This window comes from Vulpes lagopus, chromosome 20, assembly GCF_018345385.1.
Source record: "Vulpes lagopus strain Blue_001 chromosome 20, ASM1834538v1, whole genome shotgun sequence".
Lineage (NCBI taxonomy): Eukaryota > Metazoa > Chordata > Mammalia > Carnivora > Canidae > Vulpes > Vulpes lagopus.
Window position 1 is genome coordinate 14,230,858 of NC_054843.1, and position 138,424 is coordinate 14,369,281.

Genomic DNA, 138,424 nt, shown 5'->3' on the forward strand with positions numbered 1-138,424 from the left:
ACGACATGATCTGTGTCTGGAGTCAGATGCACAAGATGAGGGCCATGCTTTCCCCAGCTCCTGTGTCAGTGGCTGCCAGCTGCATTTAGCTAATAAAAGGCACTGGTGAAACAGAGGACTGGAGGGTTCCTCTTCTCTCTTTGTCCGGAGAGATGATTCCCATGGTGATATGTCTTCTCCCCAGCTTTGCCAGAAGGGTCCACCTTAGGTCCAGCTTCTGCCAAGTGAACCTCATCTCTTGAGTCCAGCAGTACTGCTTTTCTTTTTGTTCTCTCATTGCCAGAGAAGTAGCCACTTCCTGCTGTGGTCAGTGTCTGGAGGGCTCAATTGCCCTCTTCTTGTTTCTCCACATTCCCCATAACCGGTGTAACAAAGTTCATCCATCAAATTCCACTAATTTGAATATTTAAAATAACTTTGCTTTTCCTGGATGGATCTGGCAGATACAGCATCTGAAAAATCATCCTGAAACGAAGGAATCTCAGCATAATCCCAGGGGAATAACCGAGGGTCTCTAGTATCAGATCAATGGACTTGGCTTTCCATGAGCCCACAGATTTTAGATACAGCTCTGAGAAAATTAGGAACCATCGCTGAATAAGATTAAGTTTGTATTCCATAGGGGCTTGAAACAAAAACTAAGTTCAGTTTTTTTAAAAAATATTTAATGTTTACATATCAAAACACACAGCACATAGGAGATGGCAAATATTTTGTGTGGGAATGAGTAAATGATGAATTAATGAAGGGAGAAAATAATAGACAAAACCATAATAGGAAGTATCTTACCTAGGAGTAAACAGAAGTTCAATTCCTAAGTGGCTCTAAAGGAGTTTTGTGTTTTTGGTACTCCTAATAGGATGATATCTATTTTCTATGAAAATATTTTTTTAATGGTCAATTAAGGAGTTGTTGCAGACAAAGTAGGACATAAAGAAAAACACCTTCAAGATGGGCAAAGGTGTAGTCTGAACTCAGTGTGATTTGGTAAAACTCAGGATTCACTGGTAGAAATGACAAATAAAATATTCAGTAGGAAGTAAATTCTAAAATGGACATAACTTAAAAAAGTGAGCAAAACTTTTACTACAGTAAAGATGTATCAGGCATTTTATCAAGGCTGGGCTCTCTGGGACACAAGATGCTTTCACCAGTTGACAAATACCTCCGCACACTCTGAATAACAAGGCTGATTCTGAATTTGGATTTGGCAGAAATAAATGTGTCAAGTAGATTCTGAGGAAAAAGATAGGACATAATAAAGGAGAACTAAAAGTATAAAAGGCAGCTAATAACAGAGGGAGGGCACAACTAGAAAATAGTGCTAACAAAAGCAAGTGAGGGAAAGAGAAGCTGCGGTGATAGAGAAGGAAGAGTTTCAGCGGGTACATGGGTGGGGAAAGAGACTTTCTGTTTCATCATTAGGAGAATAATTTTGAGAGCTTTGGCATTCAGTTGGTGGTGAATACTCTCAGGATAATAGAGACATCACTGTTTGTTTTTGTTTTTGTTTTTTTTATTAAATATATATAAAGCCCTTTTTCATCCTGTCCAGAGCTGATGACTAGGTTAGAATCACAGAATTTTCCATGGCTGAAAAGCACCATGGGAAGAATTGAGGCCTAGAGAGGTCAGCCTCTCTGGCTAAGTCCCCTTTACCTCAATCTGGTTTGACTCAGGGCCCCACTTCATTCTGTCAGTGATTCTCCAGACCTGAATCTCCCTACCTGAGGAAAGACCTGCCTCTCAACCTTCCGCTCACCTTCTCTGGCATCACCTCCTGCTCCTCCTCTTCCGTTCCATCACCTGCAACTTGACCTCAGACCTGCCTGAGCATTGAACTTCCATTATTATTGCACTTTGCACCCCTTGAAATGTCGTCTGTTTCGACTGTTCTAAAAAAGTGGGGTTCATCAAGATGACCAACTGTCTCAGTAATCTTGTCCCTTTTCCCCAAATGTCTCTTGGTTTAATTTTCTTCTTTAATTATGACCGAGAATTCATTTCTTTAGTGTTTTTAAAGCACACTGCTTTTTTGTTTCACCTCTAGATCACATATACATTTACTTCCTTTGAGAACTCATTCACTCCTGTCTTTCCAGCTGCCAGTAAATGGTACATGGCTTAGTAGAAGGAACTCAGGGCTAGGAGATTTGCATCTCTAACCCGGTCTCAGGCCTTCTAACAAAACTGAACCTAGCTTTTCTCAACTATAAAATGTGGAGATAAAATAAACATTTTTTAACGTGAACTTTATGTTTATAATTAGGCTAAAGATTTATATATGTAAATATATATATTCACACACACAAAATATATGTATATATATATATACACACACAAATGCATTCTTATCATTTTTTACAGTAAAGGAACTAGTGCTCCAAGAGGTTACACAACCTTTCCAAAGGCACAGTGAGGTCACTGCCCACCCTCCACCGCCTGCCATGTCAGTGCATCTTGAAAGAGTGAGCTTTCTTCTGTGGGGTGCCCTTCCTCCCCATCCCCCCATGGAGGGAGGATAATAACCACCCTCTCTACCTGGAAGGGCTACAGTGAGGAGAAAATGAGGCAGTGCCTGTGAAAGCATTTTAATCACAAAGCATTATGTAAATGTAATACATAATTACTGTTATTATCTCCAGCAATCCAAGTCTTCAGCTCTTTGTAGTTCGCTTGCTTTCTCTGCCCATAGAGTAATTCGCTTGTATGTCCTGTTGGCCTCAAACTTGGGTAAAAATAATACTCATGATGTTTTCCTAACTTTCACATTTCACTCATTTTCCGTTACCTTCCTAAGCGTCACAATTCACTTTGTCCCCTTAAGATACAGGTGACCATTGCATTCTGGTTAACTCCTGTCATCCTGAAATAATAAGAACTAGCACCCTCTTTTTTCTCAAAAACCCCAGTTTGGATGATAAGTTATACGGTCACTTAAGATGTCTTTCGCTGCTTCCTGCTATGGTCCCTTTCTTTTCATTCTTGCTCATTTTTTTCCCCCTAAAACACCTTGCTCTAAAACACTGTCCCTTTCCCATTTGCACTCACTAACATGAACCCAATTGCTACTTGCTCAGTTTACGGAAATAGATCTTTTTGCCTCTCTGCTTATCTTAAGAATTCCTCATTTCTGCTGATTCCTCCACACAGAAGAAGGATTCTTACTTCCAACCATGGCTACTATCATGTCCCTTCCTTCATTAGAGCTCACAGGCAACTTAGTTTCCTGATTCTAAACTTTATAGTGTAGTTTGAACTACCGCTCACTTTTTTTTTTACTTCTCTTTCCTCAGCTTCCTCTCTTTATAACTTCATATATAAGACATATATCACTACAAATCTATATTACACTCTGTTACATCTACAAGCCATGCCTTCCTTATACCCCTTCCCTCTTCTCTTGGTAGATTGCAAATGGCCATTGATCCTTTGCAGTTCCTGCCACCAAGAGATGGAATCTACTTCCCCCTGCCCTGAAATCAGGCCTGGCTTTAATCAATAAAGTCCAATGGAGGTGACTGTATACAACTTCTGAGTCAAGACCTTATGAGACTTGCAGCTTTCAGTTTTGCTCTCTTGGAATGCCCCTACAATGTTATTAGACCAAACTACTCTGACTGAGGGTAAGAGGCCAGGTAGAAAGAGACGTCCGTCCTTCTGGGACATCTCAGTGATTCCAGGGATCCCAGCTGAGTTCCCTAATGTATGAGTGAATTCCAGTAAACAATGTGGAGCAGAGAAGACCCATCCTGGCTGAGCCATTTCACCCAGTTCAAATTGATGCCTCACAGAATTATGGTCAAGTCAGTGATAATTGAAAGTCTCACTTTATTCATTCCCTTCATATGACTATCTATATATCAGTATGTTATGTTTTGTTTTCTACCTTTCTTATTTCTCTGCATCTACAGGAGTATCTCTAAAATTCATTTAAGTATATGCAAATGTTTGAGCACCTGGCTGGCTCAGTCCATTGAGCATGCAACTCTTGATCTTGGGGTCATGAGTTCAAGCCCCACATTGGGCAAAGAGCTTACTTAAAAAAAAAAGAATATGCAAAATATTTGCATAAGGAATCTTGCTTAGTTTTTGCACCAACCATGCAAGCCAGGTATTGCTATCTTTATTTTCATTACCAAGGATGTTAAGCAACTTGAACAAAATTCTCCAATCCATAAATAATTTAAATCAAAATTGAAACCATTCATTTTGTTATTTCAATAATGTATGCAATAAACATCTTTTCACTGGGTACAATAAAGACTGTTAGGTCTCCTGTGCCATAGAGGAGAAATCACTCCAATGAAACATAGAAGCAAAATAAACCAAAGGGAAAGAGAAATACAGTGCAATCTGTGATTGCTGCCATCTGAAAAAAAAATACTCTGGAAATGAAGAGGAGAGACGTAAGATGGGTTAAAAGTATGCGTAAGTAGAGGATATTTCTTGAGGACACAAAAATTGAGATAAACCTTGGGGAAGAACAAGATTCCCAGAGATGAAAATAAGTGGAAGAAGGTTTGAAAAAGAGTCAACATGGAGCTGAAAATGCAGAAACATTCTAGGTATGCCCAGGGAAATATGAATCAGAACACAAGCATACAAGATAGGGAACAATTTGAGATATATATATATATATATATATATATATATATATATATATGGAAAAGTTAAATGTGTATTAAGCATATGGAAAACTTTGAACACCAGAATGCAGAGTTCTTTGTTTTGTGATCTGTCAGAAGAATTTGCACAACAGAGTCATATTGTCATGATTGTTCTTAGAAAGCTTTTTTCCGTCTCATTTGAATTGACCCTATGTGTCTGTCCCACTGGCTAGTAAGCTCGCCAAAGACATCAATATATTAACAAGTACTTAGTGAGCACACAGTATTCAAGGAACAGGGTTGAATTTCATGAGCTAAAACAAAACCACTGTGACCAACAATAAACATCCTCTCTTAGAGAATGAATAGTCCAGTTAGGTCGCTAGAACCTGTCCTACAGTAAAAACAGAGCTATCAATGTTAAAAGTTGTGACTTTCACTTTCAGAACAATTTTCTGGGTATAATAAATGTTTGCGTGCATTTTGATTGCTTGATCAAAGTGTGAGGCAGTAAAGAACACTTGTTAAGAATTACACTTGACTGACATAATGAAATACATCTGTAATTGTCTCATAGATTCTACTAAAATGAGTGTCCCCACATCTTAACATTCTTGTGTTCTGGACATTATGGCTTGAGGGATTTTAGCACCAACTGTTAACAGAGGCAGTGTGATGATTAATTTTAATGTGTCAACTTGACTAGGTCACAAGGTGCCCAGATATTTAGTTAAATATTTCTGAGTGTGTCTGTGAGGGTGTTTCTGGACGAGATTAGCATTTGAGTTGATGGATTCAGTAAGGCAGGTCACCCTCCCCACTATTGGTTGGCATCATCCGATCCACTGAGGGCCTGGCCACAACCAAACTTGAAAGAAGGAAGAATTTCTCTACCGTCTGTCTGTCTGTCTGTCTGTCTCTCTCTCACTCTTTCTTTCTCAATTTTCTGCTTGATTAATTGAACTGAGACATAGGTCTTCTGCTCTCAGACTAGGATTTGCACCATCTGCACTCCTGGTTCTCAGGCCTTGGACTTGGATTGAATTATACTCCTGGCTTTTCTGGGTCTCCAGCTTGCAGACAGCAGATTGTGAGCCTTCTCAACCTTCGTAATTGTGTGAGTCAATTCTTTACAATAAATCTCTCTCTTTTGCATTTATCTTATACGTATATTTATATATATATACACACATACATATACATACCCATATATATATTTATACACACATGTATTTATTTTTCATATATATATACATACATACATACATGTACACATACACACAGTCCTGTTTCTCTGGCAAACCCTAGTATAGGCAGTCTTTTTACTTCCAGAGAAAAGACATTATCCACAACCCCTAAAATTAGGCTTAGAATAGGATACTATAAGATATTTAGGTAGCACTAGATCTGGAAATTGCTAGACAAATCTTCATCTCTATTTATGGATTGATAGGATCTGCCTGCCCTTCAAGGAACTGCAAGCATCAGTGAACCAATGAGGAAGTGTTTTGGGGAACGATGGAATCAATCTACCCTCAAAGTTTTTGAAATCTTACTGTTAATGTTTCTCTTTAATGACCTGAGATGCTTGTTAAAAATGCACATTCTCAAAAATAATAAAAATAAAAATTCACGTTCTCGCACTCCATCCCAAATACTCAATCAGGCTATCTGTGATGGAGCCCAAGATCTTGTTTCTTATACATGCCTCAGAATAATCTTGTATGCATTCTTAGAATTTAAGAAGGATTTTCCAAAAGCAATAGGAAGGGAAGGCTGTAGCCTCCCTCACTTTGTAATTACTTATAAGCAAACAGGGTCTAGTAGATGTCGTCAAAGGTATTAGTCTAATTAAAAACCTTCTCTGAATTTCAGGGAGCTCCTTTGAACCGGTCTCATTAATGCTCCTCTTTGCTAGTGTATTTTAAATGCCACATCAAGTGCAACAATTACACTTCCACATATCTCCAGAAACGACTTATGGCAGCTAGTAAAGTGACTTTAAATGGATATTTTCAGGTGTCTGCCCATAAAGACTGCTATTGAAGCACTTCTTCTGGAATTATTATGGCTTAAACAAGAGTCTAATTTAGAGGAGTGGTTTAAATGTACAGGACTTTGGGAAGAGACTTGAAGCAATTATCCTTGGATTATGCCCAAACAGGACAGGATCTCCACATTTTGGTTGCTTCGGTGGAGTCCTGCCTTCTATAGCATTGTGATTGTGCCTACATTTTGGCAGCCAGATAAGTAAAAACCAGTGAAACCTACTGGATAAAGAAATTGCCTTCCCTTATCACATCAAGCCCTTAAACTCAACACTGACACCTATCACCTCCCATGTATACAAACGCACACAGTATCATATGTTACAGCAAGGTATAGTATTCATTTATCTTAAGCAACAATTAAGATATGTGACTTAAATATTAGCTGAAATCAAATTGCCTGGTAAGAATTAAATGGAATTGGAAAGAAATTCCTAGTATATTATTTTGAAGAAGGAAAAGCTCATCACCCTCCACAAATTGCAAATTGGGAGGTTTTCTTCTTAGACACCTCTAACTCTGGATCTTGCACCTTGCTCTTGCAGCTGATTCTCTTCTGTTTCCTGCTAACTCAGATGTGGGTTATGACTCATTTTCTTTAATCTCTAGCCTCCATTCACATCTCTCACAAAGAAATTTGTATGTACTATATTCAACCAGATGTTTGATAGGAAAAGCTTACAAAAAAGCAAACAAAAACCATCCTTAAACTGTATGGACATTAACTATCCCTGATTTGTAGAAGCCCTTGGCTCACTCCAAGAGCACAAATTTCCTACCAGCTACATTTATTTCCTGCTTCCAATTTTCTACATTCATCTCTACCCCATTTCTCAGGTAATCTGTAGGGTTTTCAATTCCCAGGATTCCTTTTCATGTCTTGTGATCATGTTTCCTACACAGAGAAACTTAAACTCTATTCCTCAGTTCTAGCCTCCACTCTGTATTTCCAAGATTCTTTCCATTCTCGATCTCCAGTCTCTGTAAGTAAGGAACATTTTGGGGTTTATATAATAATGTTTACCATAATAGAGATAAGTAAAATGATACATAGAAAAGTAATAGAGGCATGGATGGATGGATGGATGGATGGATGGATGGTAGATTCATATAGGTGATGAGGGAGAGAGAGATGATAGTAGGTAGATTGATGGGTAGATAGATAGATGGATAGATAGATTTATACCTCTTCAATACCGAATTCCAGTGTCTGGAACAGTTCTTGGAACATAGTTGGTGATTTTTTTAAAGATTTTATTTATTTATTTTTGAGATACACACAGAGAGAGAGAGTAGAGACACAGGCAGAGGGAAAAGCAGGCTCCCTGCGGGGAGTCCATGCAAGACTCGATCCCGGGATGCCAGATTCACACCCTGAGCCAAAGAGAGATGCTCAACCACTGAGGCACCCAGGCATCCCACATAGGTGGTGAGTAATATATACTTAATGAACAGAAATGTGGTTTCCCTAATTGGCCATTAATTTATCCGTCTATACATTTATTCAACATATACTTTATTAAACTTATTTTGGGTGCCAAGTATTTTTCTAGAACCCAGAGATAGAGCAGTGAATAAAATAGTCAAGGTCTCTGTCTTTACGGATCTTGCATTCTAATGGAGTTCAAATTCCTGTCAATGCTCCTTCCTGAATAACTGGAACTCACCTTCTATTGCCTTTTACAGCCAAATCTTGATCCTCCTTTTAACTGGGTAAGTAAAGTGGCCTGATGATATATATTTTTTTCCTTTTTCCTCCTGTATAGTCTTGATCCTTTGCAATTCACTCTCCTCATTTTAACCACAACTATTTTCTAAGACTGAAATCTGATGATACCCCTACTTTGTGCTATTCACTGCTTTTCTGACTTTTACAGAATTAAAGTTGGAGTTCCAGAGCTTTGTCATTCAGGGCCTTTTATGGTTCACCCTTACCTACTTTTAAAATATCATCTCCTGGTGTTCTGGAACATAGCCTGAACTTAAAGCCATGCTGACTTAACTTGAAATTCTTGAAGTTTCCCTCAGCACATCATGCTTCCAGCCCTGTGTACATACTCTTTCCTCTATCATCCCTACCTTCCCCCAGCAAGGTGGAGTTTGTCACTCAGTGTTCAACTCGGGCATTTCCTCTCTCAGAATCTTCCTGGACTTTCCCAGAGGAGCTAAGAATTTCCTCTACCATGTTCCTGAATGATATAAATGACTTTATTATAGTTCTGACTTCAGGGCTTTCACTCTGCCCCTTCCTATACACAGTATAGGCAGATGAGATTTTTCCATTTTTTTTTTACCAAAAATTTCACTGTGCCAGCCTTCTGGTATATGTTTTCCTACTGTCTACTCCCTACCTACTCCACCAATCTCATCTCCCCCACTTCTTCTCTTAGTTCATTACATGCGGCTTCATTTTTCCTTCTGTTTTTTTTGAACACACAAAATCCTTTCACCTCTTAATCCTGGTGGTTCTCTCTGCCTGGAATGCCCTTCGCCTGGCTCATCCGAAGGCAAATTCCTTAAAGTTTCACCCAGGCTGTCACCAGATCAGAAGTGTCTTCCAGGAATTGCTGCTCATACAGTGGCTTCCTCTGATTCGTCTCTATTTCAACACCCTGGGTATACTCTACTTGGCACTATCCATAATATAAATGGATCTCAGTTATTTGTCTAAATATCTCTGCTGAGTTTCTGGAAAGCAACTCATTGAAGGTAAGAGTTTTGTCTACCTTTTTCACTCCTCTGGCTCTAAAGCCCAGCATGGTGTTTGGCAAACTTATTGACTAAATTAATAAATAGTACTGACAACATGCTGTTATTTGCTTCTTTCTCTCCCCCGACTGTAGAGATCTGGAGCATCTAAGTTGTATAGCATTCACATTAGTACTACCAGGAAGCATTATTTTATTTAATATAAAAGTAACCAGTTAATAAACACACTTAATGCCATAAAGATGCATTATTTTAGATGGAACTAAGGAAAAGAGGAATAATAAGATTCACTTTTTGGTAGTTAAATCGAGCAAATATGAGGCTATCTGCTGTCAATCATGGTAAATTGGGAGTAGGGACAAAAGTCCTTCCAGAGAATGAGCATCAGTAAACCTGAGTTCTGTCTGCCATTTGGATGACTCAGCACAGGGGCCTTGCTGTACCCTATGACCACTGGCCTTGTTTCTATTATGTAAGGTGAAGATTAAATGAAATGGTGACCCCCTACGAAGTGAAAAGCAGGTGTGCTTTCCTGGAACAACACAGGGGCCCAATATTAGCCTTCATATTTAAGTTGATCAGCAAAATAAATCAATTTCAAACAAAGACTAAATGTAATAAAATCCAGGTTCAGAAAATAATTCACTTTGGAAGATTCAGACTTTTTACAAGTGACTTTTAAATATTTTCAAATTCCAGAAATAAAGTGATTTTGTTTTTCTCAGGGCATTATCTCTATAAAGATATTACAAAAGTAATTAATAGGTAGAAACGTTTGCCTCTTTTGGTGAAAAAGTTATTTTCATGTATGTTTGAATATTACCTAGCTGTCTGTTTTCAAATTATGTGTATGAGAACACAGTTTTGTAGGGAAAGATGGGCTTTTATTGTTCAAATTACAGTAGAGATACAAAACTTTAATAGCTTACTTTCATACCCAGACAATAAATTTAAGTGGATTACTAGTTTTCTGACATTGTCACCATTTTATTTGTTTTGGGGCCACTAGCTTCCACAGTAGCCCCAATGATTCTTACTTCCTGTTATCCACACCCATGTTCTACCTCATGATTCCGGAGTGTGTGTGTGTGTGTGTGTGTGTGTGTGTGTGTGTGTCACCCATAATTACAGAAACAATGGCATGTCACGTCTGAGATTAGGTTATAGAAGCTTATGCCTTTCATCTTGGCCACTTTGGGAGAAACAAGCTGCCATTTTGTGAGCACCTGTACAGAAGCCCCGGTGGCAATGAAGAGAAAACTATTCTGGCCAACAGCTATCAAAGAACTGAAGTCTGTAGATAACCATGGGAGTGAGTTTGGAAATAGTTTCTCTAGCCATAGATGAGGCTCAAGAGAAGCCTGTAACCTTGGCTGATGCAGCTTGCAACTTAGGAGATATACTGAGCCAGAACCACCCAACTAAGCTGCTGCCAGATTGCTGACCTGCAGAAACTGTGAGATAATACACATGTATTGCTGTAGGCTGCTAAGTGTGGGGCCAATCAATTAAAGATAATTAATACAAGTGTCAAATCTGACTTATCTGGTACATTTCATATTTGAAACCTAATGTCCTTAAAAAAAATCCAGAATCTTATACATAGTAGGATATTTATAAAGGCCAAAAAGTGAGACATAAAGGAATTGGATGATGAAAGAAAAAGTAGGAAGGAAGTAGATGGCCCAGCTGCAGATATTTTGGTCATGTCTCTGCAGCTGTGATAGAGGTTGGAGATGGTAGTAAATTGAACTGAACTCTAACTGTGCAACAGAATAGAAGACTGAGCTCCAATCTTTGAGTTTTCCCTTTTATAACTGTAAGGTAGATAAATCATGTTTATTTTAACTGACTCTTTGAATTGTTAAGTCTTTTCTGGATGCTTTTTTGGATCTTCCAGATTTTCTCCATTGAGCCTATATTAATACTGCAATCAGAAACTGTAACTATTACTTTAATTTAGTGACATTTTAATAGACTCAAAGACCCAAGTTATAAGGCACCTCTGGGGCTTGGATTGGAAAAATCTGCCTGTAGCAGATTTTACCCAAATGTAATACCTAGGGTCTGGTTCCAGGGTCTCTGTATTGGAGAAACGTCTAGAACAGCTGAGAACATTTATTTTTGAGAAGAGATAATCTGAGGAAATATAAGAGCTGCTTCTGAATATCTCAAATTTTTTGTGCACCAGAAGAAACACACTCTGTTGTAGACTCAAATAGTTCTATATTGACCCAATCAGTTGAGTTAGCATCAAGTTACAAAGCAACACTGTCATCTCAACATAAGTAAGACATTTTTGACATAACTAACAACATTTAAAACTCCTGCCTTGTGAGATTTTGAGTCCCTGACCACTAAAGGTGGGTATATAATCATTCACCCTCTCCTTGCTGCACGCCGTCCATAACAGCCTGAAATAATGTCAGTGATCAAAGGGATACTCTACTGATTTTAGACTCTGTATTTCTCTTGAATCAAAAATCATTTTTTTACATAATTGATTAAGTGGCTTACCAGTGCACACATCAAAAGAATCTTTGTTTCAGATAACATTCTGGTGTTAATTTATTGATGACATTATGCAAAGATATGAGGATACTGCTTTTTGTGACCTAGCTCTGCTTCATCGGCTTCTGGAGCTGAAAAAGTTTCTGAGGGAGCAGATGGAACTCAAGGAAGATCTGCAATCAGCCAGAGACTCAACAGACTGGCTGGGCTGGACCCCAGGCTATAGACTTCTCTCCATGATGTTCTCATTTTGGGCAGCTCTGCTTGTCTCTGTCTTCTCAATTTCAGAAAAGTCTTTCAACATTGTTCTAACTTCACATATGGCTAGCCCTGTAGTTCCAGGGAGAGGATCCACATCACCTGAAGCTCTGGATTAGTACATCTGTACATATTTGTCTGGCTGGGTCCACTAACTGGGCCCAGGCAAATGGGAAAAAATATGATGGTTTATATAATATTGCTTTATGTGAGCTTCATACAGTTGAAGCATAAGAGAATATCAGAAGTTATAAAACACATATGGCAGTCAAAAGCAATTACCATTTTAGACCATAATAATCTTCTATCCTTTACTCTTTTTTTTTATTTTAAATACAACTTTATTCTGATTCTAAATTACTTTTTTATATTTTACTGGTTATTATCTAATTTTATGTAGATACAAAAAATATTGACAAATGCACTGGAGTTAGTTACCTATAATTGAAAAAATGCATATTTATCTTTTCTCCATAAATTATTGAGGAGGTCTTGTGATATAATTCAGAGTTTCACTTGCATTAGGAGGATAAAATTCTTTTTTTACCATAAGGTTCCCAAAGTCATTCTCTTTTTGTTGTGTGGCTAGTTTTTAATAAGGATGACATAATTAACCTGGTTGAAAGGTTTGGTGACTAAGAAGCAATGCCTTAAATCTTAAAAAGCATTGCTGTTGGCAGAGGAGGCCAATCATATCCTTTGTCACAGAAATCCATGAAGAGGCTCCAACAGATACTTCTATGGGACGTGACCAGGTCCCTCCCCAGTGAGCCCACCCTGTGTAAAGGAGATCTTAATTCAGGCAGCTAAAGTACTACATTAGCAATATTCTGTATTGCTATAGTGTATTTTTTTTTAACTTTACTGTGATTTTGCTATTTTCCACATAGTTTTCCCGAATGGAGATTTTTCTCAGTAAGAAGTATTAATCGAGCCACTGAAGTGACAACGTAAACATACTTTTATTCATTCCCTAAGTTTGTTGAGAATTAGACCCAGATAAATATGGAACAATTGTTGTAAATACATAGATACAGTTATTTCCTTTCATGCTCAAATTTCATGAAGACAATAGTAGTAAAGCACAGACAATAACTTTTTTTTGATCTTTGTCTTTTAAAATTGCAACACTAAGAATTTATGAGCTAAACATATTTTTCATGAAAATTCTATAAATTAAAACATGAACTATGACTATATTAACTGTATGAGGTAGAACGAGAGGTATTTGGTGTATTCCTACCACTGAACACTTGTGCCGGAGGAATTTGCCTGAACCAAGAATAATAGCTCTACTGCAACATCTTAATTGTATGTCTGGCTACAGTTCAGACTTCCTGGTGTATATGATGCAAGCCCTCCCTCAGGCAATCCTGGTTTCCTGGCTAACCTGGGAAATGAATGCAGATGACTTAATAGATAATTGGCATTTTGTAGAAGGCACAATGCCAAAGAACCAAGGCTTTCCCAGCCAGTTTTTACTACTCAAAACATCTTTGTATGATACCAACTGCCATTTGTCAAAGTTTTCTACTATGCACACAATTGTGCATATTTTGAGGAGAACATGTCATTTATTTTAATTTATTAAGATTGAGTTGAAGACCTTTGGAATATCTAAAGATATGTTTATATATATATATATATACATATATATTCATAAATTTATGTGTTCATAAAACGGACCAAAAACTTAACATCTGCTTAAAACCCTGGAAGTGATAGTTGTTCGGTATAATGGAAGTCTTTCACCTGACTTAACTACTTTTCTTAGGTTTTTTCATTACCTTCCTAATATTTTATCTAATTTTAAATTATTAGGTAAATTAGAATAATTTTGATTATTATTTAATATTTTAAAATTTCTCACAGTTGAAACCTATGCAAACATCATTTTTTTTTTTTTTAAATTTTTCTTTTTTATTTATTTATGATAGTCACAGAGAGACAGAGAGACAGAGACACAGGCAGAGGGAGAAGCAGGCTCCATGCACCGGGAGCCCGACGTGGGATTCGATCCCGGGTCTCCAGGATCGCGCCCTGGGCCAAAGGCAGGCGCCAAACCACTGTGCCACCCAGGGATCCCCCTGCAAACATCATTAATAAGTAAACATAAAGAAATATTATTTCTTATTCATTAACCAACTTTTTGATAGTCTAAATCAATGAAAATTATAAAATATAAACTCAGTTTATATTTGTTCATTGAAAAAGTGAAAAATTCATTCTATAAATCTTATATATCTAACTGATGAAGCCTTGACCAAAAATACTATTTAACTTTAAAAAGTATTAGTGAGTAGTTGGTAAATGCACAAAAGTAAGTGGAAAGATATTTTAAAATTCTGGGACCTACTCATCCTCTAAAAATAGAGGGAGAGATTTCATTCAGAAAATTTAACATTCTTTTATGACACTCCTGATTATTCCATCCTGGCTTTTTAATCTCATTCCTTCATTGATTGTTTTACTTATTTATCCATTTGTATTGAGGGCTTGCTCACTCCAGTCACTCCATGAGCCAGTCTGGGATTATTAAAGTAAATGAGATACACCGTTCGCCTGCTCAGATGGAGAGGATATCAGGGTTACTGGGGATAAAGAGATCAAAGTCTTATGAAGATAGATTCTGATAGTCAATGGCAATTACATGGAAGTCACCAGAAAGAAGTCCAGATATAGATGAAGAGGAAAGTTTAATATGTCTATGAAAAACATTGTTATGGCTGTTACTTCCTGGCACCAATTCTCTTCTGTTCTGCCCTCACTCAAGTTTCTGAACTTCTCCCTTGACTCCTAGACTATCCACCTGGTTTTTACTTCCTTTTCCTCTCCCTCAATTTTTCCTTTGTAAGCATATCTACTGTCTCCCTCTACCCACTCTTTTCTGAAGATAAACTTATTCTTCACTTCTTATCTCAAATAAAAAGAATTGTTTGCTTGGTTCCTGGCTAATCTCTCTCCAGATATCACAGATCTTGTGCGTTTCCAGCTTGGTCCAGGCCTCATCCACCAATTACTCCGCAAGAACCAGAATATTTCATTTTTCCCTCTCTTTTCTTTGTGAGTGTACACATTTAATGCAACTCTATTTTATCATTAAAAAAAATTCCTTGACTTTTCTCATCATATTCTTCCTCCTTTCATAGTCAAAATTATTCTAAATTTATGGTAACTTTTGTTCTTCTTTTCTTTCCATTCTCCCCTCCACCTGCTGCAGCCTGACTTCCACTCTCTACCCACTGCAGCAGTGGCACTGTTGATGGTAAGATTGTCAAAGCCAAAGAATACATTTCAGTGTTTTTGTCAGGCAACATTTAATACTTACAAATAATAATTCTCTTCTAAAATGCCTCTTGGTTCTTTCTTTTTTCTTTTATTCATTCACACCATCCCTTCCTGGTCTCCGTCAACTGGCTTCATTCCCCCCCAACAGGTTCTTAATATTATTTTATTATATTTTGTTTGATTGGAGCCTTTTCTCTTTTCAGCTATATCAATTATTTCAAATGCACCAACAGATTAACAATTCCCAGGCTCTTTCATTACCCAGACTATTTTCCTGAGCTTCAGATACCTGTTTGTATCAGCCTCCAAGATGTGCCCATCACATGCTTCATACATTATCAACTCGACGTACATATAACTGAAGTAACTGTTATTTCTTGCATTCTGCTTGTCCTATTGTGTCTCCTATCTTGTCGGATAACACCACCACCCACTAAATTACACAGGACAGATATCTTATGACTTCCTGGATTTCTTTTCTTTTCCATCATCTCTAATTTAATCAATTCATAATCCCTGCCATGCCTTCATTCTCAATATGTCTTGCAGCTGTTTCCGCCTCCAGCTCCATGGCTATTCTCAGGTGGGTCTTTGAAATCTATCACATGCACTATTGCATAAGTGCTTCAATTACTGTCCTTGGTTCTAGCCTTCTCTTTTAAACCCTTTATTCATAAAAGTCAGATCAATCTTTCACTTAAAAAATAAAAACTAAATCATGTTACCTTCTAGCTTAAAATCTCCCAGATCTCATCCTAGAAAGTAGGATAAAGTACAACCTACTTGTCAAATGGCAGGAAGTGCTCAGTTACCTGACCTCTACTTACCTCTCCACTTAATTTCTTTAAGACTTCCCCATATGAACTTTTTATTCCAGCCAATAACAACATGTTATCACCTAATATAATGCAACTAGATATGTGCCATAGCATCATAACGGGAGGTCCAGAGACTTACTACCTCTATATCTTGATGGCATTTATTCCTCCTTAATTAAATCACAGACCCATCTTGGTCTCACACAACCTACAAACTAAATTATGCAGCTAATCGCCAGTGATACAATTCATATATTATAGTTGAAGAAACAGGGAAAATAAAATAATATAAAATTGGTTGATATGAATAAATACAAACAAAGCAAGCAAGAAATGTGGTTTCTAGCTAAGATCACTCTAATCATGGACTTGACACTTCCATCTGCAGGGATCAAGATGGGACTCCAGAAGTCTGTCTTGGGAAGAATACTGACTTTCTTCCCATATCCCTCCAAATTTCATAAACCTAACTGGTCTGATAGTCAACTGGGATAAATCACCAGATGTTCTGTATCACTGTGTACATCAGATGCCTCTAGAAGCCTAAGCCTCCCTCATCAAAACCCATATTTTCCTTTGACTATACTCTGTTTATACACATTCCTACCCCCTCAAGGTCTTATGTTCCTTTACCTTTCCTTTTTTCTCTGAAATTGCTCTCAAACTTCATGCTCTAACCAGAGCCTGGCTCTCCCTGGAGGACATTGACTTCACAGATCACTTGTGTCACTACCTTACAAATTCTGGTGGGGAGGGGTCCTACATACCAATCACCCGTCTCTACTCTAGAAGTCACTTCTCCCCTTCTCTGCTTTATTTATCACCAAAGTATTTATTGAAAGCTAATGTATTAGACACAGATATCCTTCATTGTCCAAATATATTTAATAAATCCAAATATATTTGATCTGTCAACTTGTGTAGAAATGTTATAGTTTACTGTGTTTTGGCTAGACTGTTCAGTTAGTAAAGGAATCATCTAAAGATTAAAAAAATAATAAAATCAAGTAAGGACAGCTCCTGGATTCAGACTAGGAGAGTTTGGAATTAGAGAGTATAGTGAGTTTGGATAGAGAAGGATATTTGTATTTCCTCAGTCAACAGCAAGTTCCAAGATGGAGTAACTATGATTATCTGTTGTATCTCAGGGTCTAGAAATACCTAAGAAAGAATCGACCCTCATTAATATTTGTTTTTTTACATTAATGAATACATAAAATATTTGTGAGCAAATCTCAATTATTTTTTTCCCTTTCTGATCAATTGGCTATAAGGAATTCTCATTGAGATCATAGATAGAGGCTGAGGGAACAATGCCACTGCTACAGAGGCAAGCTCCCTAGAGACATGAGTCTAATAGTGTCTTAAATGATTTGTGTTCTGAGAAATCCTCTGAATCCCTTTTCTGTTTTATTATTTCCATTTGGCCAAATCCCCTGGTATTGGGGATATCAGGTTGTGCTGAACCCATGTGTACAATCTCTGCCATGGCCCAATGGCAATTCAGGAGTTATCTGTAAATGAAAATAATTAGTCTCTGACAAGGGGATGGCTTTACATCTAATTCTGAGGTTTTCCACTCTTATTCCTTCAAGGCTTTCCGTAAACCTACATAATACCTGATCCACTTGGTCATAAAGGGCATGCGCTATAGCAAGTCTTCCTCACTCATCAGATCCAATAAGCTGATGTTATCAGCTTAGTGGGCCAGTGTGGTATCCTGCAGAAAAATGAGACAAATTCCCTAAGGAATAATTCGAACAGACCCAAGATTTGATGTAACTCTGAAGTAAGATTCTGAAAATGTTTTACTCTCCTTCCCAAGTGAAAGCAAGTGTCTTTAGTTATTCCCTATTTATCATAATAGAGAAAATGCATTTATCAGACTTCAGGGACTACATTATATCGCTCCAGAAAAGAGAGCACTTCAAAATCAGTGGCTCCAAAGGAGTCACCCCAGTTGAGGTTTATGATAACTCATTTTTATCTCTTAAGATCTACCTTACCATAAAAGATCAAATTGGTGAGATAATGAAATCTGATCAAAATTAACAAGTCTACATATCTTTTGTCTCTTTTTTATATGACGATAATGTTTGTGATGCCCTCAGTAATGTTTTACTTAGCTGGTTTTACAAGAAGAAGGGGATCTAAAATTACTAATTAATCTCTCTTATAGAATTACTCTTACTTCCCTTGCCAGAGAATCAATGAAGGAATCATGTCAGTTGGCGTATATGTCTATTCCAGGTACAATCTCCAAATCTTGGAAAATAAGGAGAACATGGGCTGTAGATTCTTCTTCTGCTTCCTCTTGGGCCCATTGTGAAATAGATTTAGAACAAATCTCCATTTATCACTTGGCTTTCATAAGTCCTCACTTTGCCTGGCATACTGAGTCTTCAGAGTTCAGTTTTAGTTCATAGACACTGTCTAATAATTTACATATGGTCTGGTTATTTCTCTTTCTTCAGAGCACCTTTTAGATAGGTAAATAGCCATAGGTTTCTTTTGGGAAGACCAGGGGGAAGATTTTAAACACCTACTTATGGCATTATCACAGAGTTCCTCCACATGGCACTTAGCCTGCCACAATTCAAGGAGATCTAGGTTTAGGAATTAACTCAAGTGAAATTAAATAAAAGGCTATAATTCTATTATGTTGAATCAGTCCTCTCTAAGCAATGCTAGATCTTTTTTTCTACCCATAGTAGAATTGCATCTTTTTTTTTTTTTTTATATTATTAACTTTTATTGGGAAATATCAGGAAGGGAGACAGAACATAGAATTGCATCTTTATTGGACTGGGCTCTTTTTCATGTCCATGGGTCCTATGATCAATTAACTACCTCCAAAGACCTTTCAGGTCAAATCATTCTGGTTATCACTTCAGCCTTGCTCTCTTTTGTAGGATAAGTATGATTGAATGATATTACCTGGATCATGCCACCCTGCAGCGTCCTTGGTCAATTGATCTTCTTAATCTCTAGTTTTTTGTTGTTGTTTTTTAATCACTACATACCTTTCCAAGGCCAATGGAATTGTCCTTTATCATTGTAATTTTTAATTTAATGATGAAGGGGGTACTCTCAACTGTCTCACAGGACACAGTTAGGAATCATTTATGACAAATTCACTGTAACCTTCCCCAGAGACAACAAGAAATCCAGGCTTCAGGAAACAAAATGAAAAAGCAACCAGAACCCTTCTCAGCTGCCAAAGCCAGTATCTTGCCTCACAATTTTAGGTAAGTGCAACCATTTTAATGAATTCACCCAGTACAAAAATTATGTTTCTCCATTTCTAGTCTAGCATTTATAAACCATTCTCACCCATATCATTCAAATTTGTTTGCTTGTTTTTCTGAAATGAACTAAAAACAAAAACAAAAACAAAAACAAAACAAAACAAAACAAAAAAACACCTTGCCAAGAACTTTTCTCTGTAGGTCTGAATACTTATTTCTCCCAGAGCTTGCTGACCTGGTTAAAGATATGGGAGCAATGATAGCTGGTGGGGATGAAGCATAGAGAGAAATGACACCCCCTTTCAAGATACTATTCCAGACGAGCTTATAACTAATGCCTTTAAGCATTGCAGTACCAGCCTTTTCACAAAGGGCAGGAAAGTCTGCTTCTGCTGACAGATTTGATAGGGCTTCAGTACCTGGGTTTAATAAGTCATCTAAATATTCCCAAAACACTATTCTACTTTTTAAGGTTTCCCATTTGCCCAATAATCACCTAACATAATGAATTCAATTTATGTTATAACTGAGTAATAAACAGAATGAGACTCAAGTTAATTTTTTGCTACACTAGCCTTGAGACCTAAAGAAGTTAGAATATTCTTTACGTCCATCTCAGAAAACTTTACATTCTCTAATAATGCCTTGAGTCAAGAATTTCAAATGTTGACTTTATCACTTTCTGTCTTTAAATTCCCTATTATAGCTTAAAGGTATTCTATTGCTCTTGATCCCAGTAATGGTCTGTCCTAATAGTAACTTGATTCAACAATATCTTGTCTTAATTTGGCATCTTATACCAGTCCTATCGTCCAAGAGTTAAGCGGCTTCTCACTGCCTTAATCTGCAAGTAGTTCATGGAGACATTCCTAAATTCCTATCTTCGTGAAAGTGTTGTACTTAACCAATTCTGGTATCAATTATGAAGTTGGTCAGTGTTGAATTTTTGACAATAAAATCTCCTTTAGGTGATTTAAATAGACATACATTTGATACAAAGACTTAGGAATTTACAAAGCTGTTGGAAGGGCTAGAGAAGGCATTAAGATAAGTTCCTAGAAATAAAACCCTAGCCACTAGTCATTCAAGTTCTGTTGGGTTTGCCTTTTCATTCACTGGTTAAGAAGCTGACAATCGGTTAGCTGCCACAGCCCCCATTTTTAAGCCACACTATGTCTGTCATGTTTGACAAAGCCATTGCTCCTCCTATAGTTAGGTGATGAATCAAAAAGCCAATAAATATTTCTCTGATTGACTTATTTCACTCAGCATAATACCCTCCAGTTCCATCCATGTCTAATCATTATATGGTCTCATTAATTTGGGGAATATAAATAATAGTGAAAGGGGATAGAGGGGAAAGGAGAAGAAATGGGTAGGAAATATCAGAAAGGGAAACAGAACATGGAAGACTCCTAACTCTGGGAAATGGACTAGGGGTGGTGGAAGGGGAGGAGGGCAGGGAGTGGGGATGACTGGTTGGTGGGCACTGAGGGGGGCACTTGACAGAATGAGCACTGGGTGTTATTCTGTATGTTGGCAAATTGAACACCAATAAAAAATAAATTTATTATTAAAAAAAGAAAAGATTTTTGTGGAATCAAAAAAAAAAAGATTTGTATGGAATCAGAAAAGACCCCTCCCCCCCCAAAAAAAAGCCAATAAATATGCCATTTCTGCCATAATGTGAGTCACCAATGGATATATTACACCATGACTGTCTGAGTGATTCAGTTCCTAATCTAAATCTCATAGGAGTGTGTCTGAAAGGTAGAATCAAAATCAGATTCCAAACTATCTACAAGTGAAGATCATTTGGCCTTCTATCTTTTACATCCTATAAACCCTTGAAATGGATATTAACAAAGCCAATCAAAGAATCCATAACAAATTTTAACACAATTTTTGGGCCATTGCATACTGTTGTGAGGGAATATTATATTCCCTACTCTTCCCATATCTTCACCTCCAGTTATGATAATAAAATGTTCTAGTTCCTGGCATTTACTCCTATGCTAGATCACAATTTTTATATCTCATTGAAACAGTTTTATTAGTGACCTAACCTAATAATATTACATTGTATCAGTTCTCATCCCTCTTGACTCATGGATTAGTCTTGTTATCCCAGCAGCCATTTTCTATTTTCCAACATCAACAATTAATGCACTTGGTTCTAACTACTTTGTCATTGAAGTGATGCTGGGATGCCAGTGGAGAAGAAAGGATGGGTGAAGATGCAGAGGAATACGGAGTTGGAATAAATTGGGTGTTGTTGTTGTTTAGCATCTGTTTGCCAAATAAATTAAAAACAAATGAGTCCTAGGGTGTGGAGATAATAAGTCTCAGAACATTGTGACAGGTATTTCTAATGACTGCTCACTTTTTCAGTTTTCCTTCTGACATACTTTTGTTTCACTTTCCCTGATACACAGGCTCCTGAGGTCTGGTGATAGAAGCAGAGACTTCATAAGTCTGGTCATCAGATCCACCCCCCACTCACATGAAGTAGCTTGAAATCTATAGCATTTGTTATTGCAAGCCAATAATGTTTGAGGATTACATTTCCTGAAGCAAAACAAAGCCTTGTCTATCTTTTTTAGACAATAACTCAGCTAATTCCCCCCAGAAATTCAATAGAATTGCTGAGAAAAATAGCAAACTCTGTTGTGTTTTTTTTTTTAATTATGAGAATTGATCTCATTACTTTTTACTGATGGTTTCTTTTTTTCTCTTTCTTTCTTTCTTTCTTTCTTTCTTTCTTTCTTTCTTCCTTCCTTCCTTCCTTCCTTCCTTCCTTCCTTCCTTCCTTTCTTTCTCTTTCTTTCTTTCTTTCTTTCTTTCTTTCTTTCTTTCTTTCTTTCTTTCTTTCTTTGTCTTTTTCAACCCTTTTCCCTATTATAGAAATGCTTGAAAGCCAAGGTATGCAAAGGAAGAATATACTTGTAAGATATTGCAAAAATCTAAGGAAGCAAGAAATTTCAAGTCTTTAGTAAAATCATTGTTAAAACGATTGGCTGAAATTGAGGATATGAAGAAATAAGGCCAAGGAAGATCTAAAAGATGGGGAGAAATATATTTATAAAAGAAATGAAAATCATAATAGAAATGAAGATCTAGTTCAATTGAGGAAAAGAACTTTGTGGTACCAGATATGGAATGAAAGCAGTTCAGGTGATGGCGATATCTAAGGGATGACTGCACAGGGAAGCAATAAAATGATGTAGAGTTAGACATGTTGAAATGGAGGGACTGCGTGCAATTTGAGGAGATGTGGATGGGGCATGTCATTAACATGAACATTGGTATTACCCATTGTGATAGCAGAAAACACTCTGGAGAGTGCATGTGGGCACATTAGATTACACTCTGCAAAACACTGCACTTGTGATTTTCCTGAATTATATTTCCTATTTTGCACTCAACTTTTTCATTTGACTTCCAAGAAAAATGAGATCTAAATCTTACATTTCATAATCAATGTTTGGTCATGAGGTTATCTCATTAAAGTTCCATGTGTTTAGGGATCCCTGGGTGGCGCAGCGGTTTAGCGCCTGCCTTTGGCCCAGGGGGCGATCCTGGAGACCCGGGATCGAATCCCACGTCGGGCTCCCGGTGCATGGAGCCTGCTTCTCCCTCTGCCTGTGTCTCTGCCTCTCTCTCTCTCTCTCTGTGACTATCATAAATAAAAAATTAAAAAAAATATATTAAAAAAAAAAAGTTCCATGTGTTTAAAAATGTAAAAAATAGAACTTCTTCTGCACTTTTGTCCTCCTCTAAACTCTTCACTTTTAAAAATAGCTTGATCCTAAATACCAGTGTGCTTTTTAAATTTGCATATGCTTTAAAAACTGTTGACTAGAAAAATAGTATTTTCCCTCAGTACTATCCTAGAACATGTCTACATACCTCAAATACAACAAAGGAAGTATGACATACGTGCTTTTAAAAGTTATATAGCTCTATTTGATATTAATAAGGATTGTTTTGTTTTTGAAGTGGAAACATATCTGAATATGTGACAACTCTTTAATGGAATGATCTGTAACCAGCCACAAACACAAATCTAAATTAGCACAGAAATAGTTTGCCTACAAATGGGTCCAACTGGAAACCATTGCTAATAGAATTATTATTTCATTCCTCAATTCCCACTTGCTACTCTGCCTTTCATATGAACAGGTCCTTTTCAGGATTTGAAACCACTCACCTCTATTATAATATGTTATGCTTTTTAACTTTTCACAAAGGAGAAAGATGATGCTATTAATCCCAATTAAGAGAATTCTTTCTCTGTATCCCTATCTTATAAGTTTAGACACTAATATTTTTATCTTTGCTTATAAATTGGAATAAGTTTGTATTTATGTTTATTTGTAAGCCAGTTCATAAACTGTAGACAGGATCCATTCATTGAAGCTATTTCTTGGGAGTGTAGAAATAGATTGTCACTCAGAGACTGTGTTTGCATTCCTCTCTCTTCCCATCAGCAAACTCTTATCTCTGAAGTCCAAGAGGAAATAACATGGAGTGAGTGAGTGGTGGCAATTTAACTTATGTGATGATGGGCTAGGAAGGAAAATGAGTCCTTGGCTGCTGTACCTATGAAGTAAAAAAAAAAAAAAAACAAAAAAAAAAAACTATAACTTTTTTTCTAGATATCAGGAAGGAAAAAGAAAGACAAGCATTTCAATGCCAGGGATAACCTACATAAGTGGGTTATTTGAGGAGATCGATCCCCTGATCTTCTTAGCCCTTTGGTTCTCATGAGAAGGCACAATGCACAGTAACTTTCTGAATCTAATTGTCCTGTTTTCTTAACTAAGATGGTTATAGCTTTCTATCACAGCACACTGTCTTGTAACCAATTCATTTGCACTTAAACTGATGGAAGGGGAACCTATTGCAAAAGGAAGATCTTAGTAGTAGAAAGAAAAGTGCTAAAATGAACTCACATGAATGCATTGAAACAAAGTGATAGAAGGTGAAAAATAATGAAAATATCAGCAATGTGACAAAAATGGAGATTTTTAGCACAGAAGTATAGGCTGGTTGAAGCACAGTTTTCTAGTTCATTTTGTAAGAATGGTGAGGAGAAACTAGAAAGCCTGTGTCAGTATTACATCAAAGACATTCCATCAATCAGTTTTTTATTTCAGTCGATCAATGAAATAGTTAATTTAAGAAAATTCATTTTAACAGTGAAATCAATAAACATTTGATTAAATGCTTGACTCTTTAAATGTCATATAGTACATCCTATAAGAAATTGGTAGAACAGAAAAATGTCATGCAGAGAGAGAATTAACATAACATGATGAAAATCACCAACATTAAGTAACTAACAAAGCCTTCTATCCTAGAGGAGAAGAAAAAAAAGATGAGTTCCAAGGCTGTTGTTTATTAAGAAACTCTGAGCAGTAACATCCAGTTTAACACTTTAATTATAGCTAATGTCAAAAAATGCAACAGGAAAAACTAATTAAACCAAATATTTCATTTATTTCAGAAAGACATGTCAGTATAACTTCGTCCATTATTCACTCAAGATGTGCAGAGGAAACAGAGCCTACAGTCTAACTAAGACAAAGACAAAATATTATCATCTCCATCCATGGCTTTTGTCCTTTCAAGAGTAAATTTGCTCAGAAATCCCTAGCTCTGGAATTCCTCACCTCAGGCAAGTAAAGGTAAAAGCCTGGAAGAGCTAAATGCTACAAGTCCCTATGCATAAAAGGAAAAGGCAAGTTGATAATTGTTTACACAATGAAAAATGCGCATCTTCTGACATCTGCTTTCTAAGGAGGAATAATAGCAGGTTGTTTGTGCTCGTGGCTAACTCTCTAAGCTCCAAAGAAAAATATGCATCCTATTTAGGGTAGCCATCATGCCATTTTACTTAATGCATTCTAGAACAGTGATTTCCTAACTCTATGTGCATAGTAGGTATGGGCTAAGGCCCAAGATGAGATTTTGTATTTCCAACCAGCTCTCAGATGACAGCACTGCTATTGGTCCTTGAAACTCTTCACATGTGAGGCTCTAATGTAAACTACATAAGATAAAAGAAGGTGAAGCCTAGAAGTCACATTTGGTGACACGTTGTACAACTTCTCATTTTATGGTGAAGAAATGCAGTCTCAGAGCAACAAAATAACATAATTTTCACAATTCTTTATTAATTGGCAAAATTAAAATAAAAACTCCTGACTCATACTCAACTGTTCTTTCCCACGAATAGAAACCCCATAGAATCTTAGTCCTCTGCACACTATGGGATAGGACCCACAACAGGGACTTTTTAATTTAAAATATTATGATGTCAATTTTGAAAGTAAATTTGAAACATCCTTTAACATAGTATTCCCTTTATGAGTATTTTAAATTTCTTATCTCTCGATTCTAGTTTCCGTCTATTGAACGTTTACATTCAGAACAAGGCTCACCTAAAATAGCAAATAGTCTTTTACCAGGACATATGTCTTTGTAAGATATGCAGGCCAATTTGCAAGGGCATGGATGGAGATAGAGAGTATAATGCTAAATGAAATAAGTCAGAGAAAGACAAACACCATATGACTTCACTCAAATGTGGAATTAAAAAAAAAAAAAAGACTAAACGAAAAAAAAAAAAAGAAAGACAAGCCAATAAGTGAATTCTTAACTATAGAGAATAAACTGATGGTTATCAGAAGGGAAGTTTGGTGGTGGGAAACAGATGATGAGGATCAAGGAGTGCACCTGTTGTGATAAGCACAGGGTGTTGTATGGGAGTGCTCAATCACTATATTGTACACCTGAAACTGATATTACAGTGTGTGTTAACCATTCTGGAATTAAAAAACAAAAGGCCACATATGAAATACCTTAAAAATATGTCTGCACAAGTCAAGGGAAGCTATGAAACTGCTTACCTTAAACCCTCATTCAGTCACGCACTCATTTAACCAGCGATTACTGAGCAATGAGTTAGGCAATATTTCCAAAGAAGTATACAGCATGACACCTGCTCTCTCAGAGCTTTTAATCCAGTGGAGAAAATCAGACATGGATGCAAGAAAGAGTAAATAAATAAAGAGTAAATAGTATTTGTGGTATAGCTTACAAAGTTCAGAGCAGATATAGGAGTGAATTTGAGAGATTTCAGAAAGTAAACTAAATAAAGTTTAAATTGGGTCATGAAGGAAGGTGTAGACATACAGGAGGCAAGGGATTGCGGTGGACAAAATGCCACCTTGCAAGAAAATACACAGTCAGGATGAAATGGAGAAAGGCTGCTAAAACAGAGTGGAAGCAAAGGTGGGATGCTTGAGCTCCACATGCCCTTCTCCTTCCTCTTATCGCACATATGGACCAATTGGCAGTCAGAGAGGCAAAGGCATCTTACTGCTTATAGTGTCTATAGGGTCTCTGAGCAAGGAGGAAAGCTGATGAGTGCCCTTCAACATACTGCTTTATGACCCCACATATGATCTGTCTTTGGTGAATGCTTTCATGTGCTCTTGGGAAGATTGCACGGTCTGCACTGGCTGGATGTATTATTATATAAATAAAAATTTAAATATTCAATCAAATCAAGTTGCTGGATGATATTACCCAAATCTGCTGTAGCCATACTGTTTTTAGTATATTTGTGCTATCAGTTATTGAGAGGGGAGTGCTAATATCTCTAACTTTATTTGTGGGTTTATTTCTAATTTATTTCAGGAAGTTTGGGCTCCATTTATTTGAAATTCTGCTAATAGGTGCCTACATGTTTAGAGCTGTTCTGTCTTCTTGGTGAATTGACCATTTACCATTAGGAAATGACTCTTTCTGGTAATACTTTAAGATCACTTTGCTAGGTATTAATATAACCATTCCAGATTTCTTATAATTAGTATATTCATGGTGTATCTTTCCATTTTGTCACCTCTAGCCAATGTATGTCTATTTTTAAACAGTCTGATTCCTTGTCTGTGAGCATGATTTTCATTTGAAGATCAAGAACAAATTTCTCCTCCCCCTACAAGTCTTCCTGAATTAGTTAGTCCAGCTGGCTCAAGCTGTAATTTAGACCAGCTTTCAAGAGGATTTTGTTATTCTTTTTTATTATTTTTATTTGTTTGTTTGTTACTCTTAGGTCAGCACTTGTCAGAGTACATTCTTATATTTATTCTTTTTGGATAAACATTTTATGATCAATGATGAATACATTCTTTCTTGCTCCAGAGCTATATGTTATCTGTTTATACACAGATTCTCTCTTTCTTGTGACTTGAAGTAGTCTAAGGGAAACTCTTTCCTTAAAATTTTGTTTTTCTATGCAGTTGCTCCATCACCTGACTCAATAAGTGCCTTTAAGATACATGCCAAGTAATTAGATTGCATGCTTAGCCTTGACAATGTGGAATAATTCATTAGATTAATTTAGCATTTTCGTAAATATAGGTGAATTCTAGACTTTCAGGAAAAAAAAAAAATTCAAGGCCTTATCAAAAGATTACCTGAATTTTATCTATGGTTTCTCATGATTTTCTTCCTTTGCTTTCTAATTCCTGTCTCTTTCGTACAAAACTGATTCATTTCCCTCCTCCTTAATTAGCCTCTCCCTTCATGGATTTTACTCAGTGACTCATATAATACTTAAATCCCTCCCCCAAATGCCAAACCCTCCCTAATTCCTTCTCCCTCGGATTTGTATTTTGCTTCCTTCACCTTTGTTGATACTCCCAACATGAATTATTAGTTAATTAGACTTGAGGTGACCAACCCTACCTTGCACCTCGGCCCCATCGGGCCAGCCTGTTTCCTTAGCAGGCCTACCACCCACTGTGGGTAGTGTAAGTCTCATTTTTTGTTTTCTGGTTTTTAAAATAGATATATAGAGAAGCAATCTTGTGACCTTGCTAAGCAGACTTTTATAAAGATGACATTAAAACTCTGTTCTTGTGAGAAGAGAATCAAAAGGCCAGCTCACACGGTTAGGACACTGCTGTAGGGAGGCATTGAGTGTCAAGTCTGAGTGACTAAATTGTCTTCGTTTAACACCAAGACCAACCTTGCCCAACAATTACATCACTCTGGGTTCAAATGTTGGTGGATTAACTCCAAGAAAATTATTTCACTCCTTGTGACTCATCAGGCTCATTCAAAAAATGAGAATGAACCTATCTTACAGATATGCTGTTAAGCTTAAATGTGATGTATGTATGTATTATATATAAAGCATATAGCAATGTTGCTATAGTGATAGAGAGAATATAAGCAATAGTTCCACTACTAATAAATTCTACTTCTTTTCTTTTCAAGTAAGCAGACATATTTAGGTACATCCAGAGGGTCAGCTGTGCAGTTCTGCCAGAGGATAATCAGAAGGGCAGGTTTCAAAGAACTGAACTCATTCCAAGGAAAAAGTAGGGTATTGTCATGATATCTGTCCAAAGGAAAGTATCCTTGTATGAGAATGAGTATTTGTAGTCCACTATTTGTAACCCACCTCCCCTTACCAGTCCTCCTCCATTTAAGCCAATTCTTTCTTTTTCTTTCTTTCTTTCTTTCTTTCTTTCTTTCTTTCTTTCTTTCTTTCTTTCTTTCTTTCTTTCTTTCATTATGATAGTCACAGAGAGAGAGAGAGAGGCAGAGACATAGGCAGAGGGAGAAACAGGCTCCATGCACCGGGAGCCTGACGTGGGATTCGATCTCAAGGTCTCCAGAATCGCGCCCTGGGCCAAAGACAGGCGCTAAACCGCTGCGCCACCCAGGGATCCCTTAAGCCAATTCTTTAGGGAGAGAGAGCAACAGGGGCGCAACAGGGGAAAAGACGGTCATCCCATTAAATATCTGCACTGGTATATATAAAAAAAAAACTCCTTTGGAACCCCTGTACACAAACAGTACATTTGGAAGTTTCATTTGAAACTCACTGGAATATTGATCAGAGAAGAAAGGAAATGATGCATAACCTAAGGAAAGTAGAAAGAACAGAGAATATAGGTCCTCAAGACTGGATCAGTGAGTCGATCAATCCTCAGTTCTCCATGGAATTTGAAAACTCTTCTGCATCTTCCATATACAGTGCACACATGACATTTGTAAGACAGATTTGGGGCTGTGCTGCAGACTCTGAGCACAACCTTATGATGGTGACTTCTCATGTATATTTTAAACCTATGGTGGGAGGAAAACAGGATATAATGTTTGAAGTAAAGAGAGCTAAAAGGACTACTGCATTCAGTCCATTTAGGGAATCCAACATAGACGTACTTGAACAAGAATGCATTACATGATGTCTGGGGATTATTCATGGCACATTACTTTAAAAATATAAATAGTGAAGAGGAGCATCTGGGTGGCTCAGTTGGTTGAGCATCCAGCTCTTGATGTCAGCTCAGATTATGATTCCAAATTATAATTCCAGATCATGAACCTCACCTCGGGCTCCTAGCTCAGTGCAGAGTCTGCTTATCCCTCTTCCTCTGCTCCTCTCCCCACTCATGATCTCGGTCTCTCTAAAATAAATAAATAAATAAATAAATAAATAAATAAATAAATAAATTCTTTTAAAAATATAAATTATAATGAATAATTTACATTATTGATTGTAAGAAGGGCAAATGAACACAGAGCACTTTCTACTTCTAAATTCACTAAAGTGAATTCCCTGAGTATAGACTAGAGAATATATATTTAAGTTGAATCTTGAGCTGGGAAAATACCAAGTGCTACATTTCTAAATTCTTGCTAATAGGAAAATTAGAGTATAGTCTGATTTCTAGAAAACAGTATCACATATCAGAACATCATTTCAACTTAATTTATAGGCCTTTGTCTCATTTAAATTATTTCAGTTGACATGATTAAACATTTTCCAAAGCATGTCCCGATAAACAATATCTGAAGAAAGAATAGTTTAAAATTATTTTATGGATAACCAAACTTGGTAAATTTACATTATATCCATGTCTTAATACTTGGTGACTTGAAGTAGCCATGAACTATTACAATCCCCCAAAATTTCTGCATTAGGGAAAATTTAATTGGCTTTACGTAAAATCTCCAAAACCCATCAACATGGCACTCAGTTATTTGAAATACCATCTTTTAAGAACTTGGAAACTCATGGTTAGAAAATGCTGATATCAGTGGTCTTTTTTTTTTTTTTTTTTTGCAACACTTCAAGTTCTGATCCATTGGGTTTCTGTGTTTTATTTCCTTAACCAGTATCAAGTGCTCAATTTTAACTATCATCTCACAGAATTATCAAGACTGACAATAGACTAAAAATGTGAAAGATCCACATATTACTTGGTGTATAGTTGTCACTCAGTAAAAGAGTTTACTTGATTTAGCACAATCAATAATGTGCAACTCATTCAGTTGGTTATCGATACTAAAGAAGACTTTAAGAGTAACTCCTTTCAAAATAATTTTGACTTTTATCTACTGTTAAGAAATATAGCTACATATGTATATGTATAGCATTGCTGCTAGAACCCACATGCATAGACAGTATAACTAAAAATCTCAAAAACAGGGGCACTGGGGTGGCTCAGTGGTTGAGCATCTGCCTTTGGATCAGGTCTTGATCCCCCGGGCCATGGGATCAAGTCCCATATCAGGCTCCCTGCAGAGAGCCTACTTCTCCCTCAGCCTATGTGTCTGCCTTTCTCATGAATAAATAAGTAAAATCTATTAAAAAAATTTTTAAAAAACCAAAAAACACACTTGCTAGTCTATATTCTATTTTGTGATATTCTAGTCTACAATTTAATTTTAATCTGATTGTGTCCCAATAAAATGATTTTGTAGACACTAATGTTTTGAAAATTCAGTTCTAACATCCATAGCAAAAGTCTGTCTGTCACCTGAATATGGAACAAAACTACCTGTGTTTATTGCATAAGTCTGGAAGTGGCTATTGTGATGTGGGCCCACAAACCACAAAATCTACTTAGGAAATTCATCCATGAGGTTGGTGTTCAGAATATTTTTTTTTGAAAATACAAAGTAGGGATCCCTGGGTGGCGCAGCGGTTTGGCGCCTGCCTTTGGCCCGGGGCGCGATCCTGGAGACCCGGGATCGAATCCCACGTCGGGCTCCCGGTGCATGGAGCCTGCTTCTCCCTCTGCCTATGTCTCTGCTTCTCTCTCTCTCACTGTGTGCCTATCATAAATAAATAAAATTAAAAAAAAAAAAAAAACTTAAAAAAAAAAAAAAACTTTAAAAAAAAAAAAAAAAAAAAGAAAAGAAAATACAAAGTAGTTAAAGTGATCTACCTTACTTAGAGATTTGCATAGACCAGCAATGTGTCTAAAAGGCTGAACCTGGCCCTCTTAGAAATGAATATTTTAATGATAATAGTATTTAGAATGTATATATATATTTTATTTTATTTTTTACTTTTTAAAGATAGGGTCCTGGGGGCCTAGGTGGCTCAGTTGGTTAAGCATCTGTTTTTGACTCAGGTCATGATCCCAGGGTGTGGAATGCAGCTTTACATCAGGCTTCCTGCTCAGTAGGGAGTCTGCTTCTCCCCCTCCCTCTTCCTCCCCTCCCTCTCTACTCCTGCTCTATCTCTTGCTTGCTTTCTCTCCCTCTCAAATAAATAAATAAAATCTTCAAAAATAAAAATAGAGTTCCACATCTTTTGACAATCAGAAATTCTTCCATGTGTTTGCATCATAGATAATTACATAAAGATTTCTAAATCCATGTTATAGATACAGATTTTTAATTTCTGATTTTTTGTCACTGAAAAATAAAATTGTACAAAATTTTCATATGTCAAAGATGATGATTAAATTAGCATTTTTTTCTATTGTAAGACTTTTTGATTGACAGATTGATAAACAATGTTTATTCATTAAAAAACTTTTATTTATACTGAACTTCCAGACAGTGTCCCAAGGGACAGGGGTATATATATATATATATATATATATATAATATTATATTATATTATATTTATATATATTATATTATATAATTGGATCTAAAATAAACATTTACTTTCTGTGAATACCTTCATACATTTCCTGAAAAACAACAACAAGCATAATTCAAAGCAAATGATTCAAATGTTCAGAGAAAAATCTATGAAATAAATAAATGCATTTTTAAATGTCTCCAATTTGAGGTAGCTAAATTGATTTATAATCTCTAATTTGTTATGCTCTTCTCTGGGGCAGAGCATATAAATCTGCAAAGCTTGCTCAGCATTTCTAATTATGTAGCCATGCAATGCTGAATACAAACTGCCTCACCACTACACAAAGGGCAAAAGAAGAGTAAACTGTTGAAAATAAACAAAGTATAGCACACATAAGCGTGCAAGCCTATATGTACTATGGTACAAAGTAAAATCATACACATCTCCCAGACTTCATAAGTGTACTCATTGTTTTTTTTTAAGATTTATTTATTTACTTATTTATGATAGACATAGAGAAAGAGAGAGGCAGAGACACAGGAGGAAGGAGAAGCAGGCTCCATGCCGGAGGCCCGATGTGGGACTCGATGCCAGGACTCCAGGATCACGTCCTGGGCCAAAGGCAGGTGCTAAACCACTAAGCCACACAGGGATCCCCAGTGTACCCATTGTTTAGCTTCATCTTTCATCCTTCACTGGAGTTCCTTGAGGTGCTCCTATTAAATATTCAGTCTAAGTTCCCTGTCTCGAAAGGAACTGGTGGAAATGCTCCCAGGTATGTGACTACACAGCTTCGGAGGTAAAAGATGGCTGGATTTGAGGCAGATCCTACAGAGAATGGACTAGTGAATGTGGCCATTTTGAATATTCCTGGAGTGATCATTGTTCATCAATTTGCATGTCCAAAATTTTGAACGATATTAGCACTGTTTTTTTTAATTGTCCTGTTTCCAACAACTATAAAGAGTTATTCCTTTTATCTAGGCATCAAAACATAATTATTATATGTCTTCTTTTTGAAGACATTAAATTTGAACCTAAAAATTCTTATTGTCAGGATTCTTCCAAATGTCAAATAAGTACTAAACAAATAGAAACTTAACCCCAAAAGGCTTTCCAGAAATCACTAACTCTAATCATGGTTCATATAACCTTTTCTACCAAATAAGTAACTGTGTAGTTTGTAAATACTTGCCAGACAGAACAGCTTTGGCTTTTTAGGCATTTCATTCCAGTGTTTCAAGAGATTTGTAGAACTGCAAACAAGGCATTCGCACAGATAATACTTTGATGAGGAGGAAAGCTGAGCGGTGCATTATCTGTTAGATTATAATTGCAAGATATTATCAATGCAGATATAATAGATGTTCTTAATCTGTTTCATTTTCACCTTTCATGGATTAACCACACCACTGGCCATGTGATTCACAAAGAGTGTCTTGCAACAAGTAAGTCAGTTATTTATCTTCTGTGATTTTTGACATTGGTCTATAATTCCAATGAAATATTTCCACATAAACCCCAGTAATGGAAATTCTTAGATCAATTTTTGTCTAGATTAAGACAAAAGTTTGTTCACAAGTAAACAACAGCGTCACCATAGCTACATATATATTTTTAATTATAAATTCCATAAAGTCATTAAGATGGATTTAAGTTGTGTAACACTAAAAGTTAAGAAACATTAAAAGTTGAGAAAATATTTCTCAATCATAAGTATGATGTCAACATTTAAAGAGAAAGGGAAAACAAATTATTATTTAAGGAGTAATCATACGAATTAATAAGTAATGATAACTGAATCGTAGAATCTTCATAAGGAAAGGGTTAAGAAGACTAAAGAGATTTTATTAGTTGAAGTATTTATTATGCAAAAGTTAGAATAAATCAAAATGCAAATTCGGAAAACACCTCAGACAGGATTTTTCTTTGGGAAGAAATAGCACATTTTACAGAATAGCATAGGAATATTGATGCTAGAATTCACAAGCTTACTATCACCTATAAAGTAATACCAAATTGGCATCTTATTAAAAAATTAACCAGGTGGTTACCCAAAAAAGAGTTGGAGAATAGCTAAAGAGTAATAACAAATAGTAAGGAATTATCAAAGAGGTCATTCTGTCATTAATACTACCACTCACAGAAAAAAATGAAATGACATTGAAATCAGGGTAGAGTAATTGATGTAGACATACACTGAAGATTGAAAGGGTAGAGATTGTGCTTTATATTTTGCTTGTTGACCTCCAGCACTTAGCATCATGTTGAGCACACAACAGGAGATCAATAAATACTTGGAAAGTGATTGATCCATCCACAAATAAGTACATGAGGTGGATAATTAGTTGCCACAGGGAAACTAGTCTCTCGGTGTTAGTCTTCAGCAATGATTAAAATCAAAGAGAAGAATAAACAAAGGGGCTCCTCCGCCTTTACATTTTTTTCTTTGAAGAAACTGCAACCATAATAATGATCACAATTTTGACACTGAAGAATCAATTATTTCTTCTTACCATACCATGTAGTCAATATGATTTTGATAGAATTCATACATTTTTGAAAAGTAGATTCTATCACTACCAGCAATAGGATCAATTCAAAAACACTGAATTATGTCATTTCTTTTGCTGATATTTTATCTTGTTCCAAATTATTTCATTCTGCTCACTGTGCCTTCACCCAAACCTCTAGCCATTCCAAACCTCCCATTCACACAGACCATCTACATTGTTCCAGCATCATGAGTTTCTTTTGGTCCAGATCCTAGTATATAAGTACTGACTTAAGAACCTCTCATTTCTACCTCAGACTTCACCAGACACACTCACAGACACACACAGACACACAGACACACAGACACACACACACACACACACACACACACCACTAAACAACGAATCAATTCGTTGTGCTTCTACCATTTAACTTCTGAGCTTGTCCTTTGCAGCAGCTCTAGAGAAAGATGCAGAAATCATTACTTGGTCTTTGCTACCTAATTTAATCTGGCTCCCCTATTTTCTCAACAATTCTATTCTTTCTTGAGACTCTATTACTCCAGCTCTTTATTTCACTTATTTGTTTATATTTCTCTGTGGCCAAACCCTCATTCTGCAGAGATGCTCCTACCTCAGGTTTCCATGAAGAGCATTCCTACTTGAATTTCTTCATTTATCATTTTTATATTGAGGTAAATCTGTACCTGGGCCACTTGTTCCTTCCTGTACTCAATGAGTAGTCACCAAGTAATTTTCCTGTGCTGGCCTCTGTTTTGTCAGATACACTGGTGAACAAGACAAGTAATGCCCTCAAAGAGTTTACTTTCTATTAGAGGTAAGCAGGAGATTACAATAAATTGTTATAATTGCCATGAGTAACATATAAGGGGTGATATGGAAGCACATAGCATTGGCACCCAAGTTGGAATTGGTTGCATGATTAGAGATAGCTTCCTGGAATTACTTACATCTTTATTGACATCTCAGAAGTCAGTAAAAATTAACCAGAAAAATGGAATTAGATGGGATGGGTCATGAGTTTCAAGCAAAAGAAAACATGTTCACAAGAGAAAGCACATATGGAGAATGGCAAGATATTCAATCTGGGTAGAGATGTGAAGGTGGAGTGATAGAGATGTTACTGGAGATGTTGGCAGGGATCCACCATGAAGAGTATGGGAAGCAGTTAAACATACTGTTTATGAAGAATCACCCTATAGTAACACAGATTTGGTTCACACCATTCACAAGGTTATCCTTTTTTTTTTTTTTTTTTTTTTCACAAGGTTATCCTAAGAGTGAGATGGTCTGTCACAGTTAGGAATTTTAGTACTTTTAAAGAGGTAATAAAATAATTGGGGGGTGCCTGGGAGGGAAGAGTCAGTTTAAGCATCTGACTTCTGGTTTTGGCTCAGTCTGTGATCTCAGGGTCATGAAATCAAGCCCCTACTTGGGCTCTGTGTTCACTAGGGAGTCAGTCTGGGATTATCTCTCTCTCTCAGCCCCTCTCTCTTGCTCTCTCTCTCTCAAATAAACACATCAATAAAATATTTTTTAAAAAGGTAATAATGGGGGGCACCTGGGTGGCTCAGTGGTTGAGCATCTGCCTTTGGCTCGGGTCATGATCCCAGGGTCCTGGGATCCCTGCACGGAGCCTACTTTTTCCCTCTGCCTATGTCTCAAGGTCTCTCCCTGTGTGTCTTTCATGAATAAATAAAAAAACTTTAAAAAAAATTTTTTAAAAGGTAATATTGGGCAAATAAGGAGCAAAATAAGGAGCTTGTATGTTATACAGAGCCAAGTAGGGAGCTATGGAAATATTTCACCCAGAGGAATGACATGTCTTGACTTATCTTAGGGCTCTCTTGTGGATTGAAGAAGAAATATATGAAGATAGGTAGGTCAAAGTTAGCATCAAAGGCATGAGTTATAGGACTTTTTACAATAATGTTGGCAAAAATTACAGTGTCCTGAATAGATTCAATGGCAGTAGAGGTGAGAAGACATGGATGGGCTTAGTAAATCTTAGGAAATAAAACCAAAAGGAGTTGTTAATATATTGGTACAAAAGAGGAAGAAAATGGGAGAAGCAAGGACAACATTGAAATTCCTGGCTTGCCTAACTGGGTGGAGAGTGGGCGATTGTTGAGACACAGAACACTAGAGAAGAGCAGGATTGCAAATGTCAGGAAGAAATAGCCTCAGGCATAGACATGTTGAGATTGAGGCTCTGTGGAATCTAGCATACAATCTGCAGGTCAAGAGAGAAATCTGAGCCATTATTCAGAATTAGGACTCACATGCTTATGGGTGACAGCTGAAGCCACAAGAGCAGCATACAGCAGTATAGACCAAGTGAGAAGAGGAGAGAAGAGAAAATTAGTAAAAGAACTTGAGATGAGAAGAAAGCCAGTAGTGCGGTGTCACGAAAGTCAAAGAAAAAGCATGTTTTAAACATTTTTTTAATTTTTATTTATTTATGATAGTCACAGAGAGAATGAGAGAGAGGCAGAGACATAGAGGCAGAGGGAGAAGCAGGCTCCATGCACCAGGAGCCTGATGTGGGATTCGATCCCGGGTCTTCAGGATCACGCCCTGGGCCAAAGGCAGGCGCTAAACCACTGCGCCACCCATGGATCCCGGAAAACCATGTTTTAAAAGGGGAGAAAAGGTGTCAGCAATTTTATTTGTTAGCCAAAGGGTATTATCGATCTTGATAAAATGTATGTCTGCGTAGGCATGTGGCAGACAGAGTGCAGAGCTGCGAATAAGAAGAAGAAAGCTGTAGTAAGAGTAGGGCAGGAAAATCCCATGTAAAATTCTGGTTTTGAAAAGGACAACAGAGAGAGAGACTGTAGATAAGACATAGAGCACACATAAGAGAAAATATCTTGTGGATGGGGGAGACCAGAGAATTTCTGTGGAACAGACAAGAAGTCAGTGCAGAGGGCTGCTTGCAAGTGTAGACTTCAAAGACAATAAATGATGACACAAAGTTTGGAAGAGATGCACAAAAAGATCCAGATAAGGAGGTTAACATGGAAATGGTGAAAAAAAAAAAAAAACACATCTTATCCCTTCACTTATGCTTGAAATCCTTCAAACTTCTCAAAGATCCTTCCATTTCATACTTTATTCACAAGTAGATAGAAAAATCCCCTCATTTAGGTGGAGAGAGGAAGCATAAAGTTTACTCTCTTCTCTGTCTCCTCTAGTTATTGATACCACATCTCTTACATACAGCTTCAAAAATGTGTCTATCCACTTCCTCCGTTTCCTCATCTTGCCTTACTCCCTTTCACACTGCAGTTAAATTCTTGGGATTAAATGAAATATCTCTATTAGAAGTCAATAGTCATAAGTTCTTGTCTCAAGGGACTTTTCTTCCTCTTCTTTCTTATTTGACTTCATGTTTTAAAAAGCCAGTATGTTTAACCAAGGGCTCTTTCTCATAACATCCTTCTACTTTGACTTCTATGACATTATTTGGAAGACTCTCTTCTTCTCCAACAGTTTTCCCTTTGATGTGTTGTCTGTGCCCCATCTCATAGTGGTGAGCATTAACAACCCATTCATCATTTGCCCTCCACTTTTCTCTCTCTGCCGTATTTACTTTGATAAGTTTATTCACTTTGACATTTAAGCTTTTATCTTGATGCCCTCTCCCAAATCAATATTCTAGCTTATTCTGGTTTGTAATTATAATCACCTTTATAACATTCCTTTCATTTGTACCCCAATTACATCTCATTATGTTAGGCACTGATTTCATTGTTATTCTGTCTTAGCAATTCCTTACCCAGTTTCTCCATTTGTACCACTTGAAACACAATATTGCAGGCACAAAATATGGAAGCCATATGGACTCTGTTGTCTTTCATTTCTATTGTCTAAGCTACCACCAGAACCTATGCATTAGTAGCATCTCCACTGCTTGACCCTTTCTTCACATTGTTCCTGTTTCCACTCTAGTCTTAGTTCTAACTAATCAACTCACATTTAAAAAATTACAAGATCTCCTAACCTTTGTGTACCCAAAGTCATCTTTCACATCATCACTATACTTGATGTAAGTTCAGTTCTTACTATGCCATTTGCTTTACCAAGAATCCCATTACCTATTGGATCAAGAAACAGGTATTTGTGATGATGTGGAGAGAAAGGAACACTCATGCACTGTTGGTGGGAATACAAACTGGTGTGACTGTGGAAAACAGTGTGGAGGTTCCTCAAAAAATTAAAAATAGAATCATTGTAGGATCCAGCAATTACACTCCTCAGTATTTACCCAAAGAATACAAAAACACTAATTCAAAGTGACATATGCACTCTGATGTTTATAACAGCATTATTTGCAATAGCCAAGATATGGTAGCAGCTGAAGTGTCCCTCAATTGATGAATGGATAAAGAAGATGTGGTATATTTATGGTAGAATATTATTCAGCCATAAAAAGGAATGAAATCTTGCCATTTACACTGACATGGATGGAGCTAGAGATTATAATTCTAAGAGAAGTCACTTAGACAAAGAAAGACAAATGCCATATGATTTCACTCATATGTGGAATTTAAGAAACAAAACAAATAAGAAAAAGAAAAACTGGGCAGCCCAGGTAGCTCAGTGATTTAGTGCCGCCTTCAGCCCAGGATGTGATCCTGGAGACCTGGGATCGAGTCCCACATCAGGCTCCCCGCATGGAGCCTGCTTCTCCCTCTGCCTGTGTCTCTACCTCTCTCTCTCTATGTCTCTCATGAATAAATAAATAAAATCTTAAAAAAAAAGAAAAAGAAAAAATAATGATAGAGAGTCAAAGCAAGAAACAGACTTTTAATTATAGAGAACAATTTGATAGTTACCAGAGGAGAGGGGGGTTCAGGGCATAGGTTAAACAGGTGATATGGATTAAGGGGTGCACTTGTGATGAGCACTGAGTGATTTGTGGAAGTGTTTAATCACTATATTTTTATACCTGAATCTATATTACACTGTATGTTCAATAACTGGAATTAAAATAAAAACTAAAAAAAAAATCATATGTTGAAATCCTAACCTCCAGCAACTCAAAATATGACTATAATTGGACATAAAATATTTTAAGAGGTAATTCAGGTAGCATGAGATGCTATGGGTGGGCCCCAATCCAGTATGACTGGAATTTAGGGCATAGATAGGTCCAGGGGGCCGATCATGTGGAGACAAGAGGAGATAATGGTCATCTGCAAGCCAAGGAGAAACATCTCAGAAGAAACCAACCCTGCTGATTCATTGATTTTGAGAACTTCTAAAACTTCAGAACTGTGAGAAAATAAATTTCTGCTATTTAAGCCAATAAGTCTGTGGTACTGTGTTATGGCAGCTCTGGCAAACTAATGCAGCACCTCTTTTGATGCATTTACATGTAGAAGCTGAGAACTAAGTGTTCTAGAATCCTGAACAAGAGGAGTCTGATTAAGGATAAATGTGGATAGTGCTTTAGCCTCAGAGTTCTCAAAATTAACACACAAAACAATGTATATTGCCCACTCTAGGCCTAAGAACAATAACACAAAAATAACTAACTGAATGTGAAAATCACATTCAGTGATATTTTTTTGTGCATGTTAGGCATGCTTATAGGAGTTTTAGAAGCTATTACTTTGACATAGATCTATTATTTTGTTCTGTCCTCACGATGCCCAATGCATGAATAAACTGGGACACAGAGAATTTAAGTGACTGATGCACAAAGGCAAAAAGTGACAGAAATAAGTATTTAACCAGGTATTAAACCAAGTATTAAACTTGTTATCAAACCAAGTAATTTATTTCTAGAAAATATTCTCATAGCTTATAATATCCTGTCTCTTCATTTGTGTAGACAATTTATATTTTTCATATATATTTTTCCAAAGTATTACCACTGCTTTGCAAAACAAAACAAAAAACTATCCCAGATACTTGTCCTTGTAAAATGTAAAATTTCATCAGTCTCTTAGCTCCTCCTTCTATAGGAATAAGATCAAAATTGGCTGTTTCAAGTCTTGGATTAACTATAGATATGAGTTTTGTTTCTTTTTTTCCCCCCATTTCATTCTATATCCTTGTCATTTTCTGATGTTTGTATTAAAACAAACACGTCTATTTTTATGCATATATTTACTTAGTCTAATTGTTAAGTTAGAAATAATTCTTGACCCTCGGCCTTACCAGGATAAAGAGAAGAAAGAATCACTGACTAACCAAAAGGAATAGGAAAAGAAGAGTGGAAAAAAAAGAGAAGAAAGAAGAAAACTAAAGTTATGCATGTAGTCATTTGACTTTAGATTAGGTAAAAGTAATCTGCGTTGCTAAACATAATAGGTAATATTGTTGAGTCACATGAAAATAATCTACTCTGTTGAATATAATAAACAATGTTGTTGAGGAATGGGCAATTCCCCTAAGGAAGTATAGGTTCAAATTGGAATGCACCTGCCACCAGAATGATCTATCCAATATGACTCATACGCAGCTTTGAGATTCAAAGACTCTGACTCTCTAATGCTAATCCTTAAGGGAGACTCTTCACTAGGTTCTTGGCAGACAACTAAATGCTTCATAAAATGTCAGCTATTTTAAGTTCCCCAACCTAAAAATGTAGAACATTTTGTTCACCTCAGAAGTACATTACAAGCATCATCAAACTACCAAAATAACAAAGGCTGTTGAGTTGCTTTCTAGGGCCTGGTGGTCACAAGATTATGCCTGATATGCACACAAAATAAAAGGAATATTTCAGATTTTTGTTCCAGTTTACGAAGAGGAATGACTGGAACAGACCTTCTCAATAGTATTTTCAGAAGTTCTAAAAGCTTATACAACACTTGTTATGGAACTGTAGGACCTTCAAATTGGCCAAAGCACTAAAGGCCACCTGGTCAGAATGTCACACCATATCAGTCTCTGAACAATATCCAGAAAGGAGAGTTTAGTCTTACTATACTCTTTGGGGGTGTCTGTCCAAGTTCTGCAAAGATAAAATCATTTTCCTTTTTTAGAAAATATTTATTTATTTATTTATTTATTTATTTATTTATTTTAGAGATAGAGTGACAGCAGGGGGCGTAGAGGGAGAGATAGTCTTAAGGAGACTAAATGCTGAGCAAGGAGACTGACATAGGGCTCAATCTCAGGAGACTGAGATCATGACCTGAATTGAAACTAAGAGACACTTAGACTGTACAACCCAGGTGTCCCTATTTTCTTTATGTTGGAAAAAATCATTACTTCATAATTTCTATACATCAACTCCACTACTGCACTTTGTTATAAACATTATTCTGTCTTCTATTGGGCAAACTTAAAAGATTCAAGTTTATGAAAAATTTAAAAGAACTGCTACTTTGCTCTGATGTTATCTATCTGTTATATTAATATCTCTCAATATCTTCATCTCTTCCTCTACAAAATATTGGCCCAAACTGGCACTTTCTGTGGGTTCTTATTAAATATCTATTTTAGTTTGTCAATTTTTAAAAATGCAACATCCAACATAAAACCTAATTCTGATATGGGATGTTTACATGTTGAGCTTGTTGTCTTTTATAATCCAGTTGCTCATTGCTGTACTGTTGAAAAGCCATGGACTACCATTCCCTTTTAGCTTTATCCAAATGTAAATGGCATTATATAGAGGAAGAGAATGGTCTGAAATGTTTAAATACACAAAATTTTTACATGTATATTTCACTAATTATTCTCTATTCTGTGCTATCAGCTCTTCACCTCTTCACTTACCATTCTGAAATTTTTGTTTACTTCAAATTTTTCCAAAAAAAAAAAATTTTCCAAAAAAATGAATATGCCTTGATCCAGTACCTTGAAATAAGGCTCAGAAAAATAACAACTGTCAATATCTTAAAGAATTTTGTTTTTGTGCATGTGTGTGTATCTTAAGAGCAATCAAGTTAATGTATTGACAAAGATTAGATACATTAAATAGGTCATGAGTTTATTAAAACAATTAGTTTTAGAATATATCCTAAACAAGTAAAATGGGGCCAAAAAAGCAGGTTTTTCTTTTTCTTTTTTGGAAAAATCAATAAATTATCTATAATACTTTAAAAAATTAGGGATCCCTGGGTGGCACAGCGGTTTCGCGCCTGCCTTTGGCCCAGGGCGCGATCCTGGAGACCCGGGATCGAGTCCCACGTCGGGCTCCTGGTGCATGGAGCCTGCTTCTCCCTCTGCCTGTGTCTCTGCCTCTCTCTCTCTCTCTGACTATCATAAACAAATAAAAAAAATTAAAAAAAAATTAATAACATTAAGGTCTTACATTTTGAAAATACTATTTTGACAATTTTAACTCTGGGTTACACAATTTTTTCCCATATAATTGCAAGTTTGATAAAGAAGACGAAAATGTCAGCAATGTAACTGGACTGTAATAGTTTCTCCACAATAATGATTAAATACAGCAAATGGCAAGAATAATCGACAGTAGAAATCAGCCAGTGTTAAAAAGAAAACTGTATCTTTTACATTCACTTCTTTTAAAGTTCTAGTGATTAGTGATGAGAGCATAAACATGTATTAAGCACACCTTAATTGTTTAGGAGATTGCATTTGAGACAAGAATGAATAGGACAAAAAAATTTGGGTACATCTTCATGACTTTGGATTTATGAAAGGTTCTTTGACACCAAAAGGATAATCAATAAAAAAAATAGTAGAAAGTTGGACTTTACCAAAGTAAATATCTTTGTCCTTCAAAGGACACCATCAAGACAGTGAAAAGACAACCCACAGAATTAGAAAAAAGAAGTTCAAATCATGTATCTAATAAGGGACTTATGTCTAGAATAAAGAACTCTTACAATTCAATAATAAAAAGACAAATAACCCAATTTAAAAACGGGCAAAGAATCTGAATAAACATTTCTTTGAGAGAGATATAAAAATAGTCACTAAGCACATTAACTCAATATCATTAGTTATTAGGGAAATGCATATAAAAATCACAAGATACCACTTCACACAAAATAGGACAGCTAGAATAAAAAAGGTAGGTAACAAGTGTTAGTGAGAATGTGGAGAAACTAAAACCCTCATACACTGCTAGTAGGAAATGGGAATGGAAAATGTTCTGGCAGTTTTCAAAAATTAAGTATAGAGCTATCATAGGACTCATCAATTCCACCCCTAGGTATATACTCAAGAGAAATAAAAACATATCCTCTCAGAAATGTGTCACAAATGCTTATAGAAGTATTATGCAGAGTAGCCAGGAAGATGGAAGTAATCCATATGCCCATCATTTAATGAATGGATAAGTGAAATGTGGAATACTATACAGTGAAATACTATTTGGCCAAAAAAAAAGGAATGGAATGCTGATGTATGCTACAAAATAGATGAACCTTGAAAATATGCTAAATAAAAGAGACCAGTGACAAAAGGCCATGTATTATATGATTACATTCATATGAAAGCCCAGAAGAATGAAATATAATGAGACATAAAATTAGTGGTTGCTTAGAAGTGGGGGGACAGAAGTAAAGAAGGGGAGTGATAGCTAAAGAGTATGGGGTTTCTTGGTGAGGTGATGAAAATATTCTAAAACAAGGATGGCGATGGTTGTGGATGTCTGTGACTATACTGTAAACCATCTAATTGTATAATTTAATCAGGTAAATTATATGGTATGCAAATTATATCTCACTAAAGCTGGTAAATAAAAACACCCTTGAGAAAGAAAAACAAGTTTGGGAAAGTTGCTCAACCAGATATCAAAACTTATACAGAGCCATAATAATCAAGACAGTGTAATAGGGTGCAAGGATGAACACACCAATTAATGGAAAAAGAGTAGAGAATGTATAGACAGATACATGTGAATGCTTGGTTTACAATAACCATAGTACTGCAGAATGGTGGGGAAAGTATGGTCTTCTCAATAAGTAGAAGTGGGTTAATGAAAGAAGAAAGAAAGAAGAAAGAAAAGAAAGAAAGAAAGAAAGAAAGAAAGAAAGAAAGAAAGAAAGAAAGAAAGAAAGAAAGAAAGAAAGAAAGAAAGAAAGAAAGAAAGAAAGAAAGAAAGAAAGAAAGAAAGAAAGAAAGAAAGAAAGAAAGAGAAAGAAAGAAAGAAAAGAAAGAAAGAAGAAAGGAAGAAAGAAAGAAAGAAAGAAAGAAAGAAAGAAAGAAAGAAAGAAAGAAGAAAGAAAGAAAGAAAGAAAGAAGAAAGGAAGAAAGAAAGAAAGAAGAAAGAAAGAAAGAAAGAAAGAAAGAAAGAAAGAAAGAAAGAAGAAAGAAAGAAAGAAAGAAAGAAGAAAGAAAGAAAGAAAGAAAGAAAGAAAGAAAGAAAGAAAGAAAGAAAGAAAGAAAAATAAATATAACACAGACCCTGTTTTCAAGGATTCCATGCTCTTGTGCCATTATCAGACATGGAAAAGGTAAACTCCAGTGTGTAAAAGAAAAATGAAATCCCAACAATCAGTTTGAACACTCTCTGCCCTACAGCATGTGGACTGACCTGAACATTCTGACAATGCTGAGAGACACACAAAATGATTTTAACACAATGGAAAAACTTACAGAGTATTCTGTTAATTAAAGATATTTCACCCAACATTTTAAAAAGGAAATGGCTTTGGGTGCCTGGATTTCTCTATTGATTAAGTGTCCAACTCTTGATTTCACCTCAGGTCATGATCTGAGGGTCCTCAGATCCATCTGGGATTGGGCTCTGTGCACAGCAGGGAGTCTGCCTAAAATTCTCTCCTTTGTCCCTCTACCCCTCCCCCCATTCACTCTCTCTTGTGCTCTGTCAAATAAATAAATCTTAAAAAAAAAAAAAGGAAATGGCTTTGAAGGAATAAGCCCCCGAATAAGCTCCTACATGTTACATTTACTTTATTGTTTTCATCACTCCCACTCTTCCTTTCTTCCATGATAAAATGATCTTTGGCTTTTAATTTTGCTTACTACCTGCCACGCTTTTACCATAAGCTCTCTGCTGCCTCCAAAGACCCATAGTGTCAAACTTAAATGTGATAAGCAGCCTCACAAGCTCAGATGTTGCCTTAATTTCATGCAGTCATTTTTTATAGTTTTCCCAATATGCAGATTGAGTACTTTATTCGGTTGCAGATGGTTCTGGAATGGATTTTTCAGCAAATATGAGTGAAAGTCAATAATATGTAATGAAGTACTAACATGTTACTACTTACGAGCTTCAAGGCCAGATTTCTGTCAAGATAATCGTACAGTTACCCCATATATCAGATCCAGATAGTTTTTCTTTATAGTGTAATGAGTGTGTTTTGGGGAGTGGGTTTTTTTATGCCTCTATAGAGCTTGAAGCAATAAGCTTCTCCCTTTAAAAGGCCATATATATTACTTCTAGTTCCTTAAATGAGGTGCAAACCATCTTATCTTTGCACTGCTTCACGGAAAACAACCTTAGAAATGTTGACTGTATTTAGAAAGTAATATGCTATACCTATCAAGATATACTAACATGTATATAACATTTAACACTGTAGTTTTTCTTTTGGGGATTTATCTTAAAATAATCCAAAAGAGGGAAATGAACTATATATGAAAATATATCTAGTATGTTATTATGCATGCTGGCCAACAAAACAGAAATAACCTACATATCCAATAGCATGAGCAGGGGCTGAAGCAAATGTTATAAACAAATCATGACTTATCTATTGGCTGAAATTATGGAACCACCAAAGCAGTTGATATGAAGACTATATAAAAACATGGGCAATGCTAAAGATTCATGGGTTAATGCTATGATTCTTAGTAAGACTTTTTTTAGTCTAACAATAATCATGCAAACCTTATTTAGTTTTTATAGGAATTGTAGGATATATTCTAGGATGCTGAAGACAAAAGTTTGGATCAATACTTTTAAAAAAATAATTAATATGTATTTGATAGGTGTATGGTATTTTCCAGGATAAAGTCCAGTTAAAATTGTGAGACCAATGAATTTGCCTTCCTTGGTGAGCATTTACCACTTTTTGGCCACCCCATCTCGAACTTCTTTTATATCAGTATGTCAATCTTCCCTTTGGAGGAATGTCTTATATGTATGGACTTTGGAAGTAGTGGCTATTCTTTCCACACCCTGTCAGGTGGCAGACAAATGAATGAGAATCAGGAAATCTCAAGCTTTCTCTTAGGGCTTTTAAGTCCTGAAAAAAAAGTTAATAATTAATAATAATAATAATAATAATAATAATAATAAAGGGCTTGTTCAAGTTCGTCATAAAAGCAATAAATATCTGGTTTTCCAGCTTTTTTTCTTTAGCATGAACTTCATTATGGGCCCAATACACCAGAGCTTTTCATATTTTGCTGATTTTTCTCTAAACTTTCCCTTTCACCCTAGGATTCTTGAACTGTTCCCATTACCCATAACCTAGAATGCTTTCTGATTTGTGGGCACACATATAATGTCATATATTAAAATTTCTCTCAATTGTACATGTTAGAATAATACATAGCAACTGACAAAGAAGAAATTTCAAACATGAGGAGAAAGTTGAAGTGGGATAAGAGAAGCAGATAAAGAATCAAAACCGAGGAAACCAGAGTGAGAGGACTAAGTTTACAAGTTCAGTTCATAAACAGTGAGAGAAATAGGAGTTAGCATGAGCTATTTTAGGTGGTTAAAGTAGGCTTGATTGAGCCTAAGCAAAAGCTGCTCTGCCCTAAGGTGGTTCTAAGTTGCAATGGAGAAGGGCTCTGTTTCATTTTTATTTTGTTTTGGCTTGCTTTTCTTTAATAGATGTGTATGTTGTCGGGGAGGGTGGAGATGTTTGTTGATGATGACATTATTCTTGTTATTTGAGAAGCATATCTTTCTGCTCAGGTATCTGGAAAGGTGACTAGGAAGAATGTGATGATTGTCCGTTTTCCATCTTATCCAAGAGTCTTGGTCTGGTCTCTTATAGGGAAAAAAAAAAAAAAAAGATTTTGGGTAAAACTAAAGCATTTGTTTTGACAAAGGGAATCAAACACACAGACCTAAGACAACTTCTTGCTAGAGACTTGGGGAGAACATTTAAGACCAAGTTGAGCAGCGAGCCATTCCTTCCATCCTACTGTAGTCTACTGTGGAAGGTTGCCAGCCCAAATGCTCTGGGTAGCTATTTCCAGAGAAATCCTCTGCCCAGTGGAATCACTCCCAGTGGAACAACATTTTGCTGGGAAAGGAGTCTCATGTACACAGTCTTTGGGCCCCTATGTGGCCACTTAAGAATGGGTTCTGGGCCTAGAACACTTCCTTTGCAAGAGATAAAGAGTCCTCATAGTCTGTGCTTATCACCTTGTGTGGGAATGTCCTTTCTTCCTGCTCAATGACTGCTCCTTTGTTCTGCATTTGCATGTGCATCAATGGCCCTTGGCCATCCCCACTCCCCATCCCCAGCTTTCAGTATTTCTGACTCCACAGGAAGGGATCAGAGTCCTACTGTGGCTCTAGAGGAATTCTCAGAGGCTAATTGCCTCGAATTGGCTGCTGGAGAAACCTGCTGGCCATAAAAGACTCACATACATTATTGGAGTTGATCTTGTTCTGTGTCTTCTTTATGTGAATGAAAGTATTATTCCACTTAGTATTTGATTATTTTACTTTCCTTGACAACCCCAATACCAAGACACAGTAAGCAGAAGTTTTTGGATTTTTGTTCCTGGTGGCCAACATGGTGATGATCTTTTCTATCCTTCATGTACCTGGAATCCTTCTTTAGTAATGACATCTTGTCCACAGTGTTGAGCTCTACACATTCCATCTGGCTGAACTGTTTACTCATGGAGAAGCAAGCATAGAAGTTGTAGTCAATTATTTTCCGGAAGTTTCTTGTTGGTCTTATAAGAGGCTTTCCCAAATATAAATGAGGAAAACTGAGAACAGAAACAAAATCCTGAAACAACTGAAAGGAGCTCTCCAAGTTGGTGAAATTTAGATATGAATATTAATGTAACTTTTCTGTTTCCAAAGTATATAGTATGGGGACATCTGGGGTTATATTTAAAGTAAACTATATTATTATTTTATTATAGTAGCTTGTGCTTTGTTAATCCCTACCATCTTGAAAATGCAACAAAAACAAAGTCACAAAACAATTTCTCTCTCTTTCATTACACCCTTCCATCCTCTGCTACCCAGACTTCTAGAAAGCCCAGTTTTGATCAAATACTGCCTATGTTGTGGCATTCTCAAAAAGCTCTTATGGACTCCCAAATGTGTGCCTCCTGGCTGCCACATTTTTTCAATCCAGATTGAATCCTTTAATAGGATTTCAGTATTTGCTGCTTCATGGTTCATCTCTGACTCACTTGCTAACAGCAAGATCACTGGGTCTCTGGAAGCTTCTTTGTGGGCTGTCAGTTTCTATGCTGTAGAATTGCTGTGAGCTAGTAGCACTGTCTTCTCAGTCCTCCATTCCCCTTCCCTCTCAGCAACCCAATGGGCTTATTTGCTGGCCTCTACCACCACTTGTTTACATTCTAGTACCTGTGACTTCACTGTCTTAGAAAGATTTTAGCTCTTAATACCATTATTAACTCTCCTCTCCAAGGCATCCTGTGAAGTCCCTGCCTATGACTACATTTCTGTTTTTCTGTTTTTCCTGAAAATTTTCTCTTTGATCTGTAAAAGGAACCAGAGGGTCAAAGCATCAAATGTAAAAGCATAGACTTTCTTGGTCAGATTCAGAAAATGTCTTATGTCAAGGTAATATAATTCTTACAGTACCATGGAATGCTTTAAAAAATAATGACTCTGAGAAGATACAATCAGAAAAACTGATTCCTTTTGTATCCTACCTGACAGTGAGTATGAGATGGTTAATCCTGATGTTGACCTGAGGGTCTTTGGTGAAGCTACAGTCCTTGTGGGTATTTCTCTCTGCTTTGTCTCAACCAAGACTTTATTCTTCACTAGAATGTACAGCATGCTTTCCAATCAGTGCAAAGAAGGGAAAGAAACAAGAGTGTGAGACACATAGCTGGACTCAGATTTGTTAAGTCACAACTGGAACTCTCCCAGGTGAGGAATGAAGGTAGGAAGCTATCATTTAGTCAAGACTGATGGAGAAAACAAACCTTCACAATAATATTAGTCTTGGTGATAAAAGGACTTGTGAACAATGGCATAAATACAGCCTGAGAACACATAGCAAATATGATTAGTGAGACCTTGCACAGAAAACTAACATCTCAGCATAGAACAGCCTCTGAAAAGAGCAGGGTAGGACACTTCAAAAAACATCTCTATGACCTGGAAAAAGGGAAATTTAGATGTACGGTTGTCTATTGATTTAATAAGGAGAAGTAGCACTTTATAGCGGAATCTGTCCTCTTATCCTTACTTCATATAGTTTATTTTTCGTGGTATAAAAATGTATCTTTACACATATGGTAGAAGAATAAAGTAACTGAAGATTTATCACCTTGTGGCACCAGCTCCAAAGCCCAGAGAGGGATCTCAGAGACCCCAGGAATTTAAAGGGGGCTCAGAACGAAGAGATATATGGCTCTTTTATTATTTCAGGAGGTACCAAGATGAAAAAGAAAAAAATTAAAATAATGGGTCTCACTACCTTATTTTGTTATTTAGGCTTTTGATTGTACCGCTTTCCATAAAATTAATTTTCTCTGTTAAAAATGTGTGTGTGTGTGTGTGTGTGTGTGTGTGTGTGTGTCTGTTTTAAAATTTTGCCAACTAGGGGAAAACTGGCTCTCTTCTCTTCCCACTATCTACACAAAAGTTATTGGACTTGCACCATAAACTAAAATTTACTATCATCACCAGGCCTGAAGCCCAAGGGAACAGTATACAGATTTAGCAGTTCCAACTTTAATGCAGATGGGAGAGGGGTGGGAGGTCTTGGGCAAAGGTCTCAAACTTAGAGGTCTATAGGAATCAGGTAACTAAACAATTAGAGCAACTACTGGATCCACAGGATCTGACTCCTCCTCAACACTAGTGGATTATTATAAGAGACTCTGGATTTATTAGAAGAATCAGAAATTTGGATTTTTTATTTAAATTCCCTTTATTGTGAAATATTGGCTTCTTCTTTTTTTAAAAAATGGTGTCAGCCAAGTAATATATTCAGAATACAAATTCCAGGGCCAACAGTTTTGATGTCTCATTTGTCTGAGCCAAGAACTAGTTCATAATGGAAAATAATTTGGAAAGAAAAGTGCTGAAGATTGACAGAGGCAGCCTTGAAATAAAGAACATTTTGGTAAGAAAAGTTTCCAGTAGGAGAACAGAAGAAGCTAGATCTAATGCTAATATGTTTACCTTGGGGTGAAGGACTCTAGAGAACACTCTTGTCCTTAAAAACACTTTAGCTTTCATCTTTATAGACTCTGTAGTTAATCAGTAGGGAAATAAAGAAACAAGTATATATCTGCACAATTGGGTGCAAAGTAAAGATGAAGAGTGTCATTCCAGTGCAAGTCCTTACTGGCTTCTTTTGAGGCCACACATTATTCTGTAGAACAAGGTATGAATCGATTGGAATAACCAATAAGCAGCAGTGAACAGGGTCCCAGAGGCAGGGAAAGGACTACCCAAGCTGAGAGGTATTGCTGAAAATAGGACAATTCAATAAGCTTAGTGAAAATAAATATTGTTCTTAAGCCATAGAAGCGAATTTAAAGGGGGTAGATGAATAAACATCCAGATGGCATATGTAATTTGTCAGAATATAATTTCTGGACTTGAAACTGGGCTTATTGTGATCAAGTTCCCAATAAAAGAGCTCTTTCAAAAACTGTTATGGATAAATAGATGATAGATAGGTAGTTAGGTAGATAGATAGACAGACATCACCACATGGGTACAGACATAGATAGTAATGACCTAGTCAATATTTCCAAGGGAAAAACCAATAATTCCCCTTTTCCAGACCGTTGTGTATATTTTGTGCTATGTGCCACACATTACCTTTTCATAAGAAGTATGCATGAAACTGGCAGCCATCATCCTCCAAGGATATGAATATATATATATATATATATATATATATATATATATATATATTAAAATGTGTGTATCCATGTGTCCATGCAATTTATCATGTGATGGGAAGGTAACATGAGTTATCTAAACTGGGAGGTAGCTTCTGGTAAGAGTGGAAGTTTCAGACTTATAGATATTTCCTAGAGCTTACTATAGGGTATAAACTCAAGCAAACCTTTGTTGATTTGATTTATGTTGTCCTCGGAACTTCTGACTCTAAAAAGATGAATCACTTGGTCAGGATCTAACATGCAACAGAGTGATTTATAGACATTTCTAATGCATAGTAAAACCACAAATAAAAACTGAGAGAAAACTATTTTAAGAACAATGTTAATTCATTATATTTTTCAAATAACATTATAAAATTGTTTTATTTGGTTTTCATTACCAGAGACATAAAAGTTCATTATGACCATTTTAGAAATACAGAAAAGGCTTAAAACAAAAAAATCCAATAATAATAATCCCTGCGCTGAGTGGTAATCTTGTTTGATTTTTGCACTCTTAATTTTGTTCATGTTTGAACAATTATTTTTAAAAATCTGCAATAAATATATTTATCTAAAACTTCCCATCTTTGAGGATGTTGCAGGATACATCTATAAATAAGAATTTATAAGAATATGTAAAGTCTTTTGATACATTTTGCTAAATTTCTCTCCAAAAGTTTGTACCAAGTTTACTCCTATCAAAATTATATTAAGAGCTCACTAATTCAGGATTTTTAATTTCAAATCTTAGCAGACCTAATATCAAGCTCCTATCAACATAATAAGATATGAGGTAATTTGGTAAACTAATTTGAAAAGCAGAAGAAATCAGTATAATATTGCAATTGAAATGTTTTCATTGGTGAAGTTATTAATGCTATCTTGCAAGATTTTATTTTGATGACACATGGGTAAGCACAGATATATTTCAAAGAATAAAAATCTATAGCATTGACTTCAATTAGTCTTACATGGTTTACATAGAACAATTTTGGGTTAAAGTCAAATCCAGTATTTTGAAAGTAATGAACTTATGTGAGTTAACAAGAGTTCAAGAGAATTCAAATGAATACTTGTTTTCTTTTTTTAAAAAAATTTAATTTATTATTTTTTTTAAATACTTGTTTTCAAAACCACTGACACATTACTCTTACCAAAGCTACCCTGACAAAAGATGTCAGCGCTCTCTGATTTAATCAGTGAGAAGAAAATGATTATTATTGTTATGCCAGACACTTGATTAAGATTTTTAAAAGCCACATTTGCTTTCACTTAAATTGTAAACCAGACTTCAACACTGATTAGTTTATTTTAAATCGGGTACTCTCATTAAGTCCAAAGAAAGTAAGAGCTCTAGATTCTTTCATATTAATGTAAACATTATCTAGTTAGAGGACAAAATGTTCCTGGGTGTCTTCATTTTTCTTAAATATGTTAAGTTAGATCAATAGCTATGGTTAGAATTCAATGGCAAAATAGCAAAAATTGGATTTTGCATCAAAACCAATCTTTGGGACAGAAACTGTGCTGGCTTCAATTCTTTCCGGTGCAGCAAGTATTTATGATGTGCTTGCCTGGTGTCAAGTAATTCTTAGACTCTGAGAATGCAAGAATTCCTATAAAGAGACCCCTGCCCTCGAGCTCCGTGCTTCTAATGAGCGAGCCTGGCCTTAGACACCAGGTGGCAAAGCAATGTCACATGGACAAAGCTGATTTAGGGGCTTGAACAGATAGGTGCTCAGAGGAGGAGCTCTGCCTGAGAGATGGGAATATGGTTTTTATAATATAGGCACCTTTGTCATGGATTGAAGGATCTCATCCCAATAAAGGAAACATGAATGTGGCTGGAGAATGATAAACAGAAAGGTACCTGTGAGCCAGGTCTCAACGTGGAAAGCAATTCTGGGAATTGAATGGCTCATTCAACTAAATGATTCCCAGTCCCAGCCCTCCAGAAGCAAGGTTGCTAGGCTAGGCAGGCTAGGAGACAAGAAGGGAACAACATGAATGACTCATTGTTGAATCCTAGACTATTGATGTGTAGACTGTTGGGTTTTTTTTCTATTTCACTCTCTGTCTTTTTTTTTTTTTTTTTGTCATTTTATTGAGGAATAATTGACAGATTTGTATACATCAAAGTGTACAATATGTTGATACATACATGCATGCATGTGGAACAATCATAATCAAGTAAATTAACACATCCATCATCTCATGAAGTTGGTTTTTTTTTGGGGGGGGGGTGTTTTTTGTGAGAGCACTTAGCAGAAGAGGTACTCAGCATATTTCAAGTACAGAATGCCATACTATTAACTGTAGTCATTAAAGTGTACAGTAGGTCCTCAGAAATTATTTATCGTATAACTGAAAATGTGTACCCTTTAATCCAAATCTCCCTATTTTCTCCACCCTCCACCTCCTGGCAGCCACCTTGGTACTCTCTGTTCCTATAAAATCAGCTTTTTTTTTTTTTTTATAGATTCCACTATGTAAGTGATACCATACAGTACTTGTTCTTTTCTGTCTGGCTTATTTCATTTAGCGTAATACTCTCTAGGTTCATCCAAGTTTCTGCAAATAGCAGGATTTCCTTCTTTATTGGGACTGGATAATATTCAATTGTATATTTGTACCACATTATCTTTACCCATTCATCCACTGATGGAGACTTTGATTGTTTCCATGCCTTGGCTATTGTGAATAATGTTGCAATGAACATGGGAGTAAAGATATCTCTTCAAGATACTAATTTTATTTCCTTTGGATATATACCCAGAAATGGATTGTTGGATCTTATGTTAGTTCTATTTTTAATTTTTGGGGACTATCCATACTGTTTTACATAATGGCTCTACCAATTTATATTCTCACCAACAATGCAGAGAGGTAGTCTTTGTTCACATTTTGACCAACAGTTGGTATCTCTTGTCTTTTTTATAAAGATGATTTCTCACTGTGGTTTGGATTTTCATTTCCTTATTAACTATCTATGTTGAGTGTCTTTTTATGTACCTATAGACCAGTTGTATATCTTCTTTGGAAAAATGTCTATTCAAACATTTTGCCTATTTTTAAATTTTATTATTTCTTTGCTATTGAGTTGAATGAGTTTTTAAATATATTTTGGATATTAACCCTTATCAGATATGTAACTTGCCAAAATATTCTCACATTCCACAGGTTGACTTTTAATTTTATTGATAGTTTCTTTTGCTATGCAGAAGCTTTTTAGTTCGATGTAGTACCATGTGTTTATTTTGCATTTGTTGCCTGTGTTTTTGATGTCATATTCAAAAAAATCCTTGCCAAAACCAATGTCAAGGAGCTGTTCCCCTATGTTTTCTTTTAGAAGATTTATGGTTTCAGGTCTCACACATAAGCCTTGAATCCTTTTCAAGTTAATTTTTGTGAGGGGTGTAAGATCAGGGTCCAGTTTCATTCTTTTACTTGTGTATATCCAGTTTTTCCAGTACCACTTATTTATGAGACTATTCTTTGTCTATTGAATACTCTATTGTCTATTGTGCATTGATTGTTTTTGAAGTTACTTTCAGACTGTGTTCCAGAGACAAAAAGAGAAAAGTATCTGAACTTGGAGATTAAATGGTGTCAGCTATGGGGAAAGGAGAACTATTTATAAATAGTTTTCAAAACTTAGTGAACATAAAACTCACCTGAGATTTCTTTTTAATGTGGAAACAAAGACCCAGATATTATGATTCATTATGTTCTGAGTTGGGTTCAGGAATCTGGCCTCTAAACAAATCAACAGAGGGTGATTCTGTGGTCCTTACTACTTGAGCTAAAAATCAGAATCTCACAGATCTTGGATCCCAGAGACAATCAGGACAGAAATATTTAGAAACAGAAAAATTTCCTCCAAAATCTCAAAAGTCAACATGTCCATGCTTCAAAAATTTCCACTACCTGCCATTTACACTTAGAAATTATGGTCATTATTTTCAAATGGGATGATTTATTAATGTTCAGGTAGGCAACAAAAGTAGCCAATTCATAACATAACTTTCTGTTTTAATACTTATATCTAATCATTTGTTTGAACAAAGGGACTACTGATTTCATTATGATCTTTAGTAAATCAAAATATATGTGCATTTCCCAGGAATATTTACATTTCAGACCAGACTCACTATCTTTGTATTCAAATACTACCACTAAATGTATTAAAAATTAAAATTTTAGGCCTTAAAACACATGCTTATGCACTAAGGAAGATCCACTGTGTAATAACCTATTTTTATGCAAGCAAATTAAATAATATATAATCATAATGGTTCTGTGGAAAGGCACCAGCATCAACATACCAAAAATTGGTAAGATGGTTCCTTAGAGAATTATTGAAGTGAATGAATCAGGAAAAATCAAAGACAGTAAAATTCAGAAGTGGCATTTACAATACGGGATTAATGAAGAGCTATTGTGCTCAGATTGGAAATGTCAATGCATATGTCTTATTTTTCCAGCACAGACAGAAATTTTTAGAAATGCCGTCACCACCAACTGCAAATGCCACTACCGCAAAGGCTCCTGAGGGAACCAGAACAGGCTTTGCACAAAGTTGACTGCAGAGAAAGGGGGGTCATTGAGATCAGAGAGCTGTTAAGAAAAACAAATTGCACAAAATAGAAGACAAAACTTTCTAGTCAGTTAAGAAAATAAGGTATATAGTTTGAAAATCCTTATTAATTTATGTTTCCTGAGTTTTATCAGAGAGTAGGTAACTAGTCCCAATTTTCTTGCTCCTCCCCAGGGCTTCAGCTTGGTTGATGTCAATCATCAGTTGGCATATGGCCAGCTGCAGGATTCTGACCCAGTCAACCAGCTACCTAAGTCCTGAAGAAGAAAGTATTTCACAATGTCAGTTGTTTCTCTTAGTGGGATTCATTGCAAGTACAGTCATTTGATGTATAGTTCGTTGTACTCACTAGTCTGTTTGCACAGAAAAGTTTATACAGCATAGTAATAAAAAGGGCCTGCAGAGCTCAGAGGAATGATGACTGGAGTGAGTATTAGCTCTCCCACGTTGTGTATACTCTGGGCGGGTCTCTAAATCTCACGGTCCTGCCTGTACAAAAGCTTAAGCTATTCCTTCTGCCAAAGGCTTCCCCATTGTACCCCAGTGTGGCCAAGGATTATGCAAGTGACCTGAGCATAGTCAGATGGTCTCTCATTAGACTCTGGATATGGAGAGGAGTACCACACAGATTAGGAAATATTTTGATCAAGTTTATTTCTACAATAGGCAGGGCTCTAATGAGATGAAGGAGTCTTTAACTCTGTGGTTCTTAGTCTGTTTGTCCACCTCTTCTGTAGGCCTAGCTTCCCATTTACTCTGTGCACTCCCTGATGGTGGGTAAAATCCGGGTTCACTTTTACTAACAGAACATATGGGCAAGAGAATCAAATTTCACCTGTAATTGAAATAGGAAGTAGTGAGTGAAGAAAAAAAAGACATAACGGTTGTTTAAAAAACAAAAGCAAAACCGAGATAAGTCTGAGATGCCCGGTTTGGCCTTAGAGAAAAAGGAAGCAGTAGGACGGAATATTTAAAACACATTAAATCAGTAGTTGAATGGAAAAGAAACAAAAACAATTTCCTCTTCCTGGAAAATGATTTGCTTTAAAATTGATAAGAATGAAAATAAAGCTTGAAATATGTAAAATGAGAGTGGAGAAGGACACGAGAATGAAGAGGACATTACAATGAAAGTGAGAAAAGATATAAAAGTAGATTTAAGCCCTTGAACTTAAGGGAAACCATCGGAAATATTGTTCCTAGAGGAAACTGGTGTAAAGGTTAGGGTAATTTTCTGCTTGTGGCGTGTCTCAGACCATTAAATGACAGAACAGAGAGTGGAAAACAGAAGGAAATTTTGCATCTGTATTAACTGATACACCATGCAAGGCTCTTTGAATGTATCCATATTCTAATGCTAATGTATGCCCCTGCTTGTTTATTAATAATAAGTATAATTTTATACCAAGTTTAAGTAAGTAAATCCTGTCCAAGAAATTATTTCCCTAATAAGAACAAGAATAACTGATTGGCAGATAAAAGCCAGACCCTGAAGTCATTCTACCTCTTGCATTTACTCTCTCTTTTTTTCTTAGAACCTCATATGTTTTTCTGCAGAGAAAAGAGAAACCTTCAGGCCCAGAAGGTTCAAGGGCAGTCATCACCGTCTTACAATTAAGTATGCTGCTTTGCTGGTCCATGGGCCCAACGGGAAAAATGTTTCATTTTAACAGGACAACATGTCGGGCAGAGAGGAAGAAGGCCCTTTACAGCATGCCAAAGAGAAATGTCTTTTCCCTAAAGTTTTAGTTCAGTAGTTAAGCTGTGACTGTTCATTTATGCTCAAGTATAAGACATCGCCTGCCTTAAGTACTAGATGTTGAACAGCGAGAAATTTATTGGTTCCATTTAACTCATGTATATTTAATATGCAACTTACTATGTGCCAGAAACTCCACTCCATCCATGAGGTACAAAAATGATGTAGAAGACATTAATCTCTGCCCTGGAGCACTTTGCAAAAGAGTAGGAGAGATAAAATGTGCACGTGGGTAATTATCCATTGGAAGATACTATGATCATCATTATAAAAGACATCCACTCTGTGCAAGTTTGCTGTGGATTGTATGTGTTATTGAGAAAAACAGTACTGAATTTGTTGGGAAATAGAAGTAGGTAAGATAGATTGATAAATTTCAGGGTTTTATTTCCTTCTTCTGTTATGAGAACCAATGAAACCAACACTCAGTAACACAAGCACATGCATGAATTGAGAAAGTCAGGGGGACACCTAGGTGGCTCAGTGGCTGAGGGTCTGCCTTTGGCTCAGGGTGTGATCCCGGGATCCTGGGATGGAGTCCCACATCGGGTTCCCTGCAGGGAGCCTGCTTCTCCTTCTGTCTATGTCTCTGCCTCTCTGTATGTCTCTTATAAATAAATAAATAAAATCTTAAAAAAAAAATTCAGAGTGTCAGATAACTTTCAGGGAACAGTGAAACAAAGTCTCCACCCTCTGTTTAGCCACACTCTAGCTTGCTAGATAAATAAGTTAGGTAGCAGGTCAAATAAAAGTCAAACTAAAAGGCTGTTTTTTTTTTTTTTATATAATAAAAGAAAAAGAAATTAGATAAATCAACCAAATGTCTTCAACTAAGATATCATGAAAAAGTTTAAGAGCTACAGAGTCTTCAGTAGAAGGATAAACTTGCCAATGGCAATACTCAAAGTGCATAAATTAAGATTTCTTCTGCCCTGAACAAGGGTAATTGCCCCTTACTGAGTTCAATAGTCTTCTCCTCATTATTTCAAAGTAACTATGTGAATAAAAATCTTTTTGTTCATATCTTTTTTCTTTAGATATGTTAATATTATTGAATAGTCTTAACATGCCAATAAATATTTTGACTTTTGTCCATCCAATTTGGTATGAAAGAAGCTAGTAGTTTGTTGCTGATTTAAACAATTGAACTAAAAGGATAACATATTATGATTAAATATTTATTGTAATCATTTTATTGTTAATCTGCCATCCAGAAAGAAGTATTCATTCTTCCATCCTTTGCTTTATGGCTAGGTCTTTTTTTTTTCTTCTTTTTTTTAATATGAGTGTAATGATTAGAGCTCCTTCTCTTTTTCTCACATAAACCATATTAATTAATAACATGTTACTGATAATTTCCAGTAATGGCTCCTTTATTTTAAAATTTGTTTATTTATTTGAGAGAGAGAGAGAGAGAATGTGCAAGTGGGGGAAGGGACACCGGAAGAGAGAGAGAGAAAGAGAGAGAGAGAGAGGGAGAGAGAAGCTGACTCCATGCTGCATGTGGAGCCCAACACAGGGCTGCATCCCACACCCCTGAGATCTCAACCTGATCTGAAATCAAGAGTGAGACACTTAACTGACTGAGCCACCCAGGTGCCCAGTAATGGGCTCCTTTAAAGTGAATCAAGAACTTAAACACATTTAAGGCAAGCTGCATATAAAATCATTCAGGATTTTGTTGTTGTGTTGTTATCTCAATCTTGTACAGTTTTGTTCTTAGTTTCATAACCAATTCAATATTTTTAGCAACTTGCCTTTTTGGAGACTTTTAAAAACATATACTTTAGTTTTCGTGGAAAGAACAAATCTCATTCTCAAGTTTCACTGATTTACAGTGTTTAGTTAATCACATGATAACAAAAAAGCTGGAGAAAAGAATACAACTAACTGTTGGTGAGCAATAGCTAAGGGTGAGAACTGCCATTCCACAGTGCACGAGGGACTTGGTCACCTAATCAAATATTTCACTGAGGGACTACAGATTGCTTTATTACAATATTATTAAAAAATTGATTATCAAGACTTGCATTTGACTATTTAGGTGATATTTCAGTCAGCCAAATTTTCTTATATGGACTATTTTTATGGGTTAACACTCAAAGGAAAATTATATTCTGCTATTTCTAAGTTCTCAAAATACATAAATTCCATGAAAGTAGGGAGATAGGAGAACATTTATTTGTTCTGAGACAATAATAAACTATTCATAATGAAAACATCATTTGAGCTTGGCATTAAATGATAGGTAAAATTTCAATATAAAAATGGAGAAAATTATGAAAGACAAGGAGAAGGGTAAGAGTAATGGTAGTATTGTCAGATAAAATACAGCATGCTCAGTTAAAATTATATTTCAGACAAACAAAACAAAATATATATTGAATAAGTATATTCTATATACTTATACATATGAGTATATTCCATATATGAGACATACTTACACTAAAGAAAAACTATCTATTGTCCATATGAAATTCACATTTAACTGAATTTCCTGTATTTTTGTTTGCTAAATCTGACAATCCTATTTGTGAGGCATGTAATTAAATCTGAAGTCCAGTTTCACCGGAAGGTAGGTATGAATCCATACTTGAAAGGCCTTGAAAATCACAGCAAAGATTTTTAAAGGAATTAAAACGATGTCACCAGTCATATTTTTAATAGAGGCAAGAGTGTAAGAATGAAGCAGCACACCCAGAAGAGAGAGAGCTTTATTTCAGTTCTTGTAAGTATTGGTTTGGAGGCTTAGTGAATAATTCCATGTAACTTTATACTTCCTGTGCTTTACTTGTCGGGTGATAAGCACATGAATGCCTCTCATCAACTTCAGGGCCTATATGACATCAGTCAATCAGCTTTTAAGATCAGTGGCAAGTATATTGACATACGACATATTTTACTCTTCACTCTGCAGTTACAGATTATCCAATCTGTAGATTAAATGCACTCCTAATTTGCCTTCTTTCTTTTCCTTTCCTTTCCTTTCCTTTCTTTTTTAGTCACTTCACAAATTGCTATTATCTCCACTAATGAGCAAGTAGGAAGAGAATTGACAGTAGAGATTAAATCATTCCATTTCGATAAAGTTATTAATGTTCCATACCGGACACTGTCTTAGACTCAGGAAATACAAAGATATGTAAGATAATTTCTTTTTTTTTTTTTTTAATTTTTTTTGTAAGATAATTTCTTAATTGAAGGATCTCATCTGCTACTATGCTAGCCTGTAATTATTTTTTTTGCAAATTCTAGTGAAAATATTTTATGATAAAGACAATTAAATTTGTATATAAAGTTCAGGGCATTTATTAGAAATTTTCTGTATTCCTGATGGACTTCAATATTAATACAAACAGTTGGTCTTTCCTTACTCTCAGTCAACCCATATTGTAGAATATATTATGACAAAGTTTTAATAAGCAATATAATACATGGCCTTAAGACTAACAATATACTATTAATTTCTAACTATCATAGTCTGACAAAAACATGCTTAGAGTGATCAGGTCTGTTCTGGAAGGATTCAAGAAAGATGTTGATTTTAAAAGATAGACACTACCTAAGTAGTAAGAAGAAATGAGAGGAAAAAGGTATAATTGAAGGAGGGATACAGACACAATTAAAGAGAAGAAAAGCTGCAACAGTTGAAGGGAAAGTATTCTGGTCTGGCAAGTATATAGCACTCCCATGTGGTGAATAATAAAGATTAAAAAGGGTGGGTGAGGCATTATGGCATAATGTGGAAGTGTAGGACAACAGGCAGAGAAGTTTAATGTTGAGAGATTTGGAAATAATGAGACCCTTATTGGGGTTGTTTTTTTGTTTTGTTTTTTGTTTTTACAGAAATCTGTATTAGTTATATATTACAAATTACTCCAAATCAGCAGTTTAAAAAAAAATCTATTTGTTATCACAGAGTTTCTGTGGGTGAGGAATCTAGGAGTGACTCAGCTGGATGGTTCTAGATCAGGAACTCTTGGGTTGCACCCAAGCCAACAACTGGGTTGCAGTCTCAGGTCAAAGCCCTACTGGAATTAAAGAAAGTGTTGTTTCCACGTTCACTTGTGTGCTGGTTGGAAGTCTCAGTTATTTGATACATGGGCTTCTCTGTAAACTGCCTGAATGTCTTCACCACTTGGTAACTAGCCTCCCCCAGAGGAAGCAGAAAGAGAAAGAGAAGAGACAGAGACAGAGACAGAGACAGAGACAGAGACAGAAACTGAAACTGAGCGAGCTACCAAGGGATCTCACCCAAAAGGAAAGCAATAATCTTTTAAAATCTAATCTGATCGGTGATAATACCATAGCTGCTATATTCTACTGATTACACAGAGCAAACCCAGGTCAGTGTAAGAAAATTCTACAGGAGGGTGTGATTCCCGGAATAAGAGGATAATTGGAGGCCACCTTGAAGGCTGTATATAACAGAATGTAATCATGAAAACAATATCTTTCGTAACACTTTTTTTTTCTTTTTAATTGTCTGTGTGAGCATGCAGGATAGATTTGGAGTGGCAAGTGCAGAATTAAGAAGACAAGGTAGAGAAAAGAAAAATAAATAAATAAATAAAAAGAAGACAAGGTAGGAACTTGTAAAATAAGAACCTGTAAACAGAGATTAAAGAGCAACTATACTATGGAGTCCATTAATTAGAGTCTAGCACAAGAATCAGTAAATCCTATTTTTAGCTTTCAAGCTCACAAATTCTGAAAAAAGATCACACATGTCTTCTTTTAGTCTTTTACCTCATCAAGACCACAAATGGTATCAGTACATTTAAGCTAAATGAACAGATAGTCTTCTTGATTTTGGCTACATTTTCCACAGGCTTTTGTTTCAATTATTCTCACAGTAACTAAAACTTTATCTTAGGCACCCGGAGCAGTCTTTGAAAAGTCTGCATTGCCTTTTATTTACTTTCTTGAGCCGGGAGCATTTTGGATACCCCTCAGAGCTTTGAAAGCAACTGATTTTTCTCCCCAGAGGAAATTTGAACAGTTCACAACAGCTGGTAAAATAGCTCAATTCTTCTTTCTTTCAGAAGATGAAGCCAAAGATGAAAGGGTGTGATTTTTTTTCCAACTGCTGTTTCAGCGAGGACTCCCCCACCACCTAAAAGATCAATCACATGAAAAGCAGAAAGTTTTTCAGCACAACAATGACTGCTCAATAAAGAATGAAAAAATTGTGATAGAGACACGTCCACGGTGGGATAATTCAAGTCTCAAGAAAATGAATTAAGTATCTAGTAATTCATTAAATCTTAATAAAATGTAAAAGAATGGAGAGACACAGGGTTGTTGGTTTAACCTTAAAGCTCCCTAGCTGTGATGGATATTGTTTAAGAATAAAAGGCCTGATGTCTTCTAATTTCCAATGATCTTTGATGATTGTATCTCAGCTAAACTAATTACTCTAGCAGATTTCCAAACTGGAGTATGGAGTTAAGCAGACATTAGTGGTGAAAATTTAATTTATGTGTCAATTTGTTACACAACTACAGATTAGTTTAGGTGCAATCATAGTGATATTTTTGTCTCTCTGGTGTATTGGGAGCTATATTTGCAAGATCTACTTTCATGAATAAAACATCACTGAATCTATTCCAATGTCAGTTGGGGTAACTAAAGCAAAAATTTGCCTCTGGAACGAAAGGAGGCATTAAAATGAAGACACCCTCACCTTGGGCCATGACATCACATACAGGGCCCCTGGAAAAGAAAGTCTTAATTATGGTCATTTTTCATATATTGCACTAGCTGCTCATAAGCTCAGAAACAGGGATCGATTCACCAATACGTTCTTTATCCACCTACAGGTCATCTTTAACATACATACAACTAATAGCCATGCTCACACACACGCGCTGCTTTTCAAACAGCACATTGAAAAAGATAAGGTAGTCATCAGAACTGAAAATTTAGAGTTCAGACTATGAGTCCATGAAACAATAACAAAATAAAACCAGAATATAAGTATTCTAAAAGTTGGGACAGATTGGTGTCAATTATTTGTATTTAGGAAATATCAGAAAGGGAGACAGAACATAAAGACTCCTAACTCTGGGAAACAAATTAGGGGTGGTGGAAGGGGAGGAGGATGGGGAGTGGGGGTGAATGGGTGACGGGCACTGAGGGGGGCACTTGACGGGATGAGCACTGGGTGTTATTCTGTATGTTGGCAAATTGAACACCAATAAAAAATAAATTTATAAAAAAAATAAAATAAAAAATAAAATAAAATGACGAAGATTTTTTTTTTTTTCAAAAGCCTTTCCTTCTTTCTTTGATTCATTCACAAAAAAAAAACTAGTAAGTAGGACGTCGGGCTTCAAGAATACCAAATCAGGTCCTTGCCTCCTTATGGGCCCACAGCCTGGCACAGCAGTTCTTAACCCTGTGTGTATATCAACATCCTCTGAAGACATTAAGATTACGCACAGTAAGTCCCACGCTTGAAGATTCACATTCAAGACATTTGGGTTGTACATTTTGTAGTTTTGTTCAATGTAATGAAAATTTCTCTTGTATCAAAGAGCTTGTTTTTATTTTTTAATTTTTAAAAGATTTTATTTATTTATTTATTTATGAGAGACAGAGAAAGAGGCAAAGACATAGGCAGAGGAAGAAGCAGGCTCCCTGCGGGGAACCCAATGCAGGACTCGATCCCTGGATCACACCTGAGGTGAAGGCAGATGCTCAACCACTGAGCCACCCAGATGCCCCAAGAACTTGTTTTTATACGCTGTTCAATATTCATGTAAGATTTGTGTAACCAATTAATCAAAATTTAGGGATTTAATAAATTAATTCCCCTAATTTCTAAACATTTATCACAAACTCACGGAATTAAAATTTCTTTGGGACATCCGTTGTGGATTCAATTGTGCACAACACCCCCCCCCCCCCCCAGTCACCAAATATGTGAAAATCCTTTGCGCAGTTCCTTATAAATGAGACCATATTTGTAAATGAGGCTGTAGCAAATGCAGTCGAGTTCAGACAAGATTATACGGGATGAGGCTGAGCCCTAATGTAATGACTTTATTAGGAGAGGGAGACATGGAGACACAGAAGCATTCAGGAGGAAGATGGTCACATGAAGACAGATGCAGAAATTGAAGACATGTAGCCACAAGCCAAGGAATGCCAAGGAGTACAGTAGCCACCAAAAGCCAGAAGAAGCATTTTTCTGTACATCTTTCCCAGGGACAGAGCCTCACCCACTTGTCACCTCGATTTCAGACTTCTAACCTCCTGCACTGCAAGAGAATGCACTTCTTTGGTTTTGAGCTGCCTAGTTGGTGGTTATTGAAGTGGACCCAGGAAACTAACACACAGGGTTTCCAAAAAGAAGTCTGAGTAAATTTGTATCTTTGTTCCTCTATACATAATGTGTCTTTTTCTCTTATGCCTGCAAGACTTCGGTTCTCTCTCTGGGGTACCGCAGCTTAGATATAATATACTCAAGTTTGATTTGCTTAATATTTTATCCTGCTAAGGTTTTCTTTACAATCCATAGGTCTGTGGCTTGTGGGCTTTCTTTACTTTGGGAAAATGCTTGTCAGTCATGTCTGCAATGATTCCTTTGGTCCTATTCTCTCTGTCTTCTCATTCTAGGACTCTGGATATGCATACATTAAAACATTTGATATTGATATTTGGATGCTTTGTTCAGTCTTGTTATTTTTGTTTTGTTTGTATTTTTCTTTGAGAAAGAGAGAGAGAGAGAGAGAGAGAGAGAGAGAGCATATGAGAAGGGAGAGGGTTCGAGGGAGAAGAAGACAGAGAATCCCAAGCAGATTCCCCACTGAGCATGGATCCTGACACAGGGTTTGATCTTAGGACCCTGAGATCATGACCTGAGTGAAAATCAAGAGTTGGCTGTTTAACCAATTGAGCTACTCAGGCACTCCTTGTTGTTGTTGTTTTAGTGTTTATTTATTTTTTCTCACTGTGTTTTAGTTTGGTTAATTTCTGTTGACCTGTTCTTCAGATCCACTAATTCACTTAGCAGTTCCAGTCAGCTGAAGAACCCATCAAAGAAATTTGTCACCTTAGATGCTATGTTTCTAGGATTTTCCTGTGACTTTCAGCTTTACTATGAAATTTTCCAAGTATTGATGTATTTTGTCAGCACTCTACTAGATTCTATAATATCTCAATTATAAAGTTACTGACTCATTGTTCCAACATCTCTGAGTCTGATTTTTATCTTGCTTTTTTGTGTCCTAATATTTTACTGAGTGCCAAATTTTGTGTGTAGAATATGAGTGGAGACTGAAGGAACTAGTATTTATACTTGAAGGAAGGTATTCTGGGGAAGGGCATGTGAGTCAATCTGTTCAGAGGCTGAGCAGGGTTGGTGCATTGTCATTGCTACTGTTGCCTTTGATGCACCACACACTTCCTAGTCCTTTTGTAGTGTGAACTACTGTTATACTGGATGTGCCAGAGGGATTTTCTTGGTGTTCCTCTTCTCCTTCACTTGAGCAGTCTTGAATGCACTGCATAGGGGCTCTCTAACTTTTGCTCCTTCCCCAGTGATACACTACATACTGTTGCTTGCTATCCGGTACTGGTCTTGGAATGGAAACAGGGAAATTCTTGATTTTTCTGGTCTAACTTCTGCACCTGGGCCTTAGGTATGGGTCTTTCTTATCGCCACCTCTTCTCCTCATGTCAACCAAACTCTTTGTTATTTCTGTGGTAGATCTTGGGCAAGAGAGACTTTCCCATCACTTTCCAGAGGGAGCAGAATTCGGCTTGTATACCTGTAGGGTACAGGTTCTATGAGAGTTTCCTGCCTTCTAGAGATGTTTTGCTTCCAGCCCTTGCACAGAAGCAATGAATCTTTTGTCTGAATTTTGGAGAGTGTTTCATGTCCTTTCCTTGAGAGAAGGATATGGAGAAGTGAGTTGTTTCCATGTCTGCCCTTCAGTGGCCACTAATCACATCTTGCAGACCTGTGCCACTGAGGGGACTCCTTGCTCCAATTTTGAGTACCTGGTGGAAGCCCTTGAAAGGAGCTTGAAAGTGCATACAAACTCCCTTGTACCTGGGACTTCCAGCTATTCCAACGGGAAATACTAGCTCACAGTTGTCCCTTAGGAATTTATTAAGATTTTAGCTAATTTCTTTTCATTAGATTCTATATTGGCCATTTCTTCCTCTCATGCTTTTGAGGTAAAGTCATGTGTCAATAATACCTTGGAATGGCTTGTTGCTCTTTGGAATTTACCACATTTGGTTGCCATGATACATCATTTCTCTGATGAGCTCAGAACAAAACAAAATGAAATAAACAACCAACCAAACAAATAAAAATACAGTTATGACTTAGTAGATTATCCAGAATTTTCTCATTTTCCAGTGGACAGTGATGTTGTCTTGGGGTTTTCTACATCCTTAGATGAGGCAATATTTGGAGTGTATTTTCTAATTCCACAGGATAGTGTTCTGATGTACATTACAGGTTAAATGTCATTTTTAGTATAATACATAGTTATTGAAAAAGATATATTAAAAACAATTTAACATCTCTTAAGGATATATAAACACTTGATGGAAACATACTAGAAAACATATTTAATTCTCTTTAGAATAGGGGGCTTAGGCTTCCCAAGAAATTTTCTCTAGAACAGATGAAATTTGTTTGTCTCAAAAAACAAAGAGTTTATTAGGCAGAATAATTTTGATGCACAAATTTAAGACCATTGAGATAAGGGCATATTCATGGATAAAGTTCACAAAGATTTGTAAGAAAGAGAATTTGACAGTTATTTTTAACAACAAAAATATGGAAACTACCCAAATGTCCAACAGTACAAAAGAATATTTAAATAAGTTAAAGCATATTCATTAAATACAATGCATGTAGCCATATTTAGGAAATGTAACTGATTTTTAAATTTAAAAAAAGAATTTTACAAAAATATGTACAAAGGGATGCCTAGGTGGCTCAGCAGTTGAGCATTTGCCTTCGGCCCAGGGCGTGATCCTGGAGTCGGGTGATCGAGTCCCACATCAGGCTTCCTGCATGGAGCCTGCTTCTCCCTCTGCCTGTGTCTCTGCCTCTCTCTTTCTCTCTCTCTCTCTGTTTGTCTCTCATGAATAAATAAATAAAATATTTTTTAAAAAGATAAATAAAATCTTTAAAAAACACAAAAATATGTACAAGATAAATATGTACACAATATGCATGGTTTAAATTACATATATACGTGTATACACATGCATACATATGCATGCATACATATGAAACAAACATGTTGAAAGTTTTTCAGCTATTGATATTTTCAAATTTAAAATCTTTATTTTGGGATCCCTGGGTGGCGCAGCGGTTTGGCGCCTGCCTTTGGCCCAGGGCGCGATCCTGGAGACCCCGGATCGAGTCCCACATCGGGCTCCCGGTGCATGGAGCCTGTCTCTCCCTCCGCCTTGTGTCTCTGCCTCTCTCTCTCTCTCTGTGACTATCATAAAAAAATAAATAAATAAAAAAAAAAGTCTGTTTAAAAATAAAATAAAATAAAATAAAATCTTTATTTTAATGGATTCAATTTCTTTAAATGTTGTATTTTTAATATCATATATATATAATGTCTTTAATTTCAATGTCTAAAAAAATAAAAGGTGGAGAGCCAGGCTGGCTTAGTCAGTAGAGCATACAACTCTTGATCTCAGGTTGTAAGTTCGTGCCCCACACTGGGTGTAAAGATTACTTAAAAAAGTAAAATCTATAAAAAAATAAAAAATGAAAGATATTAAAAATAGGTGAGAATGAACACAAATGCCTGTGAGGATGTGGAGCAGAAACTCTAGTTCATGAATGGTGGTAATGGAAAAGTGCAGCCATTTTGGAAGACGATTTGGCGATTTCTTACAAAATTAAATATATTCTTATACTATCCAGCAAACACATTCTCTGGTATTTACCCAAAGCCGTTGGAAACTTATGTCCACTCAAATACCTACCTATAGTGTTCAGAGTAGCTTTAGTAACACTGCCAAAGCTTGGAAGCAACCAAGATGTCCTTCAGTGGGTGAATGGGTAAATAAACTTTGATCCATTCAGACAATGAAATATTATTCAGTGATAAAAAGAAATGAGCTATCAAGCCATGCAAAGCCACAGGGGAAACTTAAATGCATGCTACTAAGTGAATGATTCCCACTGTATGACATTCTGGAAAAGGTAAAACCATGGAGCAGTAAAAAGGTCAATGTTTGGGGAGGGATGAACAATAGGTGGAGCACAGAGGATTTTTAGGGCAGTATAATGACTCTGTGTGATACTATAATAATGGATACCTGTCATTATACAGTTGTCTAAACCCACAGAATGTATAACACCAGGAATGAACCCTAATGAAGGTTCAACAAGCATAGCAATGTACATTCTGAGGGGGATGTTAACAAGAGGGGAGGTTATGCATATGTTGGGGAGGAGGTTTATGTGAAATCTCTGTTCCTTACTTTTCATTTTGTTGTGAATCTAAAAAGATACCAAAAAATAAAATCTTTAAGGAAAAATAGATGAGGAAATAAGAAGAAAAAGAAAATGAAAGTAAAAAGAACTCGGGGATGAGATTAGTGCAGAAATAAAGTGTCTTGGGTACTGAACTTAAAGCTGAAAATGATTTTATTTCTGAGCTAAATTTTGCTTGTAGCTTTCCAGCAAACATTAAGATATGTAAACATGTCATGAGATTCATTAGTCTTCAAAAATAGGAAGCAATAGATATCCAAGAACAAATATATTCAACTTGATGTTAGGGTTCTAAAGATATCTCTGAGTCTTTGCAAAAAAAGGACAGCGGGTAATGGAGTGCACAACATCCTCAACAATATCCTGGCAGTAAATACAAACATGATTTCCACAAGTCTATTTCTTTGGGAGTTATTTGTATGAAAGAAAAAAAGAAAAGTAAATTTCTTTTTCGATGGGGTAAGGATACAAATTTAAGCTAACTAATATAATATGGCCCAAATCAATTCCAAGTTCCATAGTGTTCTGGTCTACACTGTAGATTGAGTTTGGAGCATAAAGGAGTAGATGGATGGCAAATCCACCTGGTATTTGTCCATTTACAGTGCTTTTCTTGCCTGAAATTTGACAAAGTATTTATTACATAATGACAGTTGGCAGTACCTGGACAAAGTATTACATAATGACAGTTGGTTAACTGTGAGACTCTTGATTTTACCTCAGGTCTTGGCCTCAGTCAGGGTCATGAGTTCAAGCCCCATATTGGGCTCCACAATGGTCATGGAACCTACTTAAAAAAAAAAAAAAGTAACAACAAGTTGTGGGTCCTATTCTCCTGTGAGAACCTGAAATTCAGCTATCCCATACAGAAATCTGCTGAGCTGTGAAGAACCTGATGCGGGACTTGTGGATACACCACGAAATGTCATCTATAACTATATCTGGATCTGCATTCAAAAAACAAATGGCCAATCAAGACCCCCACCTTTCAGCATCATAGTGCTTTTGGCAATAATTTGACTCTAGAAAGATTGTAAAGTTAATGTAACCAATCATTTTAGATTATTAAGCACACATGCACACACCTATACACACAACTTATTAATAACCAGAGCCTGCCAAATAGTAAGCAATGTAAATTTAAGGTGTCCTTTCTAATTAAAAGGTTTGCACAATTAATTCAAAGATAAATGAAATCATTAATTAGTTGTTCAAAGCAGTTAGGTATATAAATTGGATAAATGATGTGGAGTATCTACTGAAAATTTCTAGAATACTTGATTGCTTTTTATTTTTTTTCTGGCTGTAATTGAATAACATGGCTAGTTGTCAATTAAGTCCATTCTATTTCACGACAAAAAAGCCATGCCATCTGCATATATAACTGTGTAGCTATGTTGTTTTTCGACTAATTTCACCAAAAAAGCATGTGTGCATAAGCTAAGTGAGAGTGATCCAGAGTAATTAAAATAAGTGAAAAAGAAACTACAACCCTATTTTGCCCTTCTGGTACAATTGTCTGAACTATGTATGAAAGTGTTGCGTTTCCTGAGTTTGAACTTCAAAAAGTATTCTGTATAAACATTAAAAGATGTCATTCTATAAGCTCACGAATTTTAGCCTTGAGGTGATTTCTGTCTCAGGAAAAGGCTGGAGAAAGGTCACTCAGAATAACCATGTTATATTTTATTTGAACAAGATGATAAGGAATCTAACGAAAGAGCTACCACAGAACTGAAAAGATTATGAAGATGTTGAAAATTACCTTGAGCCTTCTCCCATATATGTATATTCTTGCTGGCCAGGACCTGCCAGAGAAAAGAGAGGAAGCATCATAAACCTAGGAGAAATTTCTACTTAAAGATGAAGGTGCAAGTTGGTGAGACACCCTCTGAAGGTGTCCAGATATACTGCATGATGTCCCGTGTTGACCCCTGAAAGACAAAACTGCAAGTGGCAAGATAAAATATGTGTGCATATTTGGAGTCTTAGAGATTGCAATCTGGGAGACCCAGAGTTGAAATCCAAAGAGGGCTCTGGAGAGACAAAGAGGGTTAAGGTTATTTAAAGAGGACAGGGGGAATTTACATAAACTGTTCTGAACAAAATGTGATTGGTGTTGGTATATCAACAGTTATAACAGTCAATAGATGATTGGTTGCTAGGGCTGGTGCTAAGCAGAAGGTCCATTTATGCCAGTTCTAATATACAGCAGATGCCTTGGCTTTTAGCTGAGTTCAGCAACAAATCTGAGAATTAGAGAAAGAAGACGTGCCTAGGTCCCACTTGCCATATGGCCCCCGAATCTCTTTTAATAAGACTCTTGCAGCCATACTTACCCTATTTGAATCTTCTTACACACCGGTTGCATTTTAATTTCAGATAAACAAAAGTTTTTTCCAATATAAGTATATCCCTAACACCACATGGGACATACGTATGCTAAGCATCTTTTGTTGTTGTTAAAGTTGTTTATCTGAAACTGAAATGCAACTGGGTGTCCTGTATATTTATTCACTACATGGGACAACCCTATCCCCTCTTTCTTGGCTCTTTTAAAATTTCAGAAGAGAGAATTAAAAGGTAAAAATGCACAGTGGCCAAAAGAGTATGTGTGGGCTGGGTGGCTGTTGGAGGTATCAGGGGAGGAAGAAAGTCAAACAAAACTCCACTTGAAAGGAAATGGATGAGATATATTGGCAAGGTAAATTTTAGAGAGTTGCAGCCTAGTATGCCTGAGAAAGAGCCATAATGAAGAAGGCAGCCAGCCAGTCTGGCACCACCCAGGGAAGGTCTGGTCCAAAGGGTGTGGAAGCAATTCATAGAGAAGGTCTGAAGAGCTAATGTTCCATCACTCCCAGCACCCCTTTAGAACGGCAGACAGCAAAACTTTCACACCTGGCAATATAACAAAAATCACAAGAATGAGCCTTTCCCGAAGACACTGGAAGGACTGTTTGGAAGAAATAAGGCAGCGATTAGGGAGTGGTCGCCTTTGACTGGGAACTGATTTCTCACATCTCCCCCTAAAGCAAGGTCTTTGAGGAGTCACATCCTCAGAGATCTGATTCAACTTTTCTCCCCCCCACACAGTAAGAGCTCAGAAAAGGTTAGCTCTAATAATGATGAGGAAGAGACTTCTTAACACCAGAGCAGTAACTCAGGCCCAGTGGAGAAAATGCTACATGAGTATTTCTCGGTGGTCATTCAACAAAGAAAATGGAGGTTGATCAGACTGGCTTCTCTAGAAGGCAAAAGCAAGCAGGGATTCACAGTGGAAGTTACACTGAAGAAGGTGTGAGCCTTCAGCTGGAAGAACTCCAGTGTTTGATCTCTTAAGAAATTAAAGTTCTGGGGCAGGAAGGTGGGGGGGGGGGGGGGAAGGGGCAAGGGAGTCTAACACATATTGCTGCTGTTTTTATTGTTTATCTACCACGGTACAGGATTATTGCCTCATAAAAGAGCAAGAGCCCTTTTACCACTTAAGGGAAATTCAGAAGTGAGGTTTTTAAGATTAAGAGCCTTTATCAAAAATATCCCCATTGGTTAACTGAATCCGTCTAGCGTATCCATAATTAATCAACACTAAAGAAAAGCCCAGGGGGGCCCATGGCCCTTTACAAGCTATTAACAAGAATGCATTGTAATTAAACTAAGCCTTCTCCTGCAGTTTTTTTTGCATAAATATTTGAAAATTAGACTTTAGTAACTAAATGTATATTTTTAAAAACATAGAAAGGGAGAAGGCAAAGAATGGCTTTATGAACTATTTACATATCCCTTAGGTGGAAGTTTTAATCTCGTCGTTACATAAAAATTCCTTGCTCAGCAGCCTATGTGGGGCCTCACTGAAAGAAGCAGATTTTCTCCTAAGAGACAGATGGCAGATTTCTGGAGAATTGAGTGTGCAAGAGTTATGTACACTTGTTGGCTCCTTTAGAAATTGTTCATTTGAAAATTACACAGAGAGTCACAGAAAGCCTATGAAAGCTAGAGATGGAAACTGGGGCCCGACAGACCCTGGCTGATGTCTTTATTAGGAAAGAGGCCCTGAAATAGCAAATGAAGAGTGCATATCTGAGGTCTCTGAGAAAAAAAAAAATTATATTCATTCAAAAGGAACAATGGCAATTTCATTATGAAACATGAAGAAATTCCTGACTTCCAGAAGGGAGGTATTCTAGGTACGAAATAATGTCTCTTGGCCCTGAGGGTGGAAAATCATCCATGATTCTTCTTACAAAATGTTCTTGCTTTATTAATTGAAGCAGCGTGGTTACTTCATGAGGTAATGAAACTTTTCCATTGAGAATAGACCACAGATGAAAGAACTAATAATAAGAATATTAATAGTGAATATTAGTAGAAAGCCTATTGATGAAAACAAGCAAGGAATGCGCTTCTTGGCTAATTTGAAGAACCAGAGGTTTGGGGTACCTGAGTGGCTCAATCAGTTAAGTGTCCAACTCTTGATTTCAGCTCAGGTTGTGATCTCAGGATCATGATCTCATGGTCATGAGACTGAGCCCTGCTTCAGGCTCCGTGCTGGGACTTGAACCTGCTTAAGATTCTCTCTCTCCATCTCCCTCTGCCCCTACTGGACCTACCTCCATCGCTCTAGTATTTTCTCTTTCTCAAAAAAAAAGAAAGAAAAAGAGAAAGAAGAACCAGATGTTTTATAAGTTTTTCTTTTTAAATCTGTTTTAAATAAAAGGCATTACAGAGGCAAAGGTATATTCTAATGAACTTGAAGTATTAGAATCCACATGTCAGACTTCTTTTATTTATTATTCTATTTGGCAGCAGCTAATCCACTATGTTTTGGGGGAAAATCTGAGCAACATGAGTTAAGTAATGAACCATGTTTTCAAAGATTTATATCTGGATTATGAAAGCCATTGAAATCCAGGGTTCAAAGCCAGAGTCCAGGTTTAGAAAAGGTTTCTTTGTTAAAGGCAACAACAGGGTACGAACTAGCTTTTCCACATAGGGAGATGTGTCAATTTAATTGTAAAAGTATTTCCAGGGCTTTAGCCCTCCCTCAGAGGCCCCATTCAGCTCCTCTCTTCAAGAGGTGGAATCGATTTTTCCTAGCTCAGGCCAACCTTGTGACTTATTTTGACCAATAGAATGCAGTAAACATAAGGCTGTGCCAGGTCCAAGCTACACTTCTTTGGCTTTAGGTGCTTCCACTCTCTCTTGGAGCTCTGCCCCTGCCCTGTGAACACACCCAGCCTAGCCAGATAAACTGGAAGAAGTTCCAGTTAAGCTGAGGTCATCTCAAAACTGTCTGTACCCACTTGATTCTGCAACATGTGAGAGAACTCAGCCAAGCAGAGCTGCTGATTCCCCACTGACAGCTGACCATAAATGTGTACCTGAGTCCAGTGTGGACTAGAAGAACCATCCAGCTGACCCTTAGATTGATAAGCAATGACAAATACTTTTGGTTTTAAGCTCACTGGAAGTTACTTGTTTTGTTGCACAGCAATAGCTCATCCACATTAGGAAAGCAGTGGTACATTCAGACACAAAACTATTGGAATAAGATTTAATTATCTTTAAAGTATGTAGCCAAACCCACTGTAAGTTTTCCAAATTATGAAAATATATATATATAAAGAGTCACTGCAAGTTCATCCTTGGGAATCGTGCTGATAAGACAGAGCTGTTCTGAGCTGTTCTGTGACAAGATGCATCTCCTAAAGGGAACCAAGTTGTCTACTATAATCCTGGTGGTTACATATTGGAGGAGAAAAGAACAAATTACAAGTGCAAAAGTAGACTGATTCAGCAATCACAGTCCTCTAAGGCATAACTCTATAGGAATGGGCAGTAATTCTCCATAAGGAGAGTAAAGAAAAGGAGTTGTCTTCTCTTTCTATATCAAAACAAAATTTCATTATCAAGTTCCTCATGTTTAGCAACATGTCTCTATCTTAATCTGTATGTAGGGCTTTGAGGTTATGTCTTCTGTGACTCCAGATTCCTTTTCTAGGTTCTCAAAGCATATTTATCTTCAGTTGGTTTGTGTTAGTTTGTGTATCCAATTTCCCCCGATAAGAAGTTGCTTATCAGAAAGAGTAAAAAATTAAGGGAACTCGTTTACAGTAAGTTATCGCTTTTCCTACAGATTTCTCTGTTAAGGGAAAGCAAAATCAAACATTACATGGAATCAATCAGCAAGGAGATGGCAGACACATGATTTTTCAGTGGGAAACGTAAGTATGTAGGCTGTAACTCACTTGGATTCGAACAAGTCTGTCTCTGCACTACAGAGAGGGCTCTGAAGGGTGCCTCCTGCTAGAGGATGGAAGACTTGTCTGTCCTGAGGCTGGTAAAGCAACACACCCTAGAGCCAGCCAGCCATTGCTCTTTGATCTTTTGAAGGACTTTATTTCCGATAGTATTTCCTTAATCTGTCTCAACTCCCTGCCTTGAGATTTAGAAGGATTATTTTTCTTAAAACAAAAATAAGAGAATTCATAACATTCAACACTGGTAGAGTTTCTCTGGAAAACAAAAGTAAAATTTCCACCTGCTTTCTAGAAGAATGCCTATTACTTCTTGGAAATGACTAGCTCTTGCTTGCTAACATCACTCTTCCCAGAAGGTCAAGAACACAGGTGCTTTATTTCTTTCATTCTTTCCTTAAAGTAATGCTGGATGGTATTTACACAACTTAAGACTTAATTACACTTGATATTGAAGTAGCTATTTCTACAGAAATTCATCTTTCTTACAAGTAGCAATAAAGTTTGCCTTTTCTCCCTTAAAATGTCTCATCAGCTTATTTTACCTTTATATTGTAGTTTTCATTCTATCTAGCTCATTCTTTTCTTTCCTCCATCCCTCCCTCCTTCTCCCTCTCTCTTTCCTTCCTTTCTTCCCATACTTTCTCTCTCTCTCTTTTTTTCTTTTGCATTGAATAAGTAGTGAAACAAAACTGTCTTCCATTTTGTAACAAAGCTACTGAGTATAGACTCACAGACAGAGCAGATTGATACCTAATAGTGAAGAACTGAGAAACTGTCATAGAAATCATAGACTTTTGACAGAAAGGAATATATTAGTTTCCTATTGATGCTATAGCAATTTACCACAATTTTGTGGCTTAAAGCAATGAAGATTTTTTTTCTAGTTCTGAAGATCAGAATTCATAATGGGTCTTATAGGGCTAAAATCAAGGTGCCAACAAAGAGTTTCTAGGGACGAAGTGATTTTCTGCCTTTTCCAGTTTCTGGAGTCTAAAGGTTACCTGCAGTCTTTGGCTCATGGGCCTTTCCTAATCTTAAAATCCAGCGACAAAGTATCTTTTCTCTCTGACTCTGCTTCCTTCTGCTTTGTCATCACGTTGATTTGTTTCTGACTCTGATCATCTTCTTTCTCCCTTGTATGGAGCCTTGTGACTACATTGGGTCCACTTCAGCAATCCCGTATAGTCTCTTCATCACAAGGTCTTTAACTTAATCACATCTGCAAAGTCTCTTCTGCCACATAAGGTAACATTCACAAATTCCAGGAATCAGGTTGTAGACCTCTGTAGGGGTCATTAGTCTGCCTACCATAGAGGAGTAATCAGCATAATATATTCTGAGTAATTTTTTTTTTATTATAGTCACACACACAGAGAGAGAGAGAGAGAGGCAGAGACACAGGCAGAGGGAGAAACCGGCTCCATGCACCGGGAGCCTGACGTGGGATTCGATCCCGGGTCTCCAGGATCGCGCCCTGGGCCAAAGGCAGGCGCCAAACCGCTGCGCCACCCAGGGATCCCCTCTGAGTAATTTTTTGAGCATGAACTACACATTAGGCAATTTTAAGTGCTTTCCTATACACTATTCAAATCTTTATAGAGCTCAGTGAGAAATGGATTGCTTTGCCCTTTATAGAAAGTTAAATAAATTATTACTATATTTTCCTTGGCAGAACTAAAGCTCTCATAAGAATACCTCTATACTTGTGTAAATTTTTAAATTAAAAATTGATCATCATTCAAATGTCTATTTTAGGAGAATTTTTTATTTTAGGAAACTTTATTTATTTATTTTTTACTTTTTTATTTATTTATGATAGTCACAGAGAGAGAGAGAGGCAGAGACACAGGCGGAGGGAGAAGCAGGCTCCATGCACCGGGAGCCCGATGTGGGATTCGATCCCGGGTCTCCAGGATCGCGCCCTGGGCCAAAGGCAGGCGCCAAACCGCTGCGCCACCCAGGGATCCCTATTTTAGGAAACTTTAAAAAAATCTTATAAAAGTTCAATATTATTTGAAAAGTCATTAATATAATCAGAACACTTTTTCCTACTAATGTTTTGACTTGAGTTGACCTATGATTTAAGAGAAAAATTTTCTTGAGTATCAACCCCAGATGAATGGGTATCTAAGATATGTCATAAGATTTACTCAAGAGAGCATAAATCTGAACAATATTTTTGACTTCCGATGTATAAATTGGCATATAATATCTTCTAGAATTTTAGTCTTTGGAAAACATCAATTCTACAAGTAATATGTGCTCCCCAAGAACAAAATTATTATATCCATAAGCCATATGAAGAAAAGATGTTCTATAAAAACATTCATTCAGAAAACATTACCTCTTGTTTAAGGGAAATATATTATGGATTTTCAAATACCAACTTCTAAGACTTCCTGACCTTGGGTTTCTTGTATATCCAAGATACAGCAGTTACATTTTCTGACTTTTTTTTTTTTTTTCTATCCGGGTCAGTACTGAGGAGTGAGATGATGAGAGAATTAAGTTAAAGAAACATAATGCTTAAAGAGCTTTTCTCATATTTAAATTCCAGAGTCTCCCTAGGAAGATTTAGGTACCCAAGCTGAAGGTATAGCCTGCCAATACTGTTCATTTTTAAATTCCATTTATATGGAAATGTTAACTCAAACGATCTTGCCCTCAATTTCTACATCTTGATCTTATTTGAAAGGATCTCCAGTACACATATTGATGCAAAAGGCCTGAGCATGAGCAGGTTCTAAGAGATGGAACAGAGGAATAGAGTTGGCTCTAAGAAGTGTCATTGTCCTGGGTGTTTGAAGATGGCAATATCTGTCAACTGGGATGATGTTACCCAACAGCTTAGACTTATAAGATTTGACAGCAAACCGGACTCACAAATCTCTCTGTTACAGGATTGTACTCTGCTGCTAGGTAACTTTAGGCAAAATGCTTGTTTCCTCTACACCTAACCAACGATATGCTTTCCCTTACAGGAAAAGTTCAGTTTTTCATATCTCATATTTAATCTGATTAAAGAATCTCAAGAGTCTTTATTCTATTTGTTTATTGATCAATATTTTCAGGATAAGTGAAGCTCCTTACCCTCCATAAATCAAGAACAAAGATTTTAGCTTCTCAGATTAAGTGACCAGGGAGTTTGCCTCTTATCACTGTGTCACACAAATGACTTACTTATCCTATTTTAATATGTAATATTACTTCTTTGACAGGGATAAGTCTAAATGGCACCAAGAATAGGTATTCTGTGGTCTATTGAAAACCAGGATAACTAAAATACCAGGGTTGTATATTTTGTAGTAAAGAGTGCTTTAGTTTAGATAAAGATATATTTTCATGATAATTTTAAACCATAAAATACCAAAATTTGGTCTCACTAGAAAAGTGAATAAGTAGGCTTTTTCATTGCTGCATTCTAGGGGCACCACCCAGCTTGATGCTCCACAGCACTACTCTCCAGCCTCTTTCATGTATGTGATCTTCAATAAGCATCTGAGGACCTACATTGAACTTGGCACTGTGCTAAACACAGAGTAGGCACATGGGAAAGGACTTACTCCCATCCTTTGAGAATAGTACCCAAAACCTTGGTATCCATCAGAATCTTAAGGTATAAAAATATACAAATTGCCTATAAGAAATATAAAGAAGGGGATGAGTGGGTAAGAGAGAGAGAGAGAGAGAAAGAGAGAGAGTCAAGGAGAAGAGAAGGGCAAGGAAGATAATGTTCCAAGCTTAAGAGGCTCAAGACCTAATTGGTGAGATAAGACATAAATTGAAGCAAATAAATAAGTTACAGCAATATAGCACCAAATAAAGTGAGGTAGGATGAAGTAGAGTAAGGCTGATGGAAGTTTGGAATAGTAGCCAAGCCAATAAGGAGGCCAAGTGACTCTGGTCCACAAGACATATCGCATGAATTACATATACCTTTTGGAAGTCAGATTGTCAAATTGCACTGTTTGAAGCTTATTCCCCATTTTCTTTCTCTGCCTCATATTCAATATCGTGTCCATTCAACAAATAATCAGCCCACTCTTTCTTACTTACAGAACATCCATTTTGTTCAACAACCCAACATCTTCCATATGACCATGTGCTTCCTTGGGAAGCCATGATAGTCTCCTCTTGCTTGTCAGTACTCAGCTTTAGAATGAGCACATAAGCAAGTCTGGTCAATAAAGACATAGAGAAGAATTCTGGAGGCTTCTGGGAAAATATCTACCTCCCACCTCTTCAATTCCCCTAAAAGGAAAAAAAAAAAATTCCCCTAAAAGGGAGACTGGATAAAGTCATCCCTCTTCTTGTCATGTAATTTGTAAGGTCTCCACAGAACTGTAGATAAAATCCACAAGTAGAGCTTCCCTGAAAATAAAGTCAATCCACAAACTATGGCAGAAAATAAGGATGAAAAAGAACTGGAATCATTGATGAAGTTACTGAACCACTAAATTCACCCACCTGGGAGCTGCTCTCTTTTGATGGACCTTCAATGTACAGTAATAGATTTTCTTCACAATATAAAATACTTTGAGTTGAGTTTTTTATTACATGCATCCAAATACATCCAAATTAGTATATCCTCTAACTTGTCATTTGGCAACTTTATGCTTCATTAAGAATGTTATATGGTGACACACTGGGGAAATGAAACTCCTTGGAAATTAGGTTAATACATTTAACTATTTATTCAAAGAGTTGATAGACTAGAAGGCTGACACTAAACCAAAAATATTTTTAGAGATTATATATGACTGCAAATAGTCATAATACATCTCTTTCATTTGTTATTTTAAAAATTCACAAAATTATCTTCAACTGGAATCCTATCAGGCAATATAAATGTGGCATTTGACATTTCCCTTACAAGTTACCTAAATCAGAACACATGTTTGATTCTAAAATCTCAGAATATATACATAGAGTTTTTATAATTTATAAGGAGAAAGAAGGCTGAAATTTTTTAAGTGCATAAATAATCCCACATTATATTTTAATGAGGGGATATTTTGTAATGTTAACCTCAAAATAGAGTCATGTATCTGTGGCATAGGTTTTTTTTTCAGTCTTAAACATTTCAAAGAAAAAGTAAGCACATTATTCATCTCATGTTATGTAGATCAACTATCTGATATTCAATATTCCTTTACAATTGATTTAGCGTCAAATAGCCATATCATCAAAAAAAAATTAAAAAAAAAAAAAAAAAAAAAAAAAAAAAAAAAAAAAAAAAAAAATAGCCATATCATCAAGGAATTGGGAGTTTGTCTGCATTTCCTAATTCCCTGAACAGTTCCATGTGCTAGATGGCACTGCCTCCCATAGCTTCTTAGTTTCAATATGCATATTTATTCACATGACTGTATGCATATCTTGGACAGAAACTAATTAATAAATGAATCTATTTATAATTTGTCAGCTGTTAATTTTCCATTAGCTGAACTTTTTTTATTTATATCTATTTGGAAAGTGCATGTTTGTTATTTTCCAAAGGAGAAAGGTAAAACCTAATCTATTAGATCACTCTGTAATAAATTTGTGGATGAATGCAAAGACAAAGCAAAGTAATAACTACCTAAAAGCTATTCAACTCACTGAGACTGCATTACAAGCTTTGCAGTCCCTGTTGTTTCCAGAAATATAATGGTGGTTTTGCCTTTTTATTTTGATAGAAAAATAATAAAACTGCTTTTCTTTCCCCAAATGTCTGACAAATGGCATATGGTATGGCCCTTGGAGTTACTATGTAAAAGTTAAGCCCACAAGTACACTAATTTATGGGGAAAACAAAGAAAAACATGTCAGAGTCATAAAGGAGAATGACTTTTAATTGGAAATTTGCACTTACAGTATACAATTTTAGTTTCCCAAGGTTGTTATGTTCTGAGTGGATGGAGGGAAATAGAGTAATTTTAAAAAGAAAAAAAATGTAGCTGGTTTTCTGGCAGTTTCCTGGCCATGTAGCGCTGCCCAGTTAATAGAATTGTTGAAATTCAGTAGAGGTACAAAAAGATCTCTTATACTCTGATATAAGCATCACACAAATGAGTTGAACTGATGGCTTTTATTCCCTCATCATTTCTGAAGCACACAATAATGTTAACATTTTGTTCTAGCCTGCTGTTTGATAAACTTGTGTTATATCCAACTCCAGCTAGGTTTTGGCAAAAAATATTTTAATAACTACCTGGATAGCGATTAAATTTTTATGTATGTTGGCATTTTTGTACATCTCAAATGAATTGCTCATTTAGAGGTAACAAAAAAAGGGGGGAAGCTGAATATTTGCATGGCAAATGTAAAGAATATGATCTTTTGTTTTGATATTTCAACATTTCCTGTTTATTTTCATATTCTAATATCTCTGAAGTCAGGTAGTATCTTATAATTAATGCTGTGAAATATTATAATTGACAATTCTTCCTTACTGAAATATGCAATAATTGTGCCAATTATCAATAGCATCTAAGTTTAGATAAAATACAGTAACTTTACTATGATAAATGGCTGGTATAATAAGGATCTCTCTAAATTCAAGTTGTGTGATCTTTTTATCTACCAGTTCAATTCATTTGGACTTTGAGGCATGAATTTCTCTGTGCTTTTCTTGTAGCCCTCCTTTGAAGTTCATCCTTCTTGGTCACCCAGCATTCTCAATATTCTGTTCATGATAGGTTTCAACTGCTATGTCTTCCTAAAAGCTCTCCTTGGTTATTCCAGCCAAAAATGGCATCTATGAGCTGTAAACTATGACTTCTCTTTTCTGAATTATAGCTATAGCACTTTCCATATGCTGTCTCACATTGAATATGTGTGTGTATTTGTGTATCTTTTCAGCTGGATTGCACAGTTTTTCATCTCAGAGATAATGTCTATAGTATCCAAATCATTAATCCTGCATTCATGGCTTTGAATGATCTGGTCCCCAAATAATTGTACACTCTCACCTTTCACTAGTCCATTAAGATTTTTGTGGTGCAGTTGTCACAGTGAACTAGTTAATGTTCTTTTAATACTCAATACTTCAACGTTTCCATGATTCGTTCATGATGCTTCCTCAATCTGTAATAGCTTTTCCAATTCCTTTATCACAATCTTTTTTAAAAAATATTTTATTCATTTATTTGATGGAGAGAGAGGAAGTGAGAGAGAGCACAAGCAGGAGGAGTAGCACAGGGAGAGGGAGAAGCAGGCTCCCCAGTGAGCAGGGACCCTGACTGCTACATGGGGCTCTATCCCAGAACCCTGAGATCATGACCTGAGCTGAAAGCAGACACTTAACCAACAGAGCCACCTACGTGCCCCACAATCTTTTAATTTTTTTAAGATCCATCTCAAAGACTATAGATTAAAAATATCCTTCAAGTCTCTCTGTCAGAATTACTTATTTCTTCTGTGTACATATTATTACATTGCATTTAGCTTTCTACAATAACGTTAGTCAGCCTTCTTTGAGATTTTTTTCTTTTTTTTGAAGGATTATAAGCAATTTTAGGACACAATATTTCTCTTACACATTTTGTTATTTTCAAAAAATCTTAGCATGAAAGGTTTACCTATCAAGTCTTCTTTTATATGATCACTAATAAGAATCCTTATTCTTTACCATGTCTATAAAGTCAAAGTGAACAGTTCCTCTGTGAGGTAAATGCTTAATGTCTCATGCCTTGCTGAGCAATGTATTTAAGTTGAGCATCAAAATGAATTGTCTTATCTTCTGTTCGTTAGGATGCCACTGAGGTCTATTATAAATAGAAACTGATATGAAAAAAAAGAAACTGATATGAAAATTTAATTTAGTACTTATTTATCTGTTTAATGATTCCTTCAAATCATCCAAGATCTGATTCAAAGCACTTTTTTTCCCAATTAAATAAAGGTCCAGAAAAACAAACTCATATCTATGAGAAAGTGACTCTCAGAGGGCATTGATTGTTTCTCCAACAACAGTTTCTCCTTTAATCTTTGTTTTTAAGCTAAATACCATATTTTACAGAAAAGAAAGCATTTACGGAAGTCAGGATCATCTTTTAAACCCAAGGAGGAATCATTATTGGTTAAGAGATGGACATGTGGCCAAATTCTGATCAACTACAAGTAAAAAGTAGACCACTAGAGCTACTTACTTGATTAAAAATAAGTCTTAGTTTTGTTTCTGGCATTGCCAATTAAGTTCCTTCTCCACCAGCTCTCCAACAGATAACAACTATTAACTCCAGATAAAATACCAAAAGCAACTACCCTAAGCCACTGGAAAGTAAATAGAACAGAAAGAATCTGAACAGGAATGGACCCAGAGAAAAAGAAAATGACATAGTGTGAGCTTTCAATTTTAGCCTTTTAACCTGCTGGCAAGCCACAGTTAGTACTGCCTGGGGTAGCTAAAACTCATAGAAAATTTAGTTTTCATGGCCGAAAAAACTAGAGAGCAGACTTCAAGGCAACCACAACTGTTAGAATGTGCAGAGGAAATCTAAGTTAGAATAGAAGCATGGAAAAAGTTTGATCTAAGTTCTGATTATGAACTCTCCTCAAATGAACCATACATGCATGGCTTATACTCAAAGAAGCTCAGCTTGGGGAACCTGGCTTGCTCAGTCTGTAGAGCATGTGACTGTTGATCTCCAGGTTGCAAATTCAACCCTCATGTTGGTGTAGAGATTACTTAAAAATAAAATCTCAAAAAGTTCAGCCAAAGCTAAAATAACTGAACTGAAATTTTAACTGTGGCTGGAAATACAGAGTTTGTAGTTGGAGTTCAACCAGGCATAATGAACAACAACAACAAAAGCAACAATAACAACAAAAAAATGGTAGCAACAACAATAAAAACATTTTCTAGAGTAATAAAACAAGATTCAGAGCCTTCACAATGTAAGTCACAAATTCATGATATAAGCCAAAAGTGCAGAATATACAAAGAATCAGTAAAATATGTGGTTCCACAAAAGAAAAAACAATAAATATAGAACAATCCATTTTTAATTAGTACACAAGAATGCTAAAGTAGCTAACCTAAACAAACAAGGAGATAAAAGAAAATATGTTTGCAACAAATAAAATGATAGTAAAACAGAGAAACAGAAGACATGAAAAAGAACTAAGTAAATGTTTCATAAATAAAATAATGTCTTAAGAAAAGACATTTCTTGTATCAAACAGAGAAAGTCTAAAATTAATGAATTAAGAATACCTCTTAAGAAGATAGAAAACAAAAGTAAATTCAAAGTAAGTGGAAGGTAGAAAAATGACAAAGCCAAAATCAATAAAATGGCAAACAAATGTTAAGAGAATGTTAACAGAAGACAAAGTTGGCTTCTTCGTAAAGACTTACAAAATTGATTAACCTCTAGCTATCTTAATTTTCAAAATGAAAAAAAAATGAAATCCCAATATTGTTGCTGATCTTATCTATGAATAAGGATTCAAATAGAATGTTATGTACAACATTGTACTAACAGTTCAGTAACTATAATAAGTGGATTGAAAAGTTTTTGAAAACAAAACAAAACAAAATCAGAATAGCTCTCTCTACTAAGTGAAACATTTTATATTTTAAAGATTTTACTCATTTATTCATGAGAGACTCAGAGAGAGAGGCAGAGATGTAGCAGAGGGAGAAGCAGGCCCCCTCCAGGAGAGCCTGATGAGGTACTCAATCCCAGGATCCTGGGATCATGACCCAAGCCAAAGACAAATGCTCAACCACTGAGCCACCCAGGGGGTGGCAACAATTTTTGCCACCCAAAATAACAGAATGTTTTAAATAAAGATCTTTCCACAAAGAGAACTCAAGGTCTAGATGTTCCACACCTTTTTTTGAATGTTAAGTGAAGAAATCAAAATAACCTTACAATAACACTTTTAATAAATAAATCATAAAAGGTATATAAAAATATTTCTTTACTTCCATGCTTTTTTTCTTATACTTTGAACAGATTTATGTATGTGTCTTTTGGTGTTAGGTCACTCATCCTGCATGAAAGAGGGGAAATCTCAGAGCACAGCAGAGAAGCTGACTCTAAATCCAATTTCATTAAATTACAAAATTATCCCATCCTGAAATTGCTTGTTTATAAACTTCTTATTTGAAATGCATTAATAAGTCACAACTCTTCAAGGAAAAATGGTACTTTGAATAAAAAAAACCCTTATGTTGTTAAATACTATATAAATAAAGAAAGCTTAGTAAAACAAATGCACAGCTTAATGATTATTATGCAGCAATGACACTTATTACAATCACTCTTCTCCAGAAATAAAAGATTGGAAGTCATTCCCAAAGATGCCCACATTCACTCACCTAACTATAATCCCCTGAATTCCAAAGATTAACTATTATCCTTTTATAGTTACTATTTCCTTTTGTATTGTTTTACACCCACATGGCATACCCTAGTCAGATACAAGTCTTTTTCTTTTTTTTTTGCCTTTCTTTTTAATTTTTAAAGAAGATTTTATTTAAATCTTTAAAATAAGATTGAGAGAGAGAGAGCCTGAGAGAGCCAGAGAGTACAAGCAGGGGAAATGGCAGAAGGAGAAGGAGAAACAGGCACCCTGCTGGGCATGGAACCTGAGGAAGGGCTTGATCCTTCAAGGATCATGATCCTTCATGATCTCATCATGATCTGAGCTGAAGATAGGTAGGTGCTTGACTCACTGAGACACCAGGACAACCCTCTTTTTCATTTTTTTACATGACTATTTTTGTTGTTACTGCTGCTGTTCAAGTATCTTTTCTTTCTTTCTTTTTTTTAAAGGAATCCCTTTCAATGTATGTATCTAGATATAAATATTGTACTTCACATATAGTCTTGGAATAATGACTATATAACTTTACATATTTAACACATGCTCTTAAATAAGATGATTAGAGTTTCAGGTAATAACAGTAGCAATGTTGGTTCTTTCTCTTTTAAAATTGTCTTTCAATCTCTTCTTTCTCACAAATTTTATCCATTAATGAAACTGTATCCAAAGACTCCAAACTTTGTTGTTTGCATTCTCACAGTGCATTTCAACATGTTCATCTGTTCTCTGCATTGCCTATAAATAGGAAGCTAGATGTAGAGGGCAAATCAGAACCAGAATTAAGCTTAATTTTTTCTTTTGGCAAGAATTTTCGAAAACGATGAAGCAATACCTTCTTTTCACATCATAGCTTTTAATACTTCAAACTCCTTCAAACTTTGTAAGTCTGAATGTGAAACTCCAAGTTTGTACCACCCCAGATCCAACGTATGGGTCATGGTTTAAGAAGTGAGAACAGGATATGGAATAATGCATGTGAAATTGTAGAATAATCATATGTGGCTTATATTCATACTGTTGCATGAACTTTGCATGACTCTAATGGAATCAAAGACACACTTTTCATTAAGTCATTAACACTATAAGCATTTTCTTTCCCAATTACTAATCTACTTCACTATTGCATATGTGACAAAAATGAATTAATATAAGATCCTCATTATTGTCCTTCCTAGTAAAAGTCTTAGGGATATTTACATTACATAGGTAAATGAAAAAATATATAAATTCATTAGTCTTTATTTTTATATTCAAGCACTGAATGCTATAGGAAATATCTAAATCAATTAATTAATTTTGACTTACGTAATAAAAATGATGCAATTACAGAAAACTGTATTATCAGTAGCAAAGTTATTTTTATAAAAAAGAATCTACTTAATATGGGAACAATAATATCAAGAGCTCATTTCCTTTCTCATTTTATACTCAAGTTGAAATATTTAGCCTATTGAGAAAACATTTTCATAAATTACTGTTTTAAAACCTAATAGTCTAGGAATGCCTAGGTGGCTCAGTCAGTTAAGCATCCAACTTTTGATTTTGGCTCAGGTCATGATCTCATGGACCTGAGATTAAGCCCCTTGTGGGGCTCTGCACTTAGGGCAGAGTCTGCTTATCCCTCTGCCTCCCTGCCACTTTCATGCTGTCTCTCAAATATAAATAAATAAATAAATAAATAAATAAATAAATAAATAAATAAACAAACAAACAAATAAATAAAATCTTAAATAAACAACAACAACAAAATACCCAGTAGCCTAAAAACAAAACAAAACAAAAAAATCCTAGTATTCTAGTCATGGTTTTTGTTTGTTTTATTTTTGTATTTTTATGTTGAGAAGAAAATGGGACATCTTTCATTTGAAATACATGGAAATAGCTGAAGAACTGTCATGTTCACTGGTGATTTACAAGAAGTCTTAACCAGCAGAAAAGTGATTAATCATTTTCCAAGGAGGAAAGAGTTTAGGTAGGACTCTTTAGGTAACTGTTAGGTAGAAATGCTGCTGATTGAAAACAATCCTGTATATACACATGTTTATGTATACATGGCAAAAGACAAAATGTCAAGTAGTATAGTCATTCCATGAATTGGAAGAATAGCTTCTCTCTGATAACTTATAACAGTCTTTCTGATGATAGATTGAGGAAAAGCTAGAAATTTTACCAAAAGGTGTTCTGAAGGACATTCTGTTATTATCTGAAAAACTAGGAGTAGCAACATCCTGACCTATGATACTTGAATCAGGCATAGATAACTATTTAGATATTTAGATTTTCTCCAATTATTTTAGCTTAATGAATTGACATTTGTTTAAAGTTACATGGAAAATTTTTTAAAAATCAGTCAGTATTACTACATAGATTTTATGGAAAAATACAAGAATTGCTAAGTAGCCAAGTTTCTTTAGAATTGGGTAAAATTTGAAAACTAAATTTCTGGAATTATTTGTGGCTTTAGTCATTTGACATCAACTCTGGGGCTTCATTAAAACTATGATAAGTTCTAAAATACTGATGTCCTTCTTACCTCACTCTAGTTATACCTAATGTGCTTTGGCCACTCTCTTCATTTTCATTCTTCCCACCCATATTGACCAGCTATTCATTTTCTGGAACTCCTGCATGCTGATTCCCAAAAGGAGACTTTACTTGGTTTTAGTAATTGTCATCCAATGTAGAATGCCATACAAAGCTTTAGCTCAAGGCCACTATATATATTATTGGATGATGTTGAGTCAATTATCCATTGCTGGTCCAACTGGCTATTACCTTTGTGGTGAAACCATGTAGCAGGGAATATGGTATTCTGGGATAGGAGATCATTCGACTGGTTTTCTTACAGAAGGCTATCTAAATGGCAGCTTTCCAGAGCACAGGTAAATTATTCATCATTATAGACAGTTTTTCATCTGGTTGGGAAAACCTAGGTTGCTTAAAATGGAGATTAATAACCACCATAAACACTTAGCCATATACTTCAAAATATATGTTTACTAAAATTTATATCCAAGTGGTTACCTTTTTAAAAAGCACAGGAGTGTTAAAAATCAGTGATCTACTGATATTTATTGATGTTTTATTAATTTTGTAACATGTAACAATGAAAACAATTACCATTTATACAACAAAGAGCTTTTTATTCAACTTTGTACTACTGAGCCCATAAGAAGAACTAATAAATGCTTATTCAATTAATAACAAATAAATGGATGGGTAAATGAACAATTATGGCTATTTCTCATTTATTCTCTTATATGATCATCACAGTAGTCATTTACTTATTCATTGAATATCCATAGAGTGTCTATTATGTGCCAGGCACTTTTCAGTAGATATTACTATTGCTATTTGTTCTTGTTGTAATTGCTGTTGTTGTTGTTGTTATTATAGTTTTTATCCTCATTTGCAAAGAAAACTAGGGATCAGAGAAATAAAGCATGAAAGAGGCAAAGCTGGAATTTTATTCCAAAACTTTTAATCAAACCCCAGAATTTAAAACTGGTTCTCTCTAGTGCAATGGTAGGCTAATGCCTCTTTCTGCTCCAGGACTTTCACACGCTCTTCTTTCTAAAATAGACCGTCTCACATAGTTAAGTATTATTCCTTACTGGGATCTCAACTCAGAAAGCATTTCAGGAAAGTCTCAGCGTTCCTCCAACTAAGTCAGGTTCCCAGGTAGGATGCTTTCATTGCCTTCTGAAGAAACTCTCCTTTGAGTACTTATCATCAATGTAATTAGTTCACTAAATGTTTTTCATTTTTTTCTAGCTTTCCTAGTGTCATATAGGTTTTATGAACACAAAGTCTATGTCTATCTTACTTACTGTTAATCTATAATCCTAGGACAGTATGTGGGAAATACTAAGTATTTGAGAAATACATATTCACTGGATGAATAAGTTTGCCAGAAAGATCATAAATTTTGAAGTTAAATATATGCATTCAAAAGTGATCTTGATTCCATCAGGACCTCACTTTCTCCACCAATAAAATAGAAATAATGAAATCTATGCAATCATGAGAATAGTTTTGAGCTTAATTCTTGATACATAGTTGGTCAGTGAATAATTTATTTGCTATAACATAGAGTGTGAGACGTTTAGCCTGTTGGTTATTATAACTGAAGTGCAACAACCAAAGAAGTGTAAGTTTGACCATTTACTTGATCAAAGATATGAAAATTATAGGCATGATGCCTAGAAAAGTATAAATAATCCTTGAGGGATTAAAAAACAAGATGCATAACATAACTTTAAACATCTAGATTACTCTTGTTTCATAGACAAGGTACTTAATTCTGTGCTGGATCTGGAAATTAAAATAAGTAATCATAACACTGAAAACAAAGGATTAGGTTTAATAACATGAAAGAACCCTTTGGTCCTCACCCAAGTGAAGATCTTTTAATAGAAACTGAAATAAAAACTGTTTACTAACTCTTTCAAGGTTTTAGAAAGCAGAAATTGCCTAAAAGGCAACTCAGGTGTGTGTGTGTGTGTGTGTGTGTGTGTGTGTGTGTGTGTGTGTGTCTGTGTTGAGTGAGGGTCAATTCTTAGGGAGAATATATGATGGCAGTGTTATTCAAACTCCATGTGCACAAAAGCAATCATAGGAATCTTCTGATTCAGTAGATCTTGATTTGGACTGAGATTCTGCATTTTTGTTTAAGATTTTATTTGTTTATTTGAGAGAGAGAGAGAACATGCCAAGTATGCATGACCTGGGGTGGGGGCAGAGGGAAGGTGAAAAGCAGACTCCCCACTGACCAGGGAACCCAACATGGGACTCTATCCAAGGACCTTGGGATCATGACCTGAGCCAAAGGCTGATGCTTAACCATCTGAGCCACCCAGGCACCTGAGATTATGCATTTCTAACAAATATTGCAAGTGATGTCATCAGTACTAATTCATGGATTTGGAATATTGAGGTATTAAGCAATGAGCAGTCTGAGGAAAATTAGGGAAAACAAAATTCCACCTACTTTCATGAGAATGTGAATGGAAACTAAGTGGAAATGTGAACAAGTTAGGCCTCCAAATCTATTTTGACCACAATTCTTTGACAGGTAATTTTGAGAACATATTACTTGACATTACTGCAAAAGAAATCAAAAGTATATTTGACTTTTCAAATTCTTTTCCTTGTTCTTGAAATTGAATGTAAAGTTAGTTCAAATTTAAAAGTACTCTCAATTCAACTCAATTCATTTCAACAAACTATTATTCATGAGCACTCTAGGCAAAGGATAATGCTTAACATTATCCTGGGTTTTCCCAGGTAACTTCTACATGGTCTCTTACCTCTTGTACTTATCATAGGAGAAGACACTCAAAAACAACTTAGTCTCAGTGAAGACTGTTACAAATCCTGCATTAGAGATATTGATAAAGTATCATATTATGGGAAACAGAGATCCATGCCCCCTCAGGACACCTTCTTGGCAGAGGTAGAATTCGAATTGGTCTTCAAAGGACAGGTTAGGCATGTAACAAAGGGCTCTGGATGAAGGGCTTAGAAGCAAAAGAACACAGTGTTTATTCCACAAATAGTAAGTGAAGAGTCGGCCTCCAAACAAGTTTGGAGGTAGAGGTATTAAAGGTTGGAGGCAAAATATTAAAAGACAAGGCTGGAATAAAAGAGGATACTGATGGCTGTTGGTTTAATGATAAGACTAAGAAAGTCACACATTTTTCGTGAGAAATATTGTGTGTGTGCACTGAAATTATCAAAAGACAATTGTACACATATTGTGAGGGATAATTGAAGGAGCTAGGCCGATAATTAGCTGTAGTATTTACAGAACAATGTTGATGTGGGAAGGGGAGAAAGATGACATGGTAAAAGGAAGACCACAGATGAGAGTTTGCAAAATTTGCAGGAACTACTGTCATATTTTTGGGGGGAGAATGACTACATTTTGAAAATAGATGTAGCAAAGTATCAGTAATCAGATGTAAGAAGAAATTAATTTTCAAATAATTGGGCGACTAGTTCATTACAGAGTTTTGCTGGCTCTGAGTAGAACATTGTAATCTCCCATCTCTCAGAAATGAGGGAAAAGCACATTAGAACCTTCAAAAACCAGGACATAACACCAGTGGGGTTTCCTTCCTTGCTCCAGACCCACTGATCTTACAGTCTGAATAGATAGTGAAGTACAAAAGTGATTCAGGTAAACCCTGCTTGAGTAATATCTAGGTTCATTTTTTTTTTTTTGCAGTATGCAAAATCAAAAGAGGTGCATGACATTTTCAATGGGGTTGTTTTTGTGCAATAGGAAGAGAATCAAAGTCTTTGAACATATTCAAGCCACAAGGAAAATAACTTATTCCAAGTTATTGGTGTCATTTTTAGGTCCTGCTGTACTCAAAATATATCTTTTCTTTCTTTCTTTCTTTCTTTGTTTTTGAAGGAGGTGAGGGTGTTTTGTTTTAGTAGTTCTTCTTGCATGAGAGGAGTATTATTTTATCTCATACAACAGATGTTTTTATAGTAGGAAGCAGAAGAAAACAGGATAATTTTAATCATTTAGAAGCCATAGCAGTTTCTTTTGATTCTTTTTACCTTGAGCTCCTTATCCTTGCCTTTTTCAAAGTTATTTTACTCTTTTATACTTAGAGCAATGGACTTTTCCTCTTCAGTGTCTTTCATCATGGCTTACATCAAAGAATCTATCAGAAATTATGTTTGCCTCAGAGGGTTATTTTGGGGAATAAGTTAGGGAGTCTCTGTAGAGTTCCTTATGGATGGTAAATTCTGTGTAAGTGTCAGCTTCTTCCGCTCCCTTTTCAGAACTTTGAGAGATGAGCTTGGAGCTGAACACAATCCTAAGTACCTTGATTGACACTGTGGGTAATCCCCTCAGAAAGCATTGAGGCTAATATAAAGAATTATCTGTAATTTTGTTCATTAGATGTCCGGTGTAGATAATACCCTCATGCTTTGATCACCTAATTTTATCTTAACACATACTATTTTGTTAGATTTTTGTAGGAAGAATTGAATCTTAAAGTGAGAATTAGCTTTCAATGAGCGTACTAGTGAAATAAAAAAATATTCTTAAGCTGGACCGGGTTCTAATGATCAACCAATTCTCTCATTTTATAGATGAAAAATGTAAAAGTCTCCAAGAGTTAGAATCTATACTAAATACAGTAATGATCAATTTCCTCAAGATATATTCAATTTAAAAATGTATTTTTATTTTTTATCAAATGTAATTCCATAACTTTGTGATTATTACCATAGAAAATGACCGTATGTTCTTTAAAAAAATATATAGGCAAAAATTAAAAAAAAATATATAGGCAATAAAAGAAAAGGAAACTTTTTTGAGAATGCTGCAGCTACAAAGTATGTTCAAGGGTGATTCAGATATTAAATCCTTGGGTAATTAGCAATGACATTTAATGAGCCATGTTTAATAACAAAGTTGAATATTACTTTAAAAGCATTTTCTCTTTCATTTCCATGCAGTAATTTTGGCCTCTGGAAAACATAAGAAAAGGAGACTCATCAATTCAGTGGCATGGTTTGCTGATTGCTCTTCCTTTTCTTGAAAGATGGAATCAATACTATGGTAATGATTCTAAATGTCACCATTTGCCTGTTTCATAATTTGTGATATAATTTTACTTCTCAGATTTTTAGATAAATATTTGGAATAAATTACTGAATAATGACAGACAGTTTGGAAGTTATGATCTATAATATTTTTACTCAAGTGATATTTTCACTTTAAAACACATTTTCACATTCACATACTTGCTTTCTTCCACAATTTGACTGGATCCCCTCCAATTTTAATATGTGACATAAGAGTACCACATGAAGTGATTTCATTTACTTTCAGGAGGGAGTTCCTAAATAACTATGACTCAGGTCAGTGAAATCTGTTTTTTTATAGGTTTGTAATTTTTATTTTTGTCTTGATGCTCTTATGACATCTTTAATTTGTTCAGCGGAGAGAACATGGTGCCCTCTAAAGAAATTCTAGCCAGCTGGGTGTTGTAAGTGAGGCCATCTGCTCAAATAAGCTCCCCTTTTAAACTTCAAAATGTTGTAACTATCGTTTATTTCTTTGCTTACATAATACTGATGGAAGAATTATATAAATCCTGACATTTTTCCCTTGCTGGTTAGTGGATTAGCTCTCTTTCATTCATAATGTAGTCCCAGCCAAATGGAAAATAAAATATATCTTAGAACCCGTTGGGATTGTTTTAATCACAAGTAATGAGAAAAAAAATAAATTTGGTAAATTCTGAAGCAAGAAGTTCAGAGATAGGATGACTCTGGGGCTAGTTATTTCACTGGCTTCACACATGACTAAGGCTTAAGGTTCTTTCCATATTTTAAGCTCTACCATTCTTTCCATGATGATGTCCTCACAGCCTAATTCATTCCATAGTTAGAAGAGAGCTCCCTTTGCCAATGTGTCTTTCTATGAACAAGGAGATTTTTCCCAGGAAACCCCAAGTCTATGTCTTTATATGTCACTGGCCAGAATTGAATCCTACACCAATCACTGGTTAATCACAATTAACTTAGACTAGCGGTCTATGTGTGGTCTGTGGGCTCTTGGCTATCTTCCCAAACTATTTCAGGATATTGGCAAAGTAAAATAAGTATAAAAATAGTACTATGGTGTCTCTTTCTGCTTTGTTTAGATTCCCAGTGATAATGCAAAGGCAATGGTCGGTCAAACAGCCGGGCCCTTAGTACCGTTCAAGCAGTGGTACCAAACGATACTAGCAGTCACTGTATTCATCACCACCCATGTTCACAAAAAGCTTAATTAAGTAACTAAGTTAAAAGCTTGTTCACTAAGAATGTCCTTGATGAAGCAGTAAAAATTACTAATTTATTAAATTTTGACTCTTGGGTTTATGTCTTCTCATTATTTTGTGTGACAAAATGGAAAGTATCCTTAATATATGTCTGTTATAGTCCACATTATGATGATTATGTTTAAGAAAAATTCTCATGCAATTGTTTGAGTTATGAGATGAACCACCCACTATTTTCATAGACCACATTTTTTCCTTGAACGGAAGCTGATGGATAAATTATAGTTATTCATATTTGGACATTTGGCAGACATCATCTCAAAAAATAACAATGTGACTCTGTGGCTTCAAGGAAAACAACTGATGCTCTTTGTCGCCAGGAATAAAATGTGAGCTGCTAAGCAAAAATTGTAATTTGAGAGAATTTTTATCTGTCACAATGAGCTGGACAGCCATCTAATACTTAAAGACTTTTCTGCTGAAATTGATGATGATATTAATAAATGTGGTATTTTTATGTTGTAAAATTAAATGTGTCAAAATTTGGAGGATCAGCATACTCACTGAACCAAGATTTTCTAAATGACCAATGCATTTTCTTATAAACTATGCATGGGTGTGGCACCTGGGTGGCTCCATGGGTTAAGGGTCTGCCTTTGGCTCAGTCATGATCCTGAGGTCCTGGCATCTAGACCTGGGTTGAGCTCCCTGCTCAGTGGGGAATCTGTTTCTCTCTCTCCCTCTGCTCACATCCCCCACTTCTGTTCTCTCTCTTACTCTGTCAGATAAATAAATAAAGTCTTAAAAAAAAAAACTATGAATAGGTAAAGGACCCATTATTACTGTAAGATAGATCAAAGATTTTAATTTAACCAAGACCAAAAAGCTTATCAATTTATTTTCAAATTCCACAACATTATTGTTAGTTTGACTACTTGTTAAGTTTTAGAGTGCTATCAGAAAAGAATATCCACAATTGTATGAAAAGCCTATTGAAATACTTTTCCCTTTCTAACAATCTAACTGTATAGGCTTCAGGGTTGTTGTTTTTGTTTTGTTTTGTTTTGTTTTCATTTTTTCAACTAAAATAACATAATTCAACAAATTGAATACAAGGTAGATATGAGAATCTAGCTATCCTCTCTTAAGGAAGACATTAAAGACATTTGCAAAAATATAAAACAATGCTACTTTTTAAACTTTTTTTTCAAAAGTATAGCAATTTTGGGATCCCTGGGTGGCGCAGCGGTTTGGCGCCTGCCTTTGGCCCAGGGCGCGATCCTGGAGACCCGGGATCGAATCCCACGTCGGGCTCCCGGTGCATGGAGCCTGCTTCTCCCTCTGCCTGTGTCTCTGCCTCTCTCTCTCTCTCTCTGTGTGACTATCATAAAAAAAAAAAGTATAGCAATTTTTCATAATTGTTATTTATGTTAATGTCATAATAATGGACTTATTTTTGTTTCTAATAAACACTTAATGAAAATTCTCAACATTTCTTAGTTTTAATTTCTAGCATGTTACATTTTAGAAAATAACCAAAACACTCTCTGCAGTTCTCAATCTCCGTGAGTATAACGGAATTCTGAGACAAACATTTGAGAACCTATGGTTTGGTCCAATCAGAACTTAGCCTTTGGGACAAGAGATAGAGCAGCTACTCTGGAGACCATGAATGCCTGGAGGAGTATGGAACTGAACTTTAGGCCATGTTAGAAAGGTGGAAGAAGGGAGAATGGATGTTGAGAAGGCAAACAACAATATTTGCTAACAGCCTCTACAGTATCAGTGCATTTCTACTGTGGTGTCTTGAATTATTAATGAAATCATTCACTTTCAAACTGTGCTTTTTGGAGTTTTTTCAAATGGAGGATGTTAACGAGTGAGAGAATTAGATAGTTTCAGCTCCCACAGCTCCTAATGGGACTGCTATAAATGTATCTCTTTTACATATTGGGCTTTCTCTTAAGATTTCATTTAAGAAACAATTCTAAGGAATGAAAATTTTGGAATGCCACCGATTGAGCATACATATTGTGGAAGTCAAAACTTTGATACTTCACCTTACAAACTAGGTTTTAAAATTCTTGAAAATCAGATTACAGTATTATTCTCCATTTTGTGCCAAACATCAGAGCACAGTGCTTTCTGCTGAATGACTATAATACTGGTAACGTTTAAATAAGTTTTTCAAGTAGCCATTTTCCCCTGTTTTTGCAAGTCATACCCACACATTGAAAAATTGTGTTCTGGAGATTACTGTGTCCCAAAGATGGGAAAGAATGCCATCTGGCCTATAGGTATTTGAGGGTCATGTGTTTTATAATTGGTGGTTGTGAGTCTGAGTATTTTAGGGGAATATTTCAAGAATGTCTTATAACACTATTTAATTTGGGAAAGCACTTAATCTTCAAAGACATTTGCAAAAGCAGGTAATTTATCTTCACAAATCTTTGAAATAAGCAGTTATTTGTATTCCTATTTTCCAGAGAAACCACTGAGACTTTCCAAAGATCAGTAAGAAAAGGTCAATGTCACAATGACTTAAATTGTTTTCAGGTTGTTCTTAGCGGAGATGACTGTAGTGCTAGCCTACAGGGCAGGTGTGCATTCCAGGGAAAAATGCCTCTTCTAAATAAAGTGGGCAGGAATTGTGCATTAGCTCAGACAACAGGACCACTAATGATGTCAAATAATCCACTTCTGTGTTAAATTATTTTGTTGACTTGACTTGACAGGACTTGATGGGACTTAGAGATTTACTAAAACAGTAACTTTGAGTTTGTCCTCTATTACCTGCCAATACTCCTTTTCTGCACTACAGATAGCATCTTACTGGATAATAAAATATTTAACTCTTTCCTATATTCACTATTATTGTATTATAAATACTCATTTTCAAAAGGTGAATGACATTTATTTGGGTTATCAACTATAATATGACTATGAAATCTCACTCCTCACCACTAGCATAGACACTTGAATTAAATTTGGAATGAGAAGCATGCCCTGTGATAGTAAAAGGAAAGATGATTTTGCTTTCTTTGGTTGGTTGTTATACTGTATAGCCCCCACTGAATGTATGAAGTTTCTTTTTCTCCTCTCACCTCAGATGGAGGAATCATGAGGGCTTTCCATTGAATGAGCATCTAGCCACTGGGATCCATTGCTGTGTTCCAAGACATCCTTAATTCATACTAAGATTCATCCTGAGATTTGCAAAAAAATTTCAATTAATATGCATATTAGCATGCAAAGATCACTGTACCAAGCTTTTCTGATTTACTGATTTACATAAAGTCTTGCTCTCCTAGTGTACTCTTCAAAATGGCTGCAGATATGCTTGTTGGTGCCAGAATGGCATACTTTTGAACATTTTGCTTTATCGTTATGAATGCTCTCTGACACATGGATTTTATTTGTTTAAATAATATTTCAGCAATTTGGAGACTAATGACTTGCATAGTGCTGAGTGGAGAGGTGAAGATATTCAACAATCATGTGATTCCAATGAAACACCTTTACTATCACCACCACCACCTCAAATAAATTGGGACACCTTGGGAGATATTTTTCCTTAATCATTTTGTGTCCAAAGTTATGTGTTTATATCAGCATGTGAACAATTGCTAAAGATGTCATCATTACCATTATGGGAATGATAGCATGGAGTGCCAAAAATAACATGGGGGCAATATGCGAAGTTTCAAAAAATACTGAATTAGACTTTGTGCCATCCTGGATCACCAATACCTTAGAGTTTGCAAGGACCTCAGAGGCACAAGCCTGAGACTGTTAATAGAGAAGCCTGTGTACATATCTCTATTCTCTTGCACCTTCCATTTATGACCTTCTCCAACTGACTTAATATTCCTTCCTCTTGGTTTCTTAATTGTCAAATGAAGATAATATTACTTACCTCTTAGGATGATGTAAGGATTTAATGAGAACATGAACATAAAGTGTCTAAAATATACTGGGTTTGATTCATGGCATTTTATTTCTGAATTAAGAGTTTAAACTTATCAGTTTCCCCTTCTGATAGTTTATAGAACCTATTCTCTATTGACACCATGCTCTACAATGCTCAGTCTCAAAGGCATGGAGGATGGTGGATGTAAATTAGCCAAATACTTCTCCACTGCTTTTTCAAAAGTCAATTGTCGCTGTTATAATTAGATCAGCTACTATCTCATTTACCAACTGCTCACTGGAGAAAATCTCATCTTATTCCTATCTCAAACCTGGACCTATATCATAGTCTCTAAGAAATGCTTAAAAAATCCAGACGCATCAAGCTCTACTCACTTGGACCATGTGGCATAAGTCCTAGGCATCTGTATTTTCATTTATTCCCCATTGATTATCGCCAGGCCTTTCCAGTCCTCTGACTCTGTTTGGAAACTGTTTACCATAGATCTTTACTACTCCATATTGTCCAAGGATGAATAGTGCCAACACCACCTGGGAGCCTTTTAGAAATGCAGAATCTCAGGTCACCTCGTCCCAGACCAACTCCATCAGAATCTGCGTTTTAGCAAGATCCCCAAAGATTTGTGTGTGTGGAGGTTTGCAGTGACCTAGACTTTGTCCTTTTACTTTTCTCTCTACTATGCCCACCCTGTGCACTTCTCTTCAGTCATTACTTCTAAGAAATATTTAGCCAGTTACCTCAGGAAAGTTGTTGAATTCTGACAGAAAGTCTTGGTTCTGTAGGTTCTTTCTTTCTTTCTTTCTTTCTTTCTTTCTTTCTTTCTTTCTTTCATCATCTATCCATTTATCTGTCCACGAATTTACCTGTCACCTATCTATCATGTATCTATTGGTATGGGACACTCCTTCAAGTACAGGTCTTACTATTATGGGTTTGCCTACATAGGTTTTTATTCCTTCATGGTTTCTCCTTTTAATACCTGCTATTCTGGAGGAAGAATTTATTGATGTTCCTTTTGGGGATAATATTCTAGTATAACAGAGCAGAGGTAGGTGAGAAGGACGTATTTTGATAGCTTAGAGAGCTGAATGAGGCAGCAGTAAAAATGATATTTCAAAACAGTTAAGCTGTCACCTTAAGAAACTCTAAATGGTGTGTCAAAGAGGAAAGCACTTTACAAAAGTAATTCAATATTGAATGCATATGTCTGTGATTTGATTTGCAGCAAGTAGAGAATGAAATGTTATGGAAAGATTGTTTTCCTACACTTTATAATTATTGCTGGTACATTGGTATTGACTGCATTGGCGTCCTCAGTGAATGAAGGATTTGCCTGTATCTGTAGTCTAATTTCTGCAGTTTTTCAAGACTTTCTTGACTTCTCCTATAACTATCTATAAGAGATCTAAACCAACCCTAATATGAAAAAGCAAGATTCCTCAAGCTCTGACATATGTTTCTAACTTGATGAAATTGAAACCGTTTGTATACACTGCGTTCTTCACGCTGATGCAGGTTACTAGTCTGGAAGGTACTCATTTTTCCAAGCACAGAGTAATATTTTTCCCCAGCGGGGAATTTTGTGTTGCTGACCAAAAGAGTAGCTACTTCACTGCACAATAAGCAAATCCATGATATGCATATGTCCATGAAAGCCATGGCTAGAGAACTGGAAAACAAATGTCTTCTTTTGTTTTGTAAGAAGGGCTGCCTTCTGGAACCTTTCATAATCACAGACCCAGCTAAGTACATATCTAAATTGAAATCGCCTTACATTTCCCATTTCGCACACCACTTCTATAACCTTCTAAACTGTCCTTATTAAATTTATCCTTGAAGGGAATGGCTTCCTGTAAATATAAACAACTGAGAAATTAAATGGAGGGGTAGGTTTCAGTTGATTATGCATGGCTAAATTGCATTTTATTCATCTGCAAATAGAATATGCATATGTTTTCATTCAAAATGATGGGAGAGACTTTAGATCTATCTCTAAGATTAGCAAAGCACCTTAATGTAGTGTCTTCTATTCAGAAAAAAAATCCCCTTGTATGTGACAGATGTCATGTCTCGAATTTGAATGAGAGGTAGTTGGATGCGGTGGTTGACTCTCTCCAAAAGAAGAGCTGTGCCTGTTTTCATAAAGACTTGTCATTTCAACTTGTGATGCGTAATCTCAAACTGATAACCTTTAACACTCAAATTAACCTTGTCCCCCAGTAGCTTATTCCAGCAGTGCTACACTCCTCCCCATTAATTTTGCTCTTCTAGCACAACACTGACATCAAATGGCAAGTAAACTTAGCCCCAAAGACTACTTTCCTCTCTCTTAAATTATACTGGAACTTGAAGACATAGAGAGAATCCTAAATTCCCACTTAGCCTTGAGTGGTGTCCATATTTTTTTTTTTAGAGAGAAGGATATAGGACATTTAAAAAAATAATAATCATGGACGCCTGGGTGGTTCAGTGGTCTAGCATCTGCCTTTGGCTCAGGGAGTGATCCCGGGGTCCTGGGATTGATTCCCACATTGGGCTTCCTGCAAGGAGGCTGCTTTTCCCTCTGCCTATGTCTCTGCCTCTCTCTCTCTCTCTCTCTCTCTTTTTTTTAAAATTTATTTATTTATTTATTCAGAGAGAGAGAGAGAGAGAGAGAAAGAAAGAGGCAGAGACGCATCTGCCTCCTATCTCTCATGAATAAATAAAATCTTTAAAAAATAAAAAAAAATCATGGAAGAGTAGTGTTTTCATTAAATCAGAAATACACCTACATACACACACACACACACACACACGCACATAGATGCACACCCACTGACTTAGATGTCTCTGAGGTTATTTTGCCTTCTCACTAATTAACTTCAGAACTGGTTAATATATTAGAAATTGCCTCCAAGAATATAGAGATTTGAAAATGTGCTTCTGATTGCCATCAATTTCCACATATTTATCAAGTAAACCAAGTATTCAGGGTAAATGGGATGAATGCCATTTGTGTTTCCAACAGCTGGAAATTCAATATCTGCAGACTTCATAATTGGTTTTGCATTGGGCTTAATGCACAGAATTTGCCAATGTGCAATAGCAGGGGTTATCAGCTACCAAGGAGACCATGTTCGCACTCTCTACCCCTCCAGATGCTGCTAGGAAAACTCAAATGGGAAGCATAGATAACTAACACATAACAGATGTGAAACAGGTCTTTAGGATTCTAAGTAATAAAATGTGTAGTAGAGAAAATATGTATACTTTCCTCAAGTTTTTCCTATATTTTAAAGAAAGCATAAGTCAAAATTATGTATAAGGTGATCATGTTCCTCACTTTTTTCTGTTTAGAAATTGATACAAAGACATGTAAGTTTAAAAAAAAGACATGCAAGTTAATAAAAGTATCAATTCCACTGCTCAGAAAGGGATATCCAGTTAAAAAAAATAGCAAAGATAAAACGTCCAAAGGCAATCTACCAAATTATAGTGATTTCTAACTCAGTCAGGCATGAATAATTTTATCTTTCACTAATTGTTTCTACTTGGAAAAAGAATTCTCTTTATTAAAATGATAGCTAATTATTTGAGAGCTACCAATGGTAGTAATTAAAACAATTGTTTTAGAAAGCTACTATCCAATGGCTATGGACCAAGATAACAATGAAATAAAATTTAAAAGAGCCCAAAACAATATCTAATAAACAAAATCTAAAAATTGTGTTTGCTTTGCATGATTATCATGCTGAGATTATGATAGTGCCCTTTTGCCCCCTGATGGTTAAAGAGTTATCAAACAGTTGTTGATTCTAATGCTACTCAAATTTATTCACAACTTGGGGAAAGTGCTTGTCATCATGACTCTATGGTTCTTTGGGTAGCGTATAAAAGAGTACCCTTCTCTTCTGCAATATTCCCTTGAAAGAAGCATCTTTCTTCTGATGGTGAATCCTGGTAATCTTGAGCTAGGCAATGATCTTTTCTAAGGACATTTCTAGTGTTGGATCTTTTACCAGGCAAGCCAGGAAAAATTACCATAAAGTTAGAATAATGCAGAGTTTCCAGAATGCCCAAATAATGTCTCTCATCCCTTCACCACCCATCCTGCCACCCACTTCTCACACCAGTTTAACCTTACAGAAAAATATAATGTTAATGGTCCTTAAATGGATTAAGGTTTGCTTAGATACTTTCCAAGGGTACCAATATGCTGTGATTTAAAATTAATAACTACATTAATTTCTTTATGTGTCTGCCATCCTAATGCCAGCAAAGCAAATATTTCCTACTTGTTATTATGACAAAATTCAAGTATTGTTTTTTTATAATGTCTTTATCTGCAATTTTCTCAGGTGCTTATTTGGACTTATTTTAGCTCTATTTGAAAAGAAAGAAAAGAGAAAAGAAAAGAAAAGAAAGAAAAGAAAAGAAAAGAAAAGAAAAGAAAAGAAAAGAAAAGAAGAAAAGAAAAGAAAAGAAAAGAAAAGAAAAGAAAAGAAAAAAAATACAAGAAAAGAAAGAAGAAAGAGGAAGAAAGGAAAAAAGGAAGGAAGAGAGAGAAAAAAGAAGGAAAGAAAGAAAGAAAGAAAGAAAGAAAGAAAGAAAGAAAGAAAGAAAGAAAAAACAGGCTTTACCTGTTCCACTTAGTTTGGGAATAATTAAATATCATTCATATTTGATCAGTGAAGAATACATAAGTTTTTCCAAGTGCCTTGCCTCCTTTTCAGGAATCATGTTTACATATCCAAAGCCTTCCCTACCTAGGAAGGCAAGTAAAATTGTCATGGGTTTAATATTGGGAGATCTTAGTTTCTTTATTTTCTTATATGTAGAACATATGAGTCTTCATATTTTATAATGAGTTAATTACTGTTGCCTGTATATATGTATCATCTTGTTTTAGTAAAGGATTTTGGGATAAATCTGTCCTAGAATCCAACGTGGTCAACAGAGAAAACAGGGAACCAGAAAAAGAAAGCCATTTGAGTGCCCTCTTGTGGAGTAAAGAAGCACTGCAGTAATTGAAGTAGGATGGTGACTTTAGTCTTCCGAGCTAGAAGTATCCTATAGGAAAGTAAATAAAGGAGGCTGAGACACAAGAAAAATGGAGAACAAGGAAGATGAAGAATATTTATTTTAGGCAACTGTTGGAAAATTACAAAAATGTTTGCAACATCTTATAATGGACAATTTAAAGAAGAAGATCCAAAAAATATAGTGGTTCATCATAAAAACTATTATCCACATTATTTGTACTTTATTTCAAGATTCTGATGCCACGTAGTCTTCAGCTATTTGTTCAAAAAATTAGTTTACCCTTGATTAACTTGTGTCAATAATAAATATGTCTGGGGAGTATTCTGTTCTGTAAATTAGTGGCAATAGCTATTTTTATTGAAATGGAAAAATAATGAAGATCTCTCTACAGTGTGAATTGCTGGGAATATATTTGAAATGTAGTTTACATTTAAAAAATAACTGCTAATGAGAAGGACAGGATGTGAATTTAAAAGAGAAGAGAGTCTCTTATTCCCAATAAGATCATACCATTGATGGGTACTAAAGGAAAGGCAAGGTTGGCTGGTAAGAAATCAATGGACAAAGGAGAAAAGAAGAAACTAATGTTTTGTTGACTGTTGCTGTAGAAATATGGATAGTTTCAAACACCACTGAAACTTGACTAATGAAGTATCAATGCTCGTGCAACTAAGTGAGCTAAATGTGGTGAAAGAAAGGGGAAAAAATATAAGAACTAAACATGAGAGAAAGGGTAAACAATTAAACTAATATTTTTTTATTTTATTTATAAATAATGCAAAATTAAAAGAAAAATTACATGAAAAGTATAGAGAAAACTCTTCTAGAATGGTGGGATAAGGACCTCTGAAAACTCACTGCATAAAAACAAGAACATTGATCAAATCTTCTTTGGAACTTTTAAAATTATCCAAATGTTTGCAACAACATGAGAAGTTTTGTTCAAAGAAAACAGTGAAATATTATAAATAACAGCTTTGTGTTTGGTGGTTTTGTTCCCCACTTTTTCACTTGTTCTATTCTCACCCTGCTTTCTCTCGGAAACCAGAAGACTCACAACTGTGGGAGCTGTGAAAAATAGCGGTCTAGCAGTGACCAGAGAGGGAATAGAATGGGCTTGTATCTCCCTATAAAGCTCCTTCCCCAGAGAATTGACACAATTTGGGAGCTTCTAGCAAAGATCCTATTTACAGAGCTTGCCTTTAGTTGAACTGATTAAGAGCTTGTTCAGTGAAAGACCTGTTAGAAGGCATTTGCAAAAAACAAAAAACAAACAAAACAAACAAACAAACAAACAAAAGATCCAGCAACAATTGTTTAAAGTTGTTGCACTGCCTAATGCATTGAAGTCAGTTGGAGAACCAGAGGCTGGACAAAATACTTAAAAGAGAAACTGGAGGAATGAGATGCCCATAGGGGCTCTTGAATTTTAATTTTTTAATTTTGATTTCTTACACATTCATGGAAATCTGGAAAGCCATACACATATGCAGAGTTATGCATATACCCAAGTAAGACCTGAGCAAGCCCTAACTGCTTACTTCTGGCTGACCTTGAGGTATTGTATAAAATAGGAAGTAAAGATTAAGATAGAGTGGGAAAATAATAAAAGTGTGAAAAGGCGTTCAAACACTTTCAGCACATGGGTGCCTCAGCAAAGCATAGGAAACATATTGGTTCAAGGCATTTAGGGAATGTCTCTCCAATCATCTGGCCACTATGCTGAGCAGAGTCGTCAGTAGCTGCACATGATAAGGCAAACAGACTTTTCAAAATTAGCCCAGGAAAGTGACTAAGCAAACAAACAGCAAAAATAACAACCTCGGTTTCTAGAGTTACCACTTTATACTATTAAAACAGTCCAGTTTTCGGGCACCTGGGTGGCAGTGGTTAAGTGTCTGCCTTTGGCTCAGGTCATGATCCTGGGGGCCTGGGAACCTCTACCACCTCAGGCTTCCTGCGTGGAGCCTGCATATCCCTTTGCTTATGTCTCTGTATCTCTCTCTGTGTCTCTTATGAATAAATAAAATCTTAAAAAAAAACAGCCCAGCTTTCAACAAAAAAATATGAGACTGTAAGAAATGAGATGGTAAGGTCCATACAATCCATGGATTAAAAAAGCAGTCCGTGGAAACTGTGCTGAGGACATTCATATTTTGGAAATAGGAAACAAAGTCTTTAAATGAAATATTATAAATATGTCCAAAGAACTAAAGAAAGGAATGTCTAAATAACTTAAAAAGTATGAATATAATATCCATCAAAGAGAGAGTATCAATAAAAAGATAGACATACAGAAAAAGAACCAAATAGTAAATGTTGAGTTAAAAAGTAAAATAGCAAAACTGAAAAATTTTTTAGAGGAACTCAATAGCATATTTGAACTGGCAGAAAAAAGAATCAAATGATGGATCAATTAAAATTGTCCAGTGGGAGACATAGAAAGAAAAAGAATAAAGGCTAATGAAAAGATCCTTGCAGACCTGTAGGATACCATTGATTTTACCAAAATATGCATACTGAAAGTCTCAGAAGAAGAGGAGAGATTGAGAGAAAGAGGAAGAAAAGACATTTGAAGACATAGTGATCAAAAACTTCCTGAATTTTCTGAAAAACATTGATCTACACTTCAAGAAGCTCAACAAACACCAAATAGGATAAACTCAAATCTGCACCTAGACACATCATAGTCAAATTGATGATAGACAAAGAGAATTTTGAAAGTTAGACGAAGTGACTCATCACATATAAGGGAGCTTAATACGATTAGTAGCTCATCTAATCAAAAACTATGGAGGCCAGAAGGCAATTAAGTGATGTATTGTAAATGCTAAAAACAAACAAATAAAAACCCTATCAACTATATCCAGCAAAGCTATCCTTCAAAAATGAAGGAGAAATTAAGACATCCCAACAAAAGTAGAAACTGAAAATATGTTTCTAGGAGACCTATCCTATAAAAAAATATTTAAAAAGTCTTTTAGGATGAAATGAAAGGATAGTAGATCATAGATAGCAACATTAACCCACATGAAGAAATAAATTGCATTTGTATAAATAACTATAAAAGTAAATATAGAAGAGAGTAAAAGAGTATATTTATTATAGGAAAATCATTAAGAAAATAACTACTCAAAAATATAATAGAATAAGGTAATTTAAAAAGAATTCTAGAAAATATTTCCTTAGCACAAAAAATAGTAATGAAGGAATAAAGGAATGTAAAATGACTTAAGACATAGAGACACCAAATGGCAATATGATAGGTGTAAATCCTATTTTATCAGTATTGATATTTAACTGAGAAAGGGTTAAATACTTGGATTATAAAGCAGAGGTTAGCAGAATATATTAAAAAAAGCAAGACAAGACTACAATATGCCATGTGATAAAATTGTGCCCTTCCCCATGCTGTCAGTGTTTGTTATGCCATCTCTCTCTCTTGGTCACCAACAATTTATTCACTATTATGGGAGTCATTGATGGTAGAAGTGGGATCTGAGTCTTCCCTTACACTCACAGATCCACTGTAGCCAATCCTCCTCTAGTTAGTAAAGTGATAGCAGGAGTGTCAAAACATTTTTGACACAAAAATGAAATTGGAATCTTACCTCACACCAGGACTAAGTTTAGTTCAAAAATGATCATACAGCTGGGTATAAGAGCTAAAAATGACACAATTCTTGCAAGATAACAGGAGTAAATATTTGTGATCTTGGATTAGGAAATGGTTTCTTAGCTAAGACACAAAACTACAAATGTCACTGGTAAATTGGAATTCATCAAAATTAAAAGCATTATGCTTCAAAAGACACAATCAAGAAAGAAGACAATTCAGGAATTGAAAGAAAATAGCTGCAAATGACATAACTGAGAAGGGATTTGTATCTAGCATATACAAAGAACTCTTAAAATAAAAAGACAACTTAATTAAAAAATGAGCACACTGAATCATTGTTTATTTCTATATATATATTGAAAACCTGATCAGTTCACACTGATCACTCCAAAGTCAACTCCAAAGGGTCATTCTAATTCTGCTTCTTTTCATATGTTTAAAAACACTTCTCTCAATTGAGAAACTGGCTCCAATTAACCTTAAAATGCCAACTTTGTATACAACCACTTTACCATCAGTCTGTCATGCCCTTAACCCCTAACTGATGTCCTCCGGTCCTTGCTCAGACTCTGATACCTTGCTCTGAACCATCAGTAGCTCTCTAATTGGATACCTCCCTTACTCTGCTTAAGTTTCCATATCCTGTGCCCAATCTTCCCCCCAAGCCTGCCTCATCCTACTCTCCTTGTGCCAACCTGCTGCTGGTACCCCTACTCAATGTCCTTCTTATCACATTGGGCTTGAATAACCCTGAGTGGGTGATTGCCACCCCTCTGTGCACATGTCCGCCTCAAACTTCTTTGACTGCTCACCCCACTCTGGGCCAAAGCTACCCATGCCCTTGCCTTTCCATAGATGCTCTCTTACTTCCACACAGGCTCAATTGGCCACTGCCATGACCCACATCCTATACCCCAACTTTGCAAAGATGCCCGTTTTGTTCTAATCATGTCCCAATTGTTGGAACTTCCCACCTGTGTAGATGCTTATTTTGCACATTCCCATGTAATAGCTTTTGTACTGAAATATTAAAGATTAAATGACTGAAGAAGGAGAGAAATCAATAAAGGAAAAAAAGGAAAGAAAAAGAAAATAAAGAAAAAGGGAGACAAGATCATTTATAATTAATAACATTAATAATAGGACCTGACGCATCTGCCTTTCCTCTTTTACCTTGTAGCAGGAAAGGGCTCTATATCTGCCTGCTGAGGTTATGACTCCCTAAACTGAGCTTTTATTATCAACTAAAGAATAAAGAATATTTTTTTATAAATCATGAAAGCATGTCTCAGCATATTGAGGGGAAACACATCAATAACAAAAGTTAGACTACCTGCAGTATAAGGAAAATTGAAAATCAAACTACCTGCAAATTACATTATCCTTGCCAAAAAAAAAACATTAACTTTTTTGAAAAGGAGAATTTGTCTTATCTCAGCCCTGTCTGTGTAAATTTTGTATTTGAGTTGATCTCAGGTGGTTTGGTTTTTCTTTCTTTCTTTCTTTCTTTCTTTCTTTCTTTCTTTCTTTCTTTCTTTCTTTCTTTCTTTCTTTCTTCTTCTTTCTTTCTTCTCTTTCTGTTTCATCATAGAATTCCTATTTCTATATAAAGTGGACTTCCTCAGTCTTCTAAGGATCAGAGGGATGCAGACGTATATGTCCATATGATGGATACATGACAAGCAGAGAGTGAGATCACCTAACACTTACTCCCCAAATCATATTTGGGAGTGGGTGGATGAGTACAAGTAGAAGATTCTGAATTATGTACTGTCATCAGAAGCAAAGGAAGAAAATCTGTCAATTTCACCAATAACTTCATTTCAGTCGTTTTTTTTTTTGTCCAGCTTCCCTCACTAGCATCCCTGAGCCCAGTGTGTCTTGTGTCTTTGATCTTTTGATTAGTTAACATGAGATAATTGGCACCTTCTTGTCCATGTGAGAGAATTGCCAGAAGTCACTTCAACTTGCCTTTTGACCAAAGGAGAGTTCATTAATGAAGCACAGGGTGACCTACACGGTGGAAGTTTATTTGTGTGAAACACTAGGAAAGGATTTGGACATTTCACAGCTCAAATCAAAGTAAGCAACAAGACATTAAAATGCTGAGTTGAATTAGAAAGTTGCTTATGAAAATACATTTCAGTCTATGATTTATTAAATCAGTCATTCTGCTGCACTCCATGGAAAAACAAGCTCCATTTGTCAATTATTCTATATTTGCCAGATCTTGGAAAGTCACCAAAAGCTTTCCTGGACATAATAGATTTTGAATTCTGTTCATTTTAAAGTGTTATTTTTCCAAGTGAAATAAAGTGTTTTGACATCATACTTTCCAGTCTATCTAGTCATACAAATTCTTCATGTGGTCTTGGTCTTAGAATTGAATTTAAATAATAAAGAAATAAACAAACAAACAAATGGATAGGGTAAGGATGCGAATGTGATGTTTAAGAGCAAGCAAGTTAAATGGATATGAAGAGATCTGAGTGACTGCCGATAAGAAAGTTGTGACTCACGTCATTTTGCTTTAGAGAAGGTATTAGCCATACTTGCCCACATGCCAACTACGCAGTTCCACCCACACAATTTGTGATCTTCTTTGAGGATGAAAACTTAGAACGTTGCTTCCATTTCTCAACTTCTCAGACATTCATAAACGTTGATATTCTAGGACCTGAGAGGCAATGTCAATTTTCTTATTACAAATTTCAGCTAACAAAGTTATAAAATCTAAGATCTAGTGGTAGAAGTACAGTTGTTTCCTGTGCTCATCATACATTTCCATATTTTCTTTTTTAATCTTTTACTCTGTTATTTTTAAAGCATCATGCTTGTAACAGAAAGGAAAGTTATATCTGTCTACAGAGAACAAAAAACATTCCAAAACTTTCTTAAATGTATTCTGTTAGTTATTAAGCTTCTAGTAAAGATGATTGAACCAGGATCTCAGGGCTGCTGAGAGAGTCTGAAGGAGATCTAGAAAGAGAAATGTGGTCCAAATGACAGTTAGCAGTGACAATAGAAGATTCTGAATGAAAAGAGGGAATAAAAAGACATTTTGCACAGTTCTGGGCACAACTGGAACTTTGTGAATGTTTTCTGAATTCCTTTAATTTGAAGATCTACCATGATGCCAAGAAGTTATGACTCTGAAGAAGAATTTGGAGATATCTGGTGCCTGCAAAACACTGGAGATATTTGGGTTATGGGGAGTTTTCTTATATATTTGTTTGTTTGGTTTGATGATGATGCACAGTGTGTAGCATGGTGCTGGATGGTACAAGGAATTAAATCAAAGATAAGCAAACTATGGACCATAGGCCAAATCTGGCCATAACCTGTTTTTATTGTGGCAGAGGCACCCTTATTGGTTTACATATTGTCTATGACAACTTTTATGCCACCAAAGCAGAGATCAGCAGTGTGACAAAAACTGTATGGCCCACTAAACCTAAAATATTTACTTTCTGATCCTTTAGAGAAAATCTCTGACTTAAACGGAGATTATCAACATGTCTCAGAACTCAATATTATTAAAAACTCTCCTTTAGAAATGTGTTCCCCTAATAATGAGAGAAAATAATATTCTCTCCATATATTTCTTACGTTATCTTTTCCTTGTGGTTAAATATTAATAAGAAAGAATGCTGGGTGAATTTTCTTAAGAACGAAAGCAATGAACAAACTGTGATTTTTAACATGCTATACAGATGTTATAATGTTCTTAAGGCAGAGCAAATATTCCAGGTGAGAGACTGAAGCAATATCATGAGTTTAGAGCTATCCTGGTCACAAGTATTTCTGTGAATTCTGATCAATAGTTTATGCTGCTGGCTCTAAGTAAATAAGCAAAGAAACAAACAACCCTATACATTTTAAGAAATTGTGAAGGAATAAGCATTTGTGCAGAAAGAGAGTAGACATTAGGGGGTAAATGGACCTTTGGCTTTTCCTGCAACTGCTATTTACCCATTGCCCATAAGAGACACTTGTTGTATCAAAATTTATTTCTGCCACTCTGGAGATTTGTATTTCATTTGATAGTTTTGGGTGTTATTGTTTTTTATAGGCTACTTTTAGAGCAGTTTTAGTTTCATAACAAAGTCAAGCAGAAAGTACAGAGATTTCCCATACACCTACTCCTCCCCAGACACATGTACAAGACTCCCTGACCATCAACATCCGACACCAGAATAGCAATTTGTCACAATGATGAATCTACATGGATGCAGCATTATCACATTTGAAGTTGCTGTATGAGATTAACTTTTGATTTGTTAGAGGAATAAAACAGATCACCTTCCTCAATGTGGGGAGGTTCTTGAAAAGAGTTTTATTTCCTTGCCTTCTTATTCTGCTGCCAAATATCCCCACTTCCCTCTTATAAAGACACTTGTGATTACATTTAGGGTCTACCTTTCTTTTTTTAAGATTTTTTAATTTATTCATTCATGATAGACAGACAGAGAGAGAGAGAGAGAGAGGCAGAGACACAGGCAGAGGGAGAAGCAGGCTCCATGCCAGGAGCCTGACGTGGGACTCGATCCCAGGACTCCAGGATCACGCCCTGGACCAAAGGCAGGTGCTAAACAGCTGAGCCACCCAGGGATCCCGTAGGGCCTACCTTTTGTAATCCAAGATAATCTCCCCATCTCAAGATCCTTAGCTTAATCACATATGCAAAGTCTCTTTTGTCATGTAAGATAATACAGGTTCCAGGGATTCAGTCATGGACATCTTTAATGAGGCCAGTATTCAGACACAGCCATCTAAGAGACGTGAAGAACATTTGAGCAAAGCTCCCTCCTTGAGTATAAGCTCCTTGTCACTTGCTTCTATGGTTACATCTACCAGACTCTGAACCATCCTGAGACGAGTACAGAGCAGATGACCTCTACCCTCAATATGCTGGCTAAACTGTCTAATTTTCTGATGAGAGTCACCTTTCTCAATATCTCCACATTGTGTTCTATTTGAGTTGGAAGAAGAAATGTCATACGTTATATTCCAAGGGAACTCCTCTTATTTACCAGTGCTTAGCAGAGATTTCTTGATAGCTAAGAGAGATAACACAGAACAAATTACTGAGTTGGAGATTGGAGTGAGAAGACACTCAGGGAGAAAAGAAGGTAAACTAGTAGGTGACAAAGTCAATCTTGGCCCAACTCACATTTTTATTTGGGGATGGCAACATGGGGAAAACCCACCACATCTACTGAAGTCTACCAAAGCTGGGCTCCAGAGAACATGGGGTGAAAGCCTGCCTCAAGGTATATGCAATGAAACTGAAGTCATACGTTCATACCAAAAAGAGTAGTTGAGAAGCCATGTGAGAAGTCACTGCACCATGAGGCACATGCAATGCTCATAAATAAAAATGTGAAAGGAGAACAAGAAAGCCAAAGGAAAAGCACCAAGTCCAGCCAGTGGAGCTGTTCCCATAAGTGATTCTGTTAAAATGATGAAGACAATCCCATGAGGGAATAAGAAGCTAGTGTGGCATCCTGCCCTGCCTAGCCGGGAATGAATACATTCATTTTCTTCTTTTCTTTTCTTTTTTTCTTTTCTTTTCTTTTCTTTTCTTTTCTTTTCTTTTCTTTTCTTTTCTTTTCTTTTCTTTCTTTTCTTTTCTTTTCTTTTCTTTCTTTTCTTTTCTTTTCTTTCTTTTCTTTTCTTTTCTTTTCTTTTTTTTCTTTCTTTTCTTTTTTCTTTTCTTTTCTTTTCTTTCTTTTTTTCTTTCTTTTCTTTTCTTTTCTTTTCTTTCTTTTTTAAGATTTTATTTATCATGAGAGACACATAGAGAGAGACAGAGACACAGGCAGAGGGAGAAGCAGGCTCCCTGCAGGGAGCCTGATGTGGGACTCCATCCCAGAACTCCAGGATGATGCCCTAGGCCAAAGGCAGACACTCAGCCACTGAGTCACCCAGGCATTCCTGTGCGTTGAATGAATGTAGGGATCTACATTCATTTTCTTAAACAATACAGGCAGTGGATCTAAAATCCAGTGTTGGGGCTTGGTGGCTGGACCATAGTACAGGCTTTGAAGATGAGGGTAGTCTTGCTATATCTTAATTAGTATTGTCAGATATGCTACCTACACTAGAAAGTAGATGAGCTGAGATGAGAGAAATAAGGTGACTACTGTGTCCATGGAGGCTTCATTTTCCATACATTGAGCAGATAATCTAAAGTAGCACTTCTCACGGATCACCTGGGTGGTTCAGCTGTTGAGTGTCTGCCTTTGATTCAGGGAGTGACCCTGGTCCTGGGATAAAGTCCTATGTTGGGTTTCTTGTGAGGAGCCTGCTTCTCCCTCTGTCTATGTCCCTGCCTCTGTGTGCCTCTCATGAAAGTAAATAAAATCTTTAAAAAATAAATAAAGTGGCACATCTCAGACTTTAAGACACATAAAAATCACCTAGACAACTTGCTAAATCCTAGATTCCTGGTCTACCCCTAGAGCCTCAGATTCACTAAGTCTGGAGTAAGATGGTCAGAAATCTGGTTTGTCCAGGACTATAGCAATTTTAAGGATAGAGGACTCTTAGTTCAAAGACTGAGATAGGTCTGGGCAAACAAAGGCAATCTGTCACCCTAGGACTGGGATCCATGAATCTGCATGGCTCCTAGGCTCCCAGGCGATGCTGCTGCTGCTGGTCAGCACAGACTCTGACTAGCAATGATTTAAAGTAATTCAAAAGAGAAAATAGAACTTTATTTAATGAGAGATTTCCTCCCTCATTCTAATCTAATTTAGAATTTGGGATGAGACGAATGCCAAAGGGATAGGAGCTATAGGAATGTGTGCCTCAGGGATTTTCTATTATTCACTTTCATCTCTGCTTGAGCTGCTCCTGATTGGTTTGTGTTTCTTGTTTGTTTGTTTGTTTGTTTGCTTCCATTGCCAATCACTGCAGGGAAAAGCCTCATCTTGAAACCCCAGTGAAGAAAAGATATCAGTTTCAGGGAAGACCTCTGATTGGCTCTACTTGAATTGTACGGTCATCTATTGGCCCTAACACTGTTGCCTGGATGATATGTGAATACAGTGTGAAGTGGGATGAGGCCTGGTGCACCTCTGCCCCAAATCCGTAATGATTGGTCAGAGGCTAGAAACAGAGAACTTAGAATGAGTTAGCATACTGGTCAGAAAGAAAAATAATCAAAATTATTGCCACAAGGAGCATCATATCAGTCTGTGGGATGTGGTGAGGAAAGAGTGTTATTATGTTATATACTTGTGTATATACGACTGTATATACACACGTACACACATACATACAGAGGAGAGGGGAGGGGAAGGTATGGGAGAAGAAAAGATGGAAAGAGAGATTCAGCAAAAGAAAATTTTGGAGGTTTAATCCCCCACACACAAGTTAAGATATTTTTAGGCTGATTAATCACACTTTTTTTCATTTGATAATTTTAGAGGCAGAAAAGCAGTGCTAAGGCAGGAAAAATTAAATAATCTTTTTTGGAAGGAGAAAATGTTCTTAAAAGTGAGCTCATAATTCATTATTTGGAATATAAAATTGCAGCTCTCTTTGTGTGCTTTTCTACATTTCACAAATTCAGGTAAGTGAGGCCAAGGAAAATAAAAGGGAGATATCGGCTCTAAAATGGAGGAGCTGATAAATGGAAGAAGCTCTGTCTAGAAGTGGGGTCAAGATGATCCTTGCTGAAGTTCAGGCCTATATTGAAGAAAAGAAAAATATAATTGCTAACCTCTTGGTGAGAAGCATAGTTGGTTGAGAAATTTGGATGAAAGAAAAAAAAGTGGGGGAAAATTTTCAAACGAGTCTGCAGGAATGGATTAGAACAGACCTGGAGACTAATATAAAGAACCCTTACCCACTGGTAAGCTCATGCTGAGGTGCTCTGACCTCAGTTACTCTTTAAGAAAAACAAAAAATCTCTTTTATTGGTTGCTTCCACAGAGATTCTTCAGCAGAAAGACTGTTGGAGGTCTGCAAGGTGTGTGCCTTAGGCTTTGTTGTGCCTGAGCAGAAATCCATGGAAACCGAGGAGTCATCTGAATTTAGTGTGGACAGTAAATGCATGTCCAATTAAGTCTGTGACAACCTTTCTCTAATTGGCACTAAACCTGAGTCTCTCTAACTGGCAGATTCACACTAACATCCTGAGGATTTTGATGAAATTCAGAATCTGGTTCAGTGGGTCTTGGGTAAGGCCAGGGAATCTGCATTTGTAATGAACTTCTAAGAAATGCTGATGCTGCTGGTTTCAAGGCCATACTGTGGATAGCCAGGCTCTAAAATGGTTTGGAAATCCAGGGGATTTTACAACTAAGGTTCAGGCTATCTCCCCGATTTCCCGAAGATGTTTGCATTATAATTAAATGCTACATCAAAATGAACTTATTGCTGACATCCAATGTCATAGGTGGACACAAGTTTATTTTGAAGTGGCATTTGGTCGGGACTGAAGAAGTTTTCAGGAATTGAAAAGATGACCCTCAAATTAATCAAGAAAGTCAACTTACATTAACATCACATCAACACAAGGAAGTTCTTAGATTCACTTTGTAAGGAAGAAATCATTAAAAAAACCTAGAGAAATCAGTGCTGCATATGCCTGGAGATACCTGAACCATTCTTGTTCAGCCTTTTCTGGACATTGAAATCATCTGGGGATCTTTAAAATTATCAATGCCGGGACCCGCCTCCAGGCATATACTGGTTTAATAGCTCTTGTGTTTAGCCTGGGCATCTGTATTAACCATGCGTTGTATTTTCTGTATTCTGGTGGTTTGACCTCGTGAAGTCTTGATGACTGTAGAGTGACTGTCATTCCCAGGGCTAGCTAATTCCTCTTTGGTGGACATAATCTGGGCTACTATCCACCTGCCCAAATCACTCCAGGGCCAGGGACTAGGGATAGCGCCTATCTCCAGAGAATGCTGAAATTATTCAAAGGAGCCAGTCATGCCTGCTTACCCTGCCTCACCCATTGCTTTCCATAGAAACCACCTTAAAGGCTCTTGCCCACATTCTTCCTCTCCCTCTGCCTCCTGACCAACCCTGTTGCCTCATTTTGCTCTCCATTGCATGCCCACTGTTCTTCAAATCTGTGAGTATAACAAACTTCATTTTCAATGGCTGTCATCTCTTGATCTGTTGACCTTGCTATACCTAAATAATACAAACACATACATTTTAAAACTGCCAGAATTTTTCAATTATAACCAGATGATTCCCAGTTTTGGCCAAGGTTGACATCACTGTTAGGAAACAGAAAAAAGCCCAGCCTCATCAGTTTTCTTCAAGTTATATCAGCAAATTTTCTTTAGAGAAGGACAATTGTTTTTTTTTTTTTCAGATTTTACTTATTTATGAGAGAGAGAGAGAGAGCAAGAGAGGGTGTGCACATGAGCAGGGGGGCGGGGGGGGCAAAGGGAGAGGAAGAAGCAGACTCCCCGGGAGCCCATCAAGACATGGAGCTCAATTCCAGGACCCCGGGATCATGACATTGAACCATGCAGGCACCATGAGAAGGACAACTTTCAAATAAAAGCAAATGGAAAAAGAAACTATGATTGAACATCTGTTTCTTCCCTCCATTACTGAGTTGCTAGTTGGTGAGTGAATTTGGAGAACTTTTTTTTTTCTTGATTATTTAGTTGAGTATTTAGGATAACAAAGGTGATTGTGAGTAGGAAAGAACATGAAAAATCAGATTCCCAGAGCAAGAACATGGCCATGGTTTCTTCAATCACTTTTTAATAAAGAGAAGATACATTGAAAATGCCAATTTGCTACAAGAATAGCAGAGAAAATTTGGGGCAATAGGCCTCACTTTTTCAATCCCCTTTTGACTTTTCTCCAATCACTACCATTTGCAACAAGTACCTTCTGATTCAGAGTGATAGAAGACAGAAAAAAATAATTATTGGGTTTTTATATATGGAAATTCTGAAACGTAAAGTGAGGTTCTGGCTTTAGTAAAAATACGTGTCACGGATTTACTTTGTGACATCTGTCTAATAAACTATAAACTAGCAGAGAAGGGCTAGAACTCTTAAGTATAATTTGGGATCTGAGATTGTCCCAGATAACAATGACCACTAGAAGGTAGGATCTTATTAAGGACAAATGTCCTTGTTTTTGTTTCATTTAAGATTTATTTATTAATTTATTTGGGGGAGAGAGAGAGAGAGATAGAGAACAATGCAGTGGAGGGGACTAGAGAGACAGAGATTATCTCAGGCAGACTCCCTACTGAGCATAGAGCCGGTGTGGGCCTTGATCTCAGGACCCTGAGGTCGTGATCTCCACTGAAGTCAAGAGCCCAATGCTTAACTAACTGAGCTCTCTGGTGTCCGAGAACTGGCAGGTTTTTTTTTGTTTGTTTTGTTTTTTTATAAATTTATTTTTTATTGGAGTTCAATTTGTCAACATACAGAATAACACCCAGTGCTCATCCCGTTAAGTGCCCCCCTCAGTGCCCGCCACCCAGTAACCCCCAGCCCCCACCCTCCTCCCCTTACACCACCCCTAGTTCGTTTCCCAGAGTTAGGAGTCTCTCATGTACTGTCTCGCTTTCTGATATTTCCCACTCATTTTTTCTCCTTTCCCCTTTATTCCCTTTCACTATTTTTTATATTCCCCAAATGAATGAGACCATATAATGTTTTTGTGTTTATTCACTACAAGGCCTCTAGCACCTAGAATTATACCTAGCAAGTATCAGGTGCTTAATAAATGCTTAGTAAATGTGGAGTAAATGAATAATAAAGAGGAAGCATCTGTCATGACAAGGAACCCATAGTATAGAGAAAATCTAGACAGACAGGGGATGGGCTCTGGCAACCTGGACTACCTGTCTAGAGATCTGCACTGTGTGGTGCAGTAGCCAGAAGGCACGTATGGCTGTTGAGTACTTGAAAAGTGACTACTCTGAATTGAGATGTGTAAAAAACACACTAGATTTTGAAGACTTAGTACAAATAGAGAACATTAAATATTTCATACGTTTTAAATATATTGACCTGTTGGAATGATATTTTGGATTTATTTGATTAATAAAATATCATCTTAAAATTAATTCCACCTGCTGCTTACTTTGTTCTAATGCAGCTACAGGAAAATGTAATATTCCATATGTGTCTCACCTTCAGGGCTCATATTTTATTTCAATTGTGTCAGACTGATCTAGACCTCTCTTTGCTTCTCCAACAGAGGCATAAATCTTTGAGCAAGTCACAAATTGCTTTCGCCTCACAATTTTGAAATCACGTAATAATAAATAAGTGACATGTGTATTTTCCCTTCACGTTTCTGTACATGTGTACTTTCTACATGAATGTTTTCTTTTTTAAAGGATTTTTTAAAAATTATTTTTTAAGCTTTTATTTATTTATTCACAGAGAGAGGCAGAGACACAGGCAGAGGGAGAAGCAGGCTCCATGCGGGGAGCCTGATACAGGACTAGATCCTGGGACCAGGATCATGATCTGAGTCAAAGGCAGATGCTCAACCACTGAGCCACCCAGGTGCCCCTACACGCATATTTTTTCTAGGCATTTATCTACATACATGCTTTCTGCCTCCACTATTTTGCAAATCACAGAAGGGCAATGATGTACTTGTGTATTACTGCTACCTCTAGTACATAGAACACTTCCTGATCTCTGGTTGGCACTTGATAAACATTCACTGGAATGAGCAAATGAATGGACATTCATCCTTACTGTTCATTCATCTACCAAGGAAAATTACTGTGATTTATCAAACCATCATTAAATCACTCTAGGAGTGCCAGGAACAGGAGTGGTCTTGTGTCACCCCAGCCCAAGCCCTCTCCATCCTGAACACATATCCTTTTTTGGTAAATAGAGAAAGAAAGGAACAAAAAACTTGAAAAAAAAAAAAAAGAAAGAAAGAAAATCTGCTGATCTTTTTTCTTCCTACGTAGCCTTGAGGTAAAACTTTCAGTTACAAAGGAAACAATAAAAAACCTTAATTAGTTTTTTTGCAATGCAAGCTCACCGTAATTAAAAGTTGGAAAGTGTTTCAGAATGTCATTTGTAATACAAGAAGTTATACAATTTGATTATCAGCATTTCTCCAAATTGGACCAATTAGCCTTCTCTCTAATTAATGGTATGTTTAACCTAAAAATCAGCGTGCCAATAATCAAGTCGGAACATAACAAAACATAATAAGCATGTTTCTGAAACACGTTAGACTTGAAATGTAATGTTTCTGTGTGGATAAAATTTAACTATTAGTATGGGATATTCTTGGTGCCAGTCTTGTGGACAAATAAGCAGAAATTCTTATACACGTTGAGGTCAGACCACAAAGGCATTTGGTCCTCAGTGAAGGGACAAGATCCTTTGTATCCTGCTTTCCTGAATCAAGAGACTAACTATAGTCAAATTTAGAGTTTCCTTTATAACCAGAGTTTAAAATTTTCCAAATTGGGTAACACTGTTTTACTATAAGGAAGGTACTTAAAGTTTCAGTTGACGCATAAGCATTTAAATGTTAGGGATGAACCACAGAGCAGACTTTTGCAGATGGACTCAAAACGGTTAATAAATTAGGAAGAAAAGACAAGGTCTGCGGCACGGGATTTCTCAACTGGCTTTGCTTCAGAGAAAAAGACAAATCAGCTGTGGAACTTTGTTCAGATCACAGTCAGAATTTCCAATTTCAGCTTCAAAGATATGGATGGACTCAAGAAGATAAGCTTCCAGCTCCCAAAATGAAATTATGAATTGTGGAGAATACTGTAATCATACCAAAGCAGAACTATTGCCTGAAATGTTTAAACAAACAGACAAACAATTGGGAGGTCACTGTAATTTATTTGAACACGTCCCTCCCTACTTTGGGCCTGAGTGACACAGATAGTCTCTTTTCTCACTCCTGACTTCCATATTAATAGCTCCTCTGTGTCATATGCCTTCAAGGTCCTGCCAGTTGACAGCTAGCTTAGGTTAATCTGTATTAAAATCTTATCTCACTAGCAACGGGAAAATATTTTAATTGATGCCTCCTAGAGACGTGGCTTAGCTGCCCTAGGCTTGTGCAGATACAGAGGGTTAGAACCACAGGCCTGACAATCCACAGAGTAAACATAATACATCTCTCTGGGGCATGAACCTTACTTGAATATTGTATTCCCTCAACAAAAGTGTCTGCTTTGACCCAAGCACTGGGTTAGGCACTTTGGGTATCTCAGTAAAACACTAGTAAGTATCCTTTACCTTGTGGGGCTTACGTCTACTTGGGAGTGGAGAGGGAATACTAATAATTCTAAACTTGGATATGTGAGGAGGAAACACTTGTCTATAAAAATTATTCAATACATTATAAAATTTTGATTGATTAAAAAAAAAAACAAAACAACCATTTGAAGTGAAGTGGGTCTATTTTACTCAAAGGTCCCAGTCCATACTGCTGGTGGGCTTGCGGTATGTGCAGAGAGGTTTGTTACCCAGATGCTGTCTCTGCTTTTAGAAGTGCTTCAAAGAGAATGTTCTAGAAGACTAAATCTTAGTTCCAAGGAATGACAATATTAGTAGAGACTTCCAGCAGGGTCAGTGAGTTGGTCTCACTTTCTAGAATTGTATCAAGTGGCTTTGAGGCACTACCTATCTATGGAGTAATCACCCTGCCTCTGTGAGCTGATATTTGGAGTCATGCATTAGCCTAAAGGAGTTGTTTCCAGGAGAAATGGGCAAACGTTATTTCACATAGAGTAAGGAAACATGTATAATAGGTTAATTTTTTTATAATAAAATACCGAGCATTTGTCCTTTCCCCAGAATCCTGCTTTTTGCTTTTTTTTTTTTCTGTTGTCTCACTCCTCCACTTCCTTGCATTGAATATGAGGAGGTGTAAAATCTGTTTATTTACAACATGCTCTTCCAAGGACAAGAGGGACCCAGGACCCCCACTTACTTTAGTGTGGTTAAAAAAAGAGAGAGAGACATTGAGAGAGGGCAGCAGAGGATGGCATCTGAAAGAATTGGTGCTTTTCTGGAAACCTTGGACACCCCTGTGACCAAAGCTGCTTTGGTACTCCTCATAACAGTTGTCAGGACTATGTCCTTGGATCTCTGTGGTTAGAACTGGTTCACACTGGTTTATGAGACATCATTTAATGTTACTACTCAGATGAAAGCTGAAACCTAAAGCTGAAAGGATTTTGAGCAGAGGTGGAGACACCATGAAGTCAGGGAAGCTTCCCTTGTAGGAACCTTTGCCTCCATAGCACCAGCCAGGGCCTGCAGAAGCCCTAGTAGTGTGCTCTTCCGGTCACCAGTCTTTGCCTATTTTTAAAAAGTAAGACATATTAACTACAGTCCCTTAAGCCTGCTAAATTTTTTTCATTCCAACCTTGCTCTAACATGCTTCCCCTGTGTTTGGTGACACGAGAATAGCAACCAATGTTTTCCTAGTTAGTCTACGAAGGGACATTCATTTGGGAATATATTTAGTCTGGGTTACTGTGATGTATTTTTCTGTCGTGCAGTCATATACATGTAGAGTGAAGCTATTGCCAGTGAACCCAGAACAGGAATGGTCTCCACAAATATTTCTGTCACCCACTACTGATTCTCCTGGTTTCCCTTCATAAAGATCAGAGTCATGAATTCTTTTGTGATATTAATATACCCCATGATGCACACCACTGATAGTATGTGGGTAGCAGAGGAGAAGCCAAATTTTGAAATGCACCATGCCAGAAGATGGTCTGTGGACAATTCTTTCACAACAAACATAAAATTGTAACTGTAGGATTTGTTTCTCATTGGTATGTAGTCAAAATAGAACTTCTTGCATACAGGAAATATTCTCAACAAACAATAGTGTGTGCAATTATAAATTCACCATACTTTGTTTTCTTCTTTGAACGGAAGTACAAAACTAACATTTGTCAGAATCTCTGTGTTTGTAAGCCACAAACTTACGGAATACCAAAAAAATGAAACAAAACAAAACACTCCCACAAATATGACATTATGTAAAGTCACATTTTACGAATTTTAAGAATTCTGCATTGTGTTTTAGAATCTCTGGTGCATCTTATCCTGATCGTCAGGTGCTTCTTAGTGGAACAGCATGTAAATTTACCACTAACACAATAAAACTGGCTAAAGAAGCAAGTGTGAGAGTAACAAAATGCTACCTGCATAAATAATAAGCAGTGTGTTATGTGAGAGCGATGCGAGTATGCAACTATGTATCCCAAGACAATAGATAATTAAAAATCATTTAAATTGCTCTTGTATATGTTTTCATTTCCACCTAATTTTGTATTTTGTCAGAGTTATTGATTTTTTAATCCAAATTCGAATATGTCAGGAAGAAAATATCCTTGTGGAAGCCAAAAACATAACTTGAAAGAAAAAGGAATTACAATTTTACATATCAAAGACCCTTACTACATACATAAGTACTGAAGGAAAAAATGGTACAAGTCATGAGAATAAAAAGTAGAATCACAGTAGTCTAGAAAATATAAATCATGAACATGACAAGAAGCAATAAGGAAGATCAAGAGAATCAGGACACTGTCAATAGAAAACAAACAGCAGAAGAAAGATGAAATTGTCATAAAGTCGGTTTGTACGGACATCAGACATCAGAGCATTTAAGAGGTCAATGACTTCTTCATTTTGATGAATCCATTGACTTAAAAAAAGCACCATGATTTTTTTTATTTTGGCCTGTTACAATGATAAATAATGTCATTCAACCCTGTTTAAAAGAAATCAGATGTTTTTCTAAAACAAGATCCCAGTACTATTTATAGTGAGTCAAACAGAATTTATCATGTTCAAAAGATATGCTTCTTAAACAAAAAAAATAAGAAAATTGAGAGTAGCCAAATTTCTATGTGACCTTGGCTACCCCAAAGCAAGACTGGAAGTTGCATATATCATTTTATTTGTAAAGTCCTTTTTTTTAATAAATTTATTTTTTATTGGTCTTCAGTTTGCCAACATATAGAATAACACCCAGTGCTCATCCCATCAAGCGCCCCCCTCAATGCCTGTCACCCAGTCACCCCCACCTCCCTCCCACCTCCCCTTCTACCACCCTTAGTTCATTTCCCAGAGTTAGGAGTCTCTCATGTTCTGTCTCCCTTTCTGATATTTCCCACTCATTTTTTTCTCCTTTCCCCTTTATTTCCTTTCACTATTTTTATATTCCCCAAATGAATGAGACCATATAATGTTTGTAAAGTACTCTTAACAAGACCAATAACACTTGATAACTCAGATTTTCTGGGGCACCTTGGTGTTATTGTTAAGCATCTGACTCTTGGGCTCAGCTCAGGTCATGATCTTACGATCTCATGAACTCCACGTTCAACATGGACTCTGCTTCAGTTTCTCTCTCTCCCTCTCCCTCTGCCCCTGTTGTTTATGCTGGCTCTCTCTATAATAAATAAATAATTTAAAAAAACTCAGATTTTCTGGATGAGTATATTGAAAGCCTTCAAGACTACAAAGATCACGCACCTGTTTACTCGGATTGCAAGTAAATAAATTAAAATGGGCCAAGACAATGTCTTAAAGGCAAGAAAGAATAGCATCTCTTTTAAGTGAGTAGTTGCCATTACTATGTTTTTAAGTGAAAGAGATCTGTCCTTCAGAAATTACATACACAGTTGCAATCTTTAAACAATGAAAAACTTCATGGATGACTTCAAGTTAATTGCTGAATTGTTTTCTTTTTTTCTTTTTCTTTTTCTTTTTCTTTTTCTTTTTCTTTTTTCTTTCTTTCTTTCTTTCTTTCTTTCTTTCTTTCTTTCTTTCTTTCTTTCTTTCTTTCTTTTTTGCACAAGCCCTGAGAAAATGTCAAAAGGGATAAAATGCAACTTTTTACCCATAAGATTTGATCAAAATAATTCGATATCCTTTTGAAGTAGCAGATCAAATAAATAGACATCAAATGTCACTGAATTATGTCAGATGCTACAGATGTTATAAATGCAGATTACTGGTCATTATTGGATGTATCTGTTATAGCAGAAACCCCTGTATGTGATTTTAACCTTTACACCAACTTAAGACTGTATATCTGTGATGTTACTCAATAAGAGGAAACTAGTTCTGGACAAGTATACTCTGCCATTGAACAACATTTTAAAGTTTGTGGGACATAAACTTTGGGGAAAGACCTGCCCTCAAAGTGCCCAAAGTTGTTTATTACTTCATCATTTTGCAAACTTTATATGTTGTCTCTACAGGTCTGTCTTGTCAATAGAACATTTTAAAACCCTTGTTAGCTTTTTAGAGTTATGTTAGTTTGTCTGTTTTAAGAGTCTGTGATAAGATGGCCTGCATTTGATAAAGCTGTTGTAAAATATAAAGGACTCTAAGATATGGTTTGAATACTCGAAAACAGACTGAACACTCTAATATGCAAAAGTTAATTCAAGAGTGGATGAAGCTCAATGACATTATTTAAATTTGGAAAGTTATTTTGGAATATTTTGATAAAATAAATGAGACATTATAGGGTCCTAATTTGGATTCATATGAAGAATACCTTCTTTCATCTTCTTTCCATTTGTTTATTAAAGCATTGGGAAAAGTTTGTAAAATTAGTCAAATATGAAATGAAAGAGCTAAGATGAGCGATGTAATTAATATAAACTTTGCTGATATAATAAAAAAAGTGAGCAAGAATATTCAGACCATATAAAAAAGTAATAATGAAAAGTTGTAAACAGAAGTAAGGAGTAGCTCTTGAATTATTTCATAAGCCAATTAATGAACACTGCTGATTACCATGAAATATTGACATTATCATTGACATTGCCATGAGAACATTGATGAAAACAATTGCAATAAAATCCTATCGATGAGATTTCATGTATGGCATTAACTCAAAATACAAGTCAATGTTCAAGAAGACATGAAATGCCATGAAATGATGCAGTTCCTGGAAGAAGAAAGCTTGTCAGAACTTTCTGCAAAAGTGACAAAAATCTAAAAAATTTAAATGATGTTACCAGTAACAAATGGTGAAAATGAAATAAAACTTCCTAAATTATAAGTAATACTAAACCAGGGTCAATCAATCATGCTAAAGAGAATTTATCCATTCTCTCCATAGAAAACATGCTGTGATTACTGTCATATGAAGAGGGAATCAAAATGTATAGTAGAAAAATTATGTAGAAAAAGTATTAAACAGGTGAGTCAGGATACTTATTAATGAAACATAATGTGTTTTCTTGGAGGGGGTATCAGGTATATTTTTGGTAACTACTATCTTTGCAAATGTGATTCGTCGATTATCTTATTTCAGGAAAGCATGTAAGTTTACTCCTAATTTTGCATTATTTTTCTTAAAGAGAGATCCCCATATTGTTTAATTATTTTTTTAAAGATTTATTTATTTATTTATTCATGAAAGACACAGAGAGAGAGAGGCAGAGGCATAGGCAGAGGGAGAAGCAGGCTTCATGCAGGGAGCCCAATGTGGGACTCAATCCCGGGACCCCAGGAACAGGCCCTGGGCAGAGGGCGGACACTCAACCCCTGAGCCACCCAGGCATCCCATCATATTGTTTAATTATTAAGTTCTACAAAAATTTGGATCCTATCTGGATTCTGAGAATTCTTGCAGCTTTAGTCCATATTTGCACATTTCAGACTATTATCCATTTTAGTCTCAGACCACAGGGAAACCGTTTTTAAGACAGATTTTTCCTCAAAGGTGCTCTACAAAGTAAAAAAGGAGGAGGCTAGTTCACAGATCATCCATTCCTTAATTTTCTCCTCCCCTATGCACAACCATGACTTCTGGTGGGCACTTCTCCGCAGTGGGTCAGAGAGGACATGTTTTCCTTCAATAGGAAGCTTGCGACGTTTTCCCTTGGATAAAAGTGCTGTCTTTAATCTGTAAAGTCTGCTGAATCTCCACCCCAATTACGAAATGCTTGATTCTTCCTTTCTTTTTTCATCACACAGCACCACAGGGTCCCTGAGCTCCTCACATCAGGGGCAAGGGGCTGTGACCAGTACAGGATGCAGAAAAAGCACAAACGTGAAATTAGAAAGCAGTAAGAGGGCTTTGAAAGACAAATCCTTAGTATCCACACATCATTAATTCATTCATAAAGCCAAGATGTTTGTTCTTTCTGTTTCTCTCTTTTCATTCACCTGCCCCCTTCATTCCTCTAGAAACCACTATAACCAATGAATCAGAACAATGTCCTAGATTGTATTAAAGTCAACTTGACTAATCATGAAATGACATTTTCCAACTGCTGCTTCTTTCTCTTCTATTCTTTTTTTTAGATATTTGTCCCAACTGCTGTCCCAGCTGAATAATAGCAACACCAGGGGTCACTGTGAAATTTTTGGCTACAAACACAAAGGCAATAACCACACAGATGCAAGTTTCCCATGGACCTCTATATGAATTTCCCCCTTGCAGTTCCGCTTTGGTCACTGTATATCTTGGTGTTTTAGCATCCCCCTCCATCTTGTCTCCTATGCAGAACCTCAAGAGGAATGTCTGGTGGCTTTTATTTGGTTCTGCAAATTCCCTTTCTGAACTTTCACTTATCTGCTCTGTTCACAATTGCAAAAGGTCTAATTTATATAATAAATCACTATCCCATTACACTAATAGTGGTACTGACATCCTTATTGAATTCTAACCAATACAGTGATTGGTTCCAGAAGTGGTTCCAGGAGAATAGAACCTTAAAGATGGGAATCTGGAATTGGTTTTCTCATCTGACTACATATAAATATATTAATTCCTTTATTGCCATTGTAAATAGTAAACTGGTAGTCCATGGCATACAGTGGCAAGCAAATATACAAATTGTCACCCATAGTCACTTACGATCATGTGTCTTTAGAAGGCAAGTCTCTGTGTGACAAAGTAGCTGCTGCGATGGAATAGCAGGGGCGTTAAAGAGTATAAAAACTTTGGGTTTGGTTGGTTGCTTTTAAATATGCTAGACACCTAAGAAAAAGAAAATGATGAGCTCGGGGCTTTAATTGCCTAGATAAAAGTCCAATTATAAATCATAAAGCTTCTGTGACTACCTTAAAAGTAATCCTATTTCCTGGAGCTCCAAGACTAAGATTTTTTAAAAACTTAAAAAACAAACAAACAAACAAACAAAAACACCTCACAGTGTCTCTTATGTTAAATTTAGGGCATTAAAAAAGTGGGACCATTGAAGAAAATGGAAAGGGGTCATACACACAGTTTCTAATGAGATTGAAGACCTTAACCTCTTTTTGGTAGAGCCTCTTTTCCAGCAGAAGCAGGCTTTTCATTCCTATTTGATGAAATTAGTGTCCCCTTGTCTGAAAAACCAATAGTGGTCTCCAATGAGGTAATTTCCTGGTGGGGAAACGTCTTCCTTAAGACCCATCCTCACCACCTGTTTTGCTTAACAGATAAATTGAGGAATAGCCCACATAACATACAGTTCACTCAAAGTATGTGGACTTCAGTGATTTTTAGTATATTTACAGAGTTGTGCAACTATTACCATAATAGATTTTTTTTAAGATTTTATTTATTTATCCATGAGAGACACAGAGAGAGGCAGAGACATAGGCAGAGGGAAAAGTAGGCTCCCTGCAGGGAGCCCGATGCGGGACTTGATCCCAGGACTTGGGGTTCACAACCTGAGCCAAAAGGAGAAGCTCAACTACTGAGCCACCCAGGTGCCCCCATAATAGATTTTAAAAGATCAGCATGATTCCAGAATGAAACTCCAGCTCCTAAGCTACCATCCCTCCAATTCCTTCATCCTTCTTTCCCTCTCCCGTCAGCACTAGGCAGCCAATAAATTACTCTCTATCACTATAGATTTACCTATTCTGGACATTTCATATAAATGGAATCATAGAATACATGATCTTTTTTGACTGATTCATTCACTTAGTATGTTTCTAAGGTTCCTTCATGTTGTAGCATGTATCAGGTCTTCATTTCTGTCTGTTGCTGAGTAATATTCCCTTGCATGGCTACAGCACATTTTATTTAAGCACTCATCAATTAACAGACATTTGGATTATTTCAACTTATTGGCTGTTATGAATAATGCTGCTATATATATGTAGGCACTGCATTTCGTGTGGATATATGTCTCCATTTCCTTTGGATATGTACCTAAGAGTGAGATTGCTAGCTCATATAATATCCACAGGCTTAGGGAAATGAGAATGCTGAAGTTGGTTTACTGTGAGATCTACTCACTCATCCTTTAACCATGTTCTGTAAGAGTTTCCAGAGAATACTGTCTTTACTCTGGCTTCAAGAAATACATTGCTAACCACTTTGAAGGATTCTGTAGTAATTATTCTCTGCTAGTCAAGAATGAGAGAATAGAAATGATCCCTGATGACAAATACCCATCATTTGCTTTGACGTGGATGGAACTGGAGGGTATTATGCTGAGTGAAATAAGTCAATCGGAGAAGGACAAACCTTATACGGTCTCATTCATTTGGGGAATATAAAAATAGTGAAAGGGAATAAAGGGGAAAGGAGAAAAAATGAGTGGGAAATATCAGAAAGGGAGACAGAACATGAGAGACTCCTAACTCTGGGAAACAAACAAGGGGTGGTAGAAAGGGAGGTGGGCGGGGGGTGGGTGTGACTGGGTGACGGGCACTGAGTGGGGCACTTGATGGGATGAGCACTGGGTGTTATTCTATATGTTGGCAAATTGAACACCAATAAAAAATAAATTAAAAAATAAAATTAAATAAAATTTTGAAAAAGAATGAGAGTAAATTGCTACCACCAAACCAAGTTTTCTAAATTCAATGGGTATAATGTGTCTTGGCATAGTAGAGGGCAAGTATTGGCATCTGGTTGACAGGGCAAAGGCAGACATAGTTACTTTATTGAGCATCAGAGAAAAATCAATAATCAGAATGGCTTGACCTGCAGAGAATATTGATGTTAGCTAATTGGTGATTGTGTCCTTAAGAATGTAATCTGAAGGAAATTATTTAAAATCTTACTTGATTTGTGTAAGTGCAAGAGCTTTAGGTCTGAGGAACAGAAGATTTATTTAAATCAGCAGAATAGGGAGTCACATGCCCTCAAACAATTCTCAGTCTTGAGTAGCACATTGTTCTAAGAGTCCCTTGAATGAAGGAGACACTGTGTCACCCTAAAGAAGGACCCTGCTATATGACTGAAATGTTAGGCTGTAAATACTTTTACTAGCATTTTCCAAAAGGAACTTCAGACATTTAGCAGGGTGACTGTGCCCAGGAGTAGAGAGAGAGGAACTAGGATTTCAGTGATTATTGGGCACTGACTTTGAATCACCTAACACCTAGAAATCTAAAATGTCATTGTGCACTACTGATCAGGACAGGGATATATGGAAGTGAATTGACAGTGGAGTTTGCACTTAGTTATATCTGTAAACCAAAGGGGATCCCACACCAATCCCATGGTTATTTTCTAGTTCTAGATTGCATAGTTGAAACAGATATATTGAACAACTGACAGAATGTCTATGTTGGTTTCTTGACCTATGGAGAGAGGGTATTATAATTAGAAAAGCGAGGTGGAAGCCCCTGGAACTGCCTCTACCTACCAAGACAGTAAACTGAAAGCAATACGGCATTTCCAAGATTAAGTCCCCCATCAAGAACTTGAAGGATTCAGAGATGATACTTCCTACTACATCTGTATTCAACTTGGCAAACTGGCCTGCACAGAAGACAGAGAGATCTTGCAGAATAAAAAGGATTAGTGTAAATTTTATCAGGTTGTGATTCCAATGCAGCTGCTGTTCCAAATATGTGTTGTTGTCATTGTTAATGGACCAAATAAATGAACATAGCCCCAGCATCTGACTGGAACCTATGAATCTGTTTAATGATTTTTTCTGTTGGTAAAAAGTCATTGGAACCAGTTTGCATTCTTCTAGCAGGACTAGCAATATACCTTCACAATCCCACCTCAAGGCTCTATCAACTCTCCAGCCTTCTTTTATAGTCTAGTGTGCAGGGAACTTATTGCCTTTCTCTTCTAATGGACATCACCGTGCTGTGCTGATTAGAGGCCATTTCCCTGGACAGTTTGGCATCCCTATTTGTCTAGATCCCCTCTTTAGTTTGGCAGCAGCTACGTTCCTCTAGCTAAAACCTTAGCTCTTGTCAGGCAATCCTCTTTTAGCCTATAGGTTTCATTAGGTTCTATTAACTATTCCCACCTCTTTCTTGTCCTTCAGATCTGAAGTGATGGTGGCTTCTCATTCTTGCTTTGACATGTTATAGCTCACTATTCCTCATGGTCTACTTTCACACTGCTAATGTATTAGAAAGATTTTACCTACATGAAATTCTTTTTTAAAAAAAAGTATCAATTAATCAGCAATCTATGCTTTACTTTACCATCCCTCCAAATCCTAAAGAAAATGTGTTATTCTCCCTTATAGACAAGAATGTTCATTTAGCTTTACTTTCCTTGGAGAGTGAATATGCTCCTGTAACTTTATGAATAAAATATCTTAATTAAAGTACAAATTCCCATTTGACTTTAATTATAGGTTCTGTTTCCTATATACTTTTTATTATCATAATGTTTTACATTTGCAAAATCTTCCCTCCTATTTTGATTCTTTTGACTATTCAAGTAGCAGAATATCTAACTCAAACTACATTCAATAATGCAAGCAACTTTCTAATAGATACACATGGTCTTAGTACATATACCTAGTCTATCCAGAAGTACACTAGATTCAGATTAAGTCTTGACCCAGGGGAAATACTAATTTTGCAATGCTTCTGATATAGGAGCATACGTATTTAGTTACTAGGTTGAATTAGATGTTTCTGAACACAAATTTTAAAATACGTTCTTCATTAATGTTTTCTCAGTGTTTATTATACCAAAGGTACACAGATTTGACGTTGGTCCACACTTGGCCAAAATCTGCTCTTTAGATTCACTTCTAGTCTCAGGCTTCAGAAGTTTGAAGATCTGGATGCCTATTTCAGTGCCATTTCTGCTTACTTGATCTGATTTTTGTATGATTAATGATCCATGATAGCATATGGGATCACCAAATCATAATCAGAGAAAGCATTAATAATATGAACAAGTTATTTTATTTGGATTTCTTAGTAATATCTGATTCTTCTGAAATAAATTTAGTAAATATTCTAGTTATGATCCAGCCTAAAAAAATATCATTTGTTTTTATGTTTCAAGCCTCCTCTTCATAAAGTAAAATGAATATTACTACATGAGAAAATTAACAATTTTTGTGAATACTGCTGTTTAAATAACATTAAATGAAAAACATTAGAATAGTTAAATATCAAAACAAAAGAACTATTACAAAAATAAGAGAAAATATGTAAGCTACATAACTTTAAGAATAATATATTATTTTTGAGCTAACAAATATAAAATATAAATAATAACACAAGACAGAATTATGGACATTTGTTATAAACATATCCTAGTCTTATGAATTTGCTTGGTTCACTAGTATTCATGTTAAACAAAATAAATTTTAAGGATTCTTTTTATTTTAAAATCTATCAAATTTATTTCATGTTATATAGATCATGAATGTTAAAAGCCTTATAGGAAAATTTTCACATCCCATAAAGATACTATAGAGGCAGAAAAACAATTTTGTTATCTGAAATTTTTACAAAAGAAAAAACTCCAAAATGATAAGTAAATATCACTCATGATAAATCATCTTTTATGTAAATGTCACTAAAAACATAGAGTTTAGGGTAGCCTGGGTGGTTCAGCAGTTTAGTACCAACTTCAGTCCAGGGTGTGATCCTGGAGACCCAGGATGGAGTCCCACATTAGGCTCCCTGCATGGAGCCTGCTTCTATCTCTGCCTGTGTCTGTGCCTCTCTCCCTCTCTGTGTCTCTCATGAATAAATAAATAGAGTATTTTAAAAAAATATAGAGTTTAGTGAATTGAAGAAAGTAGGAGAAAAAATTGGTATCAAAATGTATTTTGTTTCATTATTCATCTGGTTTTTTACCAGATTTTATCAAAATGATTTAAAAAATTCCTAGAGTGCCTGGGTGGCCCAGTCAGTTAAGCATCTGATTCTTGGTTTTGGATCAGGTCATGACCTCAGGATTGTTGAGTTCTGTGCTCAGCATGGAGTCTGCTTGGGATTCTCTCACTCCCTCTGCCCTTCACCCTGCTCATTTGTACTCTCTCTCACACATAAATAAATCTTTAAAAAATAATTTAAAAAAAGGAAGAGAAAATGCCTTATTGTTTAGAGTCTATGGAGGCCAAATATTTAAGCAAAAAGCTTGACAAAATTATTGCTACCAACCATCAACAATTCAGTAATAGAAAAATGAAGACTATTTTTTTATATGTTCCTAAGGTAATAATTATAGGTATGATCTTTCAGAAAAGAAGTATGTTACTCTTTAATGAGCCAATTCAAAATTTTCAAGCATTTCAGATTGGTTCTTTGCCTTCCGACTAAGGAATTCAGCTATCCAAGTACAAAGTAGTGACTAAGTAAGCATAGTTACCTGCAATAAATCCTGAAAGTTGTAGGTCAAGTCCATTGTGTCAACTTTCCTTCTCCTGGGGACACTGTGATTTCCTCCTGCATTGCAAATATGTGCACTGATGGAAGTACTGCTTTCTTTGACTAGAGTCCGACTCCATAAATGCCTGTGCCTCTGAAAGCCACCACAGGATATTTTTATAGTCCTCTGCAGTTCATGATGGGAAAATAATCTCTTCTCTACTAAATCCGGCATCAAGACTTGCTGCCATGTCAGAAAAAGCCTTTTTCTCTTTCAGTTATTTTCCAAATGCCACTATTAAAATCTCTGTAGCTACATTTCTTGGCGTTAAAAGCAATCTGTTTGCAAGTGAAACAACAAACAAAAAAATCTCACCATGATTTTGACTTTAATTTTTGTATCCACGATAAATTCTTTCATCTTTATATTTACTTTCATTTGTTCAATAAATTTATTGAACACCTATTATATGACAAGCACCTTCCTCTTTTTCTGTGACACAGATTTGCCTTCCTCTTTGTCACAGATAAAGGAACTGGGAGTCAAAAAATATCATGAAGCTCCTTTTTCCAGAGCACGGACTAGAACCCAAATTTGAATCTTGGGTTTCTACCCAGCTCAATGATCTCTGCCTTGTAATTGGAGTATCTAGTCCATTTGCATTTAATGTAGTAATTGACATAATTGAAGTCTACCAGACTGCTATCTGTTTTATATTTATAGCCTTGGTTTTACATTTACAGGGCTTTCCTTTATGCATATATTTTTAGAAAAATTATTGTTCTAAGGATTTCAATACACATCCTCATTTAACCCTGGTTTACCTTAATACTATATACCTTTACATATAATGTTAGAATCTTAGAAGTGTGTAATTTTATCTCCTATTCTTTGTCTCTTCATGATTTTATTCACATATTATACTTGTAACAATGATGCAACCCCACAGCATTATATTTTTAAATGCCAATTGTCTTTTAACGACATTAAGAGAATTATATCGGTTATATTTACACACATAATTAGCATTTCCAATTATCTTAATTCAATACTGTGGATTGGAGTTTAAATCAGTTATAATTTTTATTCAATTTGAAGTATTTCATTTAGCATTTTTTGTGGTAAAAGTATGCTCTCATTTTTGGAAGAATTTTTCTCTGAAATAGAATTCTGTGATATAAGTTTTCCTTTCTATTTTTCCTTATTTTTTTTTCTTTTCTTCAATTTCCAAATTTTTTGTTCCATTGTCTTCCAGTTTCCATAATTTCTGATGTGACATCAATAATGTTTCTTGTAGTTGTTTTACTGTTGTTGTTGCTGTTTTCATCCTTTCAGGTTGTTTTTAAGATAGTGTATTTGTCTTTGATTTCAAAGTTTAACTATGATGTTCCTAATTTTAGTTTTGTTTGTATTTATTCTGATTGGTGGTTGATATCTTTCTAGGATCTATGGTTCGATTTTTCCCCCAAAATTTAGAAAATTTTGGCCATAATCTCTTTACAAATTTTTATCCTTTTACCTCTTAAATTTTTTTTTTCATCTCAATTACCCATATAGTCACCCACTTACTATAGTATCACAGGTCACTGATGCTCTGATCATTTTTTTATCAGTCTTATTTATCTCCAAATGCTTTCGTTTGAAGAATTTATATTGATTTGCTTTTGAATTCTTCTATGGTATCTTCTGATTAGCTTATCAATTAATATTTTTTATTTCATTTATTATATTTTTCTTTTTTTAATTTTTTTTATGATAGTCACACACAGAGAGAGAGAGAGGCAGAGACACAGGCAGAGGGAGAAGCAGGCTCCATGCACCGGGAGCCCAACGTGGGACTTGATCCCGGGTCTCCAGGATCACGCTCTGGGCCAAAGGCAGGCGCCAAACCACTGTGCCACCCAGGGGTCCCCTTATTATATTTTTCAATTCCAGTATTTCCAGCTGGTTATTTTCACAGCTCCAATTTTATTTTTTGAAACACTCATCCTTTCTCTTGTTACATGCATGTTTTCTTGTTCTTTAACATATTTATTTGTGGTGGTTGTTTTAAATTTCTAGTCACATATTTCTAAAATATGGGTCATATGTAGGTTTGCTTCAATCAAGTTTTTTAACTCTTGATTATGGGTGAGAATTTCCTGCTTCTTCACATGCTCAAGTTTTACTGTATTCCAGATATTGTGTACAAAAGAACAGTGCAGGGAAAATATAATTGGTTTGGTTTGGTTTTATTATTTTCCCAAAGAATGCATATATATTGGGTAAGGTGAGGTAATAGTCATTCAGTTTTCTCCTCAATATGAGGAGAAATAGTGCTCAGCTGCAGCTTTCAGTATATGGATTTCATCTCTCTGCCAGTTTTATTTGGATTAAGTTCTTCTCATTGCTGTCACTGAGGGATGGAACATTTTGATTTTTTTTAACTGAAAAGGGTTTTAGCTACCATTTCAAGTTGTTTGGTTCTTCTTCTTTTTTTAATCAACTCTTTTAGGACCTTAAATCCAAGCACTGTGGCTCTGAATTCACTTTCAGTCTATTCTGAACTATTGTTTTGACAAAATTCTGCAGTGGTGTGGAGCTGGGCAGAGAATTCCAGGACTAAGAGATTTATTTTTTATTTAGAGCCCTTCTAGAGCCAAATATATCCTGCTAGCCTACTCTATCATCGAAGACTTGGCCAGTTTTTCTGCATCCCTGTAAAGCATCCTAGTCCAAGACATGCTAGCTTTCTCCCCATAACTGTTTCCAGGCACAGAAGCTTTCATGGCTCTCTACACATCTATCAAGAGTTTGCTTTCTCTGGAATTCAGTCTCCCAAGGTGTCTTTGCATGTATCCTTCTTCTCTCATTCCATAGAAAATTATAGTTTTCATTTTATCCCTTTATTTCTATTGTTGGTGCCATAGGATCAAAGGTATTTCATGTCTCTCTACAATCCAATCTGAAGAGGAAGGCAAATATTCTGTTTTTCCAAGTTGAACAGACTAACTGTAAACTCAGTAATGTTAATAATCTTATGTTTTTGTTTTCTTTTACATATAATTCTATAATTCTATTTTTAAATGTGGAGTCACTCCTTCTGTATCCTGAATTAATTAATTATTTTCTAAACACTTTTGCATTTGAGTCTTCATTTGATAATATGTATATTTCATAAGATTTGAATTTTTAAGCATACATATGGCTTTATCTAATAAAGGGGAACTAAAATTTCCATCTATAGTTTTGTCTTTAAAAGAAGTAAAATTCCAAAACACATACAGATGGATAAAAGGCATTCTTAAAATTGCCAGAAATTCATTGTATCTACTCATTTGCTGATGGAGATGATGACTGAACATACCAAATAAAAATAATTTTAGGGGAAGAGCAAGGAGAAAAATATAATTAATTAAATTAACCAAGATAATCACAAATTTTAAAAAATCTTGTATACACAGAATTAATTTCATAAAAATATCTCACTAATAGGGACATCTGGGTGGCCCAGTCAGTTAAGCATCTGACTACTGGTTTTGCTCAGGTCATGATCTCAGGGTCCTGGGATCAAACCCCATGTCAGAATCTCTGGGGAACCTGCTTCTCCCTTTCCCTCTGCCCACTTCTCCCCCTGCTTGTGCTCTCTCTCTCTCTCTCAATGCCAAATAAATAAATGAAATCTTGGGCACCTGGGTTGGTCAGTGGTTGAGCCTCTGCCTCTGGCTCAAGTCATGATCCCCAGGTCCTAAGATTGAGTCCCACATCAGGCTTCCCTGCAAGGAGTCTGCTTCTCACTCTGACTGTGTCTCTGCCTCTTTCTCTGTGTCTCTCATGAATAAATAAATAAAATCTTAAAAAATAAATGAAATCTTAAAGAAAAAGAAAAGAAACTTATATGGATCATTAAGGGTTAGAGAAAGAACTTTAAGATACAAAGAGGAGACATGAGGCTTGAATTTTGTACAAAGGTTAGTGTGTTGACCTAATCATTAGAGGAACAAATTTTGACCTGAAGCTTCTATGGATGTATACATATTTGTCACTATTCAAAACCAGATTAAGATTAACTATGAATGATAGTCATCACTTTGTTTGAAATCATCAACACAATGGATAAATAAATGGAAACCCAAGACATATTATAGATCACTTTTTCAAGGTCTATCATAATTGGTATTATCATTTGTCAATAGAGTAAAACATCGAACATTTACATATGCCTTACTAATTGTTAATTCAGCAAACACTTAGCTTTTATTAAATAGATTCTGATTCTAAAAGGGGTTGACTTTAGAAGAAATCCTTTAGAATAATGATGTCCAAGCTAGAGTCTGTCAGGTTGTTTTAAGTCAGGGGACAGATGTTGATAAATGGCAAAAAATAGAGAAGGACATAGTAACAATGTTCTGCTAGGGACCTAGACTCAATAATCACACTGCCTGGGTTCAAATTCAGGCTATGTTATTTAATAACTATGTGAACTTGGGCATATCATTTTAACTGTGTTTCAGTTTCCTTCAAAGTGGGGATTATAATAGTACCAATCTCACAGAATTATTGTGAGAAAATAAGTTAATACAGTATATTCAAAGCATCTGAAAGGGTGCTTGGAACATAGTAGGTATTACATGTTTTTATAATTATTATTAATTATTATTAATATGTAGTCAAATCCTGAAAATGACAAAAGACATTATAAAAAAAGTTCTATTGCTTGTATTTTCAATAAGCTCTAATATTTCTTTCTTCCATGGAAAATTGAACTGTTATATTTAGTCTAGTCAGGAATATACAACAAATAAAATCTTTGACTAACTGTTAAGGTACTTTAAATAAGAATTGGGTATATGTGGGTTCTCCACTTAGGCATCAAACTTCCAGACTTAATTTCACTCCAGGATCAACGAATGAGAAAATTTCATAGACCACATTTTATTATCAATTAAAGAAGCCAACCAGTGACAAGTATTCTTTGCTTTGAAATATTTATACCTTTCTAAATAGATAAAAACTGCATTCTTTAGTGGTTATATGCAGACAACTGCAAGAAGCTAGAAGCTTTTCTCTGGGGACAAAGGATTGTGTGACTGGGGCAAGCCGATCGATTCCGGATTTTCTGATAAATTTCTCTCACTGCTGTTCTGGTGAGGGCAAACAGAGAATAACTTTTAACAATCTTTGCAATTCTTGGCCAAAAAAATCATACTCTTCTGAAA

The 138,424-nt window shown here is 36.1% G+C and overlaps 1 long non-coding RNA gene across 1 annotated transcript; it reads left to right on the forward strand.

Annotated features, from left to right (window-relative positions):
* The first annotated feature begins 9,085 nt into the window (after positions 1-9,085).
* On the forward strand, positions 9,086-64,308 carry LOC121479548. The gene is made up of 3 exons (XR_005984749.1): positions 9,086-9,367; positions 19,396-19,490; positions 63,310-64,308. It is a non-coding gene; the product is annotated as an uncharacterized LOC121479548 (long non-coding RNA).
* Positions 64,309-138,424: the final 74,116 nt, after the last annotated feature.